Source organism: Tachysurus vachellii, chromosome 8, assembly GCF_030014155.1.
Source record: "Tachysurus vachellii isolate PV-2020 chromosome 8, HZAU_Pvac_v1, whole genome shotgun sequence".
Taxonomy (NCBI): domain Eukaryota; kingdom Metazoa; phylum Chordata; class Actinopteri; order Siluriformes; family Bagridae; genus Tachysurus; species Tachysurus vachellii.
The window spans coordinates 23,581,730-23,724,001 of NC_083467.1; the positions used below are offsets into that span (position 1 = coordinate 23,581,730).

Below are 142,272 nucleotides of genomic sequence, written 5' to 3' on the forward strand. Positions count from 1 at the left end.
ATATAATATAATATAGTATAATATAATATAATATAATATAAATAGAATTTGTCTCATCATGTTTGGAGAAAAAAAGCTTGCAAGTATGATCCATTCAACAGTAGACCTACAGTGAAACATGGTGGTGGGAGCATCAGGATGTAGCTCAGATTGTCTGCAACCTCTGGCTTTAAACGTCACAAATGAAACAAAAAATGAGCAAAGTAACAGATCTCCTGACTTAAATGTCATTGAAAGTTTCTGGAGGATTTTAAAATTCTGAGTTTATTAAAGAGATTTTTGTAAATTATGGAACTGAAAACAATTTGTCAAGATAAACAGGCTAAACATGAACATATTGGAGAAGACTCAAAGCTGTACAGCAACGGCTTTGTAGCAACATACTTACAGTATATTGGTATACAGTGTTGATTAAATGAATCCTACAAATGAAATGAAACAAATGTATTTGTTTGTGCTCATGAATACACACAATTTTGTTTAAATTTATAAAGTCAAAAGATATGATGTGTGTATATTTGAATAACAAAAAAAAATTCTATTGCGTATTGAACTCAAATCGAGCACTAAGATGAGCAGCAATATAAGTGTTTATTATCATCGGAATCAAACCTGCATGCAATCTTTGAGTTCAAGACTATGTACGATGTTCTTATTTTTTCTCTTGAGCGTTATTCACTGCCTTATTCACATCCATCCACATGTTGTCAGCATGACCTATCTATTTGTTTCTTCTATTTCTTCTATTTGGCGTTTTTATAGTCAGGATCATTTTCATCACCACGATAAAGATTAGTGCAAAGCCTTTCAGTTGCTAAGGCTAACGAGCTGTTTTCCACTGGCTAATCTCCGCAGCACTTCCCTCACCCAACATTAACATCTTTTATAGTTTTTCAGAGGCGAGGCTATAAGTGTTTTGCGAGCTGACAGGCTTACAGTGTGAGGCTTACTGCCATGTTTACAAGCCAACTGTGACCCAGAAACATGTCTTCCATTATATCAATGAACGACAAACATTGATTCTGTATCAGTTCTCTTATGGATAAAGCGTTTTGATGTGTTTCAAAGCGATGAAAAGACGAAGAACGAGAAAACGAGCAGAAGTTACTAGAAGGTCTGTGAAAGTCATTCTCTTAAATGTTGGCATAGGTGTTGATAAATGCTCTTTAATTCCCTCTCTCTTCCACACACACACACACACACACACACACACACACACACACACACACACACACACGTCTGTAGTTAAACAATAATTGCTTTTATTTTTTTAATATTTTTTATTAATAATTATGACAATAATTTTTTAGATGGAATTTACTTTAAATTGATTGCAAATCTATTCTGAGCATCACAGTTTAGTCAACAAGTTTGTTCAACACCACCCACTTTATTAGGAAAACACCTCCTGTACACCTGCTCATTCATGCAGTTATAAAGTCAGTCATGTAATAGCCATGTAGTGCAGTGCATCAGGTAGATAAGAGCTTCAGTTAAGGTTCACATCAAACATCCGAATTAGGTAAAAGTGTGATCCCTCTGACTTTAACCGTGTTATGTTTGTTGGTGCTGGATGTTCTGGTTTAAATATGTTAGAAACTACTGATATTCTGGGATTATAACTGGGATTAAGACTCTTTAGACTTTACACAGACTGGTGTGGAAAACTAAAAACATCAGGTAAATAATAGTCTGTCTACTTTCAGTCAGCCTGTGCCACTGTAGCCATGAAGAGCACCAAATGGTCACTCAACAACAGCTCCGTCACCAAGAAAGCCCAGCAGCGTCTATACTGTCTGCAAAGGCTGAAAAAAAAAGTCTGTTTCCGACCTCCATCCTGACCATGTTTTACAGAAGGACTATCGAGCGCATCCTGAGCAGCTGCATCACTAACCAGTTTGGGAATAACACTGTCATAGAACGTAAGGCCCTGCCTTGGATAGTGCGGATGGCTGAGGAGATCCTTGGACCCATCACAGACATTTAGACCACACACTTCATCTGCTAAGCCAACAGCAATGTAGATGACCCTACACACCCCTCACATACACTATTCACCCTATTGCTATCTGTTAAAATGTACCAAAGCATTCGGGCTCTTACAGCAAGACTGTGTAACAGCTTCTTCTCTAAACCCATCAGACTCATCGATACACAGAGACTGGACTGACACCAATCCCCTGCCCCCAAATATATATCTCTGCACTCGGTCTGCAGTTTTTGCACATCACATCTTTAATGCTGCTACACACTGCTGCGGTCAGTATGTCTACATATGTTTATGAAACAAAGCATCCTTATTTGCATTAAGAACAACACAGACTGTATACTGGTCAGCAATATTTTGTGTATCTTACTTGTAGAATACTCTATTTTCTGTTTGCACTGTTTCATGTCCTGCAGTGTTTGTACAAGGCTGCTCATGTAGAACGACTGTCCTATAGGATTCATTTCACAGTTCACATGTACTGCATAAGCTATATATGTTTGAAATGACAATAAAACTTGACTGTTGTTGGCTGACAGGTGAGGAACCCATTGAATTTAACCCTTCTTCTATGGAAGCTCATCCGTCTCAAGGTTTGATCTCTTGTGCATTCTGAGTTGATTTTTTTCACTCCACAGTTGTAAATAGAGGTTGTTTGCATTAGAGAAGTCCCATATAGCCAGACTTTATAGACAGACAACAGAAGGTCTAGACATAATAGCAGCTTTTATTGGTCAGGGACCACCTAAGAGGGCATCTGACTGACAACTAAAGCAACCAATCACAGTTTACTTTGTTCATCATTATGTTTAGGGAAGTCCATACAAAAACAGACCGGTGTAAAGAGATTCAATTAAAAATTCAAGTCAATTAACAAAGTCGTGCAAATTAATGAGTCTATACCATGAACTTCATATAATTTGGGAAATCCAGTGTTCAATGATCCTTAAAAGCACTCAGTGTGATAGTTGCAAACAAAACTTCCTTCTTTTATAAGGGAGGTAGAGTTTCACAACATTTTTGGTTTCAGGCCGATCACTAAAAAAAATAACATCTGCCGGAAATCCTGTAGAGATCAACCAGATTATGACTTAGAAACGTAGAAGCTCCTGAAGTGCTTCCAATATTGTGTGCCATATGAATCACGTTCAGGAAATGGTTTGAGGCTGAAGTTAGCATTACATTAGCTTTCTTATTAGCATGAATTTGCTTGAATCTCCTCTGATCTCTCTCATCAACAAGGTGTCTCTGTCTGTAGAACTCCTGCTCATTTTTTTTTGCATCATTCTGTGTATAATCTGAAGACTGTTACAGTGTGTTTCTGAGCATCCCTAGGGATATAAAAACTCAAACCAGTCCATCTGGAACGCCAAAGCTACAATAAATCAAAGTCAAAAGAACAAGATCACATTACCTGTTGATGTTGACTTGTATCTGCCTGATTTTAGGCTCTGCCATGATTGACTGATTTATTGTGTTTTTGAACCCATTTTTATTTTTTAACATGGTTTACAACTTTGAATGGAAGAAACAGCGATGCATCCGAGTGTCCAGTTCCTGCCTCACAAGCTGCCTTCGAGCAGCTTCAGTAAACACAGTGAATCTCATTCTCATGAGATCATGCACTAAACAATTTCCTGTGTATGAACAGCATCTGTACTACTGTACTACTGATCGGAAGGTCATGAGTTAAATCCCAGGGCCACCAAGCTGCCTCTCCTGAACCCCTGAGTTGGCCATCAATCCTCAGATGCTCAGCTGTATAAATGAGATAAATGTAAGTCACTCTGGATAATGGTGTCTGCCAAATAATGTTAATGTAATGTTAAATAAATGTCAGGTCAGCACCTTAAAAATAGAATGGATATTGACTTATCAGATATTTTCATTAAGGATTGAGATGGTTTGGACATGTACAGAGGAGTTAGAGTAGTTATATTGGTAGAAGGATGTTGGAAGTATTTATTTGTTGAAGAATAAACAAATACATTTTTATATCAATGCAATTATGATATAAAATAAGTCAGGACTCTGTTGGCTTTCAGTGAGAGACAATTGTTTTTCTTAAAGAACAGAAACGGGTTTGATATCATCATTGACTTTAAAGATTGTGTAAACGTCTATTATCATATAAGCCATTAATATAAACACTGTAGAGTGTGACATGACAAAGAAATTCAATGCGGAAACAGAACACATCAAAACGAGGGCAAGTTCCATTTTTTTTGAGCTTTAAACAGTCGTCCACACTAAGATTGCTGATCTGCAGTTGTTTTAAGTGCTAAGCGGTTCTGGTTCAAGGCCAGGAAGATAGTGAAGGACTTCCGCCATCCAAACAATGGACTTTTCTTTCTACTGCGATCAGGGAAGTGCTTCTTCTTCCTGAAAGCAAACACAGAGAGAATGAGGAGGAGCTTCATCCTACATGCCATTTAGGCCCTAAACCATCACCAAAAACATCAGATTTTCACATTTTCAAGTATCAAATGTAGACAAAGAAAACTAAATTATACAAAAGAGAAAAAGAGACAGAAAATACTCCAGTAGTATATATTTATTATTGGCAAATACATCTGTACCTTTACTGTCAGTATCTGCTATGACTTCCTTTATGCAACAATAACTGCAGCTAAACATTTCCGCTAATTGTTGATCAGTCCTACATGCCAGCTTGGAGGAATCAGAGCCAGTTCTGTAGTGAAATACAGCTTTGACTCTAGGATCTTGTTAGGTTACATTACATGATGTACTCGGTCATGTTTATGTAAAAATGTAGAAAGTTCTAAAGGATTCAGAAGCTTTCGAGCACCACTGTATGTCCAAATACAGAACATCTATCCATCTATCTTGTATATCCTTTATATTCAGAAACCGCTGGAATAGACACCATGCTCCTCACAACCCTGTGTAAGAACAGTGCAACAACGTTAAGCTTGGATGGTGAGAACCATACAGTGTGTCAGTGACATCCAGGATGATGGATATATTTGTCCTGCACGAGGAAACCACCTCCGTTCCATCCGTCCCTGAGAAAACCATTAAATCACAGACATTAATATGAAAGGTGGATGTGTGAGTTGAATAACAAACCGTATCCAAGGCTGAGCTTTCCACGGTTTCTAAGAAGTGTTTGATTTTGAGATTGATTAACTCAGTGCTGTATGTAATCAAGTATAATTTCACAAAATGATTCACTTGCTGTTTGAGTAACACTCGATAACAGTTCTCAACGGTTTTAACAGTTTGTACCAATTTTGGAAATACTTCAGCCCAATTATTATATAACAACATCAGTGGTGTCCATGTGATTACTGCAGATAAGAATTCTGATGTTTTTTCACTGAACTCATAGTTCATAATGGCAAGCTGCTTGAGCTGACGGTTAAAAAATTCAAAGATATTCAAAGTGACATACTGTTTTTGTGGAAAACTACTTGAATTCTGTGAAATTACAAGCAAAGGGTTCTTTATTTAAACTCCTACTATTGAAGACACACATCTGTACTTTCTATGATAGCTGTAATCATGTACAAGGCTTGTGAATCGATGGGCAAAGGGTCAATACACGTCTTGGCCCGAATCTACAAAATTAATTGTGATCATTTTGAAAAATTGAAAGTTCTTACAAATCTCTGAGAGTTTGCTTGATTTTGTATTTATTTCTGCAATCGCAAAATTTCAAAATCCCAGAGGGACTGATTTTAGGATGAAAGAGACTTTGCACTGAAACAGAATAAATCTTTACTATTAACTGATTATTCTATTTAATTTCAGTTTAGTTTTATTTTTTATAGCGCTATTAACAATGGACATTGTCTCAAAGCAACTTTACAGACCATTAGAAATAAAATACAAAAGGTTTAATATTATACAAAGATTAATATTATAAAAAAAATTCAAGATTAATATTAGACTTATATTTAAATGTGTTTGTGTTTATCCTCAATGAACAAGCCTGAGGTGACTGTGGTGACTGTGGTGACTGTGGTGAGGAAAAACTCCCTTAGATGGAAGAGGAGGAAACCTTGAGAGGAACCAGACTCAAAAGTGAACCTCATCCTCATTTAGGTGACACTGTGTGATTAGGGTGTGATTATAAACTGTTATAAAACTGTTATAAACACCGGAGAGTGTTATTATGAATAATGTCCTTTCTACATTCTGATACAGTCTGATAATTGTGTATTGATTAGGAGCTTGTTGTAGTTGGCCGCATGTAGCTGGCATCTTTTCTTTGAATGTCTGAAATCTTCATAAAGTGGAATCCAATTGGAGATGGTACAATCTCTAGATGCCTTGGAATCCTCACCTGGTTGATGCCTTCTTCTCACTGAAGCTCTGAAAGCTCATGAAGTGGAAAATAATGAGCTGGCACTATCTCTGGATGCCTTTATATTTTACAAACACCTGAATGAAGAATTCATGTGTTTTACCTTTATTCTATCTTCAACAGCTGCTCTTAGACGTATATTATAGGAGAGTTTTGAATGTTTTCCTTCTATTCTCAGTAGAAAGAAACTAACCTGTCAAAATTAGATGTACTTTAGAATAGATTAGATTAGATTAGATTTGTTTAGATTAGTTGGAAACAAAAATAATAAAATCTAATTATATTATTAAAGTAAATAATAAGATATTAACTTCATGAACCTGCATGATGTGAGGCTGTATGGTGGCCAAGTGGTATCATGATATTGACTGTGTATAAAATTACACATTTGACTCCATAAATTTTTAATATTTAATATCTTCAGTGATTCCATGGACGTCTATATTAAGTTACAGCCTGTAATTTTAGCAGCCACCTTCTTGGCCTGATTAGTCTTATACAGAAAAGCATTCATGCATGAGGGCAATGACAAAGAAATCATCAGCATATGAACAAACTACATATCAAACAAACCATTAAAAAAATATTTACCGGCACCACAAATAAACTCAAACATAAATAGAGGATATATTTATTGATTTGTTATAATATCTGCTACGAATATTTTTATACAGTGGTAAAATTATTAAAAGGTTTTAAAGGACAGGTGGAGGGATCTACATACTGTTAAAGGTGGGGTCTCCGTTGTTTGAAAGCCAATGTTGACATTTGAAATCACCAAAACAAACACGCCCCTAACCCAAATGGGTCCCACCCCTGTTTTGATAGCTCCGCCCCACACATACACCAGACAATTATAACCCAAGTATAACCCTGACAAGTATTATAGCAGAACCTGCTGGGGCAGCTGACCGAGGGGATATTTTTATCAATAAATGAACTCAATGAGTAATACTATGGTAATACACATGTGTTTTTGTAGTACTGTGTGTTGTACCATGAAAGGTTTAGCTCCGTTTCACGCAGAAGGAGACGGTCAACACCTAGAACCCGAGGCAGAGCTAATGTTAGAGGCGGAGGTCGTAACATTGCTGTCGATAACATGGAAACAGAAGACTTGGAGCGTTTGCGCATGTTTCAGGCACAAAGACTTGCAGTAACTCAAGTAAGTGTATTGATTGATTTAATATTCTGAACTTTAATTGATAGAAAGCCGTATTCTGTTAGTCCTACTTCTTGCCTTATCGTAAGCCTTTCTTCGCTTTCTTTCTTTGTTTTTATCCTCCATGTCAATGTTAAAACCGCTTTCTGCTAATGTCACACATGCGCACTGAACACTCTCTCCGCACATATTGACAAGACACGCCCCTTTCTGCTTATTGGCTACATGTTAGTTTTGTTTTTGTTTTGTTTGGCGGCTCAACGCAGTTTTCTCTAGCATTTCTCAAACAACAGAGACCCCACCTTTAATACATGGATAATTAATGTTACATATAAGTAATACAATAGGAAAAGACAGGAATTGAATAACTTGATCATTTTCCAATAACAGCACATCCCAATGAACTTTATTCCTCTTAAAATCAGAACAATGTTTTAGTGCTAGCCTTTAAAAAAATGTTTCAGACTATAGTCTACTTTTCATCCAGAAATAAGTCTTGATCTTGAGACTTTCCTAGGTCTTAACGTTTTAGATTTACTTCTAACTTCAACTCAACAAAACATTTATTATTTAAACAAACAAGTCCGGACGTCGTTCAGGATTTAATGATTTATTGTCATAAGATTTTTGTAATAGATAGCAATATTATTATGCTAATAGATAGTATAATAGATGTAGTGCCTTTTGTAGTGCCTTAGTGCCATTCTCTTTTTCAAAGAGAATGATTTTTTTTTGTCAAGTAAGTAAAACTCCCTTTACTTTCATATACTTCATATAAACACTTTCCCTGCTCTCTCTCTCTCTCTCTCTCTCTCTCTCTCTCTCTCGCTCTCTCTCTCTCTCTCTCTCTCTCCCCTTCTGCATGGTGTTAGCAGCATCCGAGCTTACAGCAGGCACTTTTAAAACTTTCACTTCCTTCATTGTGACACCGGATGTAAGTGTACTGTTCCTTTAACAGCCACCAGACTCTGTTATATGATGCTGAGAGGAGCACATCAGCTTTCAGTACCCAGTCCACCAGAATAACTGTGTGTACATGGAATGCACCGAGGAGGACAAAGTCACACTGAACTCTTAATTTTATTAACAACTTTCCTTTTAACGTGATAACAAAGGTAGGTTTTTTATTATTATTGCTGTGCATAGAGCTTCTTATTTCTGTAGCTATCCTTTGTATCTGAGTCTTATTTTTGCAGCCTAATACCACTAAGATTAGATAAATTCTTACACGGTAGGTTTGTTGCAAAAGTTTTGAGCAAACTATTTACATTGCATATTTTAACGCTTTAATATTTGAATGCATTTTAAATTTTAAGTATACAGTAGAAAAAGGAAAAAAATGTGAAATACATAACTGAATATTTCTTTTATCTTGCAGTTATGTTTCATCTTTTGACTATACAAGAAATTCTTAATGCAGGCTTGTGGTTGTTAGTCGTTACAAAAAATATCTAAATAACTATACAATATTGTTGTATGGTGTAAATATAAAGTTTAGATTTCAAGAAACATTTGTGGCATGAACACAAATTGAGAACTTTAACCATTTATATTGAGATTCAATAACAGTATGGAACAGTTCAAGGCTTTTCACTAGTAGTATCTGGATTAGCAAAAGATAAAACAACATCCATTTTATGATTTTGGTAAAAATTTGTTTCATAGGAAATTAAATAGACACAAATAATAAAAGAAAAGAAAATAGTAAACATCTTCTTACTGTACATCTAGAGGGTCCAGACTGCATGTGACCTTTATACCACAGCACAGTAATCATCTACTGCAAACAAGCACACAATAATACATTGTTTGGAACATTAAAGTTTCTTATTGAATGATAATGAGTCATCTGTAAATTTGATTATAAATGTCCAATCAGTCATGCATCTTTAATTAATCAAACACATGAACATTTGTATCCGAGCAACTAGCAGATTAAAAAAAAAAGTCTTATCGAATAGTTTGCTAATAGCTGGGCTTCAGTTAGACATTCGTCTTTGTTTGCTTTTGTGTCTCAATGTTAACAGTTTATTTTCAGCAAAATTATGTGCTTCTCAATCTTTTGTAGCCAGGGGCCAAGGACAAACGATCCAAATTATGGATTTATTTAAATATTAGTAAAAATATTGAACTTTCCAACAATTGAATACATACTGTAAGGTCTTAGTTGTTTTCTCCCAAGCACAGTTTGGTGCTTGGAAGCCTAAATATAACACGTTTGATAATTCACTTCAGTTGAATTAAATAAGCTTTAAAGGAATATAAAACTTGAGGATATAACAGATCAAATTTTACACTTAACTCTAATGAGCAAGGCAGAGTCAGCAATAATGATACCAAAGATACTAATATATACTGTAGTTAGTTACTTATTTTATTTATTTATTTTACAAAAGGAGCAATGTTAATGATAATAACTAGTATAGAAATTGTATATCTGTAAGTTTAGCACTTTTAAACAAGATGATTATTCCAGTAACCACCTTTACTTTGCAGTACAAGTTGTCATGAGAAAACAAATATAAGAAATACATTTTAATTTTGTGACACACATCTAAACATGAGTGAATTTTTATTATTACCCCTAGTATCAGTGAAATATAGCATGTGATTATTATAGAAATTTTGATTAATCGGACCCTTGTAGAGTCTACACTAACACATAAACTAAACAGGTAGCTAAGGAATATACACACTGTTACAAATGGGTTAAATAAGTATGTTTTATGTGCAGACAGGTATATTAAATGAAATGATGGTTTTCTTTAGATCTATCAGATTATAAGGGAATCTTCTCTTGTCATTTCACAGGTTTTTGGAGGAAGATCTTTCAACAATAAGATCCTATACATGTTTAGACTTTTTGAAAACCACTGTACATACATGTACAGTATTCACCAGTTTTAATGATTTATTAAAATGACCTGGAAATGAATAGAAAAATGATAAGCAACCCCCTAACCTTTTTCTTTTCATATGCATCTCTGATGTTCTCAGGATAAATGGAGCGAGGGTGAGAGCACCACGATGGACTCGGTGGACCAGAGAGAGCAGGAGAAGCTTATTATGTTCATTAGCTTTCCGCTGTCCTCCATCATTATTCTAACCAACCTGCTCATCATCATTGGTATCGCCTGCAACAAACAGCTCCATGACACACCCAACTACTTCTTCCTGAGCCTGCTAGTGGCAGATCTCTGCACAGGCCTCGCTTTGCCCTTTATCCCTCTGATGGGTCTCAATCGCTTGCTGAATTTTCAGTCCTGCCTGGTTGTACACATCTTCCCCAATTTCCTCTTTCTGTCCTTCCTCTTCAACCTGGTCATGGTACACTACGAGCGGTATCTGTGCATCGTCCATCCACTGCACTACAGCCAGTTTTGGGTGCACCGCTGCTTTCCAGCTGCACTTTTAGCCGTTTGGATTCCTCCACTACTCTATGCTAGTTTACCCGCATTCGGATGGAACAACTGGAATGAAATCTTGGATACTAATACATCCCATGCTATTGTTTGTGATTACAATTCAAGAGAACCAGGAAGTAGACATAACTGCTCAGGAAACACAAACAATGAGGAGGATTATTGCTTCTACAATAAGATTTTTCCCAAACCCTTTATCTACTTGGAAGTTTATGGGCTACTCTTGCCTGCCATCTTCTCCATCCTGGCCATGACAGGCAAAGTTCTCTGGATTGCTCGAAAGCAACTGCGTGACATTTGTAAGCTTAATCGCTCTGTGGAGCACAGCAGGGCCTCAGAACATGAACATAGCCTCAATGTGCGATACACAAAGTGTGTTGCTGCTGTCTCACTCACCTTCCTGGTCTGTTGGGTTCCCTACATCGTCTACTTGCATGTTTCCGTTATGTTGTTTCGAGGAGCTGGAATGAGATACTCGTCCCTTAACATCATTCTCTCGTGCACGGGAATCGGCAGCATGGCCATCATTCCCATCATACTCAGTTTTGCCAACAGGCAGTACACAGAGCCAGTACGCAATCTGCTGATGAAAATCAGGACTCGCTGCACTAGAGTGCAGGATCTCACGAATCCTACCTGAAAACTCTACAATTCTTTTTCACAAGAGCACAAATGTCTTTTCGTACAAGCATGTAGCAGGAGATGGACCTCAGTAGTGAAAACAATGTAGCAGAATCAATTTCTTTGTTCATTCATAATGTTTTATTTCCTAGTTGTTTATACTGGTTGTTAAGTAGCTTGGGTAATAACTTCCTGCTAACATTCCAGGACAAAGCTTCACCAATGGTTTCCAGTAATGATGTGTGATTTAGGTTTAATGATTTGCAGAAGTCTAATTCCATTTTTTTTCTTCCCATCTTCTTCTTCCTTTTTTTTGTTTTTAAATTACAGAGCCACTATCTTTATTGAATTTAGGTCTGATTCTCTCTAGAGTATCACAAATAGTTATTTCCTGTTGAATGAAATTCAGTCAAAAAAGTAGTGGGGGCACGGTGGCTTAGTGGTTAGCACGTTCGCCTCACACCTCCAGGGTTGGGGGTTCGGTTCCCGCCTCCACCTTGTGTGTGTGGAGTTTGCATGTTCTCCCCGTGCCTCGGGGGTTTCCTCCGGGTACTCCGGTTTCCTCCCCTGGTCCAAAGACATGCATGGTAGGACAAAAATTGTCCATAGTGTGTGATTGTGTGAGTGAATGAGAGTGTGTATGTGCCCTGTGATGGGTTGGCACTCCGTCCAGGGTGTATCCTGCCTTGATGCCCGATGACGCCTGAGATATGCACAAGCTTCCCGTGACCCGAGGTAGTTCGGATAAGCGGTAGAAAATGAGTGAGTGAGTGAGTCAAAAAAGTAAAAAGTACATTAAGGATAAGCGGTAGAAAATGAGTGAGTGAGAGTCTGTTAAATTCCAAAGAAACTGCTAGCACATGGTTGGCATCACAAACACAAATAACAAAAAGAAACAACCAGTAATCACCTGATAAACCAACTGAAGCTTTTATTTCCTTTATACATGAAACATCAGATCTTTATACTGACACACATTGCCTTATGCTCTGACTTTCGTTCACATGTTTTGGCCAAATGAATATTTTTAAGTTGCTACAACTCAGCTACGATCCTACAAGTAAAAACCCATTCAGTGGAAATAATGCACATTTAATTGTGTTACTCTAGAAATTTGTTATTCTGCTTAGACATTTAATAAAAGCAAATTATTGACAAATGATATTGTAATCAATTCTAGCTAGTGGTTTGTTAGTCAGACAAGACAGACAATGTGATTTTATTCCCTATGGTCTAATATACAATACTGCTAACTAGCTAGAACTGATCACAGTTTCATTTGTATAGGCAATAATAATATTTACCTAGCAAAACATTAATGTTACATAGACCGCAGTAGTACATTTACAGTATACATATCTACATACTGTATATTTCTGGAACCACGATTACTTTATCATCACAGAAGGAGAATGTCCCATGTTCTATCTATCACAGCTTGCTTCTTAATTTTAATTAATTCCCTTGTAAATGTCTGAAGATAAAGAGAAATTAGTCATCTCTGTCCAAGCACCTATTTAGTCTCATATTTATTCAGTAAATAAAAATGGATTTGCGGTTAATCAAATTTAAGTTGAATAAACCATGTAGATACATTAATGTTAATGAGGTTTGAGAAATTTTGAGATTTACAGGATTAAGCAGACTCCTTTATCCATAGCAACTTACATTTAATCTCAATTTTTACAACCACGCAATTGAGGATAAAAGGCCTTGCTCAGGGGCCCAGCAGTGATAGCTTGGTGGACGTAGGATTTAAACGCACAACCTTCCAATCAACACCTTAACCACTAATTTGTAGCATTTAATGCAAGCAATTACACATTCCCTCAACAGGAACATACTGTACTCTACCTATGAAGAGTAATGCAGCCATAGTAACAATTGTGGTCCCTCGAATGACTTAAATGTGATGCTGCAAAACATCTCCCACTCCCACGCAAGCCCACGCTCGTATATATTTGTTGAACATCCCAATTCAGATTTAGCTTCCCACTGCAGTTATAATAAGATCCACTATTCTGTGAAGGCTTTCTACTAGATGTTGGAGCATGGTTGTTGGGATTTGTATTCATTCAGCTACAAGAGCATTAGTGAGATCAGACACTGATGTTGGGATGTTGAGGAGGCTCCAGTTCCGGTTATTCCCACTGGTGTTCATTGGGGTCAGAGTCAGGGCTCTGTGAAGGACACTCAAGTTCCACTTCCACTCCAGACTTGACAAACCATGTCTTCATGGTGCTTGTAGTGTGCATAAAGGCTACAGAATACATATTACAGAATACATAATGATTCTGTACTCAGACCGTGCAGAAACTACAGCATACATATTCTGTGTACTCACAAGTTCTTTTTTGGAGAACAAGCACGTATAAGTGTGATGGTCAGGTGTCCACATACTTTTGGCCACAGATCACAGATCTCTTTCTCTCTTAAGCACATACTTTTTTACTACAGTTCCACAAACCTTGGTAGGCAGAGCCAGCGAGGGCAGGTAATACTAATCCCTTCTGAGAAACATACTGTATGCTGAACCCCAATTCACCTATTTATACTATGCATTAAAAGTATGTATACATTTTGTGAAGAAAAATACATAGTTTTGAGTGTGTAGCAAAACAGCATCAATCACTAGCACATGCAAAACTTAGACTCTTCATTGCATTTTATTCATTCATTCATTTTCTACCGTTTATCCAATCTACCTCGGGTCACGGGGAGCTGCGCCCATCCCAGGCGCCCATCCCAGGCGCCATCGGGCATCAAGGCAGGACACACCCCGGACGGAGTGCCAACCCATCGCAGGGCACACACACACTCTCATTCACTCACTCATCCAGAGATGCCAATTAACCTACCATGCATGTCTTTGGACCACGGGAGGAAACTCCACACACACAAGGTGGAGGCGGGAATCAAACCCCGACCCTGGAGGTGTGAGGCGAACGTGCTAAGCACTAAGCCACCGTGCCCCCTCATTGCATTTTATCTTTTATTTTATTTCATTTATTGTTCCTTATTAAATTTATTATTCGAGATTTCATTTACATCTCTCTAAAATGTTTCTCACCAACATACCAATCACAAAGCTTCCTCTGTCCTTAATGCAAGGAGTTGTGGGAAGATTAAATCTATAGGAAACAGTAGGTACATTTGGGATTCTCATTTTTAAACATACTGCAATCTGGGAAAAAAAAAATAATTTTCATTTCAGATAATAATTATAATGGATAATCATGATAATAGGACAAGATACATATCGAAGATGGCAGGCTCCAAATTATTACAGCGATCAGCTACACTGTTGAGTTTTGTTCATGTTTCTAGATGACCGTTCACATTGTGTTTTACATGTGCTGGATGTGGTTAGAGGGACATATATATATATTACTCAGCTGTGAAAAAGAGCAATGGGGCGAGTGATGTCATGTGAGACTGCTTAGTTTCATCTTCCACCTAACCATCAGAGCAGCGTTTCTCAGAAACAGTGCTGAAATATTTGCAGATGTTATTGGATTTTTATCCAAATACAGTTTTGTCTGTGAATCAGATTAATAGAAAGGAACAGAAAAGGAAAAGAGCTGAGACCTTCTGTATAAACAATCTGTACTGTGACAAATGATAGTGCCTTAATGGTTTTCAAGAGTTAGTATGCCAATGACCAAATACAGCTGTTCTGTGTCTTACCGTAAACATTCAAACTTCTACATATTCATCTCTTTTAAGCTTTACTCAAATGGAAACATATTACAAATCTTGTCTGTTTTGGTCTGATCAAAAACAGGCAGATCAAACAGATTTAGTAAGAGATTTGGTCTGATAAGATAAAGCAAGACTAAATAAATAAGGTTTTACTAATAATGTTTACATTTGGACTTTGAGACATGTCTGACAGGGAAACTAGTATGAAAACCCCACACATTCTCAATGACACACACACAACCAGGTTCCCACAGCATTTCACAACATCCTTCAGCCATTTCTTTATGTGTGTGTGTGCGTGTGTGTGCGTGTGTGTAATGGAATATATTTCATGCGCAAATGGTGCGGATGTTGTAAGTAGCGTTCTCAGTGAGCACTAATGGCCTGAAATACTTCAGTCATGGAAATCTATGCGAGGTTTCTGAAGGTGTAAAAAAATATCCAGTAATTGAAATGAGCTCATATCTAAGAATCCAAGAGAGAGATTTGAATCAAGTATAATATAAATAAACTCAGTGAGATGCAGTAAGAAAGAAAAAAAAAAAAGGATGTAGGTAGTGCCACTGTGCGTTAGGAAAGCAGATGCTAATTTGCATACCCATGAAACCAGAGAGTTTATTTGATGTTTAATGATTGTGTTTTTATTTGCTAACGTATGAGTTTGTTTGTTCTTTCCTTTAATACGTTTTTTGGCCTACCAATAAGCTCGGGTTGAAAGTGGGTTTACCAGTAAAAGTACAAGAGCATAACAGTGCTTCATGATCAAGCATCTTCCTCATCGATACCACCATATAAATCACAGAAGATGTGAAAAACCACTATTAGATGTTAACTAGAGCGAACATTAAAGATTGCAATAAAGGTTCAGATCTCACAAATCATGTAACTGATTTTTTCTGCTTTTTTACAAGTTTTTTTAGTTACAAACAATCGTAGATCAAGGTAAAGCAATGTCTTTTAAGGTGAGTCTGTAAAGAAATGAACTCAGTACTACCCTGGAGATAGAAAATGTTTTGGTTGATTTACCACATTTGTCATAATGGAAACATCAATTTTATGCCATTTATTTATACGATTTCATTTTAGTCCAAACATTTTGTTTAATACAATAAAGTAGTTTACTTCACTTTATTTCAGTACTTTATCTGTTTCCTTTTTATGTTTCGGCTTCTCATTACACAGCATGTTCCCTCACAGGACCTTACACAAAACTTAACCGCCTATTTCACCATTATGCTATTTCTCAACCTGTGAATTTAGATCAAACATCTGAGAACTTAACAGTAATACAAAGAACAAACGTTGAGTAAATGTTAACTTTTCAAAGGATAAGCTGTATTTCTGTAACAAACCCCATTTTCCTTTACTAAAACATAATAATGACAAATTAGATATTCAAATGGTAGTCTGTATGTAAGAAGGTTTAATTGGCTATTGTCGAACTCTGTTGGTAAATATTTGGTTTGGTTGTTGACATTTGATGGAGAATATTGGTTGAATGTTGATGAATGTTCCTCAATAATCATGTTTGTGAAAGTGGTGTCAGGTGGTGAAGTTGGTGTTTTCTTGTGTTTAATGGACAATGTTTTTAAATGTTTGTGTTTGTGAATGCTGGTTTTTGATGGAGAGTGCTAGTGTTTGATGGAGAATTGGTGGGAATTCTTCTAGTAGTCTTTATTGGAGCGTATTGGTGTTTGGTGGTGGGTTTTGGGGAATATTGGTGAAGATTTGGTTATATGGTGAAGGATAGTAGAGAATGTTGGTGAAGGCTAGTTTTTTTTGTTTGGGTGGTCAGTGGAGAATGTTGGTGAAGGTTAATGATGGTGGTCAGTGGAGAATGTTGGTGAATTTTAATATTGGTGGTAAGTGGAGAATGTTGGTGAAGGTTAATGATGGTGGTCAGTGGAGGATGTTGGGGAAGCTTAATGATGGTGGTCAGTGGAGAATGTTGGTGAAGCTTAATGATAGTGGTCAGTGGAGAATGTTGGTGAAGGTTAATGATGGTGATAAGTGGAGAATGTTGGTGAAGGTTAATGATGGTGGTCAGTGGAGGATGTTGGTGAAGGTTAATGATAGTGGTCAGTGGAGAATGTTGGTGAAGGTTAATGATGGTGATAAGTGGAGAATGTTGGTGAAGGTTAATGATGGTGATAAGTGGAGAATGTTGGTGAAGGTTAATGATGGTGGTCAGTGGAGGATGTTGGTGAAGGTTAATGATAGTGGTCAGTGGAGAATGTTGGTGAAGGTTAATGATGGTGATAAGTGGAGAATGTTGGTGAAGGTTAATGATGGTGATAAGTGGAGAATGTTGGTGAAGGTTAATGATGGTGATAAGTGGAGAATGTTGGTGAAGGTTAATGATGGTGGTCAGTGGAGGATGTTGGTGAAGGTTAATGATAGTGGTCAGTGGAGAATGTTGGTGAAGGTTAATGATGGTGGTCAGTGGAGAATGTTGGTGAAGGTTAATGATGGTGATAAGTGGAGAATGTTGGCGAAGGTTAATGATGGTGGTCAGTGGAGAATGTTGGTAAAGGTTAATGATGGTGGTCAGTGGAGAATGTTGGTAAAGGTTAATGATGGTAGTCAGTGGAGAATGTTGGTGAAGGTTAATGATGGTGGTCAGTGGAGAATGTTGGTGAAAGTTAATGATGGTGGTCAGTGGAGAATGTTGGAGAAGCTTAATGATAGTGGTCAGTGGAGAATGTTGGTGAAGGTTAATGATGGTGATAAGTGGAGAATGTTGGTAAAGGTTAATGATGGTAGTCAGTGGAGAATGTTGGTGAAGGTTAATGATGGTGGTCAGTGGAGAATGTTGGTAAAGGTTAATGATGGTGGTCAGTGGAGAATGTTGGTAAAGGTTAATGATGGTGGTCAGTGGAGAATGTTGGTAAAGGTTAATGATGGTGGTCAGTGGAGAATGTTGGTGAAAGTTAATGATGGTGGTCAGTGGAGAATGTTGGTGAAGCTTAATGATAGTGGTCAGTGGAGAATGTTGGTGAAGGTTAATGATGGTGATAAGTGGAGAATGTTGGTAAAGGTTAATGATGGTAGTCAGTGGAGAATGTTGGTGAAGGTTAATGATGGTGGTCAGTGGAGAATGTTGGTAAAGGTTAATGATGGTGGTCAGTGGAGAATGTTGGTAAAGGTTAATGATGGTGGTCAGTGGAGAATGTTGGTGAAGGTTAATGATGGTGGTCAGTGGAGAATGTTGGTAAAGGTTAATGATGGTGGTCAGTGGAGAATGTTGGTAAAGGTTAATGATGGTAGTCAGTGGAGAATGTTGGTGAAGCTTAATGATAGTGGTCAGTGGAGAATGTTAGTGAAGGTTAATGATGGTGGTCAGTGGAGAATGTTGGTGAAGGTTAATGATGGTGGTCAGTGGAGAATGTTGGTGAAGGTTAATGATAGTGGTCAGTGGAGAATGTTGGTGAAGGTTAATGATGGTGGTCAGTGGAGAATGTTGGTGAAGGTTTTTTTTTTAGTTGATGGTCAGTGGAGAATGTTAGTGAAGGTTAGTGTTGATGGTGTTTAGAGAATATTAGCGTTTGTGGTCTTTAATGGAGAATACTGGTGTTTGGTGGGTGTTGATGGAGAATGAATGGTAAGCCATACTTGGTTATGTTGGGAATAACAGAAAATGAGAAGAGTTCTCTAAGGGGAACTTGCCTGGAAGTTTGTATGTGGTGATATCTACATGGAGGTATGTGTGTTTCTTTTTGTTTGAATGATCGTGTCTATGTTTATATATTCAGACCAGAGTAATTTCATTTTTGCAGGGTGCCATTAGCGAACAGCTTTCAAAGCTCACAGCCTTAGTTTAAACACAGACAGGCTACTCGGGGACACAAACTCCAAGGACATTTCTCTCTAAAACAACCCTCATCTGAAAAACTCCTGATATAATGGATTCGATATTGAAGAGAAATTAAACTGATTCACTGTTTAAGCAGAAATTTAATGAGTCACTGAAAATGATTTCAATCTCAATGTAGAAAACAGGACCGTCAAAAGCAGGCAAAAGTCAGCAGCGGTAAAAAAATGTTTTCAACACAAGGAGAGCTATAAAATAACAGAATAGGTAGAACGGAACAAAATTTATTCATTCCATTCATTTTCTACCGCTTATCCGAACTACCTCGGGTCACGGGGAGCCTGTGCCTATCTCAGGCGTCATCGGGCATCAAGGCAGGATACACCCTGGACAGAGTGCCAACCCATCGCAGGGCACACACACACACACTCTCATTCACTCACGTAATCACACACTAGGGACAATTTTCCAGAGATGCCAATCAACCTACCATGCATGTCTTTGGACCGGGGGAGGAAACCGGAGTACCCGGAGGAAACCCCCGAAGGACGGGGAGAACATGCAAACTCCACACACACAAGGTGGAGGTGGGAAACGAACCCCCAACCCTGGAGGTGTGAGGCGAACGTGCTAACCACTAAGCCACTTTGCCCCCACAAAATTTATTAATGCATGTAATTAAATAGCAATTAGTTTCTAGAATGAGTTTAGGCCAAATCAATTGTTTGAATACAGTGGTATAAGAACAGATACCTGAAGTTTTTATTTTCCATAAATTGGTATATTTTCCATAAAGGTCTGCTTTAAAGAAAAAAAACATTCATAGTCAATTAAATATAAGCAAAAAGTATGTCATTTCCCCTCTTTACAATAAATGGAGATTTGGTGTGAAGAGTTTTTATCTGTAGCTATAAGCTTTCATTGTGTTCAAGGTTATCCATGCACAAGGGTAAAGCTCCACACCATAAATACTGAATTTTGAATTCTCAATTTGATCTTGATTGCTGATTCATTAGAAAGTATTTATAATAATATCACATTTCTTTTAAATAGATAATAACATCATGCATGTATTAATACAGCCCAATACTGTATTATCTAAAAGATCATTAAAAAAAACTTTCTATTTCTTTAACATCTATGCCAAGAAAAAACTTATGAAACTTGTGAATAAAAAGTCAGATTGAGATGAATACAATTTTTCCATTTCCTTCAGCTTTATTTTTAGTCCACTTGACATCTCTGTTATTTTTCCATATGGCACTTAAAGACAAACAGATGCCTAACATTTAGCTCTGAATTCCTGCTCTGGTTCCGGTGGAGGACAAACCCTCACTCATTCATCTCATTTTCTACCGCTTATCCGAACTACCTCGGGTCACGGGGAGCCTGTGCCTTTCTCAGGCGTCATCGGGCATCAAGGCAGGATACACCCTGGACGGAGTGCCAATCCATCGCAGGGCACACACACACTCTCATTCACTCACACAATCACACACTACGGACAATTTTCCAGAGATGCCAATCAACCTACCATGCATGTCTTTGGAACGGGGGAGGAAACCGGAGTACCCGGAGGAAACCCCCGAGGCACGGGGAGAACATGCAAACTCCACACACACAAGGCGGAGGCGGGAATCAAACCCACAACCCTGGAGGTGTGAGGTGAACGTGCTAACCACTAAGCCACCGTGCCCCCCTGGAGGAGGAGGAGGAGGAGGAGGAGGAGGAGGAGGAGGAGGAGGAGGAGGAGGAGGAGGAGGAGGAGGAGGACAAACCCATCTCATCCTATACATCATTAAACTTATTTTCCAAAAAAGAGAGATATTATCTAAGCAACGAAGTAATTTGGTTTTACTAAAGTGCATTAACCTTGATTGTATGTTCAGATTCATATATAACTCACAATACATAAAACAGACTGTAATTTATGACAGTCAGTGGTAGTAGAATATAAGTGCTGTGTAAAGTTATGAAGGACTTTCCTGGAATTGTTCCCTGAACAGACAGGACAGTTAGAACGCAGACAGATCTGCAGCCATAAATTCAGGAATAGGTAAGCAAAGTCTACACACAGAAGACAAGGTAGCAACAAACTATGACTAGGAATAATTACACACTAAAACATGTATTTGAATCACAGTGAAATTGTTTTCTTGGTATATCACAACTTTTTAGGAAGTTGGGGTCAGAGAGGGTGAAGGGCCTCGTTAACAAGCCCAATGGTGGCAGCTTGGTTCAAAACCTTAATCCAGAGCCTTAACTGTTAAGCCACATGTCCCAGTAATTTTAATTAGGGCCTGAGCACCGAATGGTGCGAAGCCCTATTGTTTTTGCTCGGGGTTTTTTTTTTAATTTTTATTTATTTATTTATTTTTAGCCCACATTGGCGAATTGGGGTCCCTTAACATGCTCAAAAACTCTTGAAATTTGGCAGACACGTCACTAGGCTCGGGCAAAGGCTGGAATACGGGCGTGGCAGGGGGGCTCTGTAGCGCCCCCTGTAACAGGAAGTGTGTCAGTCACAAAGGTGGATTTTTTGACAGCTGCATGCGGTAAACTTTTAAATACTCCTCCTAGGGGATTCATGCAATTGAGACCAGACTTGGCCACCATGACGCAGAGATATTGGAGATGCGAAATTGCGAACGGATTTTTGATATCTCAAACACTGTTGCCATGGCATCGTGCCAAAGTTTACTTTTATTTCAGGCATATTTAAGGCTTTTGGCGTGCTTAGATTAACTTGAAATTTGACACATACATCACATTTGTCGGCTGTTAAGTGTGGACAAAAAGGTCAGACAAAGGTGTGTCTCTTAAGTGGCTCACTAGCGCCCCCGTTTGTATAAAATGTGGGGTTTCATTTACCTACAGTCCCCTAATGGGTCAGTAACAACAGAAAATAGTCCACTGACATTTACCCACTTGATGCACTTGCCCACCGTGCATTGTTTTCTGGGAGGCACCGTATAGCGATAAAAAAACGTGCGAGGGCCCGCCATCGCTGCTTGCAGCTATATTTACTGATGTTCCTGCTGATTAGGAACTTTTACATACCTCCCAAAGCCTCAGGGAAGGAAAGAAAAGTAAAATAACATCAATGAATCCAGATCTTTAGGTCTTTATGTTAACCAATATTTATTTTATACATTTTTAACACAAAAAGGAAGCATCAAAAATGGCTTCAGAGTTTTACCCAAACTCGCAAAATAAAATTCAAACGAACAACAAAACGCTTATTTCACTCCCTTTTTAACCAAAATCAAGAGAAAATAAACAGGAACAAAAATTCCACACACCTCCTTACTGCTTCCAGCTAATAAGTTTTGTTACACTAACGAAAGAAAGGGAACAGAAATGAAACTGAAATGAGTAAGTGAAATAAACTATTGCAGATGTATAGTATGAAATTAAAGTAATTATGCCCTGGGAGATTACAGAACTAACGAGTGTTGCAAAACAATAGTTAAAGCTAACTAATGAGTGTTATTTCTAATCTCTCAATCTCTGATAACAGTTCAAATACATGAGACAGCAAGACAACATGTTTCAATCCATTTGTTAAGCAGTTTCTTACTTGAGTACGTGCTGAAAAGATGATAAGCCAAACACCAAACGTCATATGAACATGTCAACCACAAAGCTTGTGAGAAAATTAATGCATGCAGAATTTTCTCACAGGTTACATTTCAGTCTCTTTAGTAAGCAGTTTTCAGCTCAAGAGTTTGCTGAGATGAAAAAAACACAACATCTCCAACATTGCAGTCAAGCTTCCCAGATGCACCACGTCTACACCTGACAACTGCCTAAATGTCTTTCCTTTTCACTCATAACCTTTGGCTGCTCTGTTCAGCTGCCTGTGAGAGATTTATTATGTCTTGTTGATGTCCCTTGTCTTGGATTCAAAGTTCAGTGCCAAAGAATAAGTATCCTAACTAGAGACAAATCCACAAAATATAGCCAAAGTCCGTTCTGAGAATCTGTGCTACCATCCTGTTTTCCTGGCATCCATCCGAGACAAGCTCCTGTGTATCTGAGATGTTTTCTTCTGAATCTTCCCAGAGTTCAGAGTTGATTACAGCTTTTATCCTGCTCGACCATATCACTAAGTCTGGGCTGAGGGTTGCAATATTGTTTTTTCTGTAATCTGTAGAACCACCTTTCTCCAATAACAAGCTGGTTTCAGTATGCTTGAAGCCAGCAGTGTAGCTGAGTGTTTGACCTTGGGCCTGATGGTACTTCCAGTCACAGGAGATATAGTTTTGTTGTTTTTTTTCAGCCTTTGGTTCTCAACAGCAGCTGACAGACATGTCGGACCTGGTTGTTCCTCTTTTTATCTTGCAGGATGAGAAGATCCTGTAGCATTTAGATGTTGTTGACTTTCTACAACAGGGGTGGCCAACCAGTCAGAGACCAAGAGCCACATTTTTACTGTGTTACCACATAGAGCCACATCATACACATGGGCACACATGATCACCTTTTTTTCAATGCCATTTTGAGAGCAAACTTGACACAAATTGTTTACTCAAATGATTTTGCTCCTACTGGGAACCTTTGAGGTATTTTCATCCCACTCACATGTGCGTTTGACGAAAAAACCGTATTGAACTCAAGCGAAGCGAACACACACAATAAAAAGACACAAATACAAACCTCGGTATGAATGTAAGAGCCGCATGAAATCAGGCAAAGAGCCGCATGCGGCTCGGGAGCCGCGGGTTGGCCACCCCGTTCTACAACAAACTACCAATTTAAAATTTTTGGGATTTCCTACATCAGAATATGATGTTTTTAATTATATTAATAATTAAAAAATATGATGACTTTCAATTGCATTTATTTTCCATTTCCATGTAGCCTATTCTTCTAGTCTATTATAAATGCACTGACTTGGGGTGAGCAGAACCAGATGCTTTGAAGAACAAGACTGAGACTGAACAAACTTATTACTTTTACTACTACTACTACTACTACTACTACTACTACTACTAATAATAATAATAATAATAATAATAATAATAATAAAAGGAGAAGGAGGTCGACAATCTGGGAGAGTCTTTAAGTGGAGCTGCTGCTCCTCACAAATGGGAGGCACCCCAGATGCCCCAGGTTAACTCCAGTGTGTTCTGTATCATACAGATCCCACACAATGGAGACCCTGGGGCTGGGAGATTATATCTCACAATCGGCTTGGGAATGTATCAGGATCCTTAAGCCAGAATGTTTGACTGGTGAGAAAGAAAGAAAGAAAGAAAGAAAGAAAGAAAGAAAGAAAGAAAGAAACTACTATAATAATAATAATAATAATAATAATAATAATAATAATAATAATAATAATAATAATAATAATAATAATAGAAGAGTTAAAACATTTTTTCTCACTGACAGACACAAATGATCTATCAATCAGCAGTGGGCAGTTAAGTGTGATTATTATTATAAAGTGTAAAGCAGCATTGCCACAGCTCCAGGGTCCCAGGATCCCTTGTTTGAACCCAAGATCTGGTTACCGTCTGCATAAAGTTCAGCATGTCCTCCCAGGGTCCGAGTAGATTTTTCTAGATGCTCTGCTTTTCCTCCAACCTCCTAAAATATACTGGAAAGTAGATTGTGGATTCAATTTGCTCTTGCATGTGAATGTGTTTACAAGGTTGTCCAGCATTGGACTGGTGTCCCATGCAGGGTCAATTCCTATCTTTACACTCCAGTATTTCTGCGACATTAACAATAACCTCTGTGACCCTGACCACGACAAAGAAGTTAGTGAAGATGAATGAATGAATAAATACAAAGAAAATATTTTGGTTGGAAATAAGTTGGAAACCAAACTCATTTATTTAAAAAAAAAATGGTTTGGTGTCAGGGGTGCAAGGTGGCTTAGTGGTTAGCACGTTCGCCTCACACCTCCAGGGTCGGGGTTCGATTCCCGCCTCCACCTTGTGTGTGTGGAGTTTGCATGTTCTCCCCGTGCCTCGGGGGTTTCCTCCAGGTACTCCGGTTTCCTCCTTCAGTCCAAAGACATGCATGGTAGGTTGATTGGCATCTCTGGAAAATTGTCCCTAGTGTGTGATTGCGTGAGTGAATGAGAGTGTGTGTGTGTGTGTGCGTCCTGCGATGGGTTGACACTCCGTCCAGGGTGTATCCTGCCTTGATGCCCGATGACGCCTGAGATAGGCACAGGCTCCCCGTGACCCGAGGTAGTTCGGATAAGCGGTAGAAGATGAATGAATGAATGAATGGTTTGGTGTCTCCCTCTAGTGATATTATATAATTCTGCACTTTTATGGATATGAGCAGATAATATTACACTTTACTAACGTAATATAAGGTATAAGATCAACATCATTACAATTCTAAGCATAGATTTTAGTGCAAACATATAATTGTGTTTATGGCACAGAGAGGCAAGTTGAAAAAAAGTGTCAAAAGCCCTATTCGGACGGGACTAGTTTTCCAAACGACGTTAGAGTTAGAATTTTTTTCAGCCGACGTCTGTCATCTCATGTATGGATTCGGACGGGACTAACATCTCTGTGTTTATTACGGAGGTAGGAGTGTCTGTGTTTTACATGTGGGCGCTGCACAAGACCACATGTCCAGGATGCGTGGATTGCATATGGTCATATGACCGATCAATAGTTTATTAACATCATATGGTTTCATATAGAACTTCTTATAAACCCACTGGAATAAATAAATACGTTTTTATATCATTTTCACTTATATAATATATAATATATATTATAATATATAATATATATATTTTATATAATGTGATTTGGCTCTTCTTGTTGATTTCATTTCATTGTGCAGAAAGCAGAGACTTGAATACCGGTGCACTAGGGTTAATACGGTAATTCACGTTGACCAAAACAGACAAGAAAAGGCGTTTTGGAAAAAACATTTTCGGCAATCGCAGACATTCGCATTCGGACGGGATTAGATTTCTCAGAGAAGCGCCGATTTTGCTGAAAAACAGCAGGTAATTTGCTCTGGAATTTTTACACAGGTCGTGTGAGAAAAAGACAGACATGGCAGATTCGGACGGGATTAAAATCACAAAGTACGTCTGTGAAACTGAAATTTCTCTAACGACCCCCTGTAAAACTAGTCCCGTCCGAATAGTGCTTAGACGTCAAAGTTTTCAGTGTTGATGTGTTTTTACCCATAATACCACGCGTCTGCAAGTCAATCAACCACCGCCCTATGGCAAGCAAAGCAAAGCATCCCACAGGTGGGTGTGTGTCATATAAATACCGTCCCCATGCACAGGTAACGCGTCTCCAAACGCGCGCTCAGAGCTCCACACGCACAAACACGCTCTCTGCTTACTGTCAACATTATCATCATCATTATCATTATTATCCTTATCAGAATACGTGAACATGTCGCGCGGAGTAAGAGCATCGTCTGTGGGTGCAGAAGCGCGGTTGGGTCGTGCGCGCAGCCCGGCGCGCTTTGGTGCTGGAGGCGCAATGCATCCAGGAGAGGATAAAGAGACCATGCGGGGGTTGAACGAGCGTCTGGCGGGTTACTTGAGCCAGGTGAGACTGCTGGAGGAAACCAACAGCAATCTGGAGGCGCAGATAAATGAGGTTTTAACGGAGAGACGCGCAGCAGGACAAAGAGACTGGAGCGGCTACGAGAAAACTCTCTCCACCCTGAGAGACCAGGTGAGGTCCTGGTGTTCACTACAAATGTAGAAGAATATACTTTTATATATAGGGTTTCTTTTATTGGGCCACCAACAAAATCAGTGTCCAGACAACATTTTCTGTATTTGTATGGCGTTTTTTAGAAATGGCACAGTTGCGTCACCAATTTCTTATTCTGTAATTCAATTTATTTGTATAGCAATTTTAACAATTTCCCATTGTCTCAAAGCAGCTTTACAGAAGTATGGAAACAGAAGAGAGAGAAAAAGGCATAAATATAATATTAAAAAATATTAACTTAAAATTTAAAATACTATATATTTATCCCTATCCCTAATGAGCAAGCCGGAGGCGACGACAGCGAGGAAAAATCTCCCTGAGATGATATGAGGAAGAAACCTTGAGAGGAACCAGACTCATATGGGTGACACCCTACAGTAGATAGTGTAAATGTAAATAATGTCATTTCTACAACAATAATGTAATCAAACTTAAATAAAAAAAAACAACAATGAGGTTAAACTAATACACTCTAAAAAAAAAAAAAAAGGGTACTAAATGGTACCTTTCCTTGTTGCTGAACTGGTTCCTTGAAGCCTCAAACTGTACCATTAATGTGTCCCTGTTTGCTATGTACTTGGTACTTGTAGTACTGTTAGAGTACCTTTAAAATTCAAGTACCATAAATAGGCCGTAATTATATTTTAGATTATAAAAGGTACACATAGTTACTCTTTAGTAAACTAAACAGCACTCTAAAAGTGCTGTTTAGTTTACTTTTGAAATAAATCTTTCAAAGGAGCTCAACATTTGCGAGGCTGACGTCATTCATTTTTTTGTATATATAGAGAAGTTTGTTAATAAATGCTGTACATTAGTGAATGTACTCCAGATTGTCATGGTCTTTTAACTAAACACGACAGTGTGACTTTAATTACTGAGTAGTTTGGAGTAGTGTAGTGAGTGAACAATAGGCTCTGCATACCAGACTGAGTATAATCTATGGCTTTAAGGGTTTAATTAAAGGGCTTGATGGTATGACAGTTCACAGTGTTCCTGTCATTTTAAGCATTTGTCTGGATTTCAACACGTGCTTTAAAATATGTTGTGTTTCTTGGCATACAGAAGAAAGATCTAAAAAAAATATTCATTTCAAGGTCAGAAAGTAACACGGAACTCATTCAGATGGCATCAGAGCGTAGACAGCTTCTTTTCCCTATAACAACACCGACAGTGATGAAGTGACTTAATCTCTTCACATCTTAAATCCACAGTACAATGTAGGATTAACACCGATAGTGCTGAATTATAGTGCCTATAAATCTAGAGACTGTCGTGTGTGAAAAAAACAGATGTGTATATATAGTATATAACATAACATAAGGTTATATGATATACTGCTATTTTTATGAGGTTATATGTGAGATTAAACTTGATATGTACGTCGATCTGTACAGTGTATATGTTCGTCACAGGTCTCAGACTTGACTAGCTGGATTTGAAACATGCTAGTTAGTAAGATTGAGTCCAGTTTGGAGTAGTTATTATTTCAACAGTGGAAGAATTAAAGCAAGACTTTAGATATTACGGTGTCTCAGGGGCTCATACTTAATATTTCTTCTTGGAATATTTCTTCTTTTTTCACACAAACTGAACAGTTAGTTTCTGTTGTTTCTTATTTGTATTTTATTTATATATACATATATATTATATATGTTAATATATGTATTTAGCGTTAGAGTGTCTGAAGTGTCTAATGGCGCTTAAGAATTAGTAGATCAAGATGTATTTGGAGGAAAACAGAGGATATCAAGAGGATATGCACGAGAGAGTCATTTCTTTATTCACTCGTCTGTTTGTTTTCTCATTTCTCAGTTCCTTGAATTTTATCCAAATGTTTATACAGTGTTTGAAAAACTCGACTGACAGTGTTACCTTTATGGATCCTATGAATAATATCTTAACAACACAATTTTTTTTCTTTCTCATATCCCTTTATGATGCATTGACAAAAATACAACTGTGGGTTACACTCTGTGTTATAATTCTATGAAATCATATATGTATAAACATATGCATGTAAAATCTCTATAAACCTCTATAAAGGCTTTTTTTTAGCATTAGACTCTAAACCCTGAGGCTTTTTTTTTGTACTGGAAGAATAAAGCATGAGAGAATTACTGGTGTGTTCAGCCACACCTAAACAAAAACCTCATCCTCATGCAAATGTGTCAAGGAGACCTGGGGCTCTGTTTTACATAATGGTTTAAATACGGGAACAAGTCTCACTGAATAAATAAAATTCATGAAATAAGAATTCGGATTTTAAAACAATCTTCATTTATTAAATTGGAATGTTTAACTCTAGATGATAAAGAGACAGATGAGATCAAATATTGTCTATTTTGATTGATCTTCTGCTTGTAAGCTTTAAGCTTTAAGTAAAGTTTAATTTATGCCTTAAATCCGTCGTTCTTTGATCGTGTGTCCTATGTGGAGCTAAATTGTAGGTGGATTATTAAAAGATAAAAAAAGTGTTGCATTATCCCTCTAAAAACAACACTTTATTTAATCATAAAAGCATCGCTGAGATTTAAATCTCTTACAGAAGTGTATTTGTCTGAGATACATACAGAGAGGTGCTGACGTTATACGTCTTATACGTGTTACAACGTGTAGCATTAAGCAGATCAGAAAACATATTGTGATGTACAACCAGATTAAAATTCACTGGAAATCCGACAGGGTGCTATTACTTTTTGATGAATACTTTAGATTTGAAATGAACAAACACTACAGCTTCCGGGAGTTTAGCATTTGCCTGAAATAACCTCCTCTAGCATACATTATGTCTCATTTATATTTGCCAGATAGTAATAAAGGACCAGAAGAGAAAATAAACATTCTCGTTGAGTAACTTGTAATTCTCAGCATGTTTTTAATGGATAAACGTACCTACATAAGAAGGTAATAAACCAATCATAGCTTTATAAATTAGTAAAAACTTCCAATGGCTGTACATTTTAAGGTGACAGTATTTCTTGCACTGAATAATAAATTGCTTGATGTGGTGACAAACAGACAGAAGGTTGATCCCAGGGACTTTATTAAGACGGCGGTCTAAGGCGGGGTTAAAATACTAATCACACGCCTCAGCAAGCAAAAAAAAAAGTCATAATAGCTAATATACACTAACTGTCCACTTTATTAGGAACACCTGGATACCTACAAATGCAGATCAATTCACCCCAATTATCCATTTATAACAACGCAGCAGAACAATACATAGCATCGTACGGATACATGTCAGTTAACGTTCACATCAAATATCATCAAATAAGCAAAAGTCTGATTTCTGGATGTTGTTGCCGGGTGTATAGGTTTGCGTTTTTCTGAAACTGATCTCCTGGGATTTTCACACACAACTCTAGTCTCTAGAGTTTACACACAAACTAAACAACACCACCACCACCAGCAATAATAATAATAATAATATATTTTTTATTTATCTTCAAAATAATTCCTTCCTGTCATCACTTACATTACAGCAGCTATAAAGAGTCAATCCCTAACCAGCCTCAATTTTTTTCACTCTCTATTAAAATCTTAATAGAATTACAATAAGGTTTATTATACGGTGAGACTTTAATGCCTGGCAAGTATCATTCAGTTCTAACCGATAATCTAGATTTTTTTTTTTGTTTATAGTGTTGTGATATTGCATACATACTGTATTTTTTTCACTCTCCAGGTGAAAGAAATGACGCTGGATAACGCTCGCCTCATGCTACAGATTGATAACGCCAGACTGGCTGCTGATGACTTTAAAGTCAAGTAAGGTTCTTACTTTGACACTACAGTTTAGGAATAAATGTCTTTTGTTAGCGACAAAGCTTCTGTATAAAAATTGCAAACCTAAATGAGCAGTTTGAAGGCAAGAGGAAAACGTAATTGTTAGGGGTGGGTGGTATGACAAAAATATATAATATATTGTGATGTATTAGAAAAGCAAAAGTGTAGAAATAATAAAAAAAAATAAGAACAGTTTGAAAAGCCTCTGGGGGCACGGTGGCTTAGTGGTTAGCACGTTCGCCTCACACCTCCAGGGTTGGGGGTTCGATTCCCTCCTCCACCTTGTGTGTGTGGAGTTTGCATGTTCTCCCTGTGCCTCGGGGGTTTCCTCCGGGTACTCCGGTTTCCTCCCCCGGTTCAAAGACATGCATGGTAGGTTGATTGGCATCTCTGGAAAATTGTCCGTAGTGTGTGAGTGCGTGAGTGAATGAGAGTGTGTGTGTGCCCGGTGATGGGATGACACCTGAGATAGGCACAGGCTCCCCGTGACCCGAGGTAGTTCGGATAAGCGGTAGAAAATGAGTGAGTGAGAGTGAAAAGCCTGTGTAAATTGTCTACAAAGTGAAATTATTTATTTATATATATTTATATCTCAAGTCCTATTTGTTTAAAATGATAAAATGTAAGAAATAATAGTAAAAACTATTATACAAATGATATTATAAATGGGACTCAGGTCAGGAGAGTAAAGTTGGAGGACTGGAGTCTCTGTTTGTTGACTCAGGTTTAGCCTGTTTATTTTAGTCCAGTGACATTACCAGTGACTAGAAGAAAAAAATATTGAGCGAAATACTATGTTAATTACAGGTCTGAGTCACGTCTGAGCTTAATATCTGTTTGCATGTTTGTCTGTTGTGGTACACAGACAAGGACTACTCATTTAGACAGAAATTAATCCCTTTGTGTACTAAAAGTAGATAGTAAATTGAGGACTAGTGCAGACAGAGTGATTTAAGCAAAGCCAACGCTCAGGGTACGTCTGGAAAAGCACGTAATTAGACCTGCCTTCGAAGTTGAGCAAGCACAGCACTGTGTACACATGGATTACTGAAGAAGTGAAGCATGAATCTGTTTGTGTGTGGGTTGATTTGTGAACTACAGGCTTGAGGCAGAGGTTGTTGTTCGCCAGGGAGTTGAACAGGACACCATCAACCTCCGAAAGATGATCGACGACACACACATGAACAGTATGAAGCTGGAGAGCGAGGTGGAGTCTCTGGCCGAGGAGCTGATTTACCTGAAAAAGAATCATGAAGAGGTATCGCTTAAATCATTACATTTACAGAATTTGGCGGAATTATCCAGAGCGACTTACATTTTTATCTCACAATCCTACAGCTTAACCACTAAGCTTCCACATCCCCAAAGCACAACTCTGTACAGGACAAACATTAAAGGTGCAATAAGTAAGTTTACAAAAGAAGCAAAATTTAGAGGAATCTATAACCATAAAACCTAAAATAAACAAAACACATTTCAGAATGATAATCATAAAAGACTCAATTCGTAAAAACAAAACATAGCATTTACATTTGCAACATTTGGCAGACGTTCTTATCCAGAGCGACATAAAAAAGTGCTTTGGAGTCTCTGAATACATTATAAAAGGTCATTGAATACATTAAAACTGGTTCACTAGGTTACAGACTTTGGACGCCATCAACCTAAAAGACTGTACCTTTTTTTTCCCCCAAATGGGGAAAATATGTGCTAATTTACAGTAGGTGTTTCAAGAAGAGGTAGTTCTTCACCCATCATTTTAAGACAGCCAGTCTTCCATCACCTCGCTGCCAGAACAGAAAAGAGTTTTAAAGTTTTTAGAGTTTTATTTGCTAAATGTCACATTTCTGTAAAACTGTTAATAAAAGTCCAGTAATTAACATTTAAAAAAAAAAAACATTGAATAGCATGATGACTTGGTAAATGTTCATTCATTCATTCATTCATTCATTCATCTTCTACCGCTTATCCGGGGACTTGGTAAATGTTGCTTAGTAAAATTTTTCAAAAACACACAACCACAAAAACTCACAAGTATAAAACCACTGTCCTGCAGACTGAGTGAATTGCACGATGCTGCCACCACCACCACGCTTCACCCTGGGGGTTTGGTGCCCTTTGGGTTATAAGCTGTCTTGTTTTTGCTTTAAACATATCTTTTGCCCCAACATGTACTTCATTGGTTCTTCCTTCCATTCCAACAACAGAGAGTGTCACGTTTATTGAAACCGAGAACAATAAAAATAACAGATTTCCTAAATGGCTTCTCAGTGTTAATTTTACTGTCTTTTGTCTGTTTCAAAAAACAAGTGAATTTAAAGATTCGCCAGCAAAATATAAACGTTCTATGAACAGAACGAACAATAACATTAAGTATTTGTGAGACAAAAATCAATGTAGACGTCTATGAACAGACTTATGCAACTTCTCAACTGATTTTCTCTAGCTCACCTGATTTCAGATATCATTATGACTTAAGTATATTGGAGTTTTTTTACTCAATTAAAATTAAAATGTGCTTAGTACACATTTATTCCTAGTCTCCACAAGTTACTAGTAAATACAACAACACAGGAACTGATTTTTCTTTGATAATTCGCACACATTCCTAAATAAAGTCTTTCCTGAGGTACAATAGAAATAAAAAATAAATAGTCTCTTCATATTCCAGGCAATAAGCAGCTGATAAATTGCCCCTGAAGCTGACTTCCTGAGAAAGCTTCGGGAGCTGGTAGCTTCCAATTTTCCTTGTTTTAATGAGACATATAACCTCTTTCAAAACTCTGAATCTGTATTTACATGTATTCCTCTTCTATTAGGGCATGGTTTGACATTTTGAACAGTAATTCAATAACTTGTTACTGAATTAAAATTGCATACTGCTTCTTTAATCACTCAAGAATTGCACATCAACCAGTTTATTCAGTTCAACTTCATTGAAACTATTATAAATGGTATGTATTTATGGCAGTGAGGTATGTATTTAAAGGTATGTATTTATGACAGTGAGACAAGTGATGTGAGGTGTGAGGTTCATTCTAATCAGCTTTGAAAAATCATGAATGAAGATACACACACATGCGGCTGTCTGCGGTGAGGCTCACGGTGGTCAACACAGAATTTTGCAAGAAGTCATCGGTAATAGAGTTTGCGACTATTAGATGCAGACCATTTTATTTACCATGGGAATTCACTACGGTTTTCATTGTTGGAGTGTACATTCCGGACACAGAAGCTGTCCAATACGGACCCGGACCTACAGACTTGGACCCGTAAAACTTGACTTCTATTTTATCTTGGCTTGGCAAGACTTTAAACCTGGGCTTAAATGGAGTCAGGGCCGCTCTCATACACATGTGGAGGTGCTCATTAGTGACCCTGGAACCATATTTAGTTTTGATTATGTTCATTGTAGAGAAAGCTGCCTCACAGTTGTATGTAGAGCCAAACATGGTCAGGATGTATAGCGCTTCTATTATAACTAGTTAGACATTATGATCTTCCGGACCTTTGCTTCAAGAAATTTTCTCTTACTGGACCTCTTTAAATTTTAGTTGAATACCTCTGCTCTATGTGAACTCTGGGGGGCTATTAGTAATTTACAGAATGTTCACCCCAACTGACTGTTTATTATCGCTGGAGAATTCAATCATGCAAATCTTAAATCATTAAATAATATTGTCCAAACCACTCCATGGACGATGCCATTGCCACGACCATTCATCTGGCCCTTACCCACCTGGACAATACAGATACATACGATCTAAATTCAGCATTCAACACAATCATCTCTCAGCAACAGATCGCAAAGCTGAGCCTTCTGTGATTAAACACCTACCTCTGCAACTGGATCCTGGATTTCTTGACTGGGAGACCTCAGTCAGTTCAGATCAGGAACAGCATCTCCAGCCCTACCACACTGAGCACGGGAGCCCCTCAGGGCTGCATGCTCAGCCCATCGCTGTTCACTCTGCTGACTCACGACTGTATAGCAATGCACAGATCAAATCACATTATCAAGTTTGCCAATGACACGACTGTGGTGGGTCTCATCAGCATGAATGAAGAGTCAGCATACAGGGAGGAGGTGCAACAGCTAACTGCCTGGTGTAGAGCCAATAATCTGTCTCTGAAAGTTGATCAAATTAAAATGATGGTTGTTGACTTCAGGAGAGCACAGAGCAACAACACTCCACTGAACATCGACGGATCATCTGTAGAGATTGTCAAGAGCACCGGATTCCTTGGTGTTCATCTGGAGGAGAACTTCACCTGGTCACTCAACACCAGCTCCATCACCAAGAAATCCCAGCAGCCTCTCTACTTCTTACGAAGGCTGATAAAAGCCCAACGCTCTCCCCCCATCCTGACTACGTTCTACAGAAGGACCATTGAGAGCATTCTGAGCATCTGCATCACTGTCTGGTTTGGGAACTGCGCCGTCTCGATCGCAAGACCCTGCAGCGGATAGTGAGGACAGCTGAGAAGATCATTGGAGTCTCTCTTCCCTCTATCACGGACATTTACAGTACAAACTGAATGTGCAAAGCCAACAGCATTGTTGATGACAACACACAACCCTCACACACACTCTTCACCCTCCTGCTGTCTGGAAAAAAGCATTCAGGCCCTCATGACCAGACTGTGTAACAGTTTTTTTCCATAAGCCATCAGACTCCTCAATAACTGAAATGAACTTTACTAAGCATACACACACTCAACTGTGTGAACTGCACTAATCTGCACCAAATACACACTCATCTAATATACTGTACTGTACATCCATGCCTACTGCACCATCATACCTGTTTACATGCTGTCTTGCACATTCAGTCAATTGCTGTTTTGCAAAACTCATTACAATACCTCATATGACTGCTGCTATTATATTAAGTGTTCATTCCTGTATTTTTGCACATGTAATTTACAATATACAGTAAGAACTCTGGTCTGCTTTTGTCTATTGTTTTGTATCTTTTGTTTGCACTGTCTTTTGCCCTGGACTGTTTGCACCGGGTTGCACAGATGCACTTTATGTGGCTAGGACTAACTTACATTAAGTCCTTAGATCTGTGTTGTTCTATGTAGCTCTGTCTTTGTTTTATGTAGCATCATGGTCTTAGAGAATTGTTGTCTCATTTCTCTATGTACTGTGTCAGATTTATATGGTTGAAATGACAATAAAATCTTGACACTCTTGACTTGACACAGCATTCATCAGTGTTTGTTCTAACAAGCTGCTTGGGTATTTTATTAATGTTTATATGTATATTGATACAACCTGTTTATATTCTTATTTAGGATCTTGAAAACGTAAAAGGTCAAATCAGAGACTCCAACGTGGATGTGCAGATGGACGCGGTGAAGGGCCAAGACATCAGCGAGACCATGGAGAAAATCCGCAAGCAATATGAAAAAGCAGCACAGAAGAGTCAAGAGGAGACTGAAGCCTGGTACCAAAACAAGGTCAGAGATGTTCTGGTTCACTTGCCACCAGTAGCGGAACTAGAGTTTTATACATGGGGTGGCCAGAGGGGTGGCCAAGGCAACTTTAGGTATATTATGTATATTATGGCTAAACTGGGGAACGAACCGATCTCTCTTGTCCAATTAATCTGTTAATAGCGTCTAACGTCAATTTATATAGCGACGTAACTTTCTAAATATTTTTTTCAGAATATTTTTTTTCTGGAAAACTAAATCCTGATGTTTAATCTCAAAACTTATCGAAATTCGATGTTACTGTACAGTATTCTTCTCTACCTCTCAACTCTTTCTTGTCATTGATTGATGGATTTGAAATGTTGAGCGGCGTCGCGACCAAACGTCAAACGAAGACTTCTTTTGATAGGTGAAATGAGATGTTAATCAGAATCAAACTTCCAATGCTATCAAATAAAAATTCGGGGTGGCACCTGGGGTGGCCAATCAGATGTCAGGGGTATTCAATAAATAAATAAATTTCTGGTGGAAATGGGGCAAAATTCAGCCTTAAGGGCCTTGCTCAAGGGTCCAACAGTCTCAGCTTAACAGTGCTGAGGCTTGAACCTTTATCCTACAATCAACAACCCAGAGCCTTAACCACTTGAGCCACCACTAAGATCAGTCTGATCATCTACTCTTCCTCTTTTATTTCATATAAAATAAAGAACGTTCATCAATGGCTTAAATGCATGTCCAACCTCGTCATCACATTTAGGAAAACTTAACACTTTCAAATTACAATTCTTAATCAGTTACTATAGAAATGATCCCTGAAAGTACAGATCTAATGAACAGTAGATCCAGAAAAACTTAAGTTTATATTAATGCACTTGTTTCTATTAAGTTCTCGTTTTTATGGTACCAGCTCAATTAAAGGACTTGCATGGAAAATACTCTGATTAATCGTGTTGTCATTTAAGAAAGCAAATGATGCCTATTGTTTTATCACTGATATTGTGAGGAGTCTCCAGTTTCAGTGCTTAGTTACAGTTGACACCGTTATCCAGAGCAACTTACATTTGCTCAAGGGCCCAACAGTGGCAGCCTAACAGTCATGAGATCTGAGCTCACAACCTTCTAATCAGTAGTCCAACATCCTAACTACTGAGCAAGCCTGGTCCCTGTTAGTATCATACCTACCACAGAACCGAAGATTTTCTGTTACAGTCCTCAGGTTAAATGTAAATAGATGCTGGTGTGGGAACCGAATCTTTATAGCTGCTATAACAGTGACAACAGGATCTGATTTATTTCCCAGATGTTCCTCAACATTAGGTTGAACTGTGAACTGTTCAAACGACAAATCATTTTTGAATAATTTAAAAATAATTGTAATGATTAATTTCATATTTTTAATCATATTAATTAATGTCAAATTGCTGTAGTTAACTGTATTTATTTTATATCTTTATTTTTATCATCACTTGAAAAGATCAATATTATCATTATTTTATTATTACATTATTTCCATTATTATATATCATTGTTGTTATTTATTATTTATCACAATGCACTCAGTTGTTGTTTAATGAACTGCATCTAGCTGCTATTTCCTCCTCCACCGTAATATAAATTACAGCTGAGCTCACCATTTACTCTTCAGGTGTAATATTTGTGTATAGCATTGAGTTATTTGTGATGTGTGTGTGTTAAATTTATGAGCAAACACCAAAACAGTTTATTAATATATGTAAATCTAAACAGCGAATAAAATGATTTGGGTTAGTTACTATTTTAAAGAAAGTAAACAGTTGACAGGAGGCGTCTATTCCTACATTCGTACATCATGCCGCATGGCTCGATTTATTCAGATTGTGTCTTTCTACAGTACCTCTGGCTTTAGAGTCACGTCTACATTTGTAAATGATATATCGGTAAGATGATCCATCACTGATGTGAACAAACAGAATAAACAAACTGGAAGCAGGTGACTTCACTGAAGCTTTGTTGGGCTTATTTTTTATTTTTTCTAAATCATACTACAGGCTATGATACGGATTACAACTGCAATGAAAATAGTGACATTTCAAACAATTATTTATTATATACACCCGCTAGATATACAAGCTAGGGAGATTCAGTGCATGATAATATTGTGAGAACTCTGTTCTTTTTCTTTAAGCTATAACCTTCACTGATTTCACTGTGTTGACAGTTTGAAAGCATCTCATCTGAGGTGAGGAGGAACACTGATGCTCTCCAGCAGGGACAGTGTGAACTGAATGACCTGCGCAGACAGAAACAAGGGCTGGAGATTGACCTCCAGACCATGCACAGCATGGTAAAATACACACACACACACACACACACACACACTTGATCTTTAGATTATAACTGTACTATTGGCACAATACTGGATTACAGTGTTTCATATGGACACATGTCTCTCATACTCACTGATCATGTTCACGATAGAGGAAGAAAGACATATTTGAAGTGAACACGGTTCTTTATTTGCATTAACACTTACATTTATGGCATTTGGCAGATGCCCTTATCCAGTGCAAACAGAATGGTGTAAAAAACATCCTGTGTGCAGAACAGACTGGTGTGAACTGACAGTAACTCTGCAGTCGAAATCTGCAGTAACTCAAATAATCACAATCACAGTGAGCAGAAAAGCATCTCAGAACACACAACACATCAAACCTTGAGGTTAATAAATGTGCCTATGGGAAGGTGTCCCTATAAAATTGACCAGTGAGTGTATATATATTTTTTAATTGACTTTTTCTTATTGCTTTGCATCAACCCAGATCCTGTTACACCGGGGAACTGTGGGACCTGTACAACAGGTTTATGACCTGGGAAAATGATACCACTGTGCTTATGAGAGAGAGGGAGAGAATTATTACTACTAATAAGTTATTATTGAATACATTATTTTCATAATGTATGCATTGTGTGTAAGTAACAGACTGTTTTAGTCATCTACATTAAAATAATGCTAAGTAGAGAAGAAACAGGGAATTATTATTAAAAAGATTCATAATCGCTTTTAGTACACACACACACACACACACACACACACAAACAAACAAACCATAACCTTATACACAAGCTCAGCATTGAACATTGTTATTGGGAACCGAGCGTTCATCCATGAAACACCCGTATTACTTACGCTCAGGTTTCACTTCGTCCTTCAGCTTTACTAGAGAACTCTCCATAAAAGAAAAACAGATATAAACATAAGAGTCGGTTAAAAAGAAAAAAAGAAAGAAAAACAAACACTGAAGATTGTCATGGTTACGCTGAATCATTTGGTGCTTGATCTACATTACCCATCAGCCCCGGCGTGTTTCCTAGTCACATGTCCCAGTCACCCTCACCTGTGTCCCTTTTCACTTTAATGAGCACTCCTGTAGAAGTTCTACAATATGTGAGGGTGCTCATCAAGGTGAAACAGGAACCTGTGACAAGGAAAGGTGCAGGGGCTGATGGGTAATCTATAGTTTGAGCACTAATTCAGTATAACTGTGACCTATAATATAAAAAAAGGTGGCTGATTTGCACTGTTTGTGAGACTTTTGCACTCGAAACTCGTGGCAAACTAAATTGTGTAATTAAATTATCTGCATGAATGCACAAGGTGTGTCTTCTGTTCTGTGAGCAGAACTAATGAGCAACGGTCCATGTTGACATGATTATATCCCATTATAGTGTTGCTGAGATGAAGCAGGGTGGGTCCATGGATTCCTGCTGTTGATTAAAATTCTGACTTTATCGTCCGTATGTAGAAGCAGAAAATCAAGATTCATCAGACCAGGGCACATTTCCTATCTTTTTAATGGTTCAGTTAGTGGTGTCAATGTTTCTGTTCCCATTATAGCATCAGATTCATGTTGTTGACTGGTACGAATGGAACCTGACGTGGTCGTCTTCTGTTGTAGCTCATCCTTCTCAAGGTTATGGAATATGGATAGGATGCTTTTCTGCTCACCATGATTGTAAAAAGTATTTATCTGAGTTGTCATTGCCTTCCTGTCTCATCAACAAGGCATTGTAAACCACATAACTGCTGTTCCCTGAATGTGAAACATCCCAAAGCCTGAGAATGAGATTATTTAGGAGCAGCTTTGTATATATTTACATACAATTACAGTAATATTAACATTAATTACAATATTAATGTCAGTGTATATTTTAAATATATATTTTATGCTTCAAAGTTGATATTAAATCATTCTAAATTATGTTGAAACAATTGCCCACATTTTTTTAACTACTTAAATGGCCCAAATGTCTGTATTTAGAATTAATTGTGAAAATATATATCAGTTTTCAAACTTTAAATTCAGAGCCCAAATCTAGCTCTCAGATGTGCTGCATACTAGAAATAATGAGAGTAATAAATAAATAAATAAATAAATAACTTAATTAATCAATTAACTAATTAATTAATTAATAGGAAACCGGTAACAATGTTTTATAATATATTTTTTTATATGATATAATAATTGTTTATACAAGAACAACAGCAGAAGCAATAGCAATAAAAAAGTAAATTAATAATAATAATAATAATAATAATAATAATAATAATAATAATAATAATAATTTATACAATATGGTTCCAAAGAAAAGAAAAATTGGGTGGGAGGGGCATACTCTCAATCCCCTGTCAATCACAGTGACACTAGCCAATCGTGTGCATTTGTGCGCCCATGTATGTGGAAGGGGGCAGATGGCACTTTCCTCTGAGTGTGTTCCACTGCCCTGTGACACAACATGAGCTCAAAAATAGAGAAATGATCTTCATTTTAATACCATTATTAAAAAAGAAACACGTATGATGAAAGTGAACTGTGCAGTTATAATAGTGATGCATTACCTGGACACATCTCTTTACAGAACCGCTCTCTAGAAGACACGTTGAACGAAACGATGGGACGTAACTCCCAAAACATAAACAATCACAACATGGTTATCCAGCAGCTGGAGGCGGAGCTTGCTGAAGTTCATGCCCAGGTGACAAGGCAGGGGGCAGAGTATCAGGCTCTGCTTAACATCAAGAGTAAACTAGAAGAAGAAATCGCCACCTATCACAGTCTTCTGGAAGGCACAGGGCTGCCCTCCAATGGTGTCACCGATCCCAATCCTGGATTACCTGCAAATTGCGATTTTAAAGGCATAAGAGCACGAGACGATGTTAACATCAAGAATGTCGGCCCACCAGAAGATGCTAATGTCAAAGATAATGGTGCGTTTGAAGACCCTAAGATTGAAGGCAGCGGTTTGGGTGGATCTGATGAAAGGTAAATGAGAGCTAGAGACATCACTAATCCTGCGATGCCTATGATTATAGCTATGACGGCTTTACTCGTTCTAATTCATATTAGCATACACGTTGCATAAATAAGTTGGCATAGCTATAGTGTTAAGCAACACCAGAGGCAAAACCCACAGAATACATCACACATTCCAGAGCCTGAACATGACAGTCATGGTAAATGGTGATATAATGGCTGTATGCCAAATGTATGAAGGTCTAAAATAAAATGCAATTTGCTAACACTTTAGGTGAGACTTCCAGAAAGCTCTAGATCACATTTATTCCAAAGAAAAAAAAGCGTCACCACCAGTTTCAGCCCCAGAAAATGTAGAAATTTGCCAAATAAAACTGCACCCTAGGCAACAAATAGGTCAGCGCCACCATTTAACATGCAAATATCTGGTTGGCTTTATTATGATTATTATGATTATTATTATTATTATTATTATTATTATTATTATTATTATTATTATTACTATTATTATTTTTAAGAATTATTATCATGACCTGTGTTTGCTAAGCAGTATTTTTAAAGGTGTGGTTTCTACTATTAAAAAATAACTGTCTGTATTATTTTAGTGTCACTGTGCTAGGTTTATCATTTTAAAGGTACTTCTGGAAAAAAAATCGGGGATTTAGAATATCGCCGTGTGATGGCTTTGGATGGATCTTTCATTTCAAGCATTTTTCCAGCCGAGAAATTCTTAGCTCTATCCATTTTCCTTAAAAGTTCATTTGTATTGTCTAAACAGTGTGCGTGGGGTTTGTTAGATTCGAGATTGTTTTATTGTCACTATATTGAGTACAACAAAATTTACAATTGGATGCAAAATTTGGTACAAAAAAAAGCCACAAAAAGACTCACAAAATCATGTTAATACACCTTGACAGGCGATGTGGGATGTTATCTGTGGGAGGTTACTATTTATTTTGTTCTTGTTCAAAATATAATATATAAATATATTTATATATAGGACGGGAGTCCTGCCTGCCATGATTGCGAACTTTAATGTAACTTGAACTCTGGACATTTAAAATCCAATTTCCTAAATGTTACATGCTATAGATTTATAAAAGTCTCTCCTCACACTGTAGTGAGAGTTGTTTAAAATGTTCAATATAGCATTGCGTGTGTTACACATCACTGAGTACTGGGCAACAAGCTCATAACTAACACACCCTCAGGTGTTGTCTTCTGCTCGTCTAAACTCATTTTCATTCTCTCTATCTCTCTCTCTCTTTCTCTCGCTGTCTCTCTCACACTCTCACTCTTTCACTCTCTATCTCTCTCTCACTCTCTCTCTCTGTCTGTCTCTCTCTCTCTTTTTCTCTCTATCTCTCTGTATCTCTCTCTCTCTCCCTCTCTCTCTGTCTCTCTGTCTCTCTGTCTCTCTCTCTCTCTCTCAGTGTGGAGTTTTCATTAGAACAAGCTCTATGTGCTGGTAAGTACCTTTTCATTCTGATTATTCCTCCACACCTCTTAAATCTCTTCTGGCAGTCTGGATGTCTGCCTGTCACTCATCTACACTGAACACCTTTATTGAGCTCCAGTGTTGAAACATCTACATAAAAGACTTGTTTACTGTTTTTGTTATTTGGTGTCCAAACCTACACGTCAGTTCACTTAAACCTGTCACTTCAGATATGAACGAGTTTCAAGCAAGCGTTAATCTTTTAAAAGGGCCGCTGACGCAAGCATTGGCGACCAGATATGGACGTCACTGTCTACTTCAGTGACGTGACAAAGTTGAGATTTGTTTATGGGAAACTCTATGCAAATATGTAGCGACCATCGATGGACACGAATACAATAGAGTACACAAGATCCATGACAGCGAGCACACACTGCTTCTCCTTTATCTCGTATGATATGATGTAGATATACCGTGCTAAATTTTTCCCTCCAGAATGTTTAATTTTGGTGACCCGGAAAACTGATATACTGTCAGTTGGAAGAAAGGGAGAAAGGCAGAGAGAAAGAGATAAAGAGACATGCATGGGGTCATACAGAGAAAGTGAGGGAGACGAGAGAGAGAGAGAGAGAGAGAGAGAGAGACAGACAGACAGAGAAAGAAAAAGAGAGAGAGAGACCGACAGACAGACTGAAAGATAGAGAGGATGAGAAAGAGAAGAACTGAGACAGACAGACAGACTGAGAGAGGGAGTGAGACATTCAGGAGAGAGACGGACATACAGAGAATGAGGGGTAGAGAAAGATACAGAACTGACAGACTGAAGGGGGGCAGAGAGAGAGACAGAGTGAGACAGACAGACAGAAGAGAGAAATTAATTCTGGCTAATTTTGCCCGTGAGCTGTGTACAGCATGCTTTTCTTGTGTGACTCAGAAGCCCTTGTTATTCTATTCTAGCTATTGTTGGCAAACCGATGTGACCTGAGATCAATAAAACACTTCAGGACACGCTGTCACTAAAAAACTTTAAACTTTGGTATGGCAATTATTCCACTGTTTTGTTTCTGGCTGCATTCATCCATCCCATTGTTGTTGTTTTTCCCTATAACAGCATGTCTCATCGAGGTTTTCGTCTTTAGTTACCTGAGGTTTTAGGATTTAAGATTCTTTTTAATATCACAATAGCAGGGGGGCATGGTCACTTAGTGGTTAGCACGTTCGCCTCACACCTCCAGGGTTGGGGGTTCAATTCCCGCCTCCACCTTGTGTGTGTGGAGTTTGCATGTTCTCCCCGTGCCTCGGGGGTTTCCTCCGGGTACTCCGGTTTCCTCCCCCGGTCCAAAGACATGCATGGTAGGTTGATTGGCATCTCTGGAAAATTGTCCGTAGTGTGTGAGTGCGTAAGTGAATGAGTGTGTGTGTGTGTGTGCCCTGCGATGGGTTGGCACTCCATCCAGGGTGTATCCTGCCTTGATGCCCGATGACGCCTGAGATAGGCACAGGCTCCCTGTGACCCGAGGTAGTTCGGATAAGTGGTAGAAGATGGATGGATCACAATAGCACAGGACTACTGTTGCTATGACGATAGCTTTAGGACCGCTATTGTTATGAACAATTTTGCACTGAAGTCTCCGTCAGTGAACGCTTGATAACTTCATGTTACAAATAGAATGTTCCTTTGTTACATAACAGCACTTTTTTGACCATATAGTGTTTAGCTATAGAAGGGAAATGATTTATAATCACACTCTCCGGTGTGATCCAGATGAGGTTGGTTCCTCTCGAGGTTTCTTCCTCATATCATCTCAGGGAGTTTTTCCTCACCACCGTCACCTCTGGCTTGCTCGTTAGGGATTTTTAAACTAACCGATATATTAATACTTTTCTGTAATGCTGACAATGTACACGGTTAAACACTTAATACAAATTGAATAGAATAATACACGAAAATAATGATTTCGATTTCTTTTTAAAAACAAGAAACAGAGGCAACACAAATGGAAGCCTAAATATTTGTAAAAAAAAAAAAATAAACACCTGACATGAATCCACTCCGTTATTTCTCCTATTTACACTGACAACGTTGACAACAGTGCTAAAGACAACAATGCTAAAGACAACAATGCTAAAGTAAATCCAAAAACCTGTACTGATTTCTGTGTCTCTTGCAGCACCCTGTTTCATACCTCCTGAACCCCCAGTCAATAATGAGATTGCGGAAGAAGAGGTTGTCATTCAGAAGGATTTGGAGCTGAACGCTGCCAACACTGCCATGAACAAGCATTACGCTCACAACGAAGCTGGACAAGGAACGGAAGAAGATCCAGTCATCCTAGGGGAAATGGAGAAGAAGGATGATGATGATGAGGAGGAGGATATGGTGAGCCCACTGAAGGACCCTGTAGCTGAGAAGAATGAGAAGGAGACGATGAGTCCTGTGGTGGACATTCAGATGGAGAAGGTGCTGGAGGTAGTGGGTCTTGTGGAGAAAACACAAGTGGAGAAGGTGGAGGAGACCTCAAGCTCTGTGCAGAACACACAGATGGAGAAAGTGGAGGAGACAGCGAGTCTGAAGGAGGGGACACAGGAGGAGGTGGAGGAGACAGCGAGTCCTGTGGAGGGGACACAGGGGGAGGTGGAGGAGGAGACAGCGAGTCCTGTGGAGGACACACAGGTGGAGAAAGTGAGGGAGACAGCGAGTCTGAAGGAGGACACACAGGGGGAGGTGGAGGAGGAGACAGCGAGTCCTGTGGAGGACACACAGGTGGAGAAAGTGGAGGAGACAGCGAGTCTGAAGGAGGACACACAGGTGGAGAAGGTGGAGGACACATCAAATCCTGTAGAGGACACTCAACCCGAGGAGGAGGTGGAGTTAAAACCTGCTGTGGAGAACATTAACCCAGAGGAGGAGAAACAGAAAGGGGAGGAGCCTGAGAACCCAGAGGCAGAGCCTTTAATGAAAGAGTGATGTTTCTACAGCTGTGTTGCACAACGTCCTCAGATTAGAATTACTGCCTAAATCCCTTTCTTTTGATAGTTCTCTGTCTCTGTTGTGCTTGTCTGCCTGCTGTCTTTATGTTCAACAATAAAAGAAGTGTGACCTCTGAACCTAAGGCTTGGTGTGTATTGTGTATATTCTGGATGTTTCATGGTTTTAGACACAATTTCATAATGAATATTAGAACACTCGCTGATCTAAAACAGTTTCGACATCCACCCATCTTCTGTAGTGTTGATCCTACACAGGGTCATAAAAATAACGGACTTTATTCCAGGGGATTCACGGCACACGGCAGGGGACGCTGTCATAACAGGGCACAATCACACACAAACAAACAAATTAAAGATGCCAATCAGCCTACAACACATGTCTGATCTGGGGGAAGAAACCAGAGAACCCTGGAAATCCAAAAAACACGAAGAGAACGTGCAAACTCCAGACACAAAAAGGGTGCAGATGGGAATCAATCCACAAACCAAGGAGGTACGAGACATGAAAAATGTCAGACATCATTTTTGTTGGCATATCTAATCAATACACAATAATCAGACTGTATCCGACTGTAGAAAGGACATTATTCATAATAACACTCTCTGGTGTTTATAACAGTTTATAATCACATCCTCCAGTGTCACCTAAATGAGGATGAGGTTCACTTTTAAGTCTGGTTCCTCTCAAGGTTCCTTCCTCTTCCATCTAAAGGAGTTTTTCCTCACCACAGTCACCTCAGGCTTGTTCATTAGGTATAAATACATCTAATATTAAATCTCGAACTTATATCCATTGTCCATTCCGTCCACAATGTCCATTGTTAAAAGCTCTATATAAATAAAACTGAATATCTCATTTCAGATATAAACATAATAAGCAAGTAAAAGAAATACAGGTAATCATTTTTCCATGTGGCAGAACTTTTAATCGAAGCACATGAAGACATCAACACATCATTTCTCTAAGACTGTTTTATTTACTAGATCAAAAGCAGACAGGTAATCTGGGACAGAGTGAAAGACAACAGTACAGACGTGGAGCAATACTGCGGAAACGTTTTCTCAGACGACACAAAGGCAGGTTATAGTGGGAAGGTGCAGAAAAAGTACCAATGTCCAATTTACCGCGGGCTGTATAAAAAATGTTTCCGACTTTTTGTCGAACTCTGTGAAAATTCAAAAGAAATTAATTTTGTTCCTTGAAGGATTTGCAAGCATCTTACGAGTCGCAAGCGCTGTCCGAATTCGGGTGTTGTAGCTCCGCTTAGCGCTCGGGGAGCACTGGCTGGTCCTGTAAGCATGTTTGGTCGCTGTGTTGCTTTAGCGAGAAAATGTCTTGCCCCTGGAGAAAGGAAATTAGAATTAGCTAAACAATCAAAGTTTTTTTTTTTTTTAAATGGTGAAGCGATTAAAAAAAAACTTATCTAATGGAATGAGAACCGTGTGTTTGAGCATGATCACAAAACAATGCATTCCTAAAATTCTATGCATTCTTTAGTGGCTTAGCTAGAACAACACAGGGAATGTGTTACTGTGAAAAACACTGTGGTGGTGATTTGGTTGCAGAAACAAAGCAGAAGTTAGAACAGGCTTCTTATTTCAGAGATGGAGAAGATTCAGTGCTTTAGCAAAAAAAAAAAAAAACTGGTCAAACTGGCGAGAAACACGACACGCAAACGGTACCGCTTTTTATTTGGGCCGTGTGGAAAACGTTCTGCACTGAAAAGCAAAACAATTGTTACAATGCTCTGATATCGCTTCGTCTCTTTGAAGTAAAGCTCAACACGGGATTAGTATTTAAGGACGATGTCCGAAGCGACTGTGGCCCGTCTTTAAAAGAAGTTTACGCTCTTTTACAAAAGCAAGAACTTTTTTTTTGTCTCCCAAGAAATAAACACTGACTTTGTGTATGAAGTGAACAGAATGGTGCATTCGACTAACTTGTAATTCTGAAGCGCCTATCGGGGGAAAAAAACAAACAAAAATGGTTGGATGGTCTTGTTGCTCCTCGAAGTTCAGCGAGTGATCAAACCAAATCAAATTTTATTTGTCACACACACATACATACAGGGTATAAGCATAAAAAAGAGAATGCAATTTAGGATAAAAAAATAAACCAAAACCAAAAGGAGATAAATAAAAAAGTATAAACTATATAAAAAAAACTATATAAAAAACTATATAAAATATGAAAATATTATAAATAAATACTATAAATAAAATGGTATCTATATAAATAAATATATAAAATGAACAAAAAAGGCAAAGTGACCGGAGCAGTCGCGACAGCAGCCGACTTTACCGGCGCCATCTTGTATCGTCAAATCAACGTGATGTCAAATCAATATATGTGTGTGTGTGTGTGTGTGTGTGTGTGTGTGAGTATTCACTTTAGATTCAGCAACATATAGGAATATTTGCCTGTTTTATCTGTAACTTTATATCTGTGTCTATACAGTTTACTATTTTGAGGAAGTAAATATTTGTGTTATATATTTATACGTTACAGCACAGTGAAATGCTTTCTTCATGTATCCCAACTTTGGAGGTTGGGATCAAGCACAGTGCCCCTGGAGCAGAGAGAGTGTTAAGGGCCTTATTCAGGGGCCCAACAAAGGCGGCTTGGTGCTTGAACCCAGATCCTCTGACCACAATCCGGCGCCTTAAGTGCTGGAGCCAACACTCACCTCATGAGTTGGCTGTTGCTAACAAAAGAGGAAGGAACGAGGAGTGATTTTCTCCCCCCCCATTTTGTAGGCATGTTGTAAAATGGTGTAAATCTGTGTTTCCGCATACTGGATAGTTTTTCGCACCATTCTGTATAAACTTTACAGACAGTTCTGTGTGAAATTCCCAGGAGATTAGCAGAAGTTTTTGTAAAACTCGAACCATTAACGACCCTGCTGCTGAGATCACAGTGTGTGTGTGTGTGTTTTGAATAGAAACTGAATTTTGTGACCTCTACGTGCCAAAAAAAGAAAAAAAATCCACTGGTAAAACAGACTGTTGACAGGTTGCTCATTCGACTTCCTTAAACAAAGAGCTGCATTTTTTAAGCCTGTGTTAAAGAGACAATTTACTGTTTAAATATTAACACAGGAAAATCACAAACCGTGCCACTTCCTGCTCTGCTGGACTTTGCGACCATAAAAGTTAAAATCAGCGAACCAAAAATAAACTGCTTCCTCATAGGCTGCTCCAAAAGCTCAAGTTATGCTTACATTACGCTTACGAGGAAGTGTGTAACAAAGTGGGAGTTAACGTGAAGTCGACAACCGTGTACTCCATAATCGCATGGCTTTAGCTCTTACTACAGGTTTTTATTTATTATTTATTTAACTTTCCCATCAGCAACACGAGGGACAGCTCATGTTGGACGTTTGGGGGACAAAGTTAGGGAGGCGAGATTAAGATGGTTGGACATGTTCAGAGGAGGGAGAGTGAGTATATTGGTAGGAGAATGTTGGACATGGAGCTGCCAGACAGGAGGCAAAGAGGAAGGCCAAAGAGGAGGTATATGGATGTAATTAATGAGGATTTGAAGCTAGTGGGTGCAAGTGTTGAGGACGCAGAAGATAGGGACAGGTGGAGAGAGATGATTCGCTGTGGCGACCCCTGAAGGGAAAAGCCGAAAGAAGAAGAAGAAGAAGAAGAAGATCAGCAACACGAATTAACCTCTAAATCAATTTTGTGTTTCCCAACTTTTTCCTGATGCTACTGAGTTATAGAGGTAGAAAACAGGGTGGAGGCTTTCGTCTAAATTCCTCCTTAGGATTTTCGTTTTTACTTCCTGTTTCCTTTTATGGTCATCGATAAGTATTTTTAATGCTCTTTACTCGGTTCTGTACTTAACCACCCGCAACACTTTGGTCACTTTCGGTAGTTTTTATTTAGAACTCAGAAATTTGTGAATAGAAATGTAAACAGATTAAGAATTTATAAACATACAAATAATTTCCTTCCTGATTTTCTGTAACTAAAGAACTGAATCACATACACTACTATACACACCCACAGACAGACACACACACAGACACATACCCACAGACAGACACACACACAGACACATACCCACAGACACACGCACGCGTACACACACACGCACGCACGCACGCGCACGCACGCGCACGCACGCACGCACACACACGCACGCACACGCACACGCGCACGCGCACACGCACGCGCACGCGCACGCGCACGCGCACGCGCACGCACACGCACGCACGCACGCACGCACGCACGCACGCACGCACGCACGCACGCACACGCACGCACACGCACAGAATATAAGAACAAAAATAAATCTGAAACCACATCAAATCCAGTTTGGTACAGACATCTGATACGTTTTCTCTGATATCCGAGTTGTTTTTTTTTGGTTTATCGGCGTCTCCGATTTCAACGAATATGTACAATCTTGCGCTTTGTTTAACTTTCTGTAGAAACCGACTCGTTACGTCTCACTTCACGTCCTCCTGAGGGATTGTTAGACATTCCCCAGACAAATAGGGATAAATTGTTCTAATTCCACCTCTGATGGTTCTCGAGGTAGGTAGAGCATTCCTGTACTGTCCAACTCCTTAAACCTCATCATTCTATTGGTTCATCTGAGTGTGAGGACACAAAGCTGAGTATTTAAGGGTTAAGGGCCTTGCTCAGGCGATCACTCTCTGGATCGGTGTTGGCTGTGATACTCACGTGATCGTCTTCATCTCTTTCTTTTCGGCGTCGGGCCGAGCGCGGTTCAGAACCTTCAGGAATTCGGAGGTCTTGGCTCTCATGCGGGTGTGGATGTAAGCCTAAGACGAGCAGAGCACAACAGTTTATTTCTACATCACTTCCATTCTGTCTATTTTCTCCATATTACACGTATTTCTTTCTATTCATTTCTTTAATTTATTTTTTTAAATGTCCTTTATCGGAAAAGGGTCCGATTTTTATTTTACTGTGAGTTGCATACTGTAATATAACTGTAGACAATCTTGAAATGTAAAGCTACGTGCAAATAAATAACGTGTTTCATTAACGCTGCTGTGCGTAAGGAGGTCGTCATCGAAAGAGTCCCAGCCAATCAAATCACAGCATTATGGACTGGAAAACATCACACACAACCATGGGCGTAAATTTCATTTAACAGTAGGGGGGGACAATAAATATTAAATTTCTCATGAGCAATTTTTGAAGGGGGACACAAATGATACAGTCTAATTGTCCCCACAGTGAAAAACTTTGCTTTTATCATTATTATTGTAGCATGGAGACCGCGTCATTATGGTTATATTTATATAGATATATTCTAGAAATATTCTATATTTATCTATATAGAAGTTTTTCTCAGGGTCAATTACAAAGCAGATTTTTCTTCAAAACTATTTATTACATTGTTTGTATTGTTTATAGTTAAGTCATCAACATACAATAAAATATAAACATGACTGTTATTGTGAAAAATCTATATAAAATAAGTAATGTTTTATAACAAAATCAATTATTAAATAATCAATTTACACTAACTGCTTTATGTATAAACACAAGAAAACGGCTTTGGCGTGTTAGTTACAGTGCACTATGCAACAAGCTAACGTGTAAACAAGCTAACGTGTAAACAAGCTAACGTGTAAACAAGCTAACGTTAACTAGATGAGTAATATTTTAATCTCTAATATAGCAGATTCATGGAAAATTACATCGGTAATCAGCATTTTTGCCGCAGCTAATTTATGAACGAGTCTGTATCAACTACATTAAAGAGAATCGCTTTATTTAAATTACTTAATGGAGTTCAACATTAACTGAGCCGCAGTCACACACCTGACTCGTGTGTGCAGAGTAGGTGAGATGAACTGGGAAAGCAGGTAGTGGGACAAACCACTGTGAGGAAGGGGAGGGGAGGGGGAACTCAACTGTTTATAAATACATTTTTTTGCGTTTTTTTTTTGTTTTCTACTTACACAATTATTTAGGTATACATACATATGTTTTTCACAATAGAGAGTGCGATATTTTTTAAATAATTTTTTTGGGCGGGACAACCCTCTGATGGGGGGGGACAACCCTCTGATGGGGGGGACAACCCTCTGATGGGGGGGGGACGTCCCCTCCGTCCGCCCCGGGATTTACACCCATGCACACAGCATCCAAACTATTATTTTTTTTTTACATGCTTTATGTCAGTCTCTTCTAACAGCATTTATAAGGGTTTTTTTTTGTTTCCCACTGGAGCCCTAAAAGGGATCAGAGAGTCTGTGTGTCAGTGATGACGTGGATGTGGCTTGTGGGAGATATTTATAAAAAAGATTTGAGAGATTCCTGTTTTATAAAAATAAAATGATTTAATTGATTTAAGTGGTGAATTGTGTACGTTATTATGTTGCGTGTGTGTATAGTATGTGTCTCGTGTGTATCTCTTGTTTCTGTGCCGTGTGTGTGTCTCTCACTTTTTGCATTTTATGTGTCTATCGTGTGTGTGCACCAATCATACATGTTGTATGTGTATCACGTCTCTTCTTGTGTGCTTCTCGTTTCTGTATTGCCTGTGTGCGTCTTGTGTGTGTCGATTGTACACGTGTCGTGTTCTCTCTCATTTCTATATTGTGTGTGTGTGTGTCTCCTGAACGTGTAGAATGTGTCGATCGTACGTGTTGAGTGTCGTATGTGTGCCTCTAATTTCTGTATTGTATGTGTGCGCTTTGTGTGTGCGTGTTGACTGTACACGTCTTTGTGTGTGTCTCACTTCTGTGTCGGGTGTTTCTCTCCTTTCTGTATTGTAAGTGTGTGTCTCATGTATGTGTGCTGATTCTACACGTACGTGTGTGTGTGTGTGTGTGTGTGTGTGTGTGTGTGTGTGTGTGTGTGTGTGTGTGTGTGTGTGTGTAAGTAAAATGGAGATCCCACCTTGGAGCACTTGATGTGGTAGTGCAGGTAATCACGGAAGGTGTGGATGAGATTGATGGTGTTGTCTCTGGCGTTGGCGTTGGTATGACGAGGGAAGAGGACTAGAGGAAATAAAAATACCTTTATTAATAGAAGATTCATAATTAATAGATGATGACGACTCACATTCTATTATTATTATTATTATTATTATATTAAATATTATTTATATCTGGTATTAGTTTGCCTCCAGCACAATCTTCCTAACGCATCATTCAAGAGGATCATGGGAAAATATTTGTCTACAATAATTCTCTTAATTTTACCTTGACAGTGTTACTGCTGTCATTAAAACATGGGGAGGTTTCAAAGGGAAATGGATGTTGACACTGACACACACACTCGTGCGCTTGCTCACACACGTGCGCACACTCACACAGGCACAGGCGCATTCAAACACACATATACACACACCGACAGACAGGCACACACACCGACAGACAGGCACACACACACCGACAGACAGGCACACACACACCGACAGACAGGCACACACACACCGACAGACAGACACACACACACCGACAGACAGACACACACACACCGACAGACAGACACACACACGCACCGACAGACAGACACACACACGCACCGACAGACAGACACACACACGCACCGACAGACAGACACACACACACACGCACCGACAGACAGACACACACACACACGCACCGACAGACAGACACACGCACGCACCGACAGACAGACACACACACACACGCACCGACAGACAGACAGACACACACACACGCACCGACAGACAGACAGACACACACACACGCACCAACAGACAGACAGACACACACACACACCGACAGACAGACAGACAGACACACACACACGCACCGACAGACAGACAGACACACACACACACGCACCGACAGACAGACAGACACACACACACGCACCGACAGACAGACAGACACACACACACGCACCGACAGACAGACAGACACACACACACGCACCGACAGACAGACAGACACACACACACGCACCGACAGACAGACAGACAGACACACACACACGCACCGACAGACAGACAGACACACACACACGCACCGACAGACAGACAGACACACACACCCCGACAGACAGACAGACACACACACACCCCGACAGACAGACAGACACACACACACCCCGACAGACAGACAGACACACACACACCCCGACAGACAGACAGACACACACACACCGACAGACAGACACACACACACGCACCGACAGACAGACAGACACACACACACGCACCGACAGACAGACAGACACACACACACGCACCAACAGACAGACAGACACACACACACACCGACAGACAGACAGACAGACACACACACACGCACCGACAGACAGACAGACACACACACACACGCACCGACAGACAGACAGACACACACACACGCACCGACAGACAGACAGACACACACACACGCACCGACAGACAGACAGACACACACACACGCACCGACAGACAGACAGACACACACACACGCACCGACAGACAGACAGACACACACACACGCACCGACAGACAGACAGACACACACACACCGACAGACAGACAGACACACACGCACCGACAGACAGACAGACAGACACACACGCACCGACAGACAGACAGACAGACACACACGCACCGACAGACAGACAGACAGACACACACGCACCGACAGACAGACAGACACACACACACGCACCGACAGACAGACAGACACACACACACGCACCAACAGACAGACAGACACACACACACACGCACCGACAGACAAACACACACACACGCACCGACAGACAGACAGACACACACACACGCACCGACAGACAGACAGACAGACACACACGCACCGACAGACAGACAGACAGACACACACGCACCGACAGACAGACAGACAGACACACACGCACCGACAGACAGACAGACACACACGCACCGACAGACAGACAGACAGACACACACACACGCACCGACAGACAGACAGACACACACACACGCACCGACAGACAGACAGACACACACACACGCACCGACAGACAGACAGACAGACACACACACACACGCACCGACAGAGACAGACAGACACACACACACGCACCGACAGACAGACACACACACACACACGCACCGACAGACAGACAGACACACACACCCCGACAGACAGACAGACACACACACACCCCGACAGACAGACAGACACACACACACCCCGACAGACAGACAGACACACACACACCCCGACAGACAGACACACACACCCCGACAGACAGACAGACACACACACACCCCGACAGTCAGACAGACACACACACACCCCGACAGTCAGACAGAGACACACACACCCCGACAGTCAGACAGACACACACACACCCCGACAGTCAGACAGACACACACACACCCCGACAGTCAGACAGACACACACACACCCCGACAGTCAGACAGACACACACACACCCCGACAGTCAGACAGACACACACACACCCCGACAGTCAGACAGACACACACACACCCCGACAGTCAGACAGACACACACACACCCCGACAGTCAGACAGACACACACACACACACCCCGACAGTCAGACAGACACACACACCCCGACAGACAGACACACCCCGACAGACAGACAAACACACACACACACACCCCGACAGACAGACAGACACACACACACCCCGACAGACAGACACACACACATACACACACCGACAGGCAGACACATACACAATATCTGCCACAGGTAAAGTGCCCCACCTCACATCACCTCACTGTTTGGTGTTTAAAGGCTTTTCCAAACAGGGGGTTGTTACAGTGTGAAGAAACACAAACTACATCCTTCTATCACTGCCTTCTACTGAGGTTTACTGAGGTTTTTAGTCTAAATGATGCTTGGCGTGATATAAGTGTGTGGTTTGGAACACATCCAGCGTGATTTTGTATGATGAGCGTTTGACCCATGTAGTAAACAAAAGATGTGGTTTAGAGAACACAACTACTTTTTGTCAACGTTTTTGTCAATGATAAAACAATCCTATCCCCATGGGCGCGATCTCTTCTCAGATGACTCCGCCCCATGTACAAGGCTCCCAGATGAACTGATGAGAATAAAAATGATATTAATCATGGAGTGATGCATCATCATCATCATCATCATCATCATCAAAACACCAGCAGAGGGAATATCTTTTTGAAGTACGGTGCAATCTCTCACGGCTCCAGAGACGATAAAAACATACGTACAGTCTGTATAAGGAGTTTGTAGGCGGAGTTCAGATGTGTTATGAAGTTAAAACCACAACATGAGAGCGTATCCTGCGTGTTAAATGTACCTACCGAAGGTGATGTAGCCGATGTTGTCTCCCACCGTAGCGTCCGTGTCCTTCAGCTCCAGAGGAGGCTCTCGGTGGCTGAACAGCACTTGAGGAGCCGTGTGACTCGCACGCCGGCCCTCCTTAAACTCCTGTATAGGAGGAGAAAAAAAATCTGAGAACTCACTAAAGAAGAAATGCGTCGTTTTACTGGAGTGACTGAGACTTTTAGGGGCGGATACGAGTTCAAATCCCAGGACCAACAACATGCCACTGCGAAGTTTTAACCCACAAATACCAGTCTGTACCTCAGTAACTGCACACATCTGCACTTTATTCATAAGACTCAATGTTCTGTAGATGATCTGTATTCATACAGATATCTAATATACATTACATATTTTTTCTTCCTTTCCAACCTAATTCGAATAATCTTGTAATCCATTTAGAAGTCTATATACATTCTATTTTTATGACGCTGATTGTACTTTGTATGCGACAAAGATATTTTTAATTTCAATATATATTTGAGATAAAAGGAAGCTGGACTCTTATCTTTTGGAATTTTATTACAAATTCTACAGTCAAATCTGGTAAAAGAGAAGAATCCTAGAATCTACAGTGAGAATCATAATTGAAATAATAAATAATTAAATAAATGAATAATAAAAACTGATGTTGAGTACATCTCATTTATTTATTTATTTATTTTAATTAAGACTTGAGCTTTATGATTTATGAAACCAACGAAAATCTTAAATATTAATGTTGATATTATATTACTGAACAAAGTGATGTCTTTTGAGGCGAGTGTTTGTTAAATTGCGCGTTGATAATCTGGTGGCGATACGGTTCCCTTACTCATAACTACTCTAAATGTTCCAGTGCAAAACTAGAGGGGGGAAAAACTAGTATTAAAAAATAATAATTTAAAAATTAAAACCAAAATTAAATTAATTAATTTTTTTTTTAATGAAAAAAAATATGAAATAAATAAAACACATACACACACACAAAGACACACACACAGAGACACAGACACAGAGACAGACACACACACAGACACACACACAGACACACACAGACAGACACACACAGACACACACAAACAGACACACACAAACAGACACACACACACACACAGACACACACAGACACACACACACACACACAGACACACACACACAGACACACACACACAGACACACACACACAGACACCCACACACAGACACACACACACAGACACACACACACAGACACACACACAGACACACACACAGACACACACACAGACACACACACACAGACACACATACACACACAGACACACACACACAGACACACACACAGACACACACAGACACACACAGACAGACACACACACAGACACACACAGACACACACACAGACACACACACACACAGACACACACACAGACACACACACAGACACACACACACAGACACACACACACAGACACACACACACACAGACACACACACACAGACACACACACAGACACACACAGACACACACACAGACACACACACACAGACACACACACAGACACACACACACAGACACACACACACAGACACACACACACAGACACACACACACAGACACACACACACAGACACACACAGACACAGACACACACACACACAGACACAGACACACACACACACAGACACACACACACACACACAGACACACACACAGACACACACACAGACACACACACACAGACACACACACACAGACACACACACACAGACACACACACACAGACACACACACACAGACACACACACACAGACACACACACACAGACACACACACACAGACACACACACACAGACACACACAGACACAGACACACACACACACAGACACACACACACACACACAGACACACACACAGACACACACACACAGACACACACACACAGACACACACACACAGACACACACACACAGACACACACACACACACACACACAGACAGACACACACAGACACACACACACAGACACACACACACACACACACACAGACACACACACACACAGACACACACACAGACACACACACAGACACACACACAGACACACACACAGACACACACACAGACACACACACAGACACACAGACACACACACAGACACACACACAGACACACACACAGACACACACACACAGACACACACACACAGACACACACACACACACACACAGACACACACACAGACACACACACAGACACACAGACACACAGACACACACATACACACACAGACACACACACACACAGACACACACACACACACAGACAGACACACACACACAGACACACACACACACAGACACACACACACAGAGAGACACACACACAGAGAGACACACACACAGAGAGACACACACACAGAGAGACACACACACAGAGAGACACACACACAGAGAGACACACACACAGAGAGAGACACACACAGAGAGAGACACACACAGAGAGAGACACACACAGAGAGACACACACACAGAGAGACACACACACAGAGAGAGACACACACAGAGAGACACACACATGCTTTGCTTTTGTCTATCCTGATAACCTCATGGATACATTGGATGTGAATTGGGACAGATCCACAGCAGACTGATGGTCTGTATGGGTGCTGGTGTAAACCTGGCCTACAAAGCGTCCACAGAAAGACACGACCACGTCTCCAAGGATACGCACCTGCATGAACACTTTTCCGATGACGACGTCGTCGTCGTCCTTGAAGACCGTGCTGAACACGACGGTAACGCGATCCTTCTTCGCCTCCACGTACCTGATACAAGATAAGACAGAGAAAAGCTGAGGACTCAGAACCCTCGTTCTAATCTCCAACACGAATGACGGCATGTCACGAGCGATACGCTCGTGTTACTCCGATTGACTTTACGCTCTTATACATTTCGGCCAGTTCACCTACATGGACTCGTCGTCTCTGTAATGCACGACGGCTCTCTGCTCGCCCTCGCGACCTTCCTCCTGGAACTTAAAGTACTTCTCAAAGACGGATGCAAAGCAGTTTCTCTTCAGCATGCCTGCCTGGTGGACCATTTCCTCCTTATTGGCTGGAAGAGAATCCAGGTCAAAAAGCAAAGACACGTTGTAGCCTGTGGAGAGGAGAGATGAAACATAAAACAGTGTGAACTATTATTTTATCCCACATAACCAGTTTTTTTATTTGTTTTGTTTTGTTTCTAACTTATAAATTGAAAGGATCTCAGCTTACCCTCTTCTGCTGGCACCAGGAAGTTTCCATAGATCCTCTTGAGCAGCTGAAACCAAACACAATAAGATCATACTGAATAAATCTCACAGTAAATCTGATCATAACACCGCTCTTGGAAAATTTGTTGTCAGTTGTCTTTGGTCAGGGGGGACACGGTGGCTTAGTGGTTAGCACGTTCGCCTCACACCTCCAGGGTTGGGCGTTCGATTCCCGCCTCCGCCTTGTGTGTGTGGAGTTTGCATGTTCTCCCCGTGCCTCGGGGGTTTCCTCCGGGTACTCCGGTTTCCTCCCCCGGTCCAAAGACATGCATGGTAGGTTGATTGGCATCTCTGGAAAATTGTCCGTAGTGTGTGATTGTGTGAGTGAATGAGAGTGTGTGTGAGTGAAGTATGAGTGAAGACACATATGTACTGATTTTCCTTACTCATGATCATCACACATGAACGACAGAAGGTTTTTTCTAAATGTGTGTTGTGATGATGTCACACGAATCTCGAACCAAATGTGAGGAAAAACTCGACTCGGCAAAACTCGACAAAAAAAAAATCGACATTGGTTTATATTGTATTCATTTCTGCTATCACAAAATCTTGTAATCCTGGAGAGAATGGGGACCAACAACCTTCAGTCAAAGCTTCTGATTTATTTGCTGCAATTTTATTACGCAACAATAAAATCTGGACAAAAAAAACGGCGTTTCGATTAATCTCTTTAAACTGCGAGGCCATCAGACCTGTACGCTGTTGTGTCATTTTGCTTCGTTCCCCACACCCACATGGGAGCTCTGATTTCAATTTCCGAGGCCCAGACTTCGTGCAGAAGCTCCCGCTTTGCTGTGGTCTTCTCTGAATTTGCATTCGGCTTGCACGCACCACGCCTGCCGTCCTTTTGTTATGAAGTGCACACAAGCGTGGTTTGAATATTGGTTTGCATCGTCTGGGAGCAGTGCACCACATCCATCATGAGGAGGCAAAATATCCAGAACTCTTTTGCACTATTATTTTAATTCTAACAGAGAACCGTCTCTCACGAGTGACGCTTACATTTCCTTCGTCTGTGTCTCTTTGGAGCTGCACGACTCGGCTGCTTTTCTCAGATGTGCGACTTCCTCTATTGGGGTTGATTCATATGCGCTTCCTGTTGCATAATGTGATCGTCTGCTCAAAGAGCTGTGACAGGGTCATGAAAAATAAAAGGCTGCTGGTTTACAGTGTGACTGCATTGAGAATATTCAGTCAAAGATCAGCTGATTGATCAGAACTTCCAGATTAGTGCGTTTTAAGAGGACCTTTGAAGACTCATGTGAAAGGACTTGTAAAAAGGGATAACATGAATAAAAACATAAGGACAGAAATGGAAACTTTTTCAGAAACATAACGAAAAAGTTACGGCTAGTCACGTGTTACGCTTTCGTAAGCATGCAACCATCCATCATGCTCTCAATCACATTCCAGTGGTTTTCACAAGGGGTTCAGGTCTGGAGATTGGCTTGGCCATGACAGTGACAGTCGTGATATGGTGGTCCTCCATCCAGACCTTGATTGACCAGGCTGTGTGCCACAGAGCCAGGTCCAGCTAGAAAAACCCAATCCTCAGAGTTGGGGAAAACTTTCAGAGCAGAAGGAAGGAATTTTTCTTCCAGGATAAATTTGATCCTTGCGTCCTTCATAAACTGGAGGCACTGGAGTCCAGCCGGAGCACGTTCAGCTTTACAGTAAACTGAGACCACAGAATGCCGCAGGAGGTCTTTCCTATCAGTCGTGATCAAACTCTATAACTCCTCTTTAAGTTGGGAGCAATCTTCTTCTTTCATCTTTTCCGTTAGGGGTCATCTGTTTTCATCTAACTCTATCCTCAGCATCCTCCACCATCACCAATTATCTTCATGTCCTCATTTAACACATCCATAAATCTCCTCTTTGACCTTCCTTTTGACCTGCTTACCTGCAGCTCCATCTCCAACATCCTTCTACCAATATAACCATCTCCCTCCTCTGTACATGTCCAAACCATCTCAATCTATCCTCTCTGACCTTGTCCCCAAAACAGACAACCTGAGCTGTCCCTCTGATGTGCTCGTCCCTAATCCTGTCCGTCCTCGTCACTCCTAAAGAGAACCTCAACATCCTCATCTCTGCTACCTCCATCTCTGCCTCATGTCTTTTCCTCACTGCTACAGCCTCTAAACTGTCTTCTACACCTTTCCTTTGATTCTTAAGCTCATCTGTCTCTCAACACTACTGACATTTTCTGTACATTTCATATTTGTATCAAATTTTATTGAAATTTTAATCCTGAAGCTAAAGAATTTCCTTTGGGGTTAATAAAGTTCTATCTTATCTTATCTTCTAAAGACAAATCTGCCTGATTCCAATTTGCTGATGCACCCTGGGATCATCATCGGATCCTCTGCTAAACCTCAGCATAGCTCTTCCTTGCTTTTCTATGAAGGGCTTTATTCCAACTTTCCACAACATTAAGTCTGCCTTAAGAAGTCTGATCTGAAACGAGCCTGACCCTTAACATTCACTTCACACCGACGCCATTCTTTCTCTAGCTTTCTCTATCCTACAGTTGATTAGATGGCGACATTCAAATGAGTTGTTGATCACCTCGCTCAATAGAGAGTCAATTTCACCCTCTGAGAGTCTATAGCTTTGTTGTCCCAAATGTCCCGCTTGATCTTGTCCTTATGAACCATCGAATTTGAAACGTTACGGATAGATAAACCTCGCTCTTGTCCGCCAGTAAAGCAAGAACTGAACCCTAGTTTTCCTCACAAAGGGTTTCCCCTTTCCTTTTTCTTCCTCTTTTCAACTTCTTTGGCATGGCCAATAGTGACTAGTTTACAATTACGTTTCGATTGTCACAAAACAGAATTTTTTTTTTTTTTAATTTACTCATACTTAAATAAGTAAATAGGTTTGAGTAACTTAGGGCCTATTTACACCTGATCACTTCGTGTGTTTTCTCTGATCCGATAGCTATCTGATTTGTTAAAACTGTTCCATTTACATCAGGCCACATAAATGCGTCTCGGCGAATCGGATATCGATCCGATCTTTCTACTCCCGCCCAAAATGCAAATATATTTGACCTCATTTCTGGGGTAATTGAAATGGAACACACTTTGGTGTATGCGGTTTTCAGAATGCAATCAAAAAGAAGACGAAAAACTCATTACGACGGTTATGTTACAAAAAACAGCATTTACTGTTTGATGCATTTTCGCTGGCAGCATCAGTGCATTTTAAGACCCAATGAGACATCTGGGTGAAAGATCACCTGCGAGTGACGTACTTCTGTTTGGGAGGAGTATAGCGCTGACGTATGTGGCTTGAACAACCACATTCATTTACACCTGTCCAGTTTCATCTGAAACGCGTCCCAGACCACCTCCTGAAATGGTTTGAGCGATCGGATTTATATCCGTCTCAAAAACGTTTCGGAGGGCATTTAGACCTGGTCTTTTTACCATCGGGTAGCTATCGGATCACAGAAAACGCGTGAAGTGACCAGGTGTAAAAAGCCCCTCAATGAGCAAGCCATAGTAGAGAGCTTTGAGAAAAAACTCCCTGACAAGATGATGAAGAAACCTTGAGAAGAACCAGACTCAAACGTGAACCCATCCTCATCTGAGTGACACCGGAGTGTGATTCTAAATCATTTCCCTTCTTTAACTGTACGTTGTATATTCAAGCCCAATTGTGTAACCAGGAGCTTTTGGGAAACTTAAAGATATGAGAATCAGCTTAATTTCTGAATTGGTTATAGTTTTAATGTGAGTAATTCAACAGACTTTCAATTCGATTCAATTTTATTTGTATAGCTCTTTAAATAAAGATCAGTGCCACATGACATGCATTTCTAACTTAAAATGCATCCCTAATGTGAACGCCAGAGGTCAGAGTGGCAGGGAAAAACTCCCTGAGACGATACGAAGAAGAAACCTCGACAGGAACCAGATACAGTGATTTAAGATGATTTGAAGTGGCTTCTTCATTATTTCCAGAGCAGAACACTCAAAACATTGTCTAGAATTTAACTTAATACCTGTGAGGCACTTTGGATAAAAGTGTCACACGCTAAAAAGTACACATGTAACTGCGATGTGAAGCTTGTACCTCGTCAGCTCCGTGCTCCTGCAGCTCTTTGTAGAACTTCAGCGAGATGCTGATCATCACCTTGGTCTTGTCGCCGTTGGGGTTTGAGATGTGGTAGAGAACGCCATCGAAATCTAGAAAACAAAAAAATAGCCATCGTTTTTTTTTTTAAGAAAAAGATTCTTAGTAGTTTATCTGATGCTTGCATAAAAAAAATAAGTAAATAACTTAAGGCATTGAAAGGATTTTTATCAGTGAAATGAAAAAAACAAAAAAGATGCGACTCACCAGCAAATGTAACTTCTACGGCTTCAGGCTTGTTCCTGAAAGCCAACAAGAAAATGAGAAAGGATGAAGGGAAAGTGTAAAATAATACAAAATGTTCCAGTGTTAACAGACTTCAGGGCTTTGTTTTCTAATGAAGGCCTAATATTCTAATGAGTAAGCATGACGGACCTCCCTTTAGTAGGAGGATAGATAGACTGATAGATATTTGTGCCGAAACACGTTAATAAATCAATGCACGATTTATTTTTTTAAAAATTATACAATTTCAATCAAGCAAATTCTCAAATCAGTGCTCTATAAACTATCAGTATGTGAACTTTGCTAGGAGAGGGGAAACATTCTTGTTTACACAACCGTCTCCATTTCGTATTGTGCGGAGCCCCGCCCCCTGCAGTGCAGAGCCCCGCCCCCACCTCGACCTACTCAGACCACGTCTCTGTTATGCTAATTCCAGCATTCAGGCCACTCGTCCGACGCTCTAATCCGGTTCTGAAACAGGTAAAAACCTGGCCAGCAGGACCCACCTCTTTTCAGGACTGTTTTGAGTTCACTGACCAAGAAAGCCCAGCAGCGTCTCTGTTTCCTACGAAGGCTGAGAAAGGCACATCTCCCTCCCTCCAACCTGACTCCTTTTTACAGAGGGACCACTGAGAGCATTCTGAACAGCTACATCACTGTCTGATTTCGGATCGCAAGACCCTGCAGCGGATAGTGAGGACAGCTGAGAAGATCACTGGAGTCTCTCTTCCCTCGATCACGGACACTTACACCACACGCTGCATCCGCAAAACCAACAGCATTGTGGATGACCCCACACACCCCTCACACACTCTTCACCCTTCTGCCGTCTGGAAAATTTTGCCAAAGCATTCGGGTCCTCACGACCAGACTGTGTAACAGTTTCTTTCCACAATCCATCAGACTCCTTAATAACTGAACTGTACGGAACACAACACACCAGGTTGCACAGATGCACTTTATGTATCTAGGACTACCTTACATTAAATCCTTAGCTCTGTCTTTGTTCTATGTAGCATCATGGTCCTGGAGAAACGTTGTCTCATTTCACCATGTACTGCAACAGCTATATATGGTTGTAATGACATTTAAAAGCTTCTTGCCTTGACTTGAAATATCTAATAGAAGCTTAAGCTTTCTTCAAGGTTCATCTGCAGAAAATCTGGCAAAATAAAGTGCCTTCACTTAAACCTCGCTTCGAATTGAGTTCATCTACATATACCTGAACCCTACAACTTTACAATTTGGAAGCATGGGCCGACTGAAACCACCATGCATACCTGGGGTCATGTCATCCTGTGAGACTCAGCAAGAAGTAATTTCCGTTTCAGAATAACCGCTGTAGGAACATTGAGAATCATTGAGAATCAGCAACCGTCATGTGAAACTTCTGCTTGTTAAAGATCTTGTAAAAATTCCTCAATTCACTGACAGTGATGACGGTTGCGTTGAGGGAGGATGGAGAGTGTATGTCTTGTTTGTCCTTAGTGTGAGTTTTGAGGGGATAGGATGGAGGCGGGAAGGTGTCAGATGAAGAATCCGTCTTAGGGGCTTTTTAGACCTGGTCACTTCATGCGTTTTCTGTGATCAGATAGCTATCCGATGGTAAAAACACCAGGTCTAAATGCCCTCTGAAACGTTTTTGAAACGGATATAAATCCGAGCGCTCAAACCACTTCAGGAGGTGGTCTGGGACGCATTTCAGATGAAAATGACCAGGTGTAAATGAATGTGGTTGTTCAAGCCACATACGTCAGCGCTATACTCCTCCCAAACAGAAGTACGTCACTCGCAGGTGATCTTTCACCCAGGTGTCTCGTTGGGGCTTAAAATGCACTGCTGCCGCCATTGAAAATGTAGCAAACAGTAAATGCTGTTTTTTGTAGCATAAACGTCGTAACGAGTTTTTCGTCTTCTTTTTGATTGCATTCTGAAAACCGCACACACCAAAGCGTGTTCCATTTCAATTACCCCGGAAATGAGGTCAAATATATTTGCATTTTGGGCGGGAGTAGAAAGATTGGATTGATATCCGATTCGCCGAGACGCATTTATGTGGCCTGATGTAAATGGAACAGTTTTAACAAATCAGATAGCTATCGGATCAGAGACAACACATGAAGTGACCAGGTGTAAAAAGGCCCTTACTGTTTGAGCACATGTTGATGTGCACGTAGGGTAGGATTGAAGGTGTTACTGATTATCAAATCAAGCATTAAACTGTTTAGCTGATTCGCCAGATTAAAGGAGGCAGGTGCTTGAGGGCTCAGCTGATTGAAGTCGCAATGTCTCTGTAAGGAACCCCAGGAAGCTATGAAGTGCTTTCTGCAAAACTGCTTTCCAGCCTTTCCTGATATTCAGCCATTACTGCTTTCAGTGCGTTGTTTCACAAGACAGAATTCCTCGCCATGCAACATCTGTAGGCCTATTCTTTACTCAATCTGAGCACTTTCAGTTCTTTAGTGAACCATAGCTTTGTCATTACTGTACATCACAATAGTCTTCTTAGGGAGGCACATGACTTCAGAGGTAGAATGTAGGATGTAGGGGGAAGTCGCGGCCTAATGGTTAGAGAGATTGACTCCTAACCCTAAGATTGTGGGTTCGAGTCTCGGGCCGGCAATACAAAAGACTGAGGTGCCCTTGAGCTCCCCGAGCGCCGCAGCATAAATGGCTGCACACTGCTCCGGGTGTGTGTTCATGGTGTGTGTGTGTGTTCACTGCTATGTGTGTGCACTTTGGATGGGTTAAATGCAGAGAACGAATTCTGAGTATGGATCACTGTACATAGCCGTATGTCACGTCATTTCACTACAGTACACTGCTACACCGGTCTTACACTGGATTCTAATCAGTGGATAACACCAGGCTTAAAATAGCTCCAATTATTTTTTCACATGTTCATAGTTCGTTTCGAGTTACCAAGAAGAGTGTGTGAAATGTGACGAAGAGTGTGTGAAATGTGACCGAATGGATTTTTGTGGTTGTGTAGAAGCAGTAAATGGATATTTCCTCCTGAGTGGTGCAGCCTATCTGCTAACGGTATTTAAGTAGATCATGTCTCATATTACTGTGAACAATTCTTATCAGACTTGTGTGATGGCCCACAAAAGACAAATCACTCTTTAATAGCTAACCATTTATAGCTACAATGAATCTAACAAGACAAGTTAGTTTTTATCACTTATGTCATAACTGCTGTGAACAGATGCTACCTCATGAGTTCCTCAAAAAAAACCCACAGAAACCAGAAACTGCAAACTCGTATGTCAAACACCCCATGATGAAAAAATAAATGTCTTTCCATAAATGTTAAACATCTCCTTGTTTAAGCTCACAGGCTTCCTGTTTAAATCAGCTCATCGGGCATATTTCAGGAAAAAGAACATACAACCTTTGGCAGTAGGAGTTAAACATACAGCTGTAACGTATCGTTTTTTACAATTTTACGAGTTTGATCTATTGTCTTTTTTCCTTTTGCTGAATACTAAGACATTTTTGTACTGACTCATCAATTAAACATTTAAGACAAAGTCTGATGCAAAAAAAAACAAAAACATGTGCAGTAGCGTCTATCTGTCTATCACTGCTTGTATCTATCTACTAATTATTATCTCAACCTGTATCCATATTCCTCTTCCTTTAGCTGTCTATCTATCTCTGCCTGTCAATCTATCAGTGTTCACCGATCAACCTCTCTTTCCCGATCTATGTCGCTCTTTATTTTAGTTGCCTGCCTGTCTGTCTATCCATCTGAACCTATACATCCCTCCACCCATCACTCCATCTGAACCTAACTAATCTCTCTTTCCCTATCCGATAATCCGTCCTAAAACAGCAAAATAAATATGTAATAAATATGTAAATACATATTAAAAGCATGACATAATAGACGACCGTGTCGTCCTACAAATATTCTCACACAATGTACGAGGATAACGATAGGGAACGTGTAGCCTAATGGTTAAGGTGTTAGGCTACCATTCGGAAGGTTGTGAGTTCGAATCCCATATCCGCCAAGCTGCCGCTGTTGGGCCCCTGAGCAAAGCCCTTAATCCTCAATTACTCAGTTGTATAAAATTGAATAAAAATTCTACATCGCTCTGGATATAAAGGCATCTGCTAAATGCTGTAAATGTCAATAATGACAAGTGGATTTATTTTAGTTTAATATCTTGAATCCAGAACAGTTTTAGCTTCAGGGCTAGGACTACATCATGTGGTGATATAGGAGCTGTTCCTAGCTGTATAGCTAATACACGCTTAGTAAAAGCAAAAGAAAAGAAAACAAAAGTGACAGCAGCACCAACTGGGAACGCGTCCAGGCAGGAAGGAGGACAAAAATCTTATCTATAATCTAAAACTATAAGTCAAAACGGTCAGCACCGGTTTGGCTGTGGAGAAGTGAGGAAGTGAGAAACTGCTGTAAATCAGAGAGAGAGAGAGAGAGAGAGAGAGAGAGAGAGAGAGAGAGAGAGAGAGAGAGAGAGAGAGAGCGGGAGCTGTCAGGGGCGGAGGCTTGAAAGCAATGAACAAAACCACCTTATATGGCAAAAGCTCTGTATGGAGACTGATAGGTGGAGTCAACATAAGCAGAAAAGACACAAACATTTCAATTAACAAACACCTTAGTGAAATTATTTCACACTCGACACTGCACAAAACGTCCATTCAATATAGAAAACAAAGCTTAATGCAAACAATATTTTATTATTATTATTATTATTATTATTATTTGTATCATAACCTCAAGGGTTTGACAGGTTTAACCTGCAGGTCACCTGAATCTGGGTGGCAACTAGATAAAGCATTAAAATGTAAACTCCACACCCTCAATATGTGTATAGAGTCCAGTTATAGTACTGACACGTATAATAATAATAATAATAATAATAATAATAATAATAATAATAATAATAATGCAGGCATCACAAACCTTTCATTAGCTGCTGATCTTATAGTGTTATTGTTTTAACCCTAGACTTCATACAACACGGGAGGATTTAAAGACACCCCTTAAAATAAGCCCCTTTTACAGATTTATAAGCTCTAAAATGCACTTATATTATCACTCGTGTCTATGTCAAGGCGAGTCTTTTGTAAACCTATTAGCTTGTTAGCGTTAGCTTGTTAGCATTAGCGCGTTAGCATTAGCTCTATGCATTTTAACTCACCCGTTGGAAGCGCTTTCAAATTTAAGCTTTAGCGTCTCCTCTACGATCCGATTGTTTATTTCCAACAGAATCATGGTGATTGGTGATCAGTGTGGCCTGAAATTAAAAATATATAATAATAATAATAAAAAAAAATACTATAACAAGCCTCCGAAAGATGCTACAATATCTCTGGGCTGCGCTTCCGGTCTTTACTTCCTTAGTGAAGTTCAGGCCCTGACGTCTGTGGGTGTCCATAAAGGTGCCTGCATCAAACGCATATAAATACATATATGAGCATTGCAGGGCCAGGAAAGAGTTACATCTCCAAACCCCCACCCAAACACAACAATGTATGACATAAAACCTTCCAAAACTTAATATTTGAATTAAACAAAACATATTAAATTATACAATGTAGTGCCTACTTGTTCTGTGCAGGTGTTGTCAGTGAACCGGGGCCCCTGGCACCATCTCAGGGCCCCCTGTTTGAGAACCACTGGCCTAGACTACTTGTTCTGAGCAGGTGTTGTCAGTGAACAGGCTGTAAAACTGTTGGCTAAGTTACAGACACTCATAAAAAACTGATGCTGATTATCTTGGAAACTCTCTAACAGCAGTCAAAATGTCATTGTTTGTGTCAAACAAGTTGTGAATTTGTTGTAACATTAAAACAGGAGATCATGACTTACTCTGTGCTCAAAGTGATGCTCGCAGCTCCAGTGGGTTTCTCTGTGGGTAAACGAGGATGATGCTGAACAATTCCAGGATTTGCTTTTTTTTCATTGGTTATTGCATTAAAACTTAAAACCCAGATACAATAGTGCTATTTTCTGATTGGCTATTGTGTAGCCTTTTTTTTTTTGATTGGCTGATTGTCAGGCTCGACTAAGAACTCCAGGGGAGACGCGCTTGATTCCTGCCCAGTTCCATAGAGACAGCGGTGCGGACAGAGACATTTTGGGCGCTGCGGCATATTAAATATATGATAAATAGTCAAAAAGTTTTTCTGTGTGAGAAATACGATGTGTGGCGGGAGAGCGTTACAAAAGACCGAGATGAGTGACTGTCACTCTCAATGCGTGATAGTTGAGAGCCCTGTCATTGATTTTATTTTGTTTATTATATCCTATATAATGTTATTTCTTAGCGTTATTTTATTTCAAGCTACTACAGGTGCATTATAATATCCCACTAATGTGACAAACTAAATAACACTGATTTTATTCTGATATTTATGTCAAAACAAATAAAATGATCAAAACCTTTTTCTTTAAACCCGTTATTCCACTTAGGACAAATAGGACAAGACAACCATTAAAACTGTTTGCGGTGATTATATAATGTTGGCTCCTGTCACACAGTGTATTTTAATGCTCCTCTTGTTCATCTGTGTGTCTCGGTTCTTCTCACATGGTTCTTCCCTATCTGTTGTCATACACTTGTCAGAAATGTGTTTGTATGTTGTAGTATTATGTTTTCCCATCATTAGGCCTGTGCGGCCCAAATATGTTCCCGGGGTGACGGCGCTCCTGTGCACAAAGGAAGCTCCATGAAGACATGTGTTAATTGAAGTGGAAGTGAGAACTGAGCCCAAACCTCACCAAATACGTTTAATATCAACTGGAACACAGACTGCACCCCAGATGTTCTCACCTGACATCAATACCTGAGCTCATTGATGCAAGTGTAACCGAATGAATCAAAATGAGACTGTGCTTTATTTGATAAATATGTTTACACATACAAGGCAATACATACATACATACTTTTTTTTCCCCATCCATTCCAAGCCATGCTGTAATGACACATGACAGACACAATGATGGCTAAAGTAAAACTTTATCAGCTCCTTTGGCAGGTAAAAATATCCAAACTCTGCTGGAACTTCTTTGCAGTGGACTCAATGTGTCTCGCACTTCAGGTCAGGAAAGAAACAATAGTGACGTTTAGTGAGCTCAACGGCAATGATGTCTAGTCCACAGAAACATGGATAAAACCTAAAACCGAGTCTGATTTTTTTCCCCTTTCCATCAACGTTAAAACTTGAGCAAAAATGACCAAAAATGGCAGTTCAATGACTGAGGATGCAAGACACACTCAGGGCTGAGGTGAAGTATTGCTGAACAAGCCTTAAATTCCAACTGAATAAGAATTATGACACAGTCGATCTAATCTCTCATAATAAACAGTACTGTATTTTTATCTAATTCACTTTTTTTCTCGACAAATACCTTCTAAAGAACTTGTCAGCTGCAGTCGAGTGTGGAATAGTTTAGGGTTCGGATCTGTCCGTATGTTTTCTCATGTCTGTAATAGCATCCTAAATGCCATCAATGATGCTGTATAGTGGTTGTTTTTTAAAATAGAGGAAGTAAAGCTGTTTTTGTCAGCTGAAGAGCTTTATACAATATATATACACATTTCCACAGCCATTCCAATCAGCTAATCGTCTTTGCCGTTATGAAATCTGAAAAAACCTGTTTTGTAATGAACTCTGAAGTAAATCAGTCTATGATGTTGTTCTGGTCACCTTCTGTTCTACTTTAATTCTCAGTTTTTCCTGAAAACAGAACGACAACACTAGAACTGTTTGGCATGTCATGCCAAAGCAGATTAGATTCTAGTTAGTGATAAAAATTTGCTGAAGGATATAATGACAAGCCAGCTAGATCAAATTTCTTGAACAAACTTACTAAATAAAGCCAAACATTTAAATACAAGATTGTACATAGATTTAATGGAAATATTTACATATATCAGTAAAATAATTTGCATGGGAGCATTTTAAAAAAATAAAATGAAATTCAAGTATAGTCTTAAAACAATCACATGTGGTTATAGATTTTTACAGTAAAATTTAACATTAGTAAAATAATTATTAACATGAACTTATAAACAAAAAATAAGCTTATAATGATAGGTCTTATCTAATAAAGAATACTTATTCATGTTAATTGTTTTTCTGCACCTTTCTAAACAAGAGAGTTCATCGCATGGCTTGACAGTACCATGGCTTTTTGTTGAATAATTCTAACCTAGATCAATGTATAAAGTTTAAAAAAAAATATGTTGAATTATTTATCTTTTCTAGCCAAGACTGTAAAAGGTCACAGTGTAATAGTTGGTTGTCAGTGTACGATTTCAACACCACATTGAGATTATAGTGGTCCTTTGTCTGGCATTGATTTCATCAGAATTCCTCTACCCTCTTTCCCCTCAAGAGCAAACATGTTCCTACCTGTCCAGAGGGGGTTTTGGGATTGTATTTATTCCTGACATTTCCGAGGCAAAACAGCTTGCATTCCACATCCTTTCGAATAACGTTATACGGATTCAAAAGCACCAACTACTGCATCTCATAGATTTAAGAGTTTTACTAAGAGAAAGAGAGAAAGAAAGAGAGAAAGAGAGAGAGAGAGAGAGAGAGAGAGAGAGAGAGAGAGAGAGAGAGAGAGAGAGAGAGAGAGAGAGAGAGAGAGAGAGAAAGAAAGAAAGAAAGAAAGAAAGAAAGAAAGAAAAACTTACTTTCTGGAAATTCTGCCTATAGTTACAGGTCACAGGTACAAATCAGACATTGGGTCTTGCAGCTGACTATGAGAGCTAAAATCGTTGCAATACATTTATTCTCAATATCCTACATCTACTAGCTCTGATGACTTTCATTCCAAAGTAACAATCCATCAACATTCCATATTTTCACATCTACTGCTTTGTTCGTTATCATTCCTGTGAAATAGCTTTTTCTTAGGAAACACCATGGTTCATTCTTTTACAAAAGAGCCAAAGGCCATACCATATTTTGTGTGTTTCATGAGAGATTGAAATCACTCAGATCTACTGTATATAGGCTTCACACATGGTTTCTGCAGATTGCTAAGAAAGATGAACATACAGATCTCCACAGTTTATTTCAGGCCACATATGTGATTAGACACATAAAAGACAGTTATTACTACTATAAGAACCACAGCTACGTTCTGCACAAAAAGACGACCCATATGCAGCTAATAAAATCTTTTAGATAGTATATAAATTCTAACCCAAGTTCTGATCCATATAAAGCCTGAGATGAGGTTACAATAGGTTTGAATAATGGCCATGTCCTAGCATTAACACAACTTAAATAAATAAATGTCAAAGGAATTAGTGTGTTACACACACACAGCCTTATTTTATAATAAAATCATGCGCAACATAAACACATCACTTTAAACTAGTTTGTTTTTAGAAAAAAAGGGGAAAACAGGAAGGAATAGGCACAGACATTTAATACAGAGGTTTAATATCAGTATAAATCCCTCCTGTCTTTCTTTGCTCCCTGTAATAATTACTTACCTGTATTTCATAGCACTAGAGTAGTGCAGTGCGCCACCTGCTGGTCAAAAATACTGTTATTTCAATGATGTTTCTTCTATTCTAAGTTCTAAGTTCTATTCTAAGATTTACTACATGAAAACATTATTATTACAGAAATCTGGATGTAAATTTTTTAATGAATCTCTAACGAACAAGCCTGGAGTGGCATGGAAAAGAAAAAAGGCCAGTTTAATTAAATATATATTCAGTCATTACTTGAACACTTGGTGGAAGGGTTGCAAAGCTGGGACTTTGTGGGCTTAAGACCCTCATGTACTGTCAAATGCTCTGAACTTTTAAAGGCTGAAAGGCATTTTACACCGCAAATAAAGTACAAATCTTACAGTACAAGAAACCCGACTGTCAGTTAGAACTTATTTTACACGTTCACTCCGCTATTATATGCTGTTAAACAGAACAGTACAGTACCTATTCCTGTTGTTAGTATATACGGCCATTGGACAGTCATCATTCATTCATGTATTGGAATAATTGGTGAGGTAGCGCTTCATCCATTCCAACCCTAGCTGTCAGGGAATGGGTGCCTCCACAAGAATAACATCCAGACCCAAATGCTTGGATAACAGACAGACAGGGGTTTATTTAAAAATATATATATAATAATAATTAATAAAGACATACGTAGGAAAACACTAGGAAGCAACAAATATACTAAAACAGAATACAGGGAACAAAAGAGACCCAAAACGACAAAGACTCAAAAAACAATACAAGCAAGACAACTGGTATAAATGGGGGAGATAATTATAGAAACATAGGGGACAGGTGTGCAGAGGTGGGAAGGAGATAATGACTGGTCATGGCAAACACACAAACCCTTGCTGGAGCGCCCCCTGGTTTACAGGCATGAAATTGTCCAACAAACCCATGACACTAGCAATGGCCCCGGTTGGAAGGCTGTTCTGCCCCCTGCTGTGGCCCTCATTAGTACCAACAAAGGTACTTCCAATAATGAGGGTCACAGGAAAAATATGGAGGAAAATTGCAATATAAAAAAGTACTATTTAAAGGAAGGCAATATCTGAATAAAGTGCTTAGATCTGTGTATGGTACAGTGATGTGGTATGAATGGAATAATGAGTATGAATATAGAATGTTATATATTATCATATAGTGCAATTCCGTCTACCAATTCCATTAAAGGTCTTTCTTGTATTTGTAATATTTCTAAGATGAAAGTAAAAGTATTAATACATGAGCTTCAGATGAAAGATTGGAGTGAAATATCTCACCAAGGGCTTTTTCTGCAGCACATGATGTAACTGAAAAGCCATTTAGAGTTATTTACTTCTGGCCGCATGTGATCCTAGTACAAGACCTTTCTCTTGTCAGAATAATGTAGCATCAGGTGTCTAATGTTTTTTTTTTACACATTAATACACTTTCCTGAGTCGAGACTTTATGAATCCCATTACTTTTGCACAAACACACGTGGCACTGTGCTCTCTCTCTCTCTCTCTCTCTCTCTCTCTCTCTCTCTCTGGCTCTCTGTCTCTCTCTCCTCTCTCTCTCTCTCTCTCTCTCTCTCTCTCTCTCTCTCTCTGGCTCTCTGTCTCTCTCTCCTCTCTCTCTCTCTCTCTCCTCTCTTTCACTGGCTCTTTCTCTCTCTCTCCTCAATCTCTCTCTCTCCTCGCTCTCTCTCTCTCTCTCTCTCTCTCTCTCTCTCTCACTGGCTCTTTCTCTCTCTCTCCTCAATCTCTCTCTCTCTCTCTCTCTCTCTCTCTCTCTCTCTCTCTCTCTCTCTCTCTCACTCTCTGTCTCTTTGTCTTCCTTTGCCTGCTCACTACCCACAGCTGATGCTTGACTCCCTCTGCCCCTTCTTCCACACATTACTTAACTTTATTAATCTGGTGTCTGAATTCCGTTGTCTGAAGTCACCAGAGATCTATAGCTGGGTTGTATCATCAGCATGACAGTGAAGTTAATACCATGATTATGAATACTCAGAGGTAACATGTCCCGTAGATACCAGGCTTAATCTCAAATATAACAAGAAAAGCATCTCAATACTCCAAAAAAAAAAAAAAAAGACAATCTCACTGCTCAAAGATTATAATCCTTCTAATAGGAGTATATTAAATACTTATAAAGTACTTCATATTTAATTCATTCATTCATTCATCTTCTACCGCTTATCCGAACTACCTCGGGTCACGGGGAGCCTGTGCCTATCTCAGGAGTCATCGGGCATCAAGGCAGGATACACCATGGACGGAGTGCCAACCCATCGCAGGGCACACACACACACACACACTCTCATTCACTCACGCAATCACACACTAGGGACAATTTTCCAGAGATGCCAATCAACCTACCATGCATGTCTTTGGACCAGGGGGAGGAAACCGGAGTACCCGGAGGAAACCCCCGAGGCACGGGGAGAACATGCAAACTCCACACACACAAGGCGGAGGCGGGAATCGAACCCCGACCCTGGAGGTGTGAGGCGAACGTGCTAACCACTAAGCCACCGTGCCCCCTGTTCATATTTAATATATAATTTAAAATCTTATTATGGCAATCAAATCACATTAAGGCAAACATTAAAATTTCATTAATTCCAATTTTTTCTTCCTTTTACTGGGCCTTTAACTGCAATGTAATTAAAGTGGCACTGTTCTCATGGGATTCACAAAGTGTCAGAAAAACATGTTACTCAATTTCCTTATTTGATTAAAACACTTTGGCAGAGAGATTTTTACTTAACATGTGTCTTCGTGCACGAGTCCATTTCGACACATCATTACCATATTACGAGAAAGGTTTCATTACAAGATGTTTTCTCTCATCCCTCAGCTGGTGGAACTAAGTGGTGAGAAAACATTTTACAGCCTATGTGTTATTTTTACCTCACATATTAAATCACAAGCTTTTACTAATGGGAAATATGGGTTCATGAACAGTATTTTCTGAACAAAAATTCCAACTTTTCTGCTTCCTCTTTTATTAGTTTATTATTTTATTTTCATTCATTAAAATCTTAAACTCATAATATTAACTATAGGTAATATATGTATATAATAATAATAATAATAATAATAATAATAATAATAATAATAATAATAATAATAATAATAATAATAATAATTCATACTGCCACTACTATGACTACTACTACTACTACTATTACTACAACTACTACTAATAATAATAATAATAATAATAATAATTATTATTATTATTATTATAACAACAACAACAATAATAATAATAATAATTCATACTACCACTACTACTACTACTACTACTAATAATAATAATTATTATTATTATTATTATTATTATTATTATTATTATTATTATTATTATAACAACAACAACAACAACAATAATAATAATAATAATAATAATAATAATTCATACTACCACTACTACTACTACTACTACTACTACTACTACTACTACTAATAATAATAATTATTATTATTATAACAACAACAACAACAACAACAATAATAATAATAATAATTATAATAATAATAATAATAATAATTCATACTACCACTACTACTACTACTATTACTACTACTACTACTACTACTACTAATAATAATAATAATAATAATAATAATAATAATAATAATAATAATAATAATAATAATAATAATAATTTACAATATGATTGCAAAAATTACAAAATATGGAAATACAAAAAGTGTCCTGGCATTATACGCAATAATATGACAGCTAACAAGAGAGTACAATACATGAACTAACATGACGATGATTGGCTGGTGTCGCTGTGACTGACAGGGCCACAGGTGGCTATCGCATTAAATATGTAATCTGAGTATCCCAGACATTGGGAGAAGAAATGACATTAGAGGTTTTAATAAATTGCGGAGATGACATTAGAGGTTTAAATAAACGTTGCCTTTATGTGAAAGAGAGGTGATTTATCATTGTGTTATCATTATGGCTCAACTGCTCAGGTCAATGTTTCTAATTTGATCATTATCTTGATTATTCATTTGTCAACTAACAACACATTCATGAGAGTGTTATGAATACAATTTTTATGTAAACTATTCTAAATAATTTTCTTGTATCTGCCTGACCACATATTCATTTTTTAAGTGTATACTGCTTTGAATGTGTGTTAACAAAAGCTATATGTAGGTCCCTATAAAACAGTCCCATGCCGAGCAACGCTTTGTTTTGCTCTAGTTTACACATCTTTGTTTCATTTTAGGAATCACATGCTGAGAATGTGACGTTTTGTTTTGTCTTCAGTGTTATGATCATATTGATACCCCACGGTGAACACGAGTGTAAGTCTTGTGACTGAATGGATGTTTAAAACTTCCCCAGCTGGAGCTCATCACCACCATTATGATCTTCTGCTTTTTTTTTACATAAATGCAACATCTTTCAACATCATCAACTTCTTCCCTCAAAGCTCCACCACACCGAATATCAACAGCATTCAACTTTTTTAAAAAGAAGAAACTACAAGCTAAATACTATTAGCATTGAGAAATATAAAAATGTCTCACGTGTTATTATTTACATAAAGCTTTATATAGCGTGCAGGGAACTTGGTACTTTTTGGTATTTTTGGGTACCTTATTTTGCGATTGGGTAAACAGGATGTAACATCATGTCCTAATGGCTGTGAGTCCTTATTGCTGTCTTCCCAGTCATGTACAGTACATCACTTCTATCTGAACTGTTGGGAAAAGACGCCACAATGACCGGTAAGAGAGCTTTTGTTTGTTACGTCGAGATAACGAGAAAATGAAATTGTTATCATGACAAAACAAGAAAGAAAAATATAATACTTTTTGGCCTCTTACATACAAATATGATATAATGCAAATCTTATTTACTTTTTTGTGTAGAAGTCTGAAGCATTTTTTTTTTAATATAAATATTGTCTTAGATCTAATCTGCATTACTGTATCAGTAAAATTTTAGCTTTTGCTTGCATTCATTTTCCAAAATAATGTAATATTCCAGAAAAGTGTTTGTATCTCATTAAAGAATGGAAAATACCAAGGAATAGGCTAAACTAAGTATAAAAACATAATGAAGGCTTATAAGATCATTGGCAGGATCTATGCTATGTAAGCATTCACAATGTACAAGTATTCACAAGGTCTGATGATGTACTGTAAATCATATGCTATGAAAAATCATAGTCACTGAATCGCAACCTAACACCAGCTGAGGGAAAATCTGTCATTTCCAAAGAGCTGTTAAGGCACATCGATGCTAACTCGTAGTGGCTAAAAAGGTTACTAAGAAACATTATGTTGGTTTGTCCTTTTGTTTTTGACCTAAATTTCATTTAAATCTCACCTGTCCACCATAAAATATTATATCTAAGCTCCATCGTACATGGGCATGTGGTAGAATAGTGGTTAAGGTGTTGAACTACCAATCGGAAGGTTGTGAGTTCGCATCCCACATCCACCAAGCTGGTATGATTTACAACATTTTGCAACAAAGTGATTCAAGCCAGAAATCTAGATTTTGATTTATTTAGCCTAACAAGCAAATCAGAAGTAAACAAAGTGACGAGAAACCTAGACAGGAACTAGGCTCAAAAGGGAACTCATTCTTTCCATTCTCTTCTGGGTGACGCTGGTTAGTGAAGCAATAATAAATACATGAAAAACAGTACAAAATGTGTTAAGAAGTATTAGGATGTATACAATAAATTCATTTTTGTGATTGTTTCAGTCAAAAATGTTTGCTTTTGCTGCAGATTTTTTTCAAAATTTGCAATGCAACATAAATTGGTGAAATTCCCGAGGCACTGATTTATCCGCTGCAGCAATAAGGTGAAGTCACACTCAAAATCTAATGTGTACGTTGCCCTCTTTTTCACTTTTAGATCTAAACATGTCACTTCTTCTGGTGGACTTCTCTGAGTTTTACGACCTGGAATTCAACAACAGCATCCTGAACGTCACCTACAATCTAGACGAGACAACTATAGTATGCCAGGAGTTCACCATATCACTCTCCATCAACATTGCTGTGTGCGTTTTATTCGTGCACATCTTCCTCCTTGCTATTCCTGGCAATCTGATTGTAGGGCTGGTGATCCTTTCAAACCTGCGCTTTCTTTCTCCATCTGACATCTACCTGTTCCACCTGGTGATTGCAGACATACTGATGGCCCTCACCCTCCCCTTCTTCTCCACCTCTGTCGTCGCTGGATGGATCTTTGGTGACATCATGTGCAAGCTGGTCAACTTAGTTAAAGAAGCCAACTTCTATACAAGCATCCTGTTTTTGGTCTGCATTAGTGTGGATCGCTACATGGTAATTGTGCGAGCTATGGAGGCCCGGAAGGTCCAAAGGATCTTTTGTAGCTGGGCTGTTTGCTTCGTGGTCTGGATTTTGGGTGTCCTACTTTCCCTCCCTGCTTTGTACAACGAAGTCCATTACATCACAGACAAAGACTTGCCAATTTGTGCTGAACGTTTCGAATTTGACAGTTCAGACGAATGGAGAATAGCAACTCGTGTAATGAGGCATCTTCTGGGCTTCCTTCTACCTCTGTGCGTCATGCTGACGTGCTACGGAGTGACGGTGGCCAGGCTGCTACGCACGAGAGGTTTTCAGCGCCAGAGAGCCATGAAATTGATTGCAGCTGTGATTGTGGCATTCTTACTCTGCTGGACACCCTTCAACATCGCCACCATGGTTGATACGCTCATGAGAGCCAATCTGGTGAGAAACGACTGCTCAGCTAAAAATGGTGTAAGCTTGGCCATGTTTATAACACAGAGCCTGGGGCTGCTGCACTGCTCTGTCAACCCATTGCTGTATGCCTTTGTGGGAGAGAAGTTCAGGATGAGGTTCTTCAACATGATCCACAGGACACGGAAGATTGAACGTTTTACGCCATCGAGGTCCACCAGGTCCACCTCGCAGTCTTCAGAGGGTGTGTCCCACTTCCTCTAAGCAAAAGCTCTACCAACGTGTCACAGCTATGTACATACATCACTGTCTAAGATGATTATATTTATTAAGAAAGGGATAACAATGTATATGAGCTAGGATACCTGATTAATACATTAGAGTACAGGCAGAGAACTACTTTTTATTTCTCAAATATTTTTTTGATCGATGAGTCTTTAATTTCTGTTGATACCAAAGAAAACAAACAAACAAAAAATGACACTTAACACGTACATTATTTGAAACAACGTTTGTGGTGAAAAATGATCGTTTTGTGGCAGCTTAATGTTTAGTATTTTGTACATTTAATAGGTACTTTTTTTAGAAATGAAAAATTATTTATTTTCATCTCTTCGTGTTTCGAGTGTATTTCCCAATAATCTCAAATAAATGATATGAATTTCTGTTAAATAAATATTTTAGCTTTTAACAAATCTTGCGTGTGTGTGTGTACTTGAGTGTGAGGAAATATACTAAATATAATCTATACAATGAACCAATCTCACCATCTATAACATAGCTAAAAATATCTGGATCTAATAATTAAAAGAACAAGAGGAAATTTTTAGGGTAGAATCAACATTTATTAACCACAGACCAATCCTTCTTTTTTTCTGGTTTTCTCAGGACATAATTGAATCACACACCACGCGATGGTTTTTGGTGTATATCGTGGTGCATGTGCCTCCTTCTTAAGTGTCGGAAAATGATGTGGAAGCTGTGAATCACTGACAGACCCTAATGAAAGTAAATGCGAATGCGATCATCCATGATGCTTTTGTTGCTTCTAGACATGTTCTTATGCTAAATACACAGAAAAATTTAGTAGTGATCATGAGTAAACAACTGTGGTACTCAATGCAGTGTCATGAATTCTACTATTTGAGATTCATTCTTCTTCTTTAGTTTTTTCTCGTTAGGTGTCACCACATCGAATCATCAGCTTCCATCTAACTCTGTCCTCATCATCCTCTTCTCTCACACCAATTACATTCATGTCCTCATTTAACACATCCATATATCTCCTCTCTGTCCTTCCTCTTGACCTCTTACCTGCAGCTCCATCTCCAACATCCTTCTACCAATATAACCATCTCCCTCCTCTGTCCTACATGTCCAAACCATCTCAATCTATCCTCTCAGTCCTTGTCCCCAAAACAGACAACCTGAGCTGTCCCTCTGATGTGCTCCTTCCTAATCCTGTCCATCCTCGTCACTCCTAAAGAGAACCTCAACATCCTCATCTCTGTTACCTCCATCTCTGCCTCATGTCTTTTCCTCACTGCTACAGTCTCTAACCCACACAGTATAGCTGGACTCACTACTGTCTTCTACACCTTTCCTTTGATTCTGACACTCTTCTCTCACACAACACTACTGACACTTTTCTCCACCCACTCCAACACACCTGCACTCACTCTTCATCTCTTTTCCACGCTACAGTTTGAAATGTATAATTTATTATCACGCTTCCTTTTTCAGAATAGTGTGTAAAATGATTCACAGCTTCTGAGTGGAGTTCATCTACTTTAACAGACTGCAGATGCAACATTGTGCCTGTAGAGGACGCTCATTGTTTACTTTACAAAATTTAAACCAGCACAGAATCAAATCAAATCAAATTTTATTTGTCACATACACATACATACAGGGTACGATATGCAGTGAAAAGCTTTATGCAACTGTCCGGTATAAGAATAAAAAATATTAAAAAGTATATATAAAAAAAGCAAAAATAAAAAAAGAATAAAATAATAAGAAAGTATAAACTATATAAGAAAACTATATAAACAGCCAGTTATGTATTTTTTTTTAAATTGATTTGTTTTGTTGGTGCAATTAAATGTCTGGATCCAGCTTGATTCAATGTCTTCTTCATCTTATGTCCAAATTTCCAGAGAACACTTTAAGTAGTTAAAACCTTCTCAGGTAATAAAAACATATTCTGAATGATGAAACAGACTTTTCTGAAATACATAAATTTGTATCCAAATTTATTTATTTAATTTATTTGTGTGTGCAATTGTGCTCTGTAATGGGAAAGCAAGGCTTCCAGTGTGTCCCCTGTGTTGTGTACAGAGTCGCGTCGTATACGGTGCATCTCAATAAATTAGAACGTCGTGGAAGTAAATTCATTTCAGTAATTCAACTTAAATAGTGAAACTTGTTTATTATATAAATTCAGTACACAAAGACTGAAGTCTTTAGTTCTTTAAATTGTGATGATTTTGGCTCAAAAAATTAGAATACTTCATAAGACCAATAAAAAAACATTTTCATTGAATTGTTGCCATTCTGGAAAATATGTTCATTTACTGTATACAGTATGTACTCAATACTTGGTTGTGGTTCCTTTTGCTTTAATTACTTCCTCCATTTTGGATGCTCCTAAGCAAAACAAACATCTTCCATTTAATCACCAACTTACTGTAGCAAAACAAGACCATAGAGATTTAAATACACGATTTCACACAGACCTCTTTGTGGTCTGAAAATTCCCCACGCACAGGTATCGCCTGAATGAAAACGGAAAATAAGCAACTCACTTTAACAACTCATTTAATATTTATAATCATTACTAGATTGGTAAAATGACAAAACCCACCTCAGTATTTTATTAACACGCTGAAACAATTCAAATTTCCAAAAGAGAAAACAGCAAACAGCAACAAGGGTCAGGATGAACAGAGTCCAACAGGTTTTAGATTCTGTAGCTGCAATGACATTGAGAAAGTATTTTAGTTAGTTCACACAACACACTACATCAAGATTTCTATAACTTATCTTAAACTTTACACCACATGCTGCACCCACAAAGCTAACAGCATTGTAGTTGACCCCACATAACCCTCACATCCACTTTTTACCCTCCTGATATCTGGAAAAAGACTTTGAAGCATTTAGTTCCTCAAAATCAGTTTTTTCAGCTCAACCCATCAGGCCTCACACAGTCACTCGATATAATCTGTTATATGCTGTCTATGCATTCACTATAATGCCATTTTATATAATATACATACTTACATGTTTGAACATGCATATAGAGGGAACCAACAGCTTCCCCGTATTGGTTAGACACCAAACAATAGTAAGGTCCATTACTGCCAGGGGTCAGCTGAACAATCAGTCTGCTATTAACACCACTGGAAAGAGTCTCTTTCACTGGAAAATATCTAAATGAAAATGTATTTGATAAATAACAGTAAGTGTGATTGTATAAACAGTATATTACGCAGATAAACATCATACTGTTGCGGAAATTGACTTTAAAATGCTTGTTTTGAACATCCTATTTTTACTGATAACACTTATGACTCAAGGCATTTATTAGCATTTAAACTGTTCTATTCCTCAAAGGTGATAAAATGTACATTATTAAAGCAATGTTAATGCTACTAGGCTATGTACTGAAGACACACATCATACAAAATATCACCATGATCGTGAAGAATACATGAAGAGTGTTTTGTGAATTTGTATAGTAATTGGATAGGATCCACAGGAACACTGCAGTAAAGATCAGGATCATATCACCAAGGAAGAGACCAGAAAATACATCAGCCATTGGAGTGATAGAGAACAGAGTGGTCTGACTTTAAGGATAGATTCAGATCAAATTATTAAACATACGGAATAGATTATTAACTCACACAAATCAACATTAGGATAAACTCAAAACCTAACAAAATACTGTAACAATATAGGTTAAGTTAACTTTATTTGCTAATTTGCTATTTGCTATTGCTTAAAGCCATGTAAAAACAACAGTGATAGCTGTCTTGGTAACATGAACATCAAACATTACACCGAAATCCAAAACCAGGCTTGTGTTCAAGTTTCACACGTATTTATAACAATAAAGCTGCACCTCTTATATGATAATCCATATAATATGCCTCGTGTACTGAATTTTTCTTCTCATGACATCTCGGAGCGTGTTTATTTAAAGCTTCTTTGTGCTGATGTCTGTTGTTAAGAGAACTATGAGCATGTGCAGCATTATTGTAAATATAATATAGTTTATGTACCTTACTGCGGCATTTTATGATTAACATACAAAGAAGACTCAGCTCTTTTACCTGCCCCAGGTAAAGTTTGTAGGTTTTGGATTAGCGTCTGTGTCACACAGAAATTCACGGGTTTCCCCTTTATCACCTGCTGAACTAATATAAACCTTCTGGGGAGGATCTGAGAGAAAAATGAAAGAAACATCAATACTTTACACAATGTACAATTCAGTAAAACAGAATTAGGTATAATATTTTTTTGTGTTAAATATGACACCCTATATACATATAACACTATATAACACTATATTTGTTGTGTTAAATATGACATAAATATTCCTTTTCTTTTAGTTTATGGTTATAATTATCTGTATAAAAATAATGAACTTGTAATCTTACAGTGAATATCCAATGTGTAATTCAGCTCCAGTTTCTGCTTTAGACCAGGGTGTGTGACTACACACTGAACCTTCTTCTGGTTCAGATCTTTAGATGCAGTTCCAATCAGGTTGCTTTTAACAGTGTATCTATCTTCAGAGTCCACAGTGACAGTATTTTGTACTTTCACTGTGTTGTTTAAAGCACCCAGACTCCATGACACTTCTGCTTCAGGCTTTGCATTGGCTGCAGTGCAGGTCGCTAAAATCCCTTCAGTGTCTCCAGCAACAGCAGGAACATCAATGCCCACAGTGACAACAGGAGGAACTGAAAAAAAAAAAAATACATGAACGAGAATTAAATAAATAAATAAATAAATAAATAATTATGTTTAACAGATCTCTGAATCTCTGAATTAATGTGTTTCATCAATATGTATGTCTGACCCTGATCACTCATGATTTAATACAAGTTTTATTTATAGAAGTGTGAAGACATTGTAGACTTGTTGTGATGGTAGGGTTTGACTTTAGAGCAGTGAACTTCACAATGCACAACTATTTCTGTCTGCAGTGGTGAAAACCATTAAAATCCCGTCTACGCTCAAGTTTAAGTAATTAAATAATTAACTGCATGCACCGTCAACAGCCTGATGTTTCGTTTTCATATTTATCTAGCCTCAGCCATTTAAAATTGTTTCTCTCCCAATTGAGTTTGGTGCATCTGAAGTTTTCTTCCACACAACATCTCATGAAGTATTTCTAGGCACAACCTTACTCATCAGGAATATAAATATACATCTGGATTTTTAAAGCTGCTTTGAGGAAACCATCAGTGCTTCTAAACAGAGCACAATGCATAATTAAATGTATTTAATACCCCTTGGTCTCTCTGAAACATATTATCCAGATTACCATGTACAATGTATTTTACGGCTGTGTGGACCCCCAGTATAAGTCTGTACAACAATGGGGAAAATCCTTCTGTGTTGACCAGGTAAACAACATGTATATGTGTGTGGATGTAGGTAAGTGGAGAAAAACAAACACATGCAAAATACAAAACTGTATACTATAATTGTTATATCCTTAACAATTTTGATTGGGTTTATCAGAACATCTACAAAGAATTTTACCTTGTACTCTGAGACAAATTTCTGTTTCATTTCGTCCACTTGGAAATACTCTGAAGATGCAGGTGTAGATTCCTTCGTCTAAAAGAGTAACATTATTTAGAAGAATTGAGCCGTCCAGTACTGCTAAGTTCCCTGCAAATTTTACACGGTCCCCAAGTTTTTTTCTATATTCTTTGCCAGTGGAAGTGATAACCAGAAAATCTGTATTCGTTGGCCTTTTCTTTGTTCGTCTTTGCCACCTAATAGTTGTTAGAGGCTCTGTTGTCTCGATCGCTTCACAGAATAATTGTGCATCATCTCCTGCTGTTACAGTCACATCCCAACCAATGACCTTTATGGCTGTGTTAAAAAAAAGGAGAATATTTTAACAATGAAATATGTTCACATCATGAGAATGAGCAAATTGTTGCTTTCCTCCAGAGAGCTAATTGTGTGTTGTGCACCTCTACTGTGCTGTTACGTTCCATTACGTAATGTGTAGGTTTTGGGATGTTGTGTTCTTCTCCCTTGTTTTTTTTTCTCTCTCTCATTTTCTCTCTGCTAAGCAGCACTTCCAAATCATCATCAGCTGAGGCCAATTAGCAGCAGTGTGGCTTAATTGCTATACGGCGTGCCGGAGAGATAAAACAGGAGAGACACAGCGCACAGGAGAGGCTTTCCTTATCCGTTATCCCAGCATCGTGTCTGCTGTTAATCAATTGGTCAAATGTAAACAAAGTGTTAAGGTGTGAGTCTGCCTTTGTCAACCTGTGTAGGGAGATGGGTGCTGATTTATTTGGGTTTATATACCCCCTTCTATATTTTTCACCTGTTTTTTGTTAGTCAGGGAGAGAGGTAAGAATATTGTCTTTAATTTTATTTTTATTTTGGGCAGGGAAGTTACTTGGTTAACTTTTAAGTAAGTTTCTGTTTTGTTTGTTGTTTTTGGCATTTGCTCTCTCCTGACGCTTTGGGTTGTTTAGGCTTATTTATAGTTTGTATTCATTGGATTTTGTTACGCCCTGGACAATAAAGAAAAGAATATTTTCTTTGGTGTGGTGTTCTTTTCAATTATGGTGTCATTTTATATGGTGTCATGTTAACAAAGAGGGGATTTGTGTGAACCTTTTTACGAGTAGTACCAATTTAAAAAGTGAGAAGAGCTGGGATAAGGGCAAAGGAAAGTTCTCATTTATTTTACTTGTTTGCGTTCTCAATAACCCCTAGAAAATTTGAGTTCGTAACATGTGCTAAGAACCAACCAGAATTTCGAAGAAGGCTGACTGGTTAGTGGAGTTTTAGCAAAGGACTCAGCAATATCTCAAGAGTAATGAAATTCAAGCATGGGCCGGGTCAATTAAGGACATTCATAAACTTGTACTAAAGCCACATCAGTGTTCTCTTTGCTGTGTGAATTGGCACACAAAATAGAACCAGAGAATCGTACTGGATGAAAAAAAGAGTACAAACTAGACACTGCATTGAAGAACAGCCTCAGAGCGAGTAAATCAGAACGTGATTGGTTGGAGGTAGACCGTCCCACGATTGGTCAGCGCCACGAGACCGTTGTCTGATTGGCTGGAGTGGGCGGAGTCCATCTATTTGTGGATTCTTGACGTTAGAAATGTTTCAAATCCACAAATGCACAGAACGCAATCCACAAATGAGCAGGAAGTCATTCACAAATAAATACAATTAAATATTTATAAATATATTTAAAATATATAAATATAATTTAAAAATATAAATATTTATTTGCAAATCCCATTTTATTTGTGAATTTCACTTCTTTTTGTGAAATCTGTAACATATTTACGGTTTGCTTATTGTGCATTTGTTGATTTAAAAAAATATTTGAAACTCTTTGTATTTGTGGATCATAGTATATTTATTCAGAATAACGAAACAATTCTGACCCCATAGAAAGCTGATATTGAGGAAAATTGGGTTGTAGCGGCCTCTCTAAATTACTACTATAGAAAAGAGGTGTTATTTGTGTAAAAAGAGCGTTTAGCTCAGGAGTTATTGACTCGGGAAACTCCAATCTGTGGATATGCGGCCAACTTAAGTCCATTTTATTTGTGACACCCCCAGAATAATTTGGATAATTTAGGAGCAATTCTTGGATAAAATTCCTTTTGACTGACAATATTTTCTATGTAATTAGTTGATGGCAGCAAGCAGTGTTCCCTGGTGTGGCAGTTTCTACAGACTGGTGTATGGACTTCCTGGGGAGGAGACACCAGCAGTAAGAGTTCTGCCAGCATTCATTTTTGCAGACAAACTAACTTTTCTTTTAATTTTTTTTTTTATTGTTAATTAAACTGTGTATAGTTAATAAACTTATTATTACTGTGACCTGACTGCTTCATTGGATTCTGTGTTCTTTAACTTGTTCACTGTTACATGAAATGCTTTCATATTTCACACATTTAATTGGAAGTAAATTTTCCTGACTGCAGTCAGTTTGATGCATGTTCATTAATCTAAATTCTTCAATTTTTCTTATACAACACTACAATTACATTGCAATTTATTGATTCTTACTGATTCTTATATCTTCAGATATTGAGGTTAATGTAAATGTTATGAAATGTTTTCATATTTTAAATTTGTATTCTTAAAGTAAAATTTTCTGACTGAAGTCAGTGAAGCATTTACTGTGATATTTGATGCATTAACATGCTGTTGTGACGAAATCAGCTCTGTATATTAGACATATTATATATTATATTTAAGGTTTGCTATTTTAGCCTAGACATCCTTTACAAAAATAAGAAAACGTGTATTAATAAAACGAAGGACGACATTTTATTTAGATCACCTAAATTGCTTCCACATACTTCCGTGTTTCCCGTGGGCGGGGTTGGATTACCGAAGTATTGCTGTAGATTCATTATTTTAATCAATTACATTTCTGACCCATTTTGGGTTAAATTCAACCCAGCAGTGTAGTCATTTTTAACTAATAGTTGGGTTAAAATCACAACCCAGCTGCTGGGTTAAACAAGGTACGTCCCTTTTTGACCCAGCGCTAGGTTGCCAAAATATCTATAAATCACCAACTCTATAACGCACTGCTTGGCAGGAGACATGTTGCCCATATACACCGTTAGCAAGGGCGGATTTCAGAAAATGATCCGCACACTGGACAAGAGGTACCAGCTGCCCTCGCGGAACTATTTCTCTCAAGTTGCAATGCCTGAGCTTTATGCTATATGCTTGTTTTTTTGGCAAAGAACCTCTCAAGTGATAAGTAGAGCTTTTTAGAAAGAGGAGCTCGAAGTACCAGTTTGTTGCTTTGTTTTTGTAAATGACCAACAACAGTTTTAGTGGTTTGAACCACACATTTATATCCAAATTCCTTTTTGAAAATGTATACAAAAATGTTACGTCCAGGTAAAAAAATCCCTGTTTGGACAGAATGTTCAAAATATCTTATTTTCATGAACATAGAAATTACTTTGTTCTATTTATTATATTTAGCTTTACTATTGAGACAATAAGTTTGTTTGCAGTAATGCAAAGATGTTATTTTGTAAAAATATATTAATTTGAAAACGTTTTGCATTTGTTTGTTGTTGTTGCTAGTTTGAGTTGAGAAATACAAATTTCAGCATTATCAGTAATCTGTGTGCGCATTTTCCTTGAGAACCAAGCAAGTTGACTCATGATACCATTTGTTTATTATATCGTTATCGCAATCGCAATATTGACCTCAATAATCGCAATATGACATTTTCCCTAGGTTTTAATGTCTCAGATTGTTTCAACATCTACAATTATACTATAGTTTAACAATTATACTATAGTTTAAGATAAAGAAGGAGCGGCTACCTTTAATGCTGGCAAAAAACAAAATCAGCAGAAAAAATGTTAATCCCGTCCTGAAACACATCTTATAGAGACGATTTTCATTGAAGCATTCTATCGAAGCTCAGGGTTTCCAGCAGCACCTTTCAGTTCGGACAACCTAAGCTGGGAAACCGTACCGCCTTAAATAGTTCGTCCAAAAAAAAAACCATTTCCGCTGCACAAAAGTCCGTCAAGTGCGTCTCGGAGAATAACGCGGACGCGCTTTACACCGCGAGCGCGCACACGGCCGAAATGAGAGACAGACGTGGTCCATCACTGTCTGGAGCAGGGGTCACCAACCTTTTTAACACTGAGGGCTACTTCAAGGGAACTGAGTAGTACGAAGGCTACCGGTTTGATACAAACTTCCTCAAGAGCAAAATTGCACAGATCACTTTTTAATAATAATAATAATAATAATAATAATAATAATAATAATATGGTGAAGAGACTGCTCATATGTCAATGTTAATTATTCTCCACAATTATTAACAATGATTTATACAACAATGATGGAAGGAATATTCACAAGTAATTTAGTCTTTTTCAAAAAATGTTCACATTTCTGTGCACCATTTTTAGTTTAATGTTATGGTGTTTTCAATGAACACACGTTATCTCTTCTTTGTCTGTAAATGTCTGTTAGTGGGAAGCCTGGCACTGCATTCTGCACACCAGTGTACTGTAATCTGGTGAATAATTTGACACTGCAAGTCAGAGTGAGTCTTGTAAATGTGCATCAGTAAGGTGTGTTCTGTGTTTGTTCTTGATAAAGTTCATGTTAGAAAAGGCTGATTCACAGAGATAGGTTGAACCAAAAAGGCAGGCAACTTTCATAGCTGCTGTGCATACAGTACACCACTGTACTTTTCTGTGTCCACAAGGCACCAAAAGTTTGATGCAGACTGATGGGCTTTGAGGTGGAGGTCATTTTGCAACGTTAGGATTTCTATCTCTACCTGTCCAGCCTCCGATTTGAACAGAGCACTTAGTTGCTCAGCAGTGCATGTCATGTCCACTTGCATGAAAGGATTTTTAACGTCTTTTTCTGTCCTTAATGCCCCACCGGGTGGGTAGTTAGCATTGAAACTTTCATGATGCAGACTGAAGTGTCTCGCCACATTGTGCTGCTTTGCCGTCGCAACAGTCGTCCCGAAAATGAGACACACACACTTTTCTTTGACTGACGTAAAAAGAATTCCTCCCAAACACTGTGAAAATGGTATGTTTTCTGTCGCTTTTCTGCCATTTTTTGGGGGTAAATCACAACTAACTCCTTATCGTTGCTGCACCACTTCCTTTTGTCAGGAGTCGGACGTGACGTGCGCGCAATATTGACATTTGACTTCAGAAAAGGCCAGAGTTCATTATATACATAAAACATTTTTAATTAAATAAAATGAAATTAAATATCGTCATTTTAAAATCTACGTTAATGCAAGCGTTTTTTATTCAAAAACTACAGCAAGAAAATTTTTTTAGGCGTAGCTATATTTTGTATATACTTCTGTGCCGGTCCCAAGCCCGGATAAATAGAGAGGGTTGCGTCAGGAAGGGCATCCGGCATAAAACATTGCCAAATCTAACCATGCGAGTTGTCAGTAAGAATTTCATACCGGATCGGTCGAGGCCCGGGTTAACAACGACCGCCATCGGCGCCGTTGACCTACAGGGCGCCGGTGGAAATTGGGCTACTGTTGGTCGAAGGAGTAGAGGAGGGAGGAGAGTGCACAGACAGAGAGAGAAGAGGAAAGGTAAGAGTGTAGGACTGAGAATAGGGACTCTGAATGTTGGTACTATGACAGGGAAAGGTAGAGAGCTGGCTGATATGATGGAGAGAAGGAAGGTGGATATACTGTGTGTACAGGAGACCAAGTGGAAGGGTAGCAAGGCTCGTAGTATAGGAGCAGGATTCAAGCTGTTTTATTATGGTGTGGATAGTAAGAGAAATGGGGTAGGTGTGGTCCTGAAGGAGGAGTTTGTGAGGAATGTTCTGGAGGTGAAGAGAGTGTCAGACAGGGTGATGAGTCTGAAGTTAGAGATTGAAGGGGTGATGTTGAATGTTGTTAGTGGTTATGCCCCGCAGGTAGGTTGTGAGTTAGAGGAGAAAGAGAGATTCTGGTGTGAATTCGATGAGGTGATTGAGAGTATTCCCACGGGTGAGAGAGTGGTGATAAGAGCGGATTTTAATGGACATGTCGGTGAGGGGAACACAGGTGATGAGGAGGTGATGGGCAAGTTTGGAGTTAAGGAAAGGAACCTTGAAGGACAGATGGTAGTAGACTTTGCTAAGAGGATGGACATGGCTGTGGTTAACACGTATTTTCAGAAGAGGGAGGAACATAGAGTGACTTACAAGAGTGGAGGTAGGAGAACACAGGTAGACTACATCCTTTGTAGAAGAGGCAATCTGAAAGAGATTAGTGACTGTAAAGTGGTAGTGGGAGAGAGTGTAGCCAGACAGCATAGGATGTTGCTGTGTAGGATGACTCTGATGGTCTGTAAGGGGAAGAGGTCAAAGATATAGAAGAAAACTAAGTGGTGGAAGCTGAAAAAGGAGGAATGTTGTGAGGAATTTAGACAGAAGTTGAGGCAGGCTCTGGGTGGTCAGGTAGTGCTGCCGGATGACTGGGAAACTACAGCAGAAGTGATCAGGGAGACAGGGAGAAAGGTGCTGGGTGTGTCATCTGGAAGGAGGAAAGAAGATAAGGAGACTTGGTGGTGGAATGAGGAAGTTCAGGATAGTATACAGAGGAAGAGATTAGCCAAGAAGAAGTGGGATATGGACAGGACTGAAGAGAATAGACAGGAATACAAGGAGTTACAGCGCAGAGTGAAGAGGGAGGTGTCTAAGGCCAAGCAGAAGGCATATGAAGAGTTGTACACTAGGTTAGACACTAGAGAAGGAGAGAAGGACTTGTACAGGTTAGCTAGACAGAGGGATCGAGATGGGAAGGATGTGCAGCAAGTTAGAATTATTAAGGATAGAGATGGAAGGGTGCTCACAAGTGAGGAGAGTGTACAGAGGAGATGGAAGGAATATTTTGAGGAGCTGATGAATGAGGAAAATCAGAGGGAAAAAAGAGTAGAAGGGGTGAACTCTGTGGAACAGGAAGTAGTTAAGATTAGAAAGGATGAAGTCAGGAAGGCTTTGAAGAGGATGAAAAGTGGAAAGGCAGTTGGTCCTGACGACATCCCGGTAGAGGTCTGGAAGTGTCTAGGAGAGGCAGCAGTGGAATTTTTAACTAGTTTGTTCAACAGGGTATTAGAAAGTGAGAGGATGCCTGAGGAATGGAGAAGGAGTGTGTTAGTGCCGATCTTTAAGAATAAGGGTGACGTGCAGAGTTGCAGCAACTATAGGGGGATAAAGTTGATGAGCCATACAATGAAGTTGTGGGAAAGAGTAGTGGAAGCTAGGTTAAGGAAGGTGGTGGAAATTTGTGAGCAGCAGTATGGCTTCATGCCGAGAAAGAGCACAACAGATGCAATTTTTGCTCTGAGAATGTTGATGGAGAAGTATAGGGATGGTCAGAGGGAGTTGCACTGTGTGTTTGTAGACTTAGAGAAAGCGTATGACAGGGTGCCAAGAGAAGAGCTGTGGTACTGTATGAGGAAGTCAGGAGTAGCAGAGAAGTATGTCAGAGTGGTGCAGGACATGTATGAGAGGAGCAGGACAGTGGTGAGGTGTGCTGTAGGTCAGACAGAGGAGTTTACAGTGGAGGTGGGACTGCATCAGGGATCGGCTCTGAGCCCCTTCCTGTTTGCTATAGTGATGGACCAGTTGTCAGAGGAGGTCAGACAGGAGTCTCCTTGGACGATGATGTTTGCAGATGACATTGTGATCTGTAGTGAGAGCAGGGAGCAGGTGGAGGAAAACCTGGAGAGGTGGAGGTTTGCGCTGGAGAGAAGAGGAATGAAAGTCAGTCGTAGTAAGACTGAGTACATGTGTGTGAATGAAAGGGAGGGAAGTGGAATAGTAAGGTTACAGGGTGAAGAGGTGAAGAAGGTACAGGAGTTTAAGTACTTGGGGTCAACAGTCCAGAGTAATGGAGAGAGTGGGAAAGAAGTAAAGAAGCGAGTGCAGGCAGGTTGGAGTGGGTGGAGAAAGGTGTCAGGAGTTCTGTGTGATAGGAAAATATCAGCAAGAATCAAGGGGAAGGTGTACAGGACAGTGGTGAGACCGGCCATGCTGTATGGTTTAGAGACAGTGTCACTGAAGAAGAGACAGGAGTCAGAGCTTGAGGTAGCCAAACTGAAGATGTTGAGGTTCTCTTTGGGTGTGACAAGATTGGACAGGATTAGGAACGAGTACATCAGAGGGACAGCCCATGTTGGACGTTTGGGGGACAAAGTTAGGGAGGCGAGATTAAGATGGTTTGGACATGTTCAGAGGAGGGAGAGTGAGTATATTGGTAGGAGAATGTTGGACATGGAGCTGCCAGGCAGGAGGCAAAGAGGAAGGCCAAAGAGGAGGTATATGGATGTAATTAATGAGGATTTGAAGCTAGTGGGTGCAAGTGTTGAGGATGCAGAAGATAGGGTTAGGTGGAGAGAGATGATTCGCTGTGGCGACCCCTGAAGGGAAAAGCCGAAAGAAGAAGAAGAAGCTATATTTTGACCAGTGCTATTTTAGAACGTGCCTCGCGGGCGCCTTAAGTGCTCCTTGCGGGCGACCAGGTGCCCGCGGGCACCGCGTTGGTGACCCCTGGTCTGGAGGATAACTAGCCAGTTGATAAAAATTTTGAATGTTGTTTTGCACTTTCTTATTTATTATTATATGTTGTTTAAATTTTATAATTAGTGTTAAATAAATAATTGTTAAATGTAGTACAGAGTCTGTGGTCTATCTCACAAAGAAGTGCCGCCCCGCCGAACCCTACCGCCGAAACTAACACATTTTCTGCGTGAAACCCTGGAAGCTTGATTCGTTCTGGCAAAATCACGTCACCAATGACGTCCGAAGCTTCGTTTCACACACACGACACTCGCGCCCTCGTGTATTGGAGTATTGCGTTACATGGAATCTGACATTTATCAGAGAATCAAAAAAAAAAGGCTACACAATAGGAAATCAGAAAAGAGCACTATCTGGGTAAGATTTAACGCAGTGAGATGTCACGCTTGCCTGTCCTCAAAACTTGAGAGCCCTGAAAACCTCAACAAGAAACAATCATGACCCTAAAAATGTCTGGGCTTGAGCCGAACTGTTTTAAATGGGAGCAACATTACAAATGATAAAGGAGTCCAAAAAGGCAACAAACACTTACAATAAACACCACCAGTCTTAATATCTCTCTCTCTCTCTCTCTCTCACACACACACACACACACACACACACACACACACAAATTAATAAATGGAAATTGAACAAATACTTTGTATTTGGTTAAATTGTGGTCAGTGATCCTCATGTCCTTTCTTCATGTCATGACTTTCCTGTCCTCATTTAACACATCCATAAATCTCCTCTTTGTCCTTCCCCTTGACCTCTTACCTGCAGCTCCATCTCCAGCATCCTTCTACCAATATAACCATCTCCCTCCTCTGTACATGTCCAAACCATCTCAATCTATCCTCTCTGACCTTGTCCCCAAAATCCTTCTGATGTGCTCCTTCCTAATCCTGTCCATCCTCGTCACTCCTAAAGAGAACCTCAACATCCTCATCTCTGCTACCTCCATCTCTGCCGCGTGTCTTTTCCTCACTGCTACAGCCTCTAACCCACACAGTATAGCTGGACTCACTACTGTCTTCTACACCTTTCCTTTGATTGACACTCTTCTCTCACACAACACTACTGACACTTTTCTCCACCCACTCCAACACACCTGCACTCGCTCTTCATCTCTTTTCCACGCTACAGTTTGAGATGTATAATTTATTATCACGCTTCCTTTTTCAGAATAGTGTGTAAAATGATTCACAGCTTCTGACTGGAGTTCATCTACTTTAACAGACTGCAGATGCAACATTGTGCCTGTAGAGGACGCTCATTGTTTACTTTACAAAATTTAAACCAGCACAGAATCAAATCAAATCAAATTTTATTTGTCACATACACATACATACAGGGTACGATATGCAGTGAAAAGCTTTATGCAACTGTCCGGTATAAGAATAAAAAATATAAAAAAGTATATAAAAAAAAAAAGCAAAAATAAAAAAAGAATAAAATAATAAGAAAGTATAAACTATATAAGAAAACTATATAAACAGCCAGTTATGTATTTTTTAAATTGATTTTTTTTGTTGGTGCAATTAAATGTCTGGATCCAGCTTGATTCAATGTCTTCTTCATCTTATGTCCAAATTTCCAGAGAACACTTTAAGTAGTTAAAACCTTCTCAGGTAATAAAAACATATTCTGAATGATGAAACAGACTTTTCTGAAATACATAAATTTGTATCCAAATTTATTTATTTAATTTATTTGTGTGTGCAATTGTGCTCTGTAATGGGAAAGCAAGGCTTCCAGTGTGTCCCCTGTGTTGTGTACAGAGTCGCGTCGTATACGGTGCATCTCAATAAATTAGAACGTCGTGGAAGTAAATTCATTTCAGTAATTCAACTTAAATAGTGAAACTTGTTTATTATATAAATTCAGTACACAAAGACTGAAGTCTTTAGTTCTTTAAATTGTGATGATTTTGGCTCAAAAAATTAGAATACTTCATAAGACCAATAAAAAAACATTTTCATTAAATTGTTGCCATTCTGGAAAATATGTTCATTTACTGTATACAGTATGTACTCAATACTTGGTTGTGGTTCCTTTTGCTTTAATTACTTCCTCCATTTTGGATGCTCCTAAGCAAAACAAACGTCTTCCATGTAATCACCAACATACTGTAGCAAAACAAGACCATAGAGATTTAAATAAACGATTTCACACAGACCTCTTTGTGGTCTGAAAATTCCCCACGCACAGGTTGGCCGATATATCACCTGAATGAAAACGGAAAATAAGCAACTCACTTTAACAACTCATTTAATATTTATAATCATTACTAGATTGGTAAAATGACAAAACTCACCGCAGTATTTCATTAACACGCTGAAACAATTCAAATTTCCAAAAGAGAAAACAGCAAACAGCAACAAGGGTCAGGATGGGGTCAGTCCAACAGGTTTTAGATTCTGTAGCTGCAATGCCATTGAGAAAGTATTTTAGTTAGTTCACACAACACACTACATCAAGATTTCTATAACTTATCTTAAATTTTTCACCACATGCTGCACCCACAAAGCTAACAGCATTGTAGTTGACCCCACACAACCCTCACATTCACTTTTTACCCTCCTGCTATCTGGAAAAAGACTTTGAAGCATTTAGTTCCTCAAAACCAGACTGAGTTTTTTCAGCTCAACCCATCAGGCCTCACACACTCACTCGATATAATCTGTTTATATGCTGTCTATGCATTCACTATAATGCCATTTTATATAATATACATACTTACATGTTTGAACATGCATATAGAGGGAACCAACAGCTTCCCCGTATTGGTTAGACACCAAACAATAGTAAGGTCCATTACTGCCAGGGGTCAGCTGAACAATCAGTCTGCTATTAACACCACTGGAAAGAGTCTCTTTCACTGGAAAATATCTAAATGAAAATGTATTTGATAAATAACAGTAAGTGTGATTGTATAAACAGTATATTACGCAGATAAACATCATACTGTTGCGGAAATTGACTTTAAAATGCTTGTTTTGAACATCCTATTTTTACTGATAACACTTATGACTCAAGGCATTTATTAGCATTTAAACTGTTCTATTCCTCAAAGGTGATAAAATGTACATTATTAAAGCAATGTTAATGCTACTAGGCTATGTACTGAAGACACACATCATACAAAATATCACCATGATCGTGAAGAATACATGAAGAGTGTTTTGTGAATTTGGATAGTAATTGGATAGGATCCACAGGAACACTGCAGTAAAGATCAGGATCATATCACCAAGGAAGAGACCAGAAAATACATCAGCCATTGGAGTGATAGAGAACAGAGTGGTCTGACTTTAAGGATAGATTCAGATCAAATTATTAAACATACGGAATAGATTATTAACTCACACAAATCAACATTAGGATAAACTCAAAACCTAACAATATACTGTAACAATATAGGTTAAGTTAACTTTATTTGCTAATTTGCTATTTGCTATTGCTTAAAGCCATGTAAAAACAACAGTGATAGCTGTCTTGGTAACATGAACATCAAACATTACACCGAAATCCAAAACCAGGCTTGTGTTCAAGTTTCACACGTATTTATAACAATAAAGCTGCACCTCTTATATGATAATCCATATAATATGCCTCGTGTACTGAATTTTTCTTCTCATGACATCTCGGAGCGTGTTTATTTAAAGCTTCTTTGTTCTGATGTCTGTTGTTAAGAGAACTATGAGCATGTGCAGCATTATTGTAAATATAATATAGTTTATGTACCTTACTGTGGCATTTTATGATTAACATACAAAGAAGACTCAGCACTGTTACCTGCCCCAGGTAAAGTTTGTAGGTTTTGGATTAGCGTCTGTGTCACACAGAAATTCACGGGTTTCCCCTTGATCACCTGCTGAACTAATATAAACCACCTGGGGAGGATCTGAGAGAAAAATGAAAGAAACATCAATACTTTACACAATGTACAATTCAGTAAAACAGAATTAGGTGTAATATTTTTTGTGTTAAATCTGACTGCCCACATATTCCTTTTATTTTAGTATATGGTTATAAGCATAAAAATAATGAACTTGTAATCTTACAGTGAATATCCAATGTGTAATTCAGTTCCAGTTTCTGCTTTAGACCAGGGTGTGTGACTACACACTGAACCTTCTTCTGGTTTAGATCTTTAGATGCAGTTCCAATCAGGTTGCTTTTAACAGTGTATCTATCTTCAGAGTCCACAGTGACAGTATTTTGTACTTTCACTGTGTTGTATAAAGCACCCAGACTCCACGACACTTCTGCTTCAGGCTTTGCATTGGCTGCAGTGCAGGTCGCTAAAATCCCTTCAGTGTCTCCAGCAACAGCAGGAACATCAATGCCCACAGTGACAACAGGAGGAACTGAAAAAAAAAAAATACATGAACGAGAATTAAATAAATAAATAAATAAATAAATAAATAGTTATGTTTAACAGATCTCTGAATCTCTGAATTAATGTGTTTCATCAATATGTATGTCTGACCCTGATCACTCATGATTTAATACAAGTTTTATTTATAGAAGTGTGAAGACATTGTAGACTTGTTGTGATGGTAGGGTTTGACTTTAGAGCAGTGAACTTCACAATGCACAACTATTTCTGTCTGCAGTGGTGAAAACCATTAAAATCCCATCTACGCTCAAGTTTAAGTAATTAAATAATTAACTGCATGCACCGTCAACAGCCTGATGTTTCGTTTTCATATTTATCTAGCCTCAGCCATTTAAAATTGTTTCTCTCCCATTTGAGTTTGGTGCATCTGAAGTTTTCTTCCACACAACATCTCATGAAGTATTTCTAGGCACAACCTTACTCATCAGGAATATAAATATACATCTGGATTTTTAAAGCTGATTTGAGGAAACCATCAGTGCTTCTAAACAGAGCACAATGCATAATTAAATGTATTTAATCTACTTCTACTTTAAGTAATCTACTGTTACTTAATTCATATCTGATAAGAATTCAATATTCTAAAGTCTCAAAATGATACATTTTCTATACTGCAAACATGAGCATTGCTAAAAGATGTGACATCAGGTTCCAGTTTCAACTGAATAAATTCAATAAAATGCATTGAAAGCTCAGTATTCAGTGCTCAAGACAGATCCGACCCACTGGTGTCCAGCCACATAGCCTTACTGTAAATGGTTTCTAAGACCTGACTGAGTCTCTGCATCCAGGCCAGACTCACAAAGAGCCCTTGAATTTTTTTCAAATGAACCAAATTCATTTAATTGGTTTGCAGTTTGAGATTCATTTTATTAAAGATAACAGACATACAATGGACACAGTCATGAAAATGCTTGAGTTTAAAAAGCATTTGTATACATTGTATAATGTATAGCTTTTTTATACCCCTTGGTCTCTCTGAAACATATTATCCAGATTACCATGTACAATGTATTTTACGGCTGTGTGGACCCCCAGTATAAGTCTGTACACCAATGGGGAAAAGTCTTCTGTGTTGAGTCCTAGGGATGGGTACCAAAACTGGTAAAAACTGGCCCCGGTGCTAAATTATGAAAGACCGTAGTATCAGTAAGATCTGACGCTATCGGTTCTGCTTTCGGGTGCTGGAGAAAAAATAAAAAATAAATATACTATGTATTCCTGCTTAATAGTGCACATTTTATCTCGCCAAACATTTCTAATTTGCGATAATATTAAGACGTTTGTCTGTGAGATCTGCGAGATCTCTCATGCGCGCCGAGGAGGCTGTCTGTCACACACACACACACACACACAACAACAACAACAACGAGCATGGCGCACACGTGACCATGACCTTCCTACAGTAGCTCGTCTCTGGTGGTTGCCCCATCTACGTCAGGTATGTATGCTAAAATCATGTTGAATCAACGTTGTTCATGTCATTTAAAATAAATGTACAATCTCCCTCATTGGTTTGCTTACCTTACGTTGAAATACTGTTGATTTCTTTTGGGAGAAATGACATTATGCATTCAACATATTTTCTACTTGTTTTTAAAATCCCAAATAAAGAAAAATCAGTATGTAAACATTTATTTGGCTAAATGCACTTCAAGTTAGTTTACAAAATAGCCTACATATAAATAGCCTATTTAGAGTATTTTTTCGACAGCTTTCACGCTGGTGCATTAACAAATGTATAATATTTAGAAATTATATCTGGAAATTAATTTGTAATGATGAAATGCAGACACATTCATTCATTCATTCATCTTCTAGCGCTTATCCGAACTACTCGGGTCACGGGGAGCCTGTGCCTATCTCAGGCGTCATTGGGCATTAAGGCAGGATACACCCTGGACGGAGTGCCAACCCATCACAGGGCGCACACACACACACACACACACACACTTATTCTCTCACGCAATCACATACTAGGGACAATTTTCCAGAGATGCCAATCAACCTACCATGCATGTCTTTGGACCGGGGGAGGAAACCGGAGTACCCGGAGGAAACCCCCGAGGCACGGGGAGAACATGCAAACTCCACACACACACGGCGGAGGTGGGAATCGAACCCCGACCCTGGAGGTGTGAGGCTAACCACTAAGCCACCGTGCCCCCCAAATGCAGACACATAATTAACTTAATTATGTAAACATAGGTTCCTGATCAAATGTTAACATTGGCCAATGGCCACATTTTGCAACCTTTTTATTAGATATATTTTTTTAAAAAGCTCAGCAACTATGAACCAACCAACTCCTCCTAATACCTCTGGTCCAATAGTTGTATAATAGTTATTTGTTCAAACATGGCTGTTTCTTTCACTATAAATAATTGTTTTATTAATTTTACATTAAAAAAATAAAGCAATGTTAATTGTTCTCAATATGTTCTCAATATGTTCTTAAAAAAAACAAAAAAAAAAACACACAGAACACAAAGTACCGATAAGAATACCGTTAAGGTACCGGACCATTAAGCAGTATTGGTAAAAGTAGTAATACCGTTAAAACCTTAACGATACCCATCCCTAGTGTTGACCAGGTAAACAACATGTATATGTGTGTGGATGTAGGTAAGTGGAGAAAAACAAACACATGCAAAATACAAAACTGTATACTATAATTATTATATCCTTAATAACTTTGATTGGGTTTATCAGAACATCTACAAAGAATTTTACCTTGTACTCTGAGACAAATTTCTGTTTCATTTCGTCCACTTGGAAATACTCTGAAGATGCAGGTGTAGATTCCTTCATCTAAAAGAGTAACATTATTTAGAAGAATTGAGCCGTCCAGTCCTGCTAAGTTCCCTGCAAATTTTACACGGTCCCCAAGTTTTTTTATATATTCTTCACCAGTGGAAGTGATAACCAGAAAATCTGTATTCGTTGGCCTTCGTTAGGTATGTTTAAAAAATATGCATTTATTTTCCATGAGAGAAGAAAAAGTACATTGTTCTTTATTTAAAATAAACTGTGAAAAATACTGAAAAGTGAGGTAAGAATCACAAATATAAATTAGATAAAATCGTCACACCAAGTTGTAAATTGATAATAAGCAATTAAAATATAAAATTATGGAGTTGATTAAAACAGTAGATCCGCAATACAAATGTTTCTGGATTTAGAAGGATTACTGTGCATCTGGCAACCGCTGATATTTTGTATTTGATCGTTTTAGGGGAAAAGCACAAGAGACATTAAGCCCTATGGTGTAAGAGGTGTAGTACAGACAAGAGACATTAAAACCTATGGTGTAAGAGGTGTAGTACAGACAAGAGACATTAAAATCTACGGTGTAAGAGGTGTAGTAAAGACAAGAGACATTAAAACCTACAGATTAAGAGGTGTAGTACAGACAAGAGACATTAAAACCTACAGATTAAGAGGTGTAGTACAGACAAGAGACATTAAAACCTACAGATTAAGAGGTGTAGTACAGACAGGAGACATTAAAACCTACAGATTAAGAGGTGTAGTACAGACAAGAGACATTAAAACCTACAGATTAAGAGGTGTAGTACAGACAAGAGACATTAAAACCTACAGATTAAGAGGTGTAGTACAGACAAGAGACATTAAAACCTACAGATTAAGAGGTGTAGTACAGACAAGAGACATTAAAACCTACAGATTAAGAGGTGTAGTACAGACAAGAGACATTAAAACCTACAGATTAAGAGGTGTAGTACAGACAAGAGACATTAAAACCTACAGATTAAGAGGTGTAGTACAGACAAGAGACATTAAAACCTACAGATTAAGAGGTGTAGTACAGACAAGAGACATTAAAACCTACAGATTAAGAGGTGTAGTACAGACAAGAGACATTAAAACCTACAGATTAAGAGGTGTAGTACAGACAAGAGACATTAAAACCTACAGATTAAGAGGTGTAGTACAGACAAGAGACATTAAAACCTACAGATTAAGAGGTGTAGTACAGACAAGAGACATTAAAACCTACAGATTAAGAGGTGTAGTACAGACAAGAGACATTAAAACCTACAGATTAAGAGGTGTAGTACAGACAAGAGACATTAAAACCTACAGATTAAGAGGTGTAGTACAGACAAGAGACATTAAAACCTACAGATTAAGAGGTGTAGTACAGACAAGAGACATTAAAACCTACAGATTAAGAGGTGTAGTACAGACAAGAGACATTAAAACCTACAGATTAAGAGGTGTAGTACAGACAAGAGACATTAAAACCTACAGATTAAGAGGTGTAGTACAGACAAGAGACATTAAAACCTACAGATTAAGAGGTGTAGTACAGACAAGAGACATTAAAACCTACAGATTAAGAGGTGTAGTACAGACAAGAGACATTAAAACCTACAGATTAAGAGGTGTAGTACAGACAAGAGACATTAAAACCTACAGATTAAGAGGTGTAGTACAGACAAGAGACATTAAAACCTACAGATTAAGAGGTGTAGTACAGACAAGAGACATTAAAACCTACAGATTAAGAGGTGTAGTACAGACAAGAGACATTAAAACCTACAGATTAAGAGGTGTAGTACAGACAAGAGACATTAAAACCTACAGATTAAGAGGTGTAGTACAGACAAGAGACATTAAAACCTACAGATTAAGAGGTGTAGTACAGACAAGAGACATTAAAACCTACAGATTAAGAGGTGTAGTACAGACAAGAGACATTAAAACCTACAGATTAAGAGGTGTAGTACAGACAAGAGACATTAAAACCTACAGATTAAGAGGTGTAGTACAGACAAGAGACATTAAAACCTACAGATTAAGAGGTGTAGTACAGACAAGAGACATTAAAACCTACAGATTAAGAGGTGTAGTACAGACAAGAGACATTAAAACCTACAGATTAAGAGGTGTAGTACAGACAAGAGACATTAAAACCTACAGATTAAGAGGTGTAGTACAGACAAGAGACATTAAAACCTACAGATTAAGAGGTGTAGTACAGACAAGAGACATTAAAACCTACAGATTAAGAGGTGTAGTACAGACAAGAGACATTAAAACCTACAGATTAAGAGGTGTAGTACAGACAAGAGACATTAAAACCTACAGATTAAGAGGTGTAGTACAGACAAGAGACATTAAAACCTACAGATTAAGAGGTGTAGTACAGACAAGAGACATTAAAACCTACAGATTAAGAGGTGTAGTACAGACAAGAGACATTAAAACCTACAGATTAAGAGGTGTAGTACAGACAGGAGACATTAAAACCTACAGATTAAGAGGTGTAGTACAGACAAGAGACATTAAAACCTACAGATTAAGAGGTGTAGTACAGACAAGAGACATTAAAACCTACAGATTAAGAGGTGTAGTACAGACAAGAGACATTAAAACCTACAGATTAAGAGGTGTAGTACAGACAAGAGACATTAAAACCTACAGATTAAGAGGTGTAGTACAGACAAGAGACATTAAAACCTACAGATTAAGAGGTGTAGTACAGACAAGAGACATTAAAACCTACAGATTAAGAGGTGTAGTACAGACAAGAGACATTAAAACCTACAGATTAAGAGGTGTAGTACAGACAAGAGACATTAAAACCTACAGATTAAGAGGTGTAGTACAGACAAGAGACATTAAAACCTACAGATTAAGAGGTGTAGTACAGACAAGAGACATTAAAACCTACAGATTAAGAGGTGTAGTACAGACAAGAGACATTAAAACCTACAGATTAAGAGGTGTAGTACAGACAAGAGACATTAAAACCTACAGATTAAGAGGTGTAGTACAGACAAGAGACATTAAAACCTACAGATTAAGAGGTGTAGTACAGACAAGAGACATTAAAACCTACAGATTAAGAGGTGTAGTACAGACAGGAGACATTAAAACCTACAGATTAAGAGGTGTAGTACAGACAAGAGACATTAAAACCTACAGATTAAGAGGTGTAGTACAGACAAGAGACATTAAAACCTACAGATTAAGAGGTGTAGTACAGACAGGAGACATTAAAACCTACAGATTAAGAGGTGTAGTACAGACAAGAGACATTAAAACCTACAGATTAAGAGGTGTAGTACAGACAAGAGACATTAAAACCTACAGATTAAGAGGTGTAGTACAGACAGGAGACATTAAAACCTACAGATTAAGAGGTGTAGTACAGACAAGAGACATTAAAACCTACAGATTAAGAGGTGTAGTACAGACAAGAGACATTAAAACCTACAGATTAAGAGGTGTAGTACAGACAGGAGACATTAAAACCTACAGATTAAGAGGTGTAGTACAGACAGGAGACATTAAAACCTACAGATTAAGAGGTGTAGTACAGACAAGAGACATTAAAACCTACAGATTAAGAGGTGTAGTACAGACAAGAGACATTAAAACCTACAGATTAAGAGGTGTAGTACAGACAAGAGACATTAAAACCTACAGATTAAGAGGTGTAGTACAGACAAGAGACATTAAAACCTACAGATTAAGAGGTGTAGTACAGACAAGAGACATTAAAACCTACAGATTAAGAGGTGTAGTACAGACAAGAGACATTAAAACCTACAGATTAAGAGGTGTAGTACAGACAAGAGACATTAAAACCTACAGATTAAGAGGTGTAGTAAAGACAAGAGACATTAAAACCTACAGATTAAGAGGTGTAGTACAGACAAGAGACATTAAAACCTACAGATTAAGAGGTGTAGTACAGACAAGAGACATTAAAAATACTATATAACAAAACAATTTCGTCTGTTCAGTAAAAAACAACGCAGGTAGAGAGTTTCACTTTTGTTCAGAGTTTAACAGATAAAGAAGGAGCTCCTACCTTTAATGCTGGCAAAACACAAAAGCAGCAGAAAAATCCATGTTAACCCCGTCCTGAAACACACCATTTTATAGAGATGTTACCGAGGCTCCGAGGCGAGAGTCAAAAAAACCATTTTCATTTCCGCTGCACAAAAGACCGTCAAGTGCATCTCAGAGAACAGCGCTTCACACCGCGAGCGCGCACGCGCGCCACACGGCCGAAATGAGAGACAGACGTGGACCATCACTGTCTGGAGGATAACTAGCCAGTTGATAAAACGCGTGTCCGCAAAATTTCGAATGTTGTTTTGCACTTTCTTATTTATTATTATATGTTATTTAAATTTTATATTTAGTGTTAAATAAATAATTGTTAAATGTAGTACAGAGTCTGTGGTCTATCTCACAAAGAAGTGCCGCCCCGCCGAACCCTACCGCCGAAACTAACAAATTTTCTGCGTGAAAGCCTGGTAGCTTGATTTGTTCTGGCAAAATCACGTCAGCAATGAAGTCCGAAGCTTCGTTTCACACACACGACACTCGCGCCCTCGTGTATTGGAGTATTGCGTTACATGGAATCTGACATTTATCAGAGAATCAAAAAAAAAAGGCTACACAATAGGAAATCAGAAAAGAGCACTATCTGGGTAAGATTTAACGCAGTGAGATGTCACGCTTGCCTGTCCTCAAAACTTGAGAGCCCTGAAAACCTCAACAAGAAACAATCATGACCCTAAAAATGTCTGGGCTTGAGCCGAACTGTTTTAAATGGGAGCAACATTACAAATGATAAAGGAGTCCAAAAAGGCAACAAACACTAACAATAAACACCACCAGTCTTAATATCTCTCTCTCTCTCTCTCTCTCTCTCTCTCTCTCTCTCTCTCACACACATACACACACAAACACACACACACACACACACACACACACACACACACACAAACACACACAAATTAATAAATGGAAATTGAACAAATACTTTGTATTTGGTTAAATTGCGGTCAGTGATCCTCATGTCCTTTCTTCATGTCATGACTTTCCTGTCTTCATTTAACACATCCATAAATCTCCTCTCTGTCCTTCCTCTTGACCTCTTACCTGCAGCTCCATCTCCAGCATCCTTCTACCAATATAACCATCTCCCTCCTCTGTACATGTCCAAACCATCTCAATCTATCCTCTCTGACCTTGTCCCCAAAATCCTTCTGATGTGCTCCTTCCTAATCCTGTCCATCCTCGTCACTCCTAAAGAGAACCTCAACATCCTCATCTCTGCTACCTCCATCTCTGCCTCATGTCTTTTCCTCACTGCTACAGCCTCTAACCCACACAGTATAGCTGGACTCACTACTGTCTTCTACACCTTTCCTTTGATTCTGACACTCTTCTCTCACACAACACTACTGACACTTTTCTCCACCCACTCCAACACACCTGCACTCGCTCCTCACCTCTTTTCCACGCTACAGTTTGAGATGTATAATTTATTATCACGCTTCCTTTTTCAGAATAGTGTGTAAAATGATTCACAGCTTCTGAGTGGAGTTCATCTACTTTAACAGACTGCAGATGCAACATTGTGCCTGTAGAGGACGCTCATTGTTTACTTTCCAGAGAATTTCCAGAGAAGTCTTTAAGTAGTTAAAACCTTCTCAGGTAATAAAAACATATTCTGAATGATGAAACAGACTTTTCTGAAATACATAAATTTGTATCCAAATTTATTTATTCATTCATTCATTCATTCATTCATTCATTTTCTACCGCTTATCCTAACTACCTCGGGTCACGGGGAGCCTGTGCCTATCTCAGGCATCATTGGGCCTCAAGGCAGGATACATCCTGGACGGAGTGCCAACCCATCGCAGAGCACACACACACTCTCATTCAATCACGCACTACGGACAATTTTTCCAGATATGCCAGTCAACCTACCATGCATGCCTTTGGACCGGAGGAGGAAACCGGAGTACCCGGAGGAAACCCCCGAGGCACGGGGAGAACATGCAAACTCCACACACACAAGGTGGAGGCGGGAATCGAACCCCCAACCCTGGAGGTGTGAGACGAACGTGCTAACCACTAAGCCACCGTGTCCCCCTTCCAAATTTATTTATTTATTTATTTATTTATTTCATGTGCATCTCAATAAATTAGAATGTCGTGGAAGTAAATTTATTTCAGTAATTCACCTTAAATAGTGAAACTCATGTATTATATAAATTCAGTACACACAGACTGAAGTAGTTTAAGTCTTTGGTTCTTTTAATTATGACGATTTTGGCTCAAAAATAATACTTTTTCTAATACCAATAAAAAACATTTTTAGTGAATTGTCGGCCTTCTGGAAAATATGTTCATTTACTGTATATGTACTGAATACTTGGTTGTGGTTCCTTTTGCTTTAATTACTGCCTCAATTTGGCATGGCATGGAGGTGACCAGTCTGTGGCACTGCTGAGGTGGTATGAAAGCCCAGGTTTCTTTGACAGTGGCCTTCAACTCATCTGCATTATTTTGGTCTCTTGTTTCTCATTTTCCTCTTGACAATACTCTTTAGATTCTCTATGGGGTTCAGGTCTGGTGAGTTTGCTGGCCAGTCAAGCACACCAACACCATGGTCATTTAACCAACTTTTAATTTGGCAATGTGGGCAGGTACCAAATCCTGCTGGAAAATAAAATCAGCATCTTTTAAAAAGCTGGTCAGCAGAAGGAAGCATAAAGTGCTCTAAAATGTCTTGGTAAACGGGTGTAGTGACTTTGGTCTTCAAAAAACTCAGTGGACCAACACCAGCAGATGACATTGCACCCCAAATCATCACAGACTGTGGAAACTTAACACTGAACTTCAAGCAAATTGTGCTATGAGCTTCTCCACCCACCTTGGTTTCCAAATGAAATACAAAACTTGCTCTCATCTGAAAAGAGAACTTTGGACCATTGTGCAACAGTCCAGTTCTTCTTCTCCTTAACCTGTCTGTGGTTCAGGAGTTGCTTAACAAGAGGTATACGATAACTGTAGCCAAATTCCTCGACACGTCTGTGTGTCGTGGCTCTTGATGCCTTGACCCCAGCCTCAGTCCATTCCTTGTGAAGTTCACTTAAATTCATGAATAGATTTTGCTTAACAAGTTGGTTGGTCCGCACTTTTTCCTTCCACTCAACTTTCTGTTAACATGTTTGGACACAGCACTCTGTGAACAGCCAGCTTTTTTGGCAATGAATGTTTGTGGCTAGCCCTACATTATATCCACATTTAAAAGATTAAACGTACAAAAGATAAGGTTACTGGCCAAGCAACAGGAACAGTTTAATACCTTTTTTTTTTATTAACACACTAACCTCAACATATAATTATGTGGCAAGAACACCAGAAAAACCTGATTATCTGCTTCATCCAGCATAAATTCTTAAGTAGGCTGAACTCCTGAATTCCACAGGTGTCTAAATCACAGACTTCTACTTCCTCTGTAGTGCCAAGTGTTACCATTTGTTTGGTTGGGTGCTTAAGCATTTACCCTCACCCCATGCACCAGTACCTTGTAGAACCACCTTTGGCAGGAAATTCCAGCATTTCTTCTAGTATATGCCTCTATTAGCTTTGCAGATATGGAAGCTTATATACTTTTTGCCCAGCAGCAAGTTTTATCCTGTTGTTCCATCCATTGTGTCATCAACGATAAGCAGTTTCCCAGTTCTGTTGATTAAAACGAAACATAAAACGTCCCACAACATGATGCTCCCACCACCATGCTTCATTATGAGGATGGTGCTTTATGGTGATCAGTAGAGACTGTTTTCCACCAAGTCCTTTGTCCCAGTGTTAAAACAATGTAACATTTAGTCATGATTGCTCATTTTCATATGATGTGTTTTCTCAATAATGGAATTTTTCGTACCACTCGTCCATTAAACTCAATATGGATGTCGTGTGTACAACTTCTCTCATCTTTTGGATCTCTCTAGCACCTTCAGACTTACCCTTGACCTCTTGAATGGTTCTCTGAACATCCTTATTACTGTCACTATCTTTTGATGGACAGCCTGTGACAATTATTTTAATGGTGAAGTGTTAAAAGATTAACAAGGGATTCTTATGCAAGGTACTGTACTTTTTATGTGAGCATTCTTTGCCATGTCGATGTCCCATTTGAATATCTTTTCATATACGATCATTTCCTTACAATTCTTCCAGGAGTATTTTGTCAATGATTTTACATAGGTGTGACAAATGAAATGAATAATAGTTCAGGAGGTACAACAATCTGCTGTTGTAGTAACAGTTAGTTAACACAGTTATGCTGCAACACAAAAACAATCACAATAATCACAAACATGGAACTGCTAGTACAGCCCATCCTTTACAATACACAGTATCGTTTATACCTTTTTATTTATTTTATCTTTTTAACATTGACATGATTACTTAGCGCACATGGGCAAGTGTGACTTTTTGTGACTATATTGTCTTTTCTTCAGTTATGAAACTGCTGATTGTATCATTGTGTGTGTGTGTTGATTACACTTCACACACAGGAAGAACCTGGCAATGATCATTTGTTTTTCACTATGTGCGTCTATTTAACTAGTGTCAACGGTGGAGTCTTTCACACTCATAAGCAGCTGCCTGTTTGCTACAACTTAGTGGATTTATCTTCAGAAAAAGAAAAAAAACTGAATGGTAAGAAAATGTATCATTTAAAAAAATCTTACAAAAAACTTAAAAGTCATTGCGATAAAAATAAAAAATCCAGGAACAGTTGTACAAAAAAAGTTTCTTAGAATGGAAACAGTAAATGTTTAAGTGCTTATCTATTGTGCACTTTTGAACCTAATTTCACTTTATTACTTTGCCTTATTTCACAGAATAATTTAGGCAAAAATGTTTCTATTTTCTATTTATTCCAAAGTTATATTGCATGCTTTGCTGATGTAAAGTAATGGAATAAATCTATAATATTTTTTCCATGAATACAGTAATCGGCTAAATCTTCACACATTGTAGCTGTAGTTGTTTTGAATGAACAATGCTGTCAAATTTTCATGGTATTACAAAGTCCGTATTTACAAATTTGCCTACAAAGTAAAAGTGTAGTTCATCACATAGTGCTGAATGATACTCAGTTGCTCCTCCACTATATGCAAGTCTGAGTGACATTGATAAAGGTCTAGATACTGGATATTTTTCAGAAATGTATTTAATGAAATCGACTTTCTTTAGAGAAAAAAATGTGTGCAATTCACACAGAAAGTCTTCTTTTCCAGGCCAACATATCAAACATGGAGGATGATTACAGTTACTTCATGAACTATGCAGGATTTGGGGACTCCTCACCATGTATCAATTCCCTGCATGAAGTAAACGGCATGGTGGTTGTGATCGGCTACATCGTTGTATTCTTCTTTGGTCTCATGGGGAATAGTTTGGTGATGTTTGCCGTGTGCACCATGAAAAATCACAGAACATCTACAGACATCTACCTGATGCACTTGGCCATTGCAGACCTGCTCTTCTCGCTCACGCTGCCATTCTGGGCCGTCTATATCAACGAATCCAATTGGGTTTTTGGCACTTTTCTGTGTAAGTTGATCTCGGGTGTCCAGGAGTTGTCGTTCTACAGCTGTGTCTTCCTGCTGGCATGCATTAGCATTGACCGCTACATGGCCATCGTCAAAGCTACTCAGTTCCTCTCAAAGCAGCACAATGTAGTGAGGTTAGTGTGTCTGTCTGTATGGATAGGGGCTGCTGCTCTGTCCATTCCTATTGTGGTTCAGCGAGAAGCACTGCAAATAAACAGCTCTGATGTAATGCGTTGCTACGAGAATGTAACAGCGGATAAGATGGATAATTGGCGTGTGGGTTTACGAGTCGTTCGTCACGTCCTTGGCTTTTTCTTTCCACTTGCAGTCATGCTGGTCTGCTACGGCTGCACGGTTGGAACTCTGTTTCGTTCACGTAATAGCCAAAAATCAAAAGCAATGAGAGTGATCTTTTGTGTGGTTTTGGCTTATGTCATCTGCTGGCTGCCCAATAATGTGACTGAGTTTGTAGACACACTGTTACGAGGTGGTCTGATCAGCGACACGTGCTCTACACGAGATAATCTGGAGGTGGCCATGTACATCACTCAGGCTTTGGCCTTTATGCACTGTGCCATCAATCCCATTCTCTACGCCTTTGTGGGCAAGAAGTTCCGGAACCATCTGCTGGCTTTATTCTTGAAAAAAGGACTGGTGACCAGAGCAACGCTTAGTCGCTACCGACCTGGCTCAAACTACAGCTCGGGAACCACCAGACACACTTCTGTCACGCTATAAAGCTTCCATTAATCTTAATACCGGTTTTGAAGTAGAATAGATTTCCCACATTATGTGCTCACCTCAGCAGGACTTTCTGCAGATCACAGACGTCATAAGTTCATAATTTTTTTAAATATGGGCATAATTAAAATTCCCTGTAAAGAAATAAGAGCAACTGTGTGGGTATAAATTGGGTGGGGCTTTGAGTTCATAAATAGTTCAAGCTATGTTGTTAAATAAAGACATTATTTTCATTCGTTATCTTGTATTTTCAAATAATTTGTTAGTCAGCTAGCTAACATTAGCTACCTTGACATACATTGAGAGGAAGTAACATAATCTTACTGCTAACACAGCAACTATAACACTTACAGGTATATTTTTCCTAATCTATAATGCTAATAATAGTTGGCTTGCTAGCATGATCAAACTTGACAGGATTGTTGAAATTTTTCAGGATTAAATGTTTGTAATCTATCTGGCTAACTGCACTTAGCTAGCTATCAGAAACAAATAGCATTTTTAAAATCATATGCATAAATGTTCATCATCTCTACTGCAAACTTTAGTTGCAACCTGACAGCAATTCTGAGAGGATTTTTCAATGTTGCTCATAAATATTTCTAAAATATTTACTAGCTTAGTAACCCTGGCATGATTCTGGGATTATTTTAAGTCATTATGATAAATGTTGTTTATATAACCTGACAGATTTCTCTGTGGAAGTCATATTCATAAATGTTTCTAATCTACACAGCTAATAGCAGTTAGTTAAACTAACATAATAAAATTTTCCAGATTCCAGAAAGGATTTTATTTTTCATATTAACAAATACCCATAAACTCTAATGCTAATCGTTGCTAGCTAGCTAACAACGATGAACAAACCAAACATGATTTCTGGAGTTATTTTTTATCTATCCAGCTAACAATGGCTAGTTAGCTAGCATGAACAAACGAGCTAGCGTGAACAAACTTTCTACTTTTATACAGCTAACGGTAGCTAGGTAAGGTAGATAATATGAACATACCTGAAAGGATTTCTGAGTGGACATTAAGCCATATTCCTAAATGTTCATATTAGACCATATTTAGATTTGTCAGAACCTTCGCTGTTGATTTTAGCTATCATACCTCCCTGATTCTTTAAGAATAAAGTATACTCTTGGGTTTGGGGTGTCTATTCATAAGTATTTTTTAATATAATGTTGTACAGTATGTGAACTCAAAGACGTGTTGGTCTGCAGACAGATCATTCTGGCTCAGCTTGATTTCTTGAATTTTAAACATTTTGTTTAACATATCTTCATTCTTTTTTAAGTATGTTTCAGACCTGTTTGTGGATTCTAACCAAAATTGTGATGATAGTGGATGCGTTCCATAAAACATTTCATTCCATGCGTTCCATTTTTTTTCACTTTAAAATCCCACCTAAACTAACGCCTGTTATCAGAAGAAATTATGAAGAAGGACTCCATTATATCAGAATTGTTTATCTTAGTAACAATAGGGATAGAAGAAAAGGTACAAACCAATGGTTCAATTAGAGAGACTGGAGTAAAGAGGACAGAAATAGGAACAAAAGAGGAACTGAAAAAATGTTTGCAAAGATACATTTTCTAGCTTTTTATTTTTACTATTTTATTCCTGCCTTTCTTTCTTTCTTTCTTTCTTTCTTTCTGTCTTACTTTTATTTTTGACAACATAAACAACATAAATTACTCCTTTTAACATTTTTTTTTTACATTTCTTACTTTAACTACACCCAAGGGACAGATCAATAATAAAAAAAAAGCTTATCTTACTCTGCAGATGAAAGTTCTGTAGTAACACCTGGGAATGTTTTAAATAGATCTGCTTAAAATATGGCATATGATTTCTTAACATTACTGTTAATCTAAGAGTGGAAATGCGCCATATTTGATGTTTTAATGTTATAAGAACAAATAATAAAAGAAATTTATGAAATAAAAAAAAAAAAACTCTTTTTTCTTTCTTGCTTTCTTGCTTTTCTTTTTTAACTCATAATCTCTTAATGAGTCATGACTGTACTGAAGAAAATCTCAAAACTGATAACAATCTGTAGAATTTCCCCAACACCTTTTCTTTTAACCTTTACTGTTTTTTTTTGTTTCTGAAACATTCATTTTCAAATAAATATAATCTTTATACAATATATATATATATATATACACAAAAAAATATAATAACAAGTCTTTATCTTGTTCTGTCTTTTTTTTTAAGTTAATAAGAAACTGTGTTGTGTTACACAGAAACTGCAACCTTCACCCTTAAGACATTTCCAAAACTAAAAAAAAAAGTCTATACTGTAGACTGATTTAAAAAACTGATAAATAAACACCTCCTTACTCCCACGATTATACATAACATATTAGAAGTAGAGTGCTAATATAAATGTCATCTGCAGCCAGAATGGTTGTCAGAGATGCTGTTATAGAGAATGAATAAATACCTTCAGATTTAACTACTCTATACTGAGGTGATGCTTTATTTGGAACATCTAGTGGTTAAATAAACTGTAGGTTCAAATCTATGAAGTGTTAGGAATAATTGTTAGACATGAGCATGTAAGGAATAATAACAATAATTTGAGTGCCGTGGAATATGACCTCACAAAGGGACTTGAATATAGAGGCAAGGGGTGGCTCAGTGGTTAAGGCACTGGGTTACTAATGAGATTGTGAGTTCAAATCCCAGTCAATCCCACCAATATCCCATCTGGATAAGTGAGTCTGCCAAACACTGTAAATGTAGAGGGCTCCCCTGCCTCCAATCTGTTTTTCCAAACATATCAGTGAATCAGTAAGCTTTCTATGGCAGAGTCTTCAGAGCAGAAGACGTTGCCCTTTCCATTTTCTTGGTAGACGCCAAGCAGGGCCAAGTCTTATGTCACTGTATACAATATTATACAGCAACGTTAGCACAGCAGCGACAAACACAACATCAACAATGGCGGATGTTGCTTTACTGTTAATGCTCATGGCTTTGCGGACCTACACTGGCATCCAAAGGCGGCGAATCCTGATTTAAAATGATTTTAAAATGGCGCTGACGATGTTCTCTTTTGTCTTGTTGTTCACAGTAACCCCGCCCCCAGCCCCTTAAGACCATACCAGCAAAGTTTTGGTCCTACTTAAGAACCACTTTTCCTGGTTCAGAGCCGGTGCTTTGGGTGTCGAAAAAGAAAGAACTGGTTTTAAATTAGGCTCTGGCTCAGATCCAGCATTCCAAACTGCCTTGGTGGAAAAGGGGCATTAAGTTCCAAGAGAAACTGTTAAGCGTCAGCAAACAAAGATAATCTTCTTCTAGCTTTGTGGAAACAGTTTAAGGAAGAACCACGTATACCACAACACACACACACACACACACACACACACACACACACTCATATTTAATATACATCTCTATACACCACTTTTTTGCCTTCAGACTGTTTATGTACCACCATGGTCCCAGAGGACCGTTGTTTCATTTCCCTATCTACTATCAGCTACGTATATATATATATATATATATATATATATATATACATATTCGTATAAATATATATATATATATATATATATATATATATATATTTATATGTGTGTGTGTGTGTCCACACTTTTGGCCATACAGTGTACAAATGTGTAAGTTGGTTCATCATAAACATTTTAATAGCAAGCACGTAAACAATTGCAAGTCGCAATATAACTAATAATGATATCAGAACATTTATCATAAATTATTATAGTATACATTCTTTTTTATTTTTATTATTATAGTATACAATCTGGTATAACACTAAAGTTGCGTTATTACGTCACAAAGTGTCCGACGCATGCGCGTGCGTGCATGTTGGAGGAGGAGGATACCGGCATCAGCTGTAGGTTATCTCTCTCTGTGTGTGTGTGTGTGTGTGTGTGTTCATCACGGAATTTTGTCATTAAAGGTAAATAACCTTTTTTAAAGTGTATATGTTTGATAGTGATTCTGTCTGTATTACATCTACAGCTCATCCTATCACCATGGCAACAACTTCTACAAGACCGGACTGCTAATGTTATTTAGCTTTGTAACTTTTCCCAGCTAGCTATAGATTTAAACTGATGATACACGAATAACAAATATATTTCATCTGCATTCATGTAAGTCACAGCCTGTGCGTTAAACCGTTCTTTGTGTATTTAAAATAAAGGTTAGCTATAGCATAGCATTTAAAGCTGTTCATTTAAATTTCTCATATCAACTAGCTTAGATTAGCTCGTTTTCTGCACCCGTTTTCCGACCTGCCCCGCCTTTCTTCTTTTTGATTGGCTACTAGTAGCCATTCGCGTCCGACTCGCGTCCGTCTCTGATTGGCTAACGCTCTTGATTGCAAACTTATAGCCAATCGTATCGAATAAGGCGCAATACGGGTAGCAACCATAAACCAGACGACTAGGTTTCATTTTACTCTATGTGATTAATATTTTGTGTTGTTTTTACTTCTCTATTTTAAAAACAGGTAACAGTTTAATAAAAGAAAGCAAAAGAATATGAAATATATTATAGTGTGTAATAGATTATAATGAAGAGCAGAACATAAACGGCACATATTTAGTCATATAGAAGAATTTACCAATGATTGACAGTTATTATAAATGTTTTATATATCTAGATGTTCTTAGTATTTTCAACCTGGATATTTGAGTTCCTGCTGCCTCCAGGATTCAGTCTGATATCTAAGTTTAAAGCAGCTCCACCCTGTGTAAACATGTATGGCTGAGTGTTATAAGTCTAAATGGGAAAGATACAGAAGCTTTTGTAATGTTTGTCACCTCTGTGCACACAGGATTCATTACTGGACATGAAAGCAGTTTTAACTCCCTCACTAATAAACGAAGCTTGAGATTCCTCGCAGCGATGAGACGCCAGAGATCATCTTCACCGGTGTTCCAGGATGGTGTGATGCCCTCGATGAAAACTCTGCTGTTCCTGTTCATCCTGACGTGGCTTGTGGTGACGATCCACTCAGACGAAGATTATTATAAGCTGCTGGGTATTTCTAGAGAAGCCAGCACTCGGGAGATTCGACAGGCATTCAAGAAGCTCGCTCTGACCATGCATCCGGACAAAAATCCTGTGAGTTTCCTAACTAGGAATGAGTAAATAGAGTGATGAGTAGTGTCAGTGCCTTACAGTGCCAGAGTTTCCTGTATGGTTCTGAGCCCTCATAGCTACCTTGTGTGTGCATGCCGTGTGTGTGTTGCCTTTTACATGATCTAGCTGTGTATATGCATAAGTATACATGCACATAAGATAAGATATACCCTTATTCGTCCCACAATGGGGGATGTATATATAAATAATATGGATATGTGTGTGTGTGGTTTTCCCACACACTCTTCATATATTTGTGTGTGTAGTGTTTAACATGCTTTACTTGTGTGTGCGCTTTAGCTTTGTGTGTGTGTGCTTTACCTTTGTGTGTGGTGTTTTAGATGCTTTAGCTGTGTGTGTGCACTTTAGCTTTTTGTGTGTGAGGTGTTTCACATGCTCTGTTTGTGCATGCGTGTGTGTGGTGTTTCACATGCTTTAGCTGTGTGTGTGTGCACGCACTTTATCCCTGTGTGTGTGTGTGGTGTTTCATGTACTTTAGCTGTGTGTGTGTGTGTGTGAGGTGTTTCACATGCTCTATTTGTGTGTGTGTGTGTGTGTGTGTGTGTGTGTACAAGCATGCTTCTATAAGGAATGGTCACACCAATTGTTATAATTGTGTGTGTAGGTGCATGTGTGTGTACATGGAAAACTTTGATGGACTCAGGTTCCACCCAGAATGTTGGACCCAGGTTCCACTTTCCTCTGTATTTTTTTTTTTGTTTGCCCTTTTGTGCATTCACTCTACATATTGGGGTAAACCTGTAGAAGCTTTCATGCCTGCGTTTTGTTAGCTGTAGCCAGCTAACTGTGATGAGTGACGTATATTTTCTTCCTCAAAACAGTGAACAGTGATCTCTAAATGTATATCACCAAAATATTCTGCTTTTTCCCCCCCAAAATAATTTATTTATTAGATTGTGCAACTGATTACATGACTGTCTGCTCATCAATCCTCATCATAGCCTTTTTTCCTAATGTACCCTTAGAATGACGAAACAGCCCATGAAAAGTTCCTTAAGATCAACCGTGCGTACGAGGTATTAAAAGACGAAGACCTGAGGAAGAAATACGATAAGTACGGAGAGAAGGGATTGCAAGACGAGCAGCAGGGAGGCAGATACGAAAGCTGGAACTATTACAGATATGATTTTGGTGAGTTTGACAATAGAGATGATCACAGATCTCAGGCAAATCTAGTTGGTTTCTGATCCACCGATAAGACATGTTCTTGCTCGGTACAGGGATGGACTGTTCCTGTTCGAAAGTTTCGTACAGGAGACAAGGTGCTTAAGCTCAGGACAGCTGCTTTCTGATTGAATAATTTGTGTTTTTCAGGCATTTATGATGATGATCCAGAAGTGACTACTTTGGACAGGGGAGATTTTGGTAAGTCTGTCTCTCTCTCTCTCTCTCTCTCTCTCTCTCTCTCTCTCTCTCTCTCTCTCTCTGTCTCTGTGTCTGTCTCTGTCTCTGTCTGTCTTCTGTCTCTTTCTCTCTATCTCTGTCTCTCTCTCTCTGTCTCTGTCTGTCTGTCTGTCTCTTTCTCTCACTCTGTCTCTGTCTGTCTTCTGTCTCTCTCTGTCTGTCTGTCTGTCTGTCTCTCTCTGTCTGTCTGTCTCTCTCTGTCTGTCTCTCTCTCTCTCTCTCTCTCTCTCTCTCTCTCTCTCTCTCTCTCTCTCTCTCTCTCTCTCTCTCTCTCTCTCTCTCTCTCTCTCTCTCTCTCTCTCTCTGACTGTCTCTCTCTCTGTCTCTCTCTCGCTCTCTCCCTCGCTCTCTCCCTCTCTCTCTCTTTGTCCATGCTGGGAGCGTTTGGTGGCAGAAAAAGTTGGTTTTAACATTTCTTCGGCATCCAGAATGAACAAAGCAGTGGTGGTGCTTGTCAAAGTGGAAACTCTAGTTAGTCATGGTGTTAAGTGGAGATTTTGTTCTTGGTTCACAGCTACCTACTCCACCTACCAGAGTCACTGTATTTCTTTTTTTTTTATTTGAACCCTTCATCAGGGTTCACGTGATATGGAAAGTTTGTGAGAGGTATTAAAACAATCCCACTTGTATGAAAGAACGCGGCCTTTAAACATATCATTGTTCAGAGCTGGATGAGTCGTTTAGGCTGTGGCACGAGGGTAAAGCATATTAGGTGTGTTTTCTGTTTCTGTCACTTTTGTTCTGTCTCTTTATGGAATCTTTAAGGTTGGGGTCCTTAAATATACTTGGTGGGAGGGAAAATCTCTTCTAAGCCGTGGAACAAATACTTGTGCCGGTAAACGTAAACGATAACGTCTTAGTAACAGAAGAAATTGTCAAAGGACGAATATTATTAATTAAAATAAAATTTAGAGGAAACAACATCTTCAGAAATTTGATGATAACGCGTGTTTAATTATTGGACGGGATTGGAACGGCACCACTAATTTTACAGTTGACAGGAATGGGGAGTTGTCTCACAACGAGTCAAGTGCCGAAGTAGGAACAGAACACAGGCGTTAAACGATATACTTTGCTAAAGGTTTCTGAGAATGGAGTAAGCGGAGCAAGGCTGGATAGATTTTACTTGTAAAATGTGTGGAATAATAGAGTGATTAATTCCTTTTTTTACCTGATAGTCAGACCATCACTATGAGTTACATTTGATTTGATTATAAAAGTGAAACCAAAAAAATCTCTTTCTTTTTAGGGCAGTAGGAAGCTAAAAAATATTTTGCCAAAATTATAGTTTGCATGCTCCAAACTGTTAAAAGCAACAGTTAAAGGTCTTGAAAAGGACATACAACATCTAGAGAGTGTTCTTTTAAACAATAACGGAACTGGGCAAAGCAAATTTTTGAATAAAAAGAAGAAAGAACTCGGCTCACTTCTACAAGAACGAGTAAAAGGAGCATTAATAAGGGCAAGAGTCTGCTCAGTCAGCGACATGGATTCTCCCACCTCTTCTCACCTTTTTTTTTTTCCTTCAAAATACAAACAGCTCAGCGGTTGACGTGTTGATGTGTGATGCTTGCAGTCAAACTGCAAGAGTGATCCTGCAAAAGGCAGGTGGCCTTGGCTTAGGTAGACATCTCTTCTTAACGAGATCAGTAGAGGTTAGCCTGTCTAAACTCACACCCTTTAATCGGTCAATGCTTCACGCATGGAGAACTTTTTTTAGTGTACAGAGAGAAATCCACGAACCAGGGCAATGGGTTTTAGAGGAACCACTTCTCTTCAACTGAATGATCCAGGATAGATTTCCGTCTTCTATGAAGGTTTGTGCATGCCTGCAGCGAAACGGCATCGTTGTTGGGTCACCTCCTGTATAGGGACGGGTGGAGATCGGTGGAGGCCGTTAAAGAGGTGACAGGCCTGAAGTCGTCAGGTCTTACATTTAAAGCTGGTGAAAGAAATTCTAAACGTGCAACCAAGTGGTTATGGCGAGTACATTGGAAGGGGACATGCTGGACATGAGAATCTAGAAGGAATTCTCAAGAATCAGAGTTTCTCCTGTAGTAAATGATGAGCAAGAAGGTAAAGTTGTAGGTTCGATCCTGTCCTTCAACACCCCTCAGCCTGGGTATGCAGAATCTACAACACAGTACGCAATATACCACATCACGGTTAAAGTGACACATCAGGACTCACTTAGAAGGCAAAAACCTTCACTTTCTTGTGAGGGACAGGTGGAGGACCCTGTATAAACCCCCTGCAGAAAAGCAGACGGCTGATCGGCAGCGGAAGATTATTCACGGGGCGATAGCTACAGACAGACATGTGGCACACCTAAATACACAGTGGGTGGGGAGTATAGGTTTTGTGGAATAGCAGAAGATTTAGAGTATTTGTTGTTAAGATGTAGAAGTCTTTTAAAACTTCTTATCTGCTGGTTTCAGGCATTCGATTAACCTTTCTCAGAAAAAGTATTCATCGGAGGAGTAAAGTACAGTTTTTTTTAAATAGAACGAAGGTATGTTTATTAAATGATTTGATAGGAACTTTAAAGCTAGCGATCTGGAAAACAAACAAGGAAAAATAAGGTGCTACAACTTGGTTAGTATTGATAGTGAAATGATGTTTGTCTAGTAGCTAAAAGGTTAAAAGTAGAATTCGCAAATTGGAGCATTTATACAACTAGACAGAAAAGAGAAACAAATCATTGATCACGTGTTTCTTTGAAAAAGCCTTAATATGCAGCTTCATCGGGATTTTGTTGACACGCCTCAGAGCCTCTGAATCAAATGTAACCTCATAATTATCAGTGTCTTTCTCTTTCCTTATATAACCTCATTCATCCTCACGTGTGACTTAACTTTGCGATATTATTTCGTGCAGACGCAGCAGTGAACTCCGGCGAGGTTTGGTTTGTGAATTTCTACTATCCCCGATGTTCCCACTGTCACGAGTTGGCTCCAACGGTGAGACTCGCCTGCTTTAATACTACTCCTAGAAATAGTACTATTAATAACAGCTCGTAGGAAAGGCAATTACAATCAAACCCAAAGGGTGTGATCAGGAAAAGTTTCATCGACTTGTGACTGTGTTTTGAACTCTTTTCTCCTGATCAACACACACGGTTGAACTGCTCAGTGGCGGGAGTTTGCGAAAGAGATGGACGGCGTGATTCGGATCGGCGCGGTAAACTGCGGAGACAACACCATGCTGTGTCGCAGTAAAGGCATCAGCAGCTACCCGAGCCTGTTCGTCTTCAGAGCCGGCATGGTGAGACACACACACAAACACACACACAGGCTCACAGTGCACCTAATTACCACCAATCCCACTCACAGTGCAAGGAGTTGTTGCATAACGGAAAACAGATGATGGATCGAGAATAAAAATCCATCCTGAAAATTATTTTTCCATGACACCGCGTTCTGGAGAGTTTTTTTTTATTTTTATTTTTTTATTTATTTATTTTTTTTACTTTATTAAAAGAACGGCATATGTCACTTTATAACAGTTTACATGTAGCCGTAACGCCGAGACAAGTTAGTTCCTGCTCTTTCTTTCTCTCTTTCTCATCAGCATTTCCTTTTCACTCTCGCTTCCTTTCTATACACATCTCCAAAGACCTACTTCACCTCTTTTATTGGTCTTAGAAACCAGAACATTTGGCGAATGCAAATGAACACACCCAGGACTTCATGTTCCAGCTGGAGCTGCATACAGCCGTGCGGACATACAGAAATAATGCACACCTTCTGATGTAACAACTGAAGGGTTGTTCTTCGCTAACGCACTTAAAATGGAGGATCTTTTAAAAGCCGGCTTAAAAAAAAAAAACGTGCCATCAATCTGAAGTTGATTATTTTCCTATACAGTAGATCCGGACGTGTTTTATTCCTTATATACTTTTTTATTTTGTCTTAAGTAATTAATTGAACATGACATGTCATAGTTGTTAGTCATTTATAGTTACGTTTAACCTCAGTGAAACATCCGTGAGGCAGGTTAGTACTCACTGGTGTTTATTATTTCAGCCATAAATAGTCGCTTCCTGACCAAACTCTCATCTGTTCTTTCACAAGAATATAAGAGATATAAAACACAGGTTTTCAGGTTACTGAGAAACCACAAAGGCTGTCATCTTGAACAATTTCCTGTATCAGAAAACCTAGAGTTTCAGCTCTATCGCTGATTAATACAAATACTGGCTTGTTTTCGTTTTCTTCTTATGCCTTGCAAAATTGTCTCCAAACAATTCGCAACACAATCCGCAAGTGTTGAGATTGAGGTGTTTGTACATCATGCACAACAGCATGGTCTGTGAAAACCAAAGTGACTCCTTATACAAGCTGTGAAGAGTGGTGGTGGTGGTGGTGGTGGGATGATGATATCTGCTTGTTTTGCAACTGCAAATCACTTGTTTGTTTGGCACTGATTAACACCCCCCCCCCCCCCCCACACACACACACACACACCCCCAACCGTAATTTGAAGGTCGTATGCTGTTTATTTTTGCACAGATGATCTCTTAAAGTCACTGTGCACAATGTTTGAGAAATGCTTCAGAAAACTGAGTCGGGCCGACTAACAAAACAAACGTAGCCAATGAGCCGAAAGGGGCGTGTCTTTCAATATACGGCAGAGAGAGTGTTCAGTGCGCGTGTCTGACATTAGCAGAAAGCGATTGAAACATTGACATGGCGGATAGCTTTGCCTCAGGTTCTAGGTGTTGAACGTCGTCTTTCGCATGAAACAGAGCTAAACCTTTCACTGTACAACACACAGTACTACAAAAACACATTTGTATTACCATAGTATTACTCATCGAGTTCATTTACTGATAAAAATATCCCCTCGGCCAACTGCCCCAGCAGGTCCTGCCATAATAGTTGCCTGGGTTACGTATGTATGTGTGGGGCGGAGCTATTAAAACAGGGGTGACACCCATTTGGGTTAGGGACGTGTTTGTTTCGGTGATTTCAAATGTCAACATTGGCTTTCAAACATCGTGCACCCCAACTTTAAGTTCCACTGAACCAATTATCTGCTGAACAGATCACAAATGTACAACCCTTTTGTTCTCATTTCCAAATCCAAATCCCGTCACTCAGTGAGCTTGTAACAGGACATTAATCTAATGCGTTTCCGTGTTTCCCGTCTTCAGAATCCAGAGAAATATTACGGCGATCGCGCCAAGTCCAGCCTCACCAAATTCGCAATGCAGTATGTGACAACCAAAGTGACGGAGCTGTGGCAAGGTACCGCGACTCGTCATCTCACCCGACATACACTTGTCCTTATGTCTGGATCATTTTCACTGTGCTCTTACCAAGACTTTTGATTCCTGCTCTTCTTTTAAGGGAATGTTTTCACTGAGATCGAACAAGCGTTTGCTGCTAAAATCGGGTGGCTCATAACCTTCTGTGCCGACACCGGAGGTAAGATTCCAGCACTTTAACTTCCTAAACAGCTGAAGCGAAGAGACCTGCAGTGGACTTTTTGGTTCCTTGCGCACAACTTTTACACGGTTAGATATAACGTATGTACCTTCCCAAATAAAAGAAGCTTAAATTCGAATTAAATGACGTTAACAAGTAAGTGACTGCGTTTAATGACTTTTTTTTTCTCCACCAAACCTCACGTTTTTTCAGGAGATTAAAGCCGAATGAACTTAGTAGCAGGAAGTCAGAACATTTTCAGCTTTTTTCGCTCGAGCTACAAAGTGGGCCGTCTTTTTTTTTTTTTTTTCTTCAGACCTTCTAGGCAGATCTGCGATGAGTGATGTATAGTTACTTCCTCAAAACCACTAACTGTATAGTGTGCAGTGTTATAGACTGAACAAACTAATAGCTGTATCTGTAGTTGCTTTATATAAGGTAAATAACTGTATATACAATATATCAGAGAAGGTTCTACTTTCAGGTTTCCAGGTAAAATGATCACTTTTTTTTTATTCACCTTAAGACAGAGAACACAGGAGAGGCTGGTTAGAAACTCAGTAACAGGAACTTACTTTGTCTCGACCAGACCTTCCATTACATTAAATGTTAACACATATATCCAGCTAAAAAGCACAATGTGTTGATTTCATAATTTAGTTAAATATGTAACAGTAGGGAAATCAGTGTGGTGTAAGTGGACTAACCCAATTCAGACCTTGCTTTTATAACAAAAACAATCCACTCACGGGTGTAATTATGTGTTGCGTCTTAGTACGAATATGTAGCTACTAATATACTATAGCTCGATTATGATTGAGATCTTTATCTTTTTTGATATATACAGATTGTTTGGAGTCTCACACGCGACAGAAGCTCGCCGGAATGTTGGTAGGTATTTGATTTATTTATTTCCTTTTTTAGTGAAATCTAATCAGGATGTTTCACCACACGGTATAGAGATAAGAGCTGTTGTATAGTACAAGTAGGGGTTGAAATTAAAGTGTGTGTGTGTGCGCGCGTGTGTGTGCTGTAGAACGGTCTCGTGAAGGTGGGCTGGATGGACTGCACCTTACACACCGATCTGTGTAAAAGTTTTGACGTCACGACCAGCGCGACGGCTCTGTTTCCCCCCGGCAGCTCCCTCACACAGGAGGGCAGTGTTCTGGTAAGATCCAGTTCCATCATTTTCTTCTTCTGCTTATTCCATGTACTTATTCTTTCTCTCCTACTTCATTATATCATTCTCTTTCTTAACACTTCTCTCACCTCTTATTCCTTCACCTCCCATTTCTCCTCTACCTCCCTCTGTAACCTTTTTACCTTTTACTTTGTTAATCATCATTATATATATATATATATATATATATATATATATATATATATATATATATATATATATATATATAATTTCTTTTATTTTTTTTTTAAAAGTAAAAATGTATAAAGATAAAATTACAAACAAAATTTTCTACTGAATCTTAACATGGGAAAAAATCCTCTTATTTTCTGTGTAAGATTTTTTCATCAATAATATATAGATATATTTTTTAAATATAGGAAATAATAAATATATTGTAATTTTTATTAATAATATTTGCATTAGTTTATTTTTGAAATAATGACAAATCTTATATCATCTGATTACTCACACCTACTCTTTTACTTGCATCATTTCTAATGTGATAAAAATCTGTGGCTGTTAATTGTACTTATTATTATTATTTTTATTGTTATTATTGTTCTTATTATTATTAAGATATATCAGCTATAGGAGATCTTGGTAAATAGGGAAATACGTATTGACTATAAATGTTACAGCTTCTGTAGTTGGAGCTTGGCACTGAATCAATTTGTCAGATGTTGCAGCAGATGTTTCGGCAGCTTCCTTCTACAAGTATCACATACGTACCTTCTTGCTGGCATTATATCATGATGTCTGTCTGTCAGTGCAGTTGTAAATACTGGTCATTAATTATGGAAGCCCTTTGGGGACAATTCTGAATTTCACATCAGCTTCAGACTTCTGCAGGAGAGATGTCTGCGTACGCACACACACACACCCACACATACACATACACACAAACACTCACACACAGACACACACCTCTCTCCATCATGGCAGGACAAGAATTTATATTCCGGATTCAGAGACACCTTCACAAGCGTGAAACCACTCACTCGGGCACCAAAGTCCACTTACACACACAAAAACACACATTATTATACATTATATCTCACTTAATGATGGGATTGTTGTATTTTTTTTTTTTCCCCCCAGTTTCTGAAGACTCTGGATGTGAGAGAGATCTTTGCCCAGGTGTTGCAGCACATGCCTGACCTGGAGATCCTCACCAAGCAGAGCTTTGAGGTAACAGATCTCAACCTGAAGGGTAAATACCACACGACTTATTTGGTAGTACAGAGCTGACAGATGCTCATCGCAGCATGGCAATTCCTTTTGGTTAAATTTAGTGTATACACAATACCTGGACATTTCTGATTTTAGTGAGAAACTTGATATTTCTTTTTTTTAATGACTATTTTTTTAATAACAGCAACAAAAAAAGTAAATAGGGAAAAAATGTGACATAAATGACCTAAAGGTCTTAATAAAGTATAAAGGAGGAACATTACAAATAGAGATATCAGCGTAAAAATCATATCCCATGTCAAAATCTTGATATTCCACAGTCATATAAAGGTTAGAGGAATGTAAGGGACCACAGACTTGCTTTGTTAAAACGTATTATCTCAAGATGTAAGACAGACACCGTCTCATGTTTTGTCAGCTTAATAACAGCTAACCTTAATTAGTTCATATGTCCAAGTGCAGCGATGCTCTCAAAAGTCAACACAGCGAACGTATTCATATGCCGAAAGCACAATTTCATCTGTTAGCTATGCATGCACCAATACAGCAGGCGATCTGAAAGTCTCACTGAAGCACAAACTCCTACGCAAAGCTTGATGTTAAGTCAGCATGACTCAGAACTGGAAAAACGTACACTTAAATGATTCATCTGAATTACATAAGAATATCTGACAACACACTCCGTTGTCTTAAACACAAAGGTTTTTAAAACATGTGACCTTTACACTCCTATGTTGTTGCTTAAAGTCCTATTCCAGGTTTATTCCACTTTTAGGGTTAGAATAATGTCCACTCTTTTGGAAAGGCTTTTTACTAGATGTTGGAGCAGGACTTTGGGGATTTCTGATCATTTACATACAAGAGCTTTAATAATATCAGACAGATCAGATCAGATGTTCAATGGGGTTTAGTCAGAGTCATGGATCAAGTTCTTCTTTACCAACTTTGTTCTGCATGGAGCTCGCTGTTACGAACGAATTTGATTTGGAAAGTGTGTTTATAAACTGTTACAAACACCGGATCGTGTTATTATGAATAATGTCCTTACTACAGTCGGATACAGTCTGACAATTGTGAGGAGGTTGTTGTCCTTCAAAGACCACACGGAGTTGGCATCTTCTCTTTGAATCCAGTCCAGAATCCAGTTGGAGCTGGTACATCTCTAGAAGCTTCAGGATGATTAGAAAAAGAGAAGCAAGCGGAGAGGAATCAGCATAGCCACTGTTTACAATATTAACCAGCACTAGATGATGATGTGCATTTGATCAGATCTACCGGAGCACAAGGTTGTAGGGTGTATTATGTGTACGTCTGGATAAAGAGATATGTCTTTAACCTACATTTAAGCTGTGAGTGTGAGTCTGAGCCGCAAACACTGTCAGGAAGTTCTGTTAAAGACGGAAGTCATGGTGACCTAATGTATTAATTGCTCAATATTTTTTTTGTTTGTTTGTTTGTCCCCGATTTGTAATTTAGGAGAAGTTGTCTCGGCACCGATGGCTGGTCAGTTTTACCTTTGGAGAGAACAGCGCGGCCACCAACGGGTACAAAAAGCTCGGCACTCTGCTCAAAGACTCCCACATACAGGTTAAGACTTATTCCAGTGGTCATGTGACACTTGTGCAGCTCTGAGGCCAGGAATAATGAAGTCAAGAGAGAATACATTTACAGCATTTAGTAAACGCCCTTATCCAGAGCAACATTTTTATCTCTTTTTTTTATACAACTGAGCAATGGGGCCTTGGGTTAGGGGCCTTGCTCAGGGGCCCAGCTGAGACAACCTGGTGGACATGGGAATCGAACTCACAACCTTCCGATTGGCAGTCCAGCACCTTAACCACTAGGCTACCACATCCCCCATAGCATAGAATAGAATAACGTAACATAGAATAACGTTGTAGTGTAAGGACTGCAGGTTTGAATCCTGACGATTCCACACTCAGGCATTCGGTAGCTTTTCTCTCTCTCACCTGTCAATCACCTGCTCTGGGGTTTTAATGGCAGCAGATTAAAAACATTTGAGCTGCGTCTACCTATCAAAAACGATTATGAAATATAGTTATGAGAGCTAATCAAATTTTCTGAAAACATGGATGTTTACTGACTGTTTACTTTTTTCTAGTATAATAGATTTCCTTTATTTCTGTACAGATTAATGATACATTGCTTAGACTTTTTTTTTTGTTATTTCCTGGCTGTAACATTTTCTTCTTAAATGATGTATCTGTGTATGATCTTTACCAACTGTACAGGTAGGCAAAGTGAACTGCGTGTCCGAGGCAGAGCTGTGCACTTCTCTCTACATCCAGAAGCCCTGTGTGGCTGTTTTTAAAGGCCTTGGCATCCACAACTACGAGATCTACCATGGTGCGTTCAATGACCCAACATTTCTGTCTGATTTCTGGAATTGTCAACATATAATATGTATGCACCTTGGAGAGGCGTATGAGCTTCCTGTAACTGTAATGTTTCAGTGACCGTCCTCCCTGTGTCTGTCTTTGTAATTTGTTCATCAGGTAAAGATGCGCTATATAACATTGTGGCGTTTGCTAAAGAGAGCGTGAGCGCTCACGTCACCACGCTGCGGCCAGAGAATTTCCCTCGGGATGAGAAAGAGCCCTGGCTAGTGGACTTCTTCGCTCCAGTGAGTCTTTTTTTTTTTTTTTGGTTAAAAGAAGAAGAAATATGAGGCCAATATATTACATTGCACAGTACAATAGCACTGATTTTAAATGGAATAATTCTTCTACAAAACCTGTTATTTATATAAAATGTGTGCGTCTGTGTGTGCGTGCGTCTGTGCGTCTGTGTGTGCGTGCGTCTGTGTGTGCCTGCGTCTGTGTGTGCGTGCGTCTGTGCGTCTGTGCGTGCGTGGTGTGTGTGTGCGCGTGTGTGCGTGTGTTGTGTGTGTGTGTGTTTTAGTGGTGCCCCCCGTGTCGCGCCCTGCTTCCTGAACTCAGAAAAGCCTCCGTTCAGCTTCACGGTCAGATGAAGTTTGGCACATTGGACTGCACCATACACGAGGGTCTGTGCAACATGGTGAGCAGCAACACTTTACACCTCAGACCTCCCAGGCTGATGATTAACCTCACAGTCTTTTAAGCTCCTTAATGTCTGCTGCAGTGTACTATATGTCCCGCAGCCCTGCACTCACACCTGAGATCTGTGTATGTGAAGCCTGCAGTATTTTGGTGTTGGAATTAAATAATATAAGTACATTTTGCCATCAGGTGAACCATGTAGGAATTACAGCAGTGATGTAACAGAGTATGGAGATGCTCATGATCTGAGTTGTGTACGGCTACACGGCTCCTAATGGACCTGGTTTATTGTCATTTCAACCATACAGTCATGGCTAAAATTGTTGGCACCCCTGAAATTAGTATTTCTCACAGAAAAGTATTGCAATTACAAGTTTTGCTATAAACTTGTTTATTTCCTTTGTGTGTATTGAAACAACACAAATCACAAAAAAAGCAAATTTGACATAATTTAACACAAAATTTCAAAAATGGGCCAGAAAAATTTATTGACACCCTGAAAATTGTGGATAAATAAGTTTGTTTCAAACATGTGATGCTCCTTTAAACTCCCCTGGGGCAAGTAACAGGTGTGGGCAATTTAAAAATCACACCTGAATGCAGATAAAAAGGAGAGAAGTCGACTCAGTCTTCGCATCGTGTGTCTGTGTGTGCCGCACTAAGCATGGAGAAGAGAACTGTCTGAGGAATTGAGAACCAAAATTGTGGAAAAATTTCAGCAATCTCAAGGTTACAAGTCCATCTCCAGAGATCTAAATGTTCCTTTTGTCCACTTTGTGCAACGCGAGTTACAAGAAGTTTGCAACCCACAGCACTGTAGCTAATATGAGAGACCTGGAGCAGTTTGCAAAGGAAGAGTGGTCCAAAATATCGAGTGAGAGCTGTAAGAAGCCTATCGACGGTTATAGGAAGCGATTGATTTCAGTTATTTTTTCCAAAGGGTGTGCAACCAAATATTAAGTTAAGGGTGCCAATAATTTTGGCCGGCCCATTTTTGGAGTTTTGTGTGAAATTATGTCAAATTTGATTTTTCCTCTGTTTTTTTTGTGTTGTTTCAATACACACAAAGGTAATAAATTTGTGTATAGCAAAACATGTGTAATTGCAATACTTTTCTGTGAGATGCTTCATTTTCTGGAAACATTTCAAGGGTGCCAACACTTTTGGCCATGACTGTATATAGCTATCGCAGTACACAAGGAAATGAGACAAAAGACTCCAAACAAAAAAACAATATAAAACACACAAAAGTACATATATAGGATTGTAAACATTTATACACTTATGCAGTTGGAGTAGGTATTGAAATGTGGTGTTCAAGACAAAACGGCAACCGTGTGTGTGTGTGTGTGTGTGTGTGTGTCTAATCGGTAACACTTCCGTACTGTCTGCTGAGGAGTCCGATGGCTTGCGGGAACAAAGTGTTACACAGTCTGGTTGTACCTCTTACCATGTGTCAGGAGGGTGAAGAGTGTGTGTGGGGTCGTCCACAGTGCTGCTGGCTTTGCGGATACAGCCTGTGGTGTAAAACGCTTCACAATGCAGATGTCATCCCATCCCAAGGGGCGGGGTTCCTTGTGTGGTTGAAATGAAACCTGCATCCACTCAGATAAGACCATTAGACTGGACACAACTTGTCTAAAGTCAATCACCTGACCCGAATCCACGTGAGCTGTATTTCACTCGCTGAAGACAAAAAGAGGCAGGAAGTGAAGACAGGTGCGGTAAAGACCTGGCAGAGCATCAACAGGGAAGTCTGTTGTTATCTGTGGGTTTGCAATTAAGTTTTAAACATGACAATGTGTGATTATTTAGTTCATCCTTTTTCTTTTGGTCATGTACAAATATAAGTGTTGAAGTTCCTACGCCGTTCATGTCATTTTATTGTAAATCCCTCAAATTAAATCTGGAAGTCTGCTTCGAATCCTGTTATACTCCGATGGCCAAAATAAGTCAAATAATTTACTCGCATTTTTAGTTTTATTTGTTGACGTAACTTGTTTGAAAAATGATGACGAGTGTATATTAAGTATGAACTATTTTCTGGTTTAAAAAGAAAATGGCATCTAATCCTTTGCAATCTTGTTTGTTATGGTTAACTACCTTTACCTGAGGTGATAAAGTAATGGAATGGATTTTTAGACGGAGTTGGGATTAGAACTAAGCCGAACTGTAGTGTATGGTCTAGCCGTTATTAGAGCAAGCCTGACCCGAGAAGCTCCAGGATTGGTTTTAGACATAAACACAAACAGGCTGTGGGATGAGTATACAGTATATATGTGTAATGTATACATATATATATATATATATATATATATACATACACACACACACACACACATATATATATACAGGGAGTGCAGAATTATTAGGGAAGTTGTATTTTTGAGGATTAATTTTATTATTGAACAACAACCATGTTCTCAATGAACCCAAAAAACTCATTAATAGCAAAGCTGAATATTTTTGGAAGTAGTTTTTAGTTTGTTTGTAGTTTTAGCTATTTTAGGAGGATATCTGTGTGTGCAGGTGACTATTACTGTGCATAATTATTAGGCAACTTAACAAAAAACAAATATATACCCATTTCAATTATTTATTTTCACCAGTGAAACCAATATTACATCTCAACATTCACTAATATACATTTCTGACATTCAAAAACAAAACAAAAACAAATCAGTGACCAATATAGCCACCTTTCTTTGCAAGGACACTCAAAAGCCTGCCATCCATGGATTCTGTCAGTGTTTTGATCTGTTCACCGTCAACATTGCGTGCAGCAGCAACCACAGCCTCCCAGACACTCTTCAGAGAGGTGTACTGTTTTCCCTCCTTGTAAATCTCACATTTGATGATGGACCACAGGTTCTCTATGGGGTTCAGATCAGGTGAACAAGGAGGCCATGTCATTAGTTTTTCTTCTTTTAGACCCTTTCTTGCCAGCCACGCTGTGGAGTACTTGGACGCGTGTGATGGAGCATTGTCCTGCATGAAAATCATGTTTTTCTTGAAGGATGCAGACTTCTTCCTGTACCACTGCTTGAAGAAGGTGTCTTCCAGAAACTGGCAGTAGGACTGGGAGTTGAGCTTGACCCCATCCTCAACCCGAAAAGGCCCCACAAGCTCATCTTTGATGATACCAGCCCAAACCAGTACTCCACCTCCACCTTGCTGGCGTCTCAGTCGGACTGGAGCTCTCTGCCCTTTACCGATCCAGCCACGAGCCCATCCATCTGGCCCATCAAGACTCACTCTCATTTCATCAGTCCATAAAACCTTAGAAAAATCAGTCTTCAGATATTTCTTGGCCCAGTCTTGACGTTTCAGCTTGTGTGTCTTGTTCAGTGGTGGTCGTTTTTCAGCCTTTCTTACCTTGGCCATGTCTCTGAGTATTGCACACCTTGTGCTTTTGGGCACTCAGTGATGTTGCAGCTCTGAAATATGGCAAAACTGGTGGCAAGTGGCATCTTGGCAGCTGCACGCTTGACTTTTCTCAGTTCATGGGCAGTTATTTTGCACCTTGGTTTTTCCACACGCTTCTTGTGACCCTGTTGACTATTTTGAATGAAACGCTTGATTGTTCGATGATCACGCTTCAGAAGCTTGGCAATTTTAAGAGTGCTGCATCCCTCTGCAAGATATCTCACTATTTTTGACTTTTCGGAGCCTGTCAAGTCCTTCTTTTGACCCATTTTGCCAAAGGAAAGGAAGTTGCCTAATAATTATGCACACCTGATATAGGGTGTAGATGTCATTAGACCACACCCCTTCTCATTACAGAGATGCACATCACCTAATATGCTTAATTGGTTGTAGGCTTTCGAGCCTATACAGCTTGGAGTAAGACAACATGCATAAAGAGGATGATGTGGTCAAAATACTCATTTGCCTAATAATTCTGCACTCCCTGTATATATATATATATATATATATATATATATATATATATATATATATATATATATATATATATATATACACATATATATATATATATATATATATATATATATATATATATATATATATATATATATATATATATATATATATATATATATATATATGTGTGTGTGTGTATGTGTAATATATATTTTATATCCTACCATTTGTTTCTGGTTCCTCTAAAGGTTTCTTCCTCATATCGTCTCGGGGAGATTTTTATCCCCAGCCTGATCAAGTCAAGTCATGAAGCTTTTATTGTCATTTTAAGCATGTATAGCTGAAGCAGTAGATAGTTAAATGAATCAACGTCTCTCCAGGATCATAGTGCTACATAGAACAAAGGCAGAGCTGAGGACGTAAAGTAAGAGAATGTTGCTTCTTTCTAACTTGTTCAGAATCAGAGATTTAATACACTTTAAGCTGCTGTGTAAACAACACAACCACGCATTGTGGTGTGTGTGTGTGTGAGAGACTCAACAGCCGGGTTGAAAACAGAAAGAAAGGTAGAAACCTAATCTGAGTTTCCGGCACTTTGTGGTTTTTACTTCATGAAAAACATACCAGAGGAGATCTGAGGCGAATTCACAAATTACTGACAAAGGTTCATACGTTTATGAACCCTAAATTCAATAACATTTGATATTAATACACATTTTATTTGTATAGCACTTTTAGCAACGGATTGTCACAAAGCGTGGATCAATTGTCACAAAGCAGCTTTACAGAAATATAAATATTCCAGATATAAATGATAAATTTTAAATTCATCCCTAATGATACTGTCTTTCGTTTCACGCCGTCTGCACTTGGTTGCGCACGACACACTTTACGTGGCTAGGACAACTTATTCTTTAACGCACGACCCATTAATGCATTTCTCTCTTGATCTGCTTTGCATCTTTTTTTAGATTTCACACGGTACGTGTACACAGTATAAGTCATACAGGAATGTTCGTGACTACTTTGTAAAATGTTGTGCAGATCTTGGTTCAAGATAAATTAGTGGTAGGGTTTAGCTGCTTCCTGACTCTAATACTGTGCAAAAATCACAGATAACCATCTCCTACAAAAACAAAAGGTGCTGCTAAAACAGTAAAAGCATGATTAGTTTTTAATTTCCCTGTAAATCAGTAAGTTTAGTTCAGTTCAGTTCAGCTGCATTTGCCTCAAGCTTTTAAATCTATATCCAGATTTCTGATCATCACAATGGCTATTGTTTAAGTTCTATGTCTAAGAAGCATGCTAGAGCTAAAGCAGCAAGTAAAAACTTTCCTTATGGGAATACATACTCAACAGGGATCACAGCCTGGTCTGAGCGACAGCAGAAAAGCTGTGCACTGTAAAGTTTATTGGAATGGATGGACGTTCAGTTTGAGCCTTTATGATTAGAGTAGAAGTTTAGTATCCAGGTGAAATGATCCACTAATGATTTCCCTCGCATCTGTTTTTCAGTACAACATTAACGCTTATCCAACCACCGTTATCTTCAACAAGTCCAGCATCCACGAGTACGAAGGTCACCATTCGGCGGACGGCATCCTGGAGTTCATCCAGGTGAGACGACGCTCGAGAGGCTTTTCAAGCAATGCTAAGCAATGATAAGTAAACTCAAGGAGCCATGATGTCGGTGTTCTTTTAGTTTTACTCTGAAGCTCAGAGCTGCCAGTCGAACGTCATACAACCTGCACGTTCATCACAATTCATCACACTCTGTTCAGCATCAAGTGTGTGTCTAGTTTATTCAATGTTCAACTGAACCTCGGACATATTTTTCAAGCGACCGTGAAATTAAGCCAATATCAAAGTCTTCTAGCTATTCACTTTTAAAGAAATCCACATAAAGTCTGTATGAAATTCTGAACAGTGCGACATGGATACGATTCACACAACTAGAGTACATGATTCGGAAAGCGGAACATCGGGTAGCTTTTGTTTGATGCCGAATCTGAGGTTTTTCCGTCTTGTTCTTATACAGTTGATTGATGCGGGGTGTGTTTCAGGACCTGGTCAACCCTGCTGTAGTGACGCTGGACCCAGACACTTTCCAGCAGCTGGTGAAGAAGAGGAAACATACAGAAACATGGATGGTGGACTTCTACGCACCGTGGTGTGGCCCATGCCAGGCTTTGCTCCCTGAGTGGAGGAGGATGGCTCGGGTACTGGTTTGAAATCTATATACCATGTTAAACTTTAAAAAAAAATTAAACCAAAATAAATCATGACAAATGGTTTTTCCACCTTTACTGCAACAAGTGAAAAAACACTATAATTTTTTTGGTAAAATCTTTTTTTTTTTTTTTTTTTTTAAATTAGATCCAACATCAATGAGGTGATTCTGATTAACCCCTAAATAAAGATCAACCATTTCTTTAGGATTTTTTTTTTTTCCTTCAATTTTTCGGTTTTATCTGACTGCAGAAGCCATGGTCCTCAAAGGGCTTACTAAGTGTGTAGGAGATCTCTATGTCAGAAGGTATCAATCAGTAGAGGGATACAAAGTATTTCTAAATCATTAGATGTGCCATGGAACAGCATGAAGGCCATTATCAACAAGTGGAGAAAATGGGACATCCTGAACAGGACGTCCTGATCAGATCAGATTAAAAACGACAGACAAAGCGGCTGCCATGCGGCAACGTTAAAGGAGCTGCAAGAGTTTTAAGGATCCTGCATAAAAAAAAAATAAAAAAATTGTACATTGAGGCACAGCAAAATTCTTTTCTCCGGATGTCCCTGCTCGTCAGGAAGTAATCTTTGTGCTACCACCCGACCCACTGCGAAGCATGGTGGTGGCAGCATCATGATATGGGGCATTAGTCAATATAGAGGGAATCACAGATAGCTACAGATATCAATCCATGGAAAAGGGGTGAATATGAAAAGGGGTGTATACTTTTGGGTGGAGGTTATTCTACGTTTTTACTTCACCAATTTTTTTTTTTTTTCTATTTGCATGACCTGAATTACATCAGTTCCTATATCACGTTAAAGACGATTTATCTTGGTTTCATTTTTATGCATCACAAAAAAACATGATAGATTATATCTAAATATATAATCCTGCTTCTCTAAATACAAACCTCAGACAAGTGTTATAGACAGAAATTAGCCAGCAGATAAAGCAGTGAACATTAGATGTTTTGTTAGGACTAAAATGTAAGTGACTTTGAAGGTGCTGGATCTAAATGGAGTATAATTTTTCTCAAGTATTCTTCTGAAGTGTTTTATGTTTATGTTCTTTAAAACTGCTTTAAATGTCAATTGTTTAACGTGCAATACAAATACATTTGAATTCTCTCTCTCTCTCTCTCTCTTTTTCACACACACTCTCTCTCTTTCTCACACATTCTCTGTCTCTCTCTCTCACACACTCTGTCTCTCTCTGTCTGTCTCTCTCTCTTTCTCTCTCACACACACACACTCTTCTGTCTCTCTCTCTTTTTCACACACACACTCTCTCACACACACACACTCTCTGTCTCTCTCTCTCTCTTTCTCACACACTCTCTGTCTCTCTCTCTCACACACACTCTGTCTGTCTGTCTCTCTCTCTCTCTCTCTCTCTCTCTCTCTCTCTCTCTCTCTCTCTCTCTCTCTCTCTCTCTCTCTCTCTCGTGTGTGTTTGTGTGTAGATGCTGAGTGGATTGGTTAGTGTGGGATCGGTGGACTGTCAGAAGTATCACTCATTCTGCCAGAGCGAGAGTGTGCGCGCCTACCCTGAGATTCGTCTCTACCCACAAAATAGCAACCGACGAGACCAATTCAAGTACATGCATTCAGAAACCTTTAACATTTATATCAATTGTATATAACCTCAAATCCCTATACAAGCTTTTATATACAATATATACAACTTATAGCACTTCATAAATCTAAATGTTTTATAGCACTTCATCAAAACCCTTTGTGTGACACTGAAGACTTATAACACTCGATCATGATTATCTGAACCTCAGACAAGAGTATGAACATTCATAAAAGGTTTATAACTCTTTCATGATTATCTGAACCTCACAGACCAATATGAACATTCATAAAGGGCTTATAACACTTGATCATTATTATCTGAACCTCAGACACAAGTATGAACATTCATGAAAGGTTTATAGCTCTCGATCATGATCATCCTAACCTCAGACACAAGTATGAACATTCATAAAAAGGTTTATAGCTCTCGATCATGATCATCCTAACCTCAGACACAAGTATGAACATTCATAAAAAGGCTTATAGCTCTCGATCATGATTATCCTAACCTCAGACACAAGTATGAACATTCATAAAAAGGCTTATAGCTCTCGATCATGATTATCCTAACCTCAGACACAAGTATGAACTTTCATAAATGCACCATTCAAGTAGACGTAAGCTTCTTAGACCAGTATGGAAGATGCATTCAGGTACTGTTTAGTAAAGTATTGTTCTCCTATGAAGTAGCACCCAGATTCTGAGAGCAGTATGAGCATTCAGAGAAGGAGTTTGACTTTGTTTTTTTATTTGTTTCATTTTACTAAACCCTTAAGACAAGTACAAGTGTTTAATGGAACAGCAAACAACTGAGGCCAGTATATACATCCATTCATAAATGAATTACAGTATTATTTTACACATCACCCAACCCCCAGGTTAACAGACACATTATAATGCTTCATCATGCCGTTTCACTCAACAACAGCTGAACAAAAAATCTGCAGCAACCTGTTTTTGTGTGCTGTCTTCATTTTACCAAAACGTGTCATCAAAAAAACGCAATCTCATGTGCTGCTTTCTTAGTACTTGGTGTTCCTGATACACCACACAAAGGGTGACCATTAATCATCATTTATTTATTTATAAAAAAAATATTAATCGTATTAACTGCTTTTTTTCTGTAATGAAAATCTAATCTACAAAAAAGTGGTTTTATTTTAGATCTCTTATAGATGTTGTGTTATGTTTGCTCAAGTGTGTGTTTTTTTTTTTTTTTCCTTTACTTTCCTTTGTTTTGTTTTTTTTTGGTCCATAGTAGCTACAATGGCTGGCACAGAGATGCCCACTCCCTCAAGACATGGGCACTCAGGTACGAGTTTTAAAACTTCTCTCTTCTCAGCTAAGTGCAAGCCTGGTTTTATTGCACTTAATTCTTTTTGTGAATGCAAACACCTTGCAAATTAAGAGCTGAGGGCAAATTGTGTGTTTGTTTTTCCTTGGCAACTGTGGTTATGTTAATAGTCCTGAATAGTTTTCAGAGTTCCAGCTGAGCCAAGCAAGTTGAACTTGTTTTGAAACAAACTTGTTTGTTAAGGCTTTATATTTAATAAAATGAAAACAACATGTATTTTACGCTGTTATATTGCGATTTAAACGCAAAGTATGTTCACCTCGTTCTCAAACGATCCTCTCGTTTTTTTCCAGCTCTCTGCCTCGCGTCTCGGTCGACTTGTCACCCGAGGATTTTAAAAAGAATGTTCTGGAAGGAAAGGAGCACTGGGTGCTGGACTTTTATGCCCCGTGGTGTGGCCCTTGCCAGCATTTCGCCCCTGAGTTTGAGATCCTAGCTCGGGTACGGTCGTTAAATCCCATAATGCTCATTTTAACTTCGCCTTTTTGTTTTCCACTTGCTGGAGATATTTAAACAGATAAGAGTAAATAAAGTAAGCAAACTAAGACGTAGCTGAAAGGTCAGAATTTGATTCCATACACTGATCTATTTTTTCTGTGAATTAAGCAACAACATGACCTCATTATCAAGACTTACAGGAACAGACAGATATCAGGATGGAGAAGTGTCCCGTGCGCTGTACAGCATCACACTCTTCTTCCTGTTACCAGCAGATCTTTATCAAGCTGGCTTTTACCTCACATCACGCAGGCAGATTGTGCAAGAGGCTTTACTTGACCTGATGGGCAGTGAACTCTTGAAGGATCTCTGACATTTGTAAACATTGTCACAATATTGCGTGCATGTTGAGTAACAGCAGCTCGGACAGTCGTAAACACGGGACATGTACGCGATTTTAGATTTATTATTTAGATTAAATTTTGAGGTGAAAAATGGTAGCCATGGTGCTTCTTATTACTTGGTACTCTCAGTGGTTCTATAAACGATAACAGAAATGAACTTTTTTCATGGACGTTCCATATCTTACAGGGTATAAAGCACCCAGTGTTGTTTATTTCTGTTATGTAAAACAGGAATAAAACAGTTAGGACGTGCTTTTAGAGGATAAATAACTTGAAAATAACCTTATAGTGTGTGTGCATGTGATGTATCATGTGATTAACAGATGCTGAAGGGCACAGTGAGGGCAGGAAAGGTAGACTGCCAGGCGCACTATGAAATGTGTCAGCGTGCCGGCATCAGGTCCTACCCCACTGTCCGCTTTTACCCCAACCTCGGCACAGCGCGGGTGAGTGTCGGCTTCGCGTTTGTCTCCCTCCGTATGCGGTTTTCCCCCAAACTTTCCCGCATTCTTATGACTCAATCACGCAGTCATACACAAACCTTTCCTTGTTATTATTATGCATCCACCGTGTCTCCTCTTACTCATACACACACCTCTCCTACACAGAGAGACCAGGGAGGAGAATACATCAACAGCCAGAGCGCCAACATCATCGCTGACATCATCCAGCAGAGACTCCAGCAGCTCGGCATACACAAGAAACTTAAATTCAAGGTGACTGCCATAATCATCATTATCATCATTAGTCACGTTCATATTAATCATATATTAATAATCCAGCTAGTAGTTGGGGTCCTTGATGTGCACCCCGAAATCAGAATACAGGTCAATCTGAGCAGAATTTTTCAATGAAACCTTGGACAATGTGTTAAATTAACAACACAAATCTCCATAAATCATGTTTTTTTTGTGAACTTTGGTTAAACAGAATACTCATACTTTAACCGGGTTTAACCATAAATCCTGACTATTTAGAACCTGGTGTTTCACACTGTAGATTCTTTATTTTCATTTTCATCTATATATATATCATCTATCTATCTATCTATCTATCTATCTATCTATCTATCTATCTATCTATCTATCTATCTATATAAACGTCAGATATATACGTGTTTGTGTGCATGTGTGTGCGTACGGATCGCGTATGTGTAAACAGTTCTACAAGTTGATCTCATCCTGACTAAGCAGTACGCACTTTTCAGCACAGGGGCTATGGGGCATGTCCAATTCCAGCATATGGGCCAGGACACGCACTGAGCAAGGGACTAAAAGAGAAAGGGTTTTTGATGTGTTGCCATACTGCACTCAACCCCATCTCCTCTTCTTCTCCAACATCTGGGAGAGCTCTAAAAGCCCATCACTACCTCCTCTGCACACAGAGAGAGAGAGAGAGAGAGAATTCAAATGTATTTGTATTGCACTTTAAACAATTGACATTTAAAGCAGCTTTAAAGAACATAAACATAAAACAAAAGATTAATATAAATATAATACAAAAATTCAAGATTAATGTTAGATATATTTAAATGTTTGTATTTATCCCCAATGAGCAAGTCTGAGGTGACTCAGGTGGCTGTGGCAATAAAAAACTCTCTTGGATGGTAAAGGAAGAAACCTTGAAAGGAACCAGATTCAAAAGGGAACCCATCCTCATATGGGTGACACTGGAGGTGTGAAAATATACAGTCTGTCCTTAAAGACCACATGGAGTTGGGAACTCCTCTTAGTATCATGAAGCCCAGACTAACTGGAGCTGGTAGATCTCTAGAATGATCAGGATTCTCACAGAGTTGGCCTCACCTCAGTGGAGGTCCAAAATCTTCAAGACAATTGGAGCTGGTACAATTTCTGGATGCCTTGGGATGGGTAGAAAGAGAGTAGCAATGGAGAAGGATTAGTGTAGCTGCTGTTCATAATATTAACAAGCACTTTTGATAGTGATCCTGATACTGATAATGTGCAAGTATTAAAGCACAAGATTATAGGAAGTATTATGTGTACACCTGCCTAAAGAGATACGTTTTTCAATCTACATTTAAACTGGTAAAGTGTGTCTGAGCCCCGAACACTATCAGGGAGACTATTCCAAAGTTTGGGAGTTAAATACAAAAGCGCTCTACTGCCTTAGTAGATTTAGAAATTCTGGGAACTACCAGGAGTCCTGAGTTTTTTATCTCAGAGAGCATGAAGGATTGTAACATGTTAGAAGACTAGTTAGATACATGGGAGCTAAACCATTAAGAGCCTTGTACGTAAGTAGCAGCAGTTTGTAATCAATTCTAATCTTGACAGGTAGCCAGTGTAGAGATGATAAAATTGGGGTTATATGGTCATACTTTCTTGTCCTGATAAGAACTCTGGCAGCTGTGATTTGGACTAACTGTAGACTATTTAATAAAGATAAAATGGAAGTTGAATTGCAAGAGCTTCTGTGTACTGGCTTATTGGACCGATAAGTAGTATTTCTGTCTTATCAGAGTTTAACAACAGAAAATTACAGCTGACCCAGTCTCTTTAATGCACTCAGTTATTTTAGACAATTTAGATATTTCATCTGGTTTTGATGAGATATATAACTGTGTATCGTCAGCATAAAAGTGGTAACTAATCCATGCCTACTAATGATGTTCCTTAATGGAAGCATGTATATCGAGAAAAGCAGAGGTCCTAGAACTGATCCTTGAGGGACCCCATAATTAACTGGCAATAAACTAGAGGATTCACCATTTAAATCTACAAAATGGTATCGATCAGACAGGTAGGATCTAAACCAACTTAAAGCCTGTCCCTGAATACCTGTGTAATTTTTTAAGCGATCTAGGAGAATGTTGTGATCTATAGTGTCGAATGCAGCACTAAGGTCAAGTAGAACTAATAGTGACATACAGTCTTGGTCCAGAGCTAAGAACAAGTCATTTGTAACTTTCACAAGTGCAGTTTCTGTGCTATGGTGGGGCCTGAAACCTGACTGAAACTCTTCAAATATATTGTTCTCCTGTAAGAAGGAGCTCAGTTGAACAGACACAACCTTTTGTAGTATTTTAGACATAAACGGAAGATGTGAAATAGGTCTGTAATTTGATAGTTCATTAGGATCTAAATTCTGTTTCTTAATGAGTGGCCAAATAACTGCAAACTTGAAGGATTTAGAGACGTGACCTAAAGATAGTGTGGAGTTAATAATATTAATAAGTGTCTCACCAGCTTTATGTAACACTTCTTTCAGTAATTTAGTTATAATGGGATCTAACACACAAGTTGTTG

The 142,272-nt window shown here is 38.9% G+C and overlaps 8 protein-coding genes and 1 pseudogene across 13 annotated transcripts in view; 5 read left to right on the forward strand and 4 right to left on the reverse strand.

Annotated features, from left to right (window-relative positions):
* The first annotated feature begins 8,440 nt into the window (after positions 1 to 8,440).
* On the forward strand, positions 8,441 to 15,957 carry gpbar1 (G protein-coupled bile acid receptor 1). Its single transcript, XM_060876997.1, has 2 exons — positions 8,441 to 8,594; positions 10,477 to 15,957. Exon 2 carries the CDS (start codon positions 10,507 to 10,509, stop codon positions 11,539 to 11,541), a length of 1,035 nt encoding a protein of 344 aa, XP_060732980.1. The 5' UTR covers positions 8,441 to 8,594; positions 10,477 to 10,506; the 3' UTR covers positions 11,542 to 15,957.
* Positions 15,958 to 26,319: 10,362 nt separating this feature from the next.
* Positions 26,320 to 45,827, forward strand: zgc:92380 (uncharacterized protein LOC445086 homolog). Of its 3 annotated transcripts, none has more exons than XM_060877000.1 (9): positions 26,320 to 26,714; positions 30,448 to 30,530; positions 31,650 to 31,806; positions 35,850 to 36,014; positions 38,188 to 38,313; positions 40,887 to 41,290; positions 42,715 to 42,749; positions 44,891 to 45,393; positions 45,439 to 45,827. In XM_060877000.1, exons 1-9 carry the CDS (start codon positions 26,427 to 26,429, stop codon positions 45,685 to 45,687), a joined length of 2,010 nt encoding a protein of 669 aa, XP_060732983.1. In that variant the 5' UTR covers positions 26,320 to 26,426; the 3' UTR covers positions 45,688 to 45,827. The 3 variants fall into 3 exon arrangements, with proteins under 3 accessions (XP_060732983.1, XP_060732984.1, XP_060732982.1); XM_060877001.1 differs by having other exon boundaries at positions 44,891 to 45,354; positions 45,445 to 45,827; XM_060876999.1 differs by having other exon boundaries at positions 44,891 to 45,827.
* On the reverse strand, positions 36,655 to 36,818 carry LOC132850736 (small nucleolar RNA U3; annotated as a pseudogene).
* A 786-nt stretch (positions 45,828 to 46,613) lies between the features above and the next one.
* Positions 46,614 to 69,021, reverse strand: arpc2 (actin related protein 2/3 complex, subunit 2). Its single transcript, XM_060877004.1, has 10 exons — positions 68,819 to 69,021; positions 63,627 to 63,661; positions 63,360 to 63,472; positions 59,236 to 59,281; positions 58,930 to 59,116; positions 58,692 to 58,785; positions 55,975 to 56,101; positions 52,605 to 52,705; positions 50,409 to 50,509; positions 46,614 to 47,052 (listed from the first exon to the last, which is right to left on the reverse strand). The coding sequence occupies exons 1-10, from the start codon at positions 68,890 to 68,892 to the stop codon at positions 47,031 to 47,033; spliced, it is 900 nt and encodes a 299-aa protein (XP_060732987.1). The 5' UTR covers positions 68,893 to 69,021; the 3' UTR covers positions 46,614 to 47,030.
* Positions 69,022 to 77,549: 8,528 nt separating this feature from the next.
* LOC132850724 (C-X-C chemokine receptor type 1) lies at positions 77,550 to 80,450 on the forward strand. The gene is made up of 2 exons (XM_060877388.1): positions 77,550 to 77,874; positions 79,017 to 80,450. The coding sequence occupies exons 1-2, from the start codon at positions 77,820 to 77,822 to the stop codon at positions 80,093 to 80,095; spliced, it is 1,134 nt and encodes a 377-aa protein (XP_060733371.1). The 5' UTR covers positions 77,550 to 77,819; the 3' UTR covers positions 80,096 to 80,450.
* A 1,355-nt stretch (positions 80,451 to 81,805) lies between these two features.
* Positions 81,806 to 89,542, reverse strand: LOC132850725 (nectin-3-like). The gene is made up of 8 exons (XM_060877389.1): positions 89,429 to 89,542; positions 85,613 to 85,951; positions 84,499 to 84,804; positions 84,172 to 84,280; positions 83,117 to 83,265; positions 82,698 to 82,806; positions 82,570 to 82,608; positions 81,806 to 82,480 (listed from the first exon to the last, which is right to left on the reverse strand). The coding sequence occupies exons 1-8, from the start codon at positions 89,487 to 89,489 to the stop codon at positions 82,453 to 82,455; spliced, it is 1,140 nt and encodes a 379-aa protein (XP_060733372.1). The 5' UTR covers positions 89,490 to 89,542; the 3' UTR covers positions 81,806 to 82,452.
* Positions 89,543 to 95,679: 6,137 nt separating this feature from the next.
* Positions 95,680 to 105,542, reverse strand: LOC132850431 (nectin-3-like protein). 2 transcript variants are annotated; one of them, XM_060877026.1, is made up of 7 exons: positions 105,416 to 105,542; positions 101,302 to 101,379; positions 98,231 to 98,536; positions 97,962 to 98,070; positions 96,907 to 97,055; positions 96,481 to 96,589; positions 95,680 to 96,391 (listed from the first exon to the last, which is right to left on the reverse strand). In XM_060877026.1, the coding sequence occupies exons 1-7, from the start codon at positions 105,480 to 105,482 to the stop codon at positions 96,388 to 96,390; spliced, it is 822 nt and encodes a 273-aa protein (XP_060733009.1). In that variant the 5' UTR covers positions 105,483 to 105,542; the 3' UTR covers positions 95,680 to 96,387. The 2 variants fall into 2 exon arrangements, with proteins under 2 accessions (XP_060733009.1, XP_060733010.1); XM_060877027.1 differs by lacking the exon at positions 101,302 to 101,379 and having other exon boundaries at positions 105,416 to 105,534.
* Positions 105,543 to 109,976: 4,434 nt separating this feature from the next.
* On the forward strand, positions 109,977 to 111,962 carry cxcr2 (chemokine (C-X-C motif) receptor 2). Its single transcript, XM_060877005.1, has 2 exons — positions 109,977 to 110,082; positions 110,667 to 111,962. Exons 1-2 carry the CDS (start codon positions 110,080 to 110,082, stop codon positions 111,717 to 111,719), a joined length of 1,056 nt encoding a protein of 351 aa, XP_060732988.1. The 5' UTR covers positions 109,977 to 110,079; the 3' UTR covers positions 111,720 to 111,962.
* A 3,585-nt stretch (positions 111,963 to 115,547) lies between these two features.
* Positions 115,548 to 142,272, forward strand: part of dnajc10 (DnaJ (Hsp40) homolog, subfamily C, member 10) — a 33,440-nt gene continuing 6,715 nt past the window's right edge. Inside the window, exons 1-22 of one of the 3 annotated variants that reach the window (XM_060877014.1) lie at positions 115,548 to 115,587; positions 116,536 to 116,825; positions 117,830 to 117,995; positions 118,179 to 118,229; positions 121,146 to 121,228; positions 121,401 to 121,532; positions 123,424 to 123,517; positions 123,620 to 123,697; positions 124,545 to 124,588; positions 124,734 to 124,865; positions 125,979 to 126,068; positions 127,548 to 127,658; positions 128,324 to 128,438; positions 128,588 to 128,715; positions 128,994 to 129,110; positions 134,513 to 134,614; positions 135,061 to 135,216; positions 136,693 to 136,826; positions 138,066 to 138,119; positions 138,455 to 138,602; positions 139,327 to 139,449; positions 139,612 to 139,719. In XM_060877014.1, coding sequence (XP_060732997.1) covers positions 116,607 to 116,825; positions 117,830 to 117,995; positions 118,179 to 118,229; positions 121,146 to 121,228; positions 121,401 to 121,532; positions 123,424 to 123,517; positions 123,620 to 123,697; positions 124,545 to 124,588; positions 124,734 to 124,865; positions 125,979 to 126,068; positions 127,548 to 127,658; positions 128,324 to 128,438; positions 128,588 to 128,715; positions 128,994 to 129,110; positions 134,513 to 134,614; positions 135,061 to 135,216; positions 136,693 to 136,826; positions 138,066 to 138,119; positions 138,455 to 138,602; positions 139,327 to 139,449; positions 139,612 to 139,719 — 2,385 coding nt within the window. In that variant the 5' untranslated portion in view covers positions 115,548 to 115,587; positions 116,536 to 116,606. Of the gene's footprint in view, positions 115,654 to 115,747; positions 115,850 to 116,535; positions 116,826 to 117,829; positions 117,996 to 118,178; positions 118,230 to 121,145; positions 121,229 to 121,400; positions 121,533 to 123,423; positions 123,518 to 123,619; positions 123,698 to 124,544; positions 124,589 to 124,733; positions 124,866 to 125,978; positions 126,069 to 127,547; positions 127,659 to 128,323; positions 128,439 to 128,587; positions 128,716 to 128,993; positions 129,111 to 134,512; positions 134,615 to 135,060; positions 135,217 to 136,692; positions 136,827 to 138,065; positions 138,120 to 138,454; positions 138,603 to 139,326; positions 139,450 to 139,611; positions 139,720 to 142,272 lie in introns of those variants that run through there. The other 2 variants (XM_060877012.1, XM_060877013.1) reach the window with 2 other exon arrangements.

Coding starts and splice junctions, on each gene's coding strand:
- LOC132850724 (XM_060877388.1), top strand. CDS start 77,820: ATGTACAGTACATCACTTCTATCTGAACTGTTGGGAAAAGACGCCACA. Junction 77,875..79,016: donor AAAAGACGCCACAATGACCG/GTAAGAGAGCTT, acceptor TTTCACTTTTAG/ATCTAAACATGTCACTTCTT.
- zgc:92380 (XM_060876999.1), top strand. CDS start 26,427: ATGTCGCGCGGAGTAAGAGCATCGTCTGTGGGTGCAGAAGCGCGGTTG. Junction 30,531..31,649: donor GCTGATGACTTTAAAGTCAA/GTAAGGTTCTTA, acceptor TGTGAACTACAG/GCTTGAGGCAGAGGTTGTTG. Junction 41,291..42,714: donor TTGGGTGGATCTGATGAAAG/GTAAATGAGAGC, acceptor TCTCTCTCTCAG/TGTGGAGTTTTCATTAGAAC.
- arpc2 (XM_060877004.1), bottom strand. CDS start 68,892: ATGATTCTGTTGGAAATAAACAATCGGATCGTAGAGGAGACGCTAAAG. Junction 63,662..68,818: donor TTTGAAAGCGCTTCCAACGG/GTGAGTTAAAAT, acceptor GTTGGCTTTCAG/GAACAAGCCTGAAGCCGTAG. Junction 58,786..58,929: donor TACAGAGACGACGAGTCCAT/GTAGGTGAACTG, acceptor ATCTTGTATCAG/GTACGTGGAGGCGAAGAAGG.
- LOC132850431 (XM_060877026.1), bottom strand. CDS start 105,482: ATGGTGTGTTTCAGGACGGGGTTAACATGGATTTTTCTGCTGCTTTTG. Junction 98,537..101,301: donor AATTTGTCTCAGAGTACAAG/GTAAAATTCTTT, acceptor TTTTTTTTTCAG/TTCCTCCTGTTGTCACTGTG. Junction 98,071..98,230: donor TTACACATTGGATATTCACT/GTAAGATTACAA, acceptor TTTTTCTCTCAG/ATCCTCCCCAGGTGGTTTAT.
- LOC132850725 (XM_060877389.1), bottom strand. CDS start 89,489: ATGTGTTTCAGGACGGGATTAACATTTTTTCTGCTGATTTTGTTTTTT. Junction 83,266..84,171: donor ACAAACTTTACCTGGGGCAG/GTAAAAGAGCTG, acceptor ATTTTCATTTAG/ATATTTTCCAGTGAAAGAGA. Junction 82,481..82,569: donor AATTTTCAGACCACAAAGAG/GTCTGTGTGAAA, acceptor TGTTTTGCTTAG/GAGCATCCAAAATGGAGGAA.
- gpbar1 (XM_060876997.1), top strand. CDS start 10,507: ATGGACTCGGTGGACCAGAGAGAGCAGGAGAAGCTTATTATGTTCATT.